Source organism: Heterocephalus glaber, unplaced genomic scaffold, assembly GCF_053883595.1.
Source record: "Heterocephalus glaber isolate CG9 unplaced genomic scaffold, H.glaber_assembly_v1.0 deba00001600, whole genome shotgun sequence".
NCBI lineage: Eukaryota > Metazoa > Chordata > Mammalia > Rodentia > Bathyergidae > Heterocephalus > Heterocephalus glaber.
In genome coordinates this window covers 23,792,832-23,904,213 of record NW_028258372.1, presented here as the reverse complement: position 1 = coordinate 23,904,213, position 111,382 = coordinate 23,792,832, and the positions used below count along the sequence as shown (strand labels likewise).

The window sequence follows — 111,382 nt, the reverse complement described above, 5'->3', positions numbered from 1 at the left end:
AAAAATCCATGTTGAATTATTTTTGTTTAGACAAAGATATTACAGTCTAACAACTCACATTTATCCCATCATTCTTGTCACTTACTGAAGTAGTTCTGGAAGTTGTCTTTTAGGAGTGGCTTTACAAGATGCAATCAAAAAATACAGTGAATGCTGATGCTGTGTGCTATCCAGTAAAAAAGCAGGCTCATGAAAATATCATGTGTCTTCAGTCTTATTTACCAGATTTAACATTGTGCATATTTAGCATTGACTTCCCCAAAGTCAAAATCATTATGAAAGCTAAACATTTTTAATTCATTCAGGACATAAAAGGTAGCCATGACAGCTCAACTATAAAGACATAAAAAAAAGATTTCCAGAACGGCTTATGAATGTGGCAAGAATGATCAGTATGTACAAGGTGACAAGGAAGTTTTTTTTGAGAAGGATTAATGGCAATGTATCTTCTCTAAAATTTTAAATATTCACTGTATTTTCTGATCATACTTTTCATTAGAGATTAATCCAAACTCTGTTACAAACTCATGATGTTTGTTGACTCTTACTTTGAGGATTTGTCTAAATATATATTAACTAATATACAATAAATATCTAATAAATTAGTCTTGATTTATCACTTTAACCTAATAATTATGTGAGAACTATCAACTATGTCAATGAATAATAAATATAACCAATGAGTATTTATAAAATTTACAAACTATTAAAAAGGAAATTAATTTACTTATGGGTTTTGATTTTGTGGTTATAAAAGACAAAGAATTAAAGTAGAGTTAGAAGTGACTGGCAAAGAGCCAGGCATGGCGGCACACACCTGTAATCCCAGCACTGAGAGGCTGAGGCAGGTGGATCACCTGGGCTACATAGTGAGCTCAAGGCCAGCTTGAACTACATAACAAGACTCTGTCTCAAAACAAAAAGAAGTAATTGGCTTGTCTCTGCTTTTGCTATTTTGAAAGTGTTTTCATATTCATTACCTCAGTGGATATTTAAAACACTGGTGTTAAATTGGGCAAAGATTTGTTGAATATGATCCAAATTTTATGGCAACAATGCAATATACAGACCTCTGTACAAAAATCTTTAATTGAAAGACTTGGCATTTTAGAAAAAGAACATTCACTTAAATTATTCAGTTTGTTAAGATCTTTTGTTTACAGAATCATAAAGAGAAACTTGATAGGAATCAAGGTAGTTCAATCAGTTCTTAGATTCTATTTTAGTCAAATCCAGTTTAGTTACTGATACACCAAACATCTAAACTCAAGATTAAGATTCTGAATATCAATAAGCTCAGATATTAGACTGTAATAACTTTGTCTAAATAAAAATAATTCAATATAGGTTTTAGTTTTTTCTATGCCTTCATGTTAGCCAGAGGGTACATTAGGGTAACTTACCTCCAAAGATACTAACCCCTCCCATCTTTCCTTCCTACCACCCTCCCTTCTTTCCCTTTTCTGTATGTAGGCATGTATGTATTTCTGCATTACTGAGAATTGAACCCAGGACCTTTGCACTGAGCTACAACCCCAACCTTTTTATTTTGAGGCAGAGTCTCAAGTAACTAAACTGCCCAGGCTGGACTGGAACTTGTGATCCTCCTGTCTTAACCTCCCAGTGCATTGGGATTATAGGCCTGGGTTACCATTCCTGGCTCTTCCTTTTTACATATGCATTTTCCTTCTGAATCAAAAGGAAAAGATTTTTTTTCCTTCTTTAATCTAGGATGCTCCCCGTAAATTAGTTTAGCTCACATGATGCAGTGTAAATGATATTCTAGGAGTTTCAGGCCATGGCCTGGAGGACCAGGTTTCTATTGTCCCTTTTTTGAAAGGCTCAAATTTAAGATGCTACTTTTTGGATACCAGCCATCATGAAAGGAAGAAGCCCAGCAACCATGATGAAAGAACTCCAAGGGACCTGGAGATGCTACATAGGGAAACTGAGATATGATAGCTGGATTCCCAGTCAACAGCTACCATCAATTGCCAATTGTGTGAATGAACTATCTGGCCACTAGACATTCCTACTAATTTACAGAATTGTGATAAAATGGTTACTTTAAGCCAATTAAATTTAGAGATGGTTTATGAGTAATAGACAATGAAACAACGTGTTATGCCATCAAGTAGATAAAATGTACATCAAGACAACCCCTTACTCAAGAATTAAAACATAACAAAGCCTGTTTCATGCATTTGTGTGTTACATCTCACCACCCCATCTTGCCATCATTCTCTGACAGTAATCACTATTCTGAATGTTTATCATTCCCTTACCTCAAAAATTTGCTATTACATATATATATATATATATATATGCATTCCTACACAATAGTTTAGATTTTTTTTGTTCTTTAATTTTATAAAAACTATACATATTACATGTAGAGTTGAGTCTTGTTTTATCATTTTATTTCTACAACTCCTCTTTGTTGTTACACATAGATCATTCTCCCTGTTTAACAAAATAACAAAACAAAAATTTACTTTTCATTTTTGTCAATGGCCATTTGGTTGGTTACAAACAGGGCTACCATAAACACTGTTGTACATGTAATTTTTGAATGCACATATGCAAACATTTCCTAAGGCACAAATGTAGAGTTAGAATGGTTAGGATATGTGAGTGCCTAACTCTACAAGATAATGCCAAAGTGCTTTTTGAACAGTGTTACCAGTTTAAAATTCCACTTGGAGTGTGACAGATGTCTTCTTGATACAAATCATCTTCATTAGTACTATCATATTCCTAAATTTCAATCTACTGAATATCAAATGGCATTCACTAGGTCTTAGTCTAAGACTTAGGAGGTTAAATAAAATTTTTTTCATGTATCCAGTCACATCCTTTTAACATTTCTGGTTTGGCTTCTGCTAATTTTTCTACAAGATGATTATCGATGGAAGTGGAGATAATAGGCATCCTTATTATGCTCTTTTTAATGCATACAGCCTAGTAATGATGCATTGTCCTTTTGAATATAATCCTTAAAATAAAATCTGAATAGTGCTTCTGATTGTTTTAAGAAGTGCTATTAGTCTATAATTTCACATAAAGTGTCTGATTTTAATAAATTCCAGTCTCATACAATAAGCTGGAAAATACTATCATCTAGGCTTTGAAAGAGTTTATACACAATTTTGGAATAGAACAGTCTTTGCAAAAGGAGTAAAGATTATGATAAACCTTGGCCAGGTATTGTCAAAAATTTTAAAACTTTTTTTTACTGTTCAAAACTACTGAATGTCTATTTAGCTTTTTCATTTCTTCAGCCAATTTACACAAAGTGCAATTTTGTAAAGTTTGCTCTATTTTGTCTAAAATTTCAGATATATTAGCATCAAAGTACTCCTGGGTCATCTCTGCTGTATGTAGGGTTAAATCCCTTTTTTGGTATTTATGCTGTTTATATGTGTCATTTTCTTATGCCAGTTTTATATGCCAGTTTTGTCATTTGATTTTGTGATCTTGTATCTTTTTCTGATCCATTTATTCTTTCCTATATTTCTTTGCCTCTACATGCTGTTTATTCTGTTGTTTTTCTAACTTAGGTTACACATTTAGTTTTTTCTCCTTAATTTACGCATTTAAAGGGAGAGTGTTAGAGAAGAGGAAGGGGATCAGGGGAGAGGGGAGAAAAAGGGAGAGGGCAAATGGGGGAAATAATCAAAGTATTTTATATACACATACTACAAATGTGCCAAAGTGAAACCCACTATTCTGTATAACTAAAATTAAAGTGTTATTTCTGCTGTATTACCCAATTTTAGAGCAAATTACTTACAAGTAGGCTTTAAGTACTTGTTTTCTATTTACATCTACAAAGGCATTTTAGAATTTTTGTAAATTAAGGTTTAAAAAATTAACCTTTATTACTGACCTCTGTTTCTTGTTATCCATTCAATACCAATTATCTGAAATTTGTTATTTACTTCATGCCTAGTAGCTCAAAGCTTTTTGTAGTGTACAATAACTTTAAAATATTCTCTAATTGTTGAATACAATATTCTAAGTATGTACAATGAATCAGTGAAATGCTCTCACTCATTTTTTTTTGCTTGAGAGCTGCTGAAATATCTCACTATAGCTGTTTGTTTCTTTAGCCCTTTAGTTCACACATTCTTATTTCATAAGGTATTACACAAAATTAAAATTGTTCTTAATGTTAAATATTTTCAGTGTGCTTCCCTATCTTTAACATTATCAAAAAATCTAGGTTTTTATGTTTGTTTTTTTGGTGCCAGGGATTGGATTCAGGACCTTGAGCTTTCAAGGCAGGCACAGTGCCACTGACCTAAAAGTGGCAGCCCTCAAAAAGTCTAGTTTTGATTCAACATCACTACAATTACATGCTTTCTTTTAGTATTTGGCTAAATTAAGGCTTTTTCTTTCATCTTTACAACCTCCCCATGCTTTATATTTTCCTTTTTATTTTAAACCTTCTATAGCTAGTATTTTTTTAAAATTTGATAACTCAATCAACTAGGTAATTTAACATATTACTATTAGTGGTAATAGACCTTAGGGCCTTGTACATTCTAGGTAAGCACTCTACTACTGAGCTATATTTTCAGCTATATTAGGTTACTTTCTAATTTTGGTCTCCCCTCTCATTTATTTGTATTGAATTGTTCCCTTCCTATTTGTGATAGTTAACTGTGGTTTCAATTTGAAGCATCTTGCTGATGAGTTTAGTGTAGTTCTGGGTGTGTCTGATAGACTTACTAAAGAGGGAAGAACAATTCTGGGTGTGGGTGGCATCAACTAATAGGCTTATAGGATGGAATGAGAAAAGGAAAGAAGGAAATCTCACTTCTGTTTCTTTGGAGGAGGTCCAGTCTTCACCATCACCTTGATATGTATGTCTCCAGCCCTGCAGTGCAGACTCTTCAGCCTTTCAGCACACTCTTTGGCTTCCTGATGTGGGCTCACACAGGACTCTGCAGTGAGCTCCGGGCCTTTGAATTTTGACTGGATTCTTCAGATCTCCAGCATACAGATAGCCCTTTGGCATTCTTCCACACAACTTTGTAGGTGGCTACTGTATGTCTACCTTGTAAATTTATAACTTACATTAAATTTGCTCCTCTAGTGAACACTGATAAACCATGACAACCAGACACATTTCCTTAAACCAGTCTCCAGATACAGTAGCAAGTTCATAATTATGCCTAACATGGTACAACCATCCTGCATACAAACAGAAGCATACTAATTCCCTCCCCAGAATACAAGGCAAGTTTCTACTTGCAACATTTCTTAACTTAAATATTATACAGCAAGTTTAACAATACTTAAGAAATAATATTAAGTCTATCAGCATTATGTTACAAAAGAAACATTTTAACAAAATAGGAGAAAACAATTACAATTATAACCCTCATTTCTGTAACTGATTACTGGGCCTTGCTGTGATGCTACCTGGCCATGTGCTCCAGAAGCCTTAGGTACTGGCTTACGGGAGGAGTTTGGAAAGATTTGGAGATGCCGGCTGAGTAAGCCCTAGAATGCTGTCGAGTAAAGCCTAATGGGAGGTTTTGGTCAGTGTTCAGGACACTGGGATGCTGATAGAAATACAGCTGATAAAGAGCAGGGTCAGTTGGTTTCATTTGGGAAAGTCTCCACTGGTAGTAGGACTCTAGGCAATGTGTGTTGTGCTCTAGCAGAGCATTTGTCTACATTTTGCTCATGTCCAGACTTTGTGGGAGGCTGAAATTTCTTTTTTCTTTTTCTTTTTTTTTTTTGGTACCGGGGATCGAACTCGGGTCCTTGCGCTTGCGCAGCAGGGGGCGAAACCACTGGGCTAAATCCCCAGCCCTAAAATTTCAAGGCAGTCTAATGTTGAGATGGTGGGATGGATATTGTTAGGGGCTTTTATCCAGCTCTACCTTGAAAATCAAGAGCAAACAGTCCAGCAGAATGATTTTATTTATTTTGGCTAGAAAGGAAGCTCTGGTAAGGTTTGGACCTGCAAAGATGAAGTAGAGAACTTGGTTACTGAAAAGATCAGCATTAAAAACCAAGTACTTTGGAACAGGACAGTAAAAAAGATGGTCAGAGCACATCATAAGAACCAGCAAGACTTTACCTTTTGCAGGCTCAAAATTGCAAGGAAGACTTTGCTTTAAGACAGCCCTAGGGCACTATGCAGCAGCCTAGAGAATGGAAATTCAGTTCATCACATTCAATCATTCAGGAACTCTAAGGCTTCTGCAACCACCAGCAAGATGCAAAAAGGGCTCAGCTACTGCTCTATCTGGTGGCAAACCTTGGTGTCATTCACATGGTGCTGGTTTTAGGGGCAAGCAGAATGCAAGTTGTGGGGTCAGGAATCCTTCTACCCAGACTTCAGAAAGTCTGGGAAGCCAGGTAGTGTGATCCTGAGAGGGCAGTGTGTGAAACTGTGAGGGTGAAGCCAGTGCAGTGGAAACCCCAGAAAATTGGAGAAGCCAGGAATGTGGATCATCGGAGGAAAGCTGCAAGAGGGGAGCAAAGCCAGCATGAGAGTCGAGTGCTACAACCACTGGCAGTGCTATAGGTGCAGGGCCACCCAAGGCCTTTGGAGTTCACATCTTGCCACAAGTGGCCCCAGGTGCTGGACATGGAACTATGGAATTTAATGTCTGCACTGCTGCATTTCAGCTTTGCTTTGGCCCCATTGCTTTCTATCCTTATTTCTGCCCTTTGGAATGGGAATATGCATCCCATGCTATCATATGGTAGAAATGTTTAACTTTTTCATTTTTACAAGGGCTCAAATTTAAGTTTGCCTTAAATCTCAGAGGAAAGTTTGAACTTGGACTTTTCAGTAATGCTGTTATAACTTTGGCAACTTTTAGAGATGGACTATGCATTTGCATAACGGGATGTGCATGAGTCTTTTGGCTTATATCTAGATGTCCTGGGTCATGAGTGTGTGGTACTCATCACTGGATTAATCCACTGATGGGTTTATAGGTGAGTCTGTGCTGGGAGGTGAAGCCTGGTGGAAAGAGATGGGACAAAGCGGGAGTGGCATGGAGATATGATATCCCTCTTCTTACTTGCTGCTGCTGTTTCTTGCTACTATGTCACTTTCTCCTCTGCCATGCCACTCTGCCTTGGAGACAACTGACTACGGACTGAAACCTCTACAAAATGAGCCAAAATAAACCTTTTCTCCTTTAACTTGTGGGTGTCAGGTATTGTGTTCCAGAAATGAGAAAATAAGACACTATTTTTTATGCTTATTTTTCTTTGGAATGGTTCATCTCTCATCTATTTGACTGAATATACATAAGTAATTGTTTTTAAAGGTTAAACAGTAACTTAACCAGTTTTCTGAATAATAAAAGCAACTTCAGAACACTTTAATTCTAGTCACCCTTCTCCCATCTTACAAGCTGTGGTTTTTCCATTATAACTTTACTTGAAAATTCCAAATTAATGTTGTATAGCAGCATTTAGCTTTACATTTGTATATAATTTCTTATAAACACTTCTTTCATTACAATTACTTTATACAGAAAATAATTTAAATGTACTTATTTTTCTCATTTGATTTTCTCACTTCAGATCATCTGTTTGGAGTAATTTTCCTTGTTGAAGATCAAACTTTTGCAGCTTTTTAAATGAAGATCTGTTGATGGTCCTTTTTGTTTTGTGCCAGTTGTAAACTGATAGTTCTCAGAATTCTGAAGATACCGTCTTTTGGGGACATTATTGTTGTTGAGAAACCACTAAGTAGTGGATAATAGAAGATCTCCTTTCATTGCTTTTAAAATCTTGTTTGGTATCTTGGCATTCACATATGTGGCCTACTGGTGGATTTTCAGGTATGTTTCGGTATGATGAGCTTCCTGAATTTGTTTTTGCAACAACTGCAGAAAATTCTGTCATCTCTTCAGATACTATCTCTCCTCTATTCTTTTTTTTTAGTAACCCTAGTCCTTATAATTCTTCCCTCCATATCTCCTAACTTTCTAGTATTTTCTTGCTTTTGTTTCTCCTTGCTGTTCAATGGGTGATGTCTTTAGATCTAGCTTTCAGTTCACTGGTCTCTTCAATCAGTTCTCCACAGAATCAGTTCTATATTGTTCAACACATCCAAGTGTTTTTATTTCAATAAATATATTTCTCATCCTTAGGAATTCCACTTGGTTCTTTTCAGATCAGAGCCTGTGGCTCTACACTTTACCTTTATTTCTTATGTTGGTGATGAGAAGTTGGAGGACTAAATTCAATGTTTATTTTTTCCAGAAGTTATTTCTCATGCTTTCTAGTTTCATCTTGTGGATGATTTCCAGTCACAAAATAATACTGCTTAATCAGAATCTATGGAAACCTTGGACCTAATTAGAAATGTTTTCTGCCAGGAGCTACAAAGTACTACAAACAAAGTATTTAACCATCTCATGTTCACATCTGTCTTTCTACTTCTGGTGTGATGGAAACTGCATATGGTAGCACTGCTATTGGCATTTGCCGTCCAGAAAACCACAATTCACTTGGGTGTTTATAATAGCATTCATGATTCCCAACTTAAATATGCTCATTTTTGTAGGGGGAAAAAAGATAGATGTGTGGTTTTTGAAGATTTTTCCTACTTCTTTTGAACCTACTCAAAAGTAGATTTTATTCAGGATCTAGACGCTTCACAGAACTTAATATAACATCTACTGTAAGAATAAGTCTTATTTAACATATTAAAAGTTATGATATGTTAACCTGAGTAAGAATTTTGTCATTCTGTACTGACTCAGACCTCTTGGGAAAAGTTTCCGAGCCCTTGATCAGAACAAAACATACAATATATTGGAACTGAGTGTATATTAGAAAGGTCCCAGAGGATGAAGTCACTCCACAAATTGTGGCCCCACTTGGTAGGAATTTCTCCTAATGCTCTATTACTAAGAATACTAAGAACTGACTGTTCAAATATTTAATGCCCTGATCAATATGTGATCCAGATCAACAGGACTAAAAATCTAAGGTATCTTACTTTTAAAATCTTTTTTTTAAAAATAGACAATAATGATGAGTTACATGCAACTCTCATCTAAATGCATAACTTTATTTTTGAAAAGTTGGGCCACCTATAATACAAGCAGGGCTAACCAAGGCAGCTGTTGATTTCGTGTTAGTCAGAAACATACGCAATACTCATGGCAGCAGATGTGGCTGCTACTGTCTTAAAAGCAGGCAGACTGTTTACAACTTTATTATTCACAGTTGTTGATCAATGTTCACTGGATGATCAGGAAACTCTTTGTGCCTCACTCTAATCACTGAAGTAATGAAAGGAGATACCTGCAGCAAGGACTGCAACTGCAAATGCTGCAATCATACCTAAAACAAACACAAAATAAAGGGAAATGAAATGAGCAAAAGAAAAGCTTAATTGATCCTAGGTTCTGAAATGGGTAACAGATGGGCCTATAAAATAACACATACAATGAGACATACAAAAACACACACCCCCCTAGCGTATGTACATATATGTATGTACTAAAAGCCAATGAAATTGTAGAGGAAAATCAAAAACTAGATAGCGTCTCTCTTAAAGACCTATGCACAGACAGTCCTTCTAGACTAAGCAATTCCAAAAATCTAGAAGAAAAAATACTTTCAAAAGCTTATATAAATGTTATGTGTATACATATACATGTATAAACACAGACAACATACCAGTGATCTTTGGTTTAGCTTAAACAACTTTCAACTGCGTTATATCAATGATTATAATGCAAAGTCATTTGTACAGATATTCAAAACTCCACAAGCCCAAGTTCCACTACTATAAAATCTAAGTATTAGTAAGTATGGTTTGGTAACTTTGATTTTTCCTTGATTATAATAATTTTTTTTAAAAAGATACCGACCAAAGTAATAAAGAGACACAAAGAATTAGATAATTAACTAAAGTTTATCTAATGAGCAACAACAAATACAACTAAATTTCTGACTCACAACTCTCATTTTAAGTCTTAATGCTAAGGATTTCTCACATTATTCCACTAAATGACAGTCTACATGTTCTTTGTCCAAAGAAACCTGAAACATGTTGGAATACTGCACTTCTTAGAGCCTTTAGAATACAAAAGTGCATTATAAATTTCTAAACTTGAATTTGACTTTTTTAATAAAACATATATCAAAATCTCCTACAGTAGTAATTCTAGGAATACCAGTTTGGAAAGACTGGCCCTGCTACATTAAGCAGTTGCCAACATTTTATGTATTTTTCTATAAAAACACCAGAAGAGTTAATAGGTATTTCATCTTTGAGAGCACTTAGGTGACATTCCATTATTTATAAACCCTTCTATCTCTAGGGCCTGGCATTATCCATAATATTCAATAAATATTGGCTTAATCTAGTACTTTTAAGAAATAAAGTGAAAATAATTTTAAAGTAACAAGAAAACTCAAACACAAAGTATTATCTTTTCAACATTATAAAAAAATACCTATGTTGGGGCCGGGGATTTAGCTCAGTGGTTCCGGTGCCTGCCTTGCAAGCGCAAGGTCCCAAGTTCAACCCCAGGTACCAAAAAGAAAAAATACCTATGTTTTGCTGAATTTTCAGTACTACTGTAGTTTTAACTGGTTGTTCTGGCTGTTCAACTTCTGTGTTGTCCAATGAAGCCTCATTATTCATAGAGGAACTCATAAAAGCTGCAAGAAATAAGAATGAATCCTACATAAAATAAGAATTACCATTTTAGAGTTTTAAGAAACAATAAGGAAAATACACAATCAATACCATATTTCTTCCACTAATCTTTTTTATAAGATAATAAATTTATACATTTTTGAATGTAGATGAATTAAATGTCATGGAATTTATGTCAAATTCACAAATACTTAATGTTTTATCACTGACCTAGAGCAGAAGACCATAGGCCCAATATTGAATGACTACCACTCTTGAGTTAAAAATCAGTTATAAAAATAAGAAATGTGAAAGACAGCTTATATAGACCACAAAATATTTACTATTTGTTCAACAGGGAAAAAAATCTGGTGACTTGATCAAAACTGAAATTTGAAATACACAAGCAAAATATAATCATAAATTTGACCTTAAAACTACTTTGAATATTAAACAAGACGAGTACATCATTTTTGCAGATGAACAAAGCCTAGGAGGTTGAGTCCATAACTGAGGGTTATAGCAGTTAACCAGGGATTCAAACAAATTTTTTCTAATTCATTACACTGACAGCAATTTACATTTATTGTCCTATCTGAATTTAGCTCTGATTAAATAAGTGAACTGATATATCCTTAGAATGACATAGGCCAGTGGTTTTCAATTTTTTTCCTAGTGTTAAAGAATCCTACAAAAAATAAAACATGATAGAATATCACCATAAAATGTATGAAAGTAGTGTTCCTCAGGTTAAAGCTGGGATGGAACATTCCTACAGCCTGACCAATTCCTTTCTTCTACACACCTACCACTCCAGAAGTGGAAGCAGAGTACTGTCCTATAGAAATCTAGATAACTATATTTGAAAACAACTATTTCAGATTGATTCCTTTAGTTACGGGAGGAAAATTTAAAAAAAAAAAAAAAGACAGCAAATGTGCCAGAGACATAGTAAATACTACTGCTTCAAGGAAAATAGCCTATTTAATTTAAAATATCTTTATAGACATCTCTGTACCCCTTGTACTAGTACAGGCTCACAGGATGACACACAAAGTCACTGAAATTTGGGATCTATGGTACCAAACTGGATTAACAGGGGAAAAATCACATTCTCATTAATTTCCCATGAAGAACTGTTTACTGTGATTTTCAGAAATAATCACTGGTGATTACTTCCTTAGAATCAGGGGCACCACCATACCTTTTCCCCTTCTTTAAGCATTTAACTAAAGCTCTTTAAAAACTGACTGAAAAAAAAATTTTTTTTGGTGCTGGGGTCAAACCTAGGGTCTAGTACATGCCTGCCATACTTGCAAATGTACTACCACTCTGAGCTACATCTCTAGCCTTGTTCTCCTCTCTTCTACTCTCACATCAAATCAATCACAAAGGACTGTGAATTCATGTTATGATTTATCTGTATGATATTCAGTATTTTCACGGTTTCTAGTTTTCTCAAGGGCTATAACACCTTAGCTCTAGATTATAAGTAGTCCAACATTTCTTTCAACTTCAATTTCACATTTCTTTCAACTTCAACATATAGGTTTAAAAGTTGAATAGATAACACAATTTTATTCATGTTAAATAACTGCTCTTCTATGAGAAAGTATCTTTGCTAAAGCTTTGAAGCCAATAAAATCCTTACATCAAATAAAAATAAGGGATAAAGTATGAATTATACCTATTGGTGTAAGAAATTTCTTACGTGAATACCTATATATAAACACAAAAATATCTTGTCATCATATATGACTTACACATTTAATACTGAATTGTTACACACATAAATTCTTTTGTTATATTATTTACTTAACATTGAATTGTTATACATGAAGATGATGCTGTAATAAATCTGAGCACAAATGATCTACTTTTAGAAGACATTCTACTCCATTTATAAGTTTATCATACAAAGTCATGTGATTTGACACAGATTTGAGATAATTCTACAAAAGTGAATTATTTTTCAAGGATTAATAAGGCCTTGCCATAACAATTAATTTGTCAGATTGTCTTTGGTAAGAACTTAAAACTTCAGTAATTATGTCATTTCACCAATACTTCAATATTTTATCCAAAATTTAGAAGCAAGTAACATAGTTCAGTAGAAAATTCGATTTTAAGCAATTCTGTAAAACAATGTAATAAAAAATTCATACAATTTCAAAATTAATCATATCTAAAAGTAACCTTCTTGAAAGAAGAATAAAAGGAGTATTACACATGCAAAATTATAGATATGTTCAGATTTTACTCCAACTGCTAATGGGTACACAGGACTATTTGGAAGCTTAAAATGAAATGTTAGGATTTGAACTTCATACCTAGTTATTTTCCCTACCCCTGTATCATTATATTTGCCACTAAAGTCAGTGATTTACCCATGAACTAAACAACAAAAATTAATTTCAGCTCTCCAACACTAAAGCAGAATTGGCCAAGATAAATTTCACCAGATTTTAAAGGCATGTCTTCAATGTTTTTTATATGACACTATGGATAAAGTACATCTGAATTATTAAGTTAATGTCTACTAAGAGATGACTAACACACGTAAGAAATTTTAAAGCCAGAGTTATCCCGTAAGTGAGTCATTTTGACAAATTGCTCTTCATCCGTAAGTCACTTAACAGTATGTTATTTTAAGATACATACTTGGCAAAATATGTATTTTAAACATAGCAACTATTTGGTAACTATAACACAGAACAGAAATAATTAAATAATAATCACACAAATAATTTCCAATTGTACCTAGAAATAAAGCCAGATGCTTACAAGTTTAATGCTCCTGAATGTATACTTGACTTTTAATTTTTGAATCTAAACTATTTTTTGTAGTTTATTTTATATGGAAACCCTAATTTTAAATATTTTAAAAAACCTATGTATATTACTAATTTAACTTTCAGAATTTAATATTAGTTTTTCATTAACTTAGAACTTGAAAGTTGTTCTTTATATAATATTAATATTATATCTCTATTCACATTTTTTTATAGAAAATATGTTCCTTAACATTTTACCAAATTCTCACATCAACTCTAAGAACATGTGGGGCTCAGAAAGGTCTTGTTATACCGCCAAAAGTGGCAGATCTGGATTCAAGCTAAACTACTATAGTGATATCTTGGTTTTTGAATTCAATTCATTTCAAATTCATGTTCAAACACGAAAAGTTCAAGAACTGAACACATTTTTTTCCATAAGAAATAATGGAAAACCAAAGAATTGGTCTGAGGCCCAAAATTACACTTATAAATTCATTTCTCCAGGATGCGAACAAATTTCACAATGATTTCTTTAACTCTATGGTGGTTCTCAGTTTTCCTCTTAGCTTTACTGATGGTATCATTAAATTTCTTTGGAGACATGGATATGATCTTTTAAACAAATAAAGCATACACAAAAAGAAAGCAATGTTTAATGCACTAACACAAATAATATATGCTGTTTGGGCAAGAGCAGCACTTAGACTGAGGCATCACACTTCTGTGATCTCAGTGGGACATGACACACAACTCACTCTCTTGCCTATGCGCGTTTTTTCAAGTCAGATTTTCAGTTAGACCATCGAGTAAAGTTACGAACACTTAGCAGATTTTTTTTAACTTTGCTGTTTGAGTAGTAGAAAGTTCTAGCTCAGAGTCATTCAACAACTGAGGTATCACTGTATCTGTATCTTGGTTAAAATTATGGCATCTAACATCTTTGAGTCAATGAATAAATAAGTGAATATAATTCTAAACCAACAGGAAGTTTATGTTAATGTACTGAAGATTTTTATTAAAATTTGTAATTTTACCCTACTTCATAATTTGGGAATGTGTTCTCCACTGAAAATACACAGAATTACTAAATCATCCTTTCTAATTCAACAAATACTTGACGAAATAAAACTAATAAAATTCTAAACAAGTTATATTCTTATCTACATCTCCTACTAGTGTTGTTTCTAAAAAGCCGAGTTTTTACCTAAATTCAATCTTCAAAATCAACTTAAATGTCATCTGCTCTGAGCTGAATCCCTTATAGATAATCCCTCTGCTAAATGTTCTAAAATTCTGTTCATTTTTCTATTGTCGACTTAATCACCTTGTCTTGTATAATCCATTTCTCTGTATTACCCACTGTACTGTGAACCTAAGAGTCAGAACCATATCATTAATCTTTGGAATGCATAATCATTAGATCAATGCATAATAGGTGATCAATAAATCACTCAGCTGAGGATCATGAATGTCAAAAACAGGACAGAGTCCTAGAAAGATCATCAGTTACCATACTGCAGTATAATGTAGTCTTTACTACATTATACAATTTTTAGAAAGTAGGTAATACTATCCAGAAATATACAATTTAATATGAGCATAGTTGTTATATAAATATCTATACCTAAACTTTCCAAATTAGTGTTTTGTTCTCCTCATTATTATAATGTTAAACTCTTTCATGAAGTATCTTAAACTTTTAGGTAGAATTTCCAAGGAAAATAGTCACTGTATGTTTACTTAGAAATGAGTCAGTGACATTTTTAATTGCTTCAGTTATTTTTCTGAAGTGTCAGAGTTAATATTAAGGAAATATAAGCCATGATATTTAAACTAGACATCTCAGAGGTAATTTTAACTGTAATATAATCAGTTTATTTACCTGTGTTTATTTCCTCTGCAATTTCTAAACGTTCTATTTGAATTATCTGATCTAACATTTCTATAAAATGGTCTCTGATTTCTCCAGCTGATTCATCACCAAATTTATAATCACATAACATTACAGTAGATCCAGGAATGGGGACAAAAACACGGTGAGGGAGGATGTGGAACTCTTTTTCAGAATCTAAAAAGAGAATGAACATTATTATTATGGTATTAGTAAATATACATTTTAATAGCATATAAAAACATCCAATAGAAATAAAGCTTGAAATGCCAATGGTTTTTCATCATCTAATAGGGCAAAAAAATTGCTCTTACTTCATTCAACTCTGGACCTCTGCAGGGGACACAGGTACTCTTATGAAACTCACAAACTTATCATTGTCTTCAATGTAAAAATCTTGACTACACATTCTTGTATGAACCCCTGCCTGTCCTATAACGGAACACTCAAGAGAGAATTTCATCTATGGTCTATAAATTGTTCATTTTAATCTCATAAGCATTGTAAATTTTACAGCCAACTTTCCCCTTATTTATGCACATTTGAGCCAAACTAGGGGCCTACCCACATTAAGTATATAAGACATGACGATATATATTTTTGCATCAGTGTCACTATTGACTTCATTTTACTAGATATAGCCTCTTCCAATATCAAGCATATTCAGGTCATTAAGACACATATTTTGTGTACCAACCTTACTACTAATTATACCTTGCTTTCTTTTCCATATTCCTTTTGCCTCAATATTTATTTCTCTCATTTACTTGTCTCTTTGTAAACAGCCTTAAGTAATTTTTAGAAAAAAAATCTGAATCTACATGTTTCATTTTTCTTCGGATACTTAAAAACTAGAATTTCCCCAGATTCTGACATGAAATCACTGGATACATCTATGATTCTAACGAACTGTTGCAAAAATAGACATTTTGAGTAAAGAATGACCTCTGTCAGCAACAGATATGATTAAAAAGTTAATATAAATATCAAGTAGAAAATCTGTGCTCACTTTAATAGTAACCCATGTTTCCTTTATCGATAAACTTGTGTTAGCTGTATATAATTAAAAACAGAAGATGATGAATAAGGTCTTAAATGTCATGGGAAATGCCATGACTTAAACTAGGTATGCCTTCCAGATTCTGTGTATTAACTTGTTTGCATGAGAACTGGGAGAATAATTTTAGTCTTTGACCCGATTGCCTCCTAGCTGTATAACAACATTACTGCAATTTGTATTGCAGCATGTAAATTGTCTACACACTGAAACTGGGATTATGTTATTTTATTTTGAGACACAGACACTTACAAAATAAATTAAGTTAAAAAATTCTAAGATGGCTATAATGTGCATATGTAATTGGCTTGGCAACATTTTAAAACCACTTCAAACTGGATTGATTCTAAGACTGCTTGTCAAAAAATCAGGCTATAAAATCAAATGTTAAAGAATAACTTGGAATAAATTTAAACTACTCATTAAAAATATAAAACACTTATAACTTTAAAATTGAAACATTAAATTAACAATTTAGTATCTCAATAAGATCAAGTTTTTCAATTGGTTTGAGTTTAAAAACACATATCAAATAGTATTCCAAAGAAGAAACCTTTAGGATTCTTCCCCACAGAAAAGTATATAGTTTAACATTATACGAATAAATGCAAAACAGAAAAAAACATTTTCAATTTAGGCCAATTTTTGTAAGAACTGGATTTCAGCCAGTTGAAAACAGGATCCTAGCTTACATCTGTAGAGTAAGTGCTACCTGAGCTGATTCTTATAGGAGAAGCAGACATTTGCATACAGGGATGAGCAGTCCCATCCAGAGAGCAGAATCATGGGTACAAGGTAGACAGTATAACAAATGCTCTGGGATAACAAATAAATGAATATTGATGTAAGGATGAAATAAGGAAAGAGATCTCATAATAAACACTCTCAATTTTCACTCCAAGTCAGTTGGGCATGATTGAATGAAGACTTACAGCAAATAATGAACATTTAGAATATATCTTAAGGAGAATTAGAAGAAACCAGTAAGTAAAAGGATTGATTGGAATTTTTATATTGTTTTAAAATGATCATTAAAATATTAAGTTCTTTCAAACAAACAGCCAAACTCAAAGATTTCTTTTACTTTAAAGATTAGAGATGTAAAGTTAATATACCTTTTGCAGACACATGCAAAAATACTTCAAATCTGGTTAATGTCTACATTTTACCATATTATCTGCCAGATCTTATCATATAAGAAAGATAAGCTAAGTAAAATCCTGGGCTGACTTCACTGGGATCTCATTTCTGTCATTAACATTACCATATAGGGGATCAGACTCACAGCCTCACACATGGGAAGTTAGCATTCTACCATTGAGCTATAGAGCCAACTACCAGCTGCCATTATACAATGCAGCACAGATCAACAGAATTGATGGCACTCAGAACTACGCTGATGCAGATATAATGCCTCTGAACCTCCAAAACTGAGTTAAATAAATCTATTTATAAGTAGCCTACCTAAGGTATTTTGTTATGGTGACAAAAAGCTGACTAATAAAGAACACAATAATTTCAAAGTATTTGATCTTTCTATCCAATCACACATTTCATTCTCTTCACATAGGTCCCAAGGCCACTCAATTACCCAGTAAAAACTTTTTAACTTTTAAAAAATCTAGGATTAGTTTATATTCATTTCTAAATATATCAAGTTGAATGTATAAATAGTACAACTGCTGTTAGAAGCTACTGATCTTACTAACTGGACATCAGCAAAGATTTCAAGAGAATAATTCACTATTAAATAATATCGAGGCAGTCATATAGCAACATCTTTATAAAGCATTTTTAAATGAAACAATGTACACTGATGTGTGTAACAACGTAGATCTTTGGCAATAATGGTGAATAAATCCCCATGTTCATGAAAATCATAAAACTGATAACTCAGCTATAACACAGAATGTTGCTCAAGAAAAAGTAATGATTAATACTACAAGAGTTACCACATAACCAAAATCAAATAGCGAAAATAAAACTTCATTGAGTAAAGGCTGCCAGGATAAGGTATGAGAAGAGGTTCCACATTTCCTTCCCCCAAAAATTTCAAACCAACTGGGTTAAGAGTCAAATCTGTATATACAGTAAATAAAATTTCAAGCTTTTTTCTTAATTATGGGATGGATAAATGCTTAATCTAGCTATTCCAAGGACCAAACATACTAGGAATGAAAAAAGGCTATGTAGCTGAGAAGTATATATAACTTACACAGTTTATAAGTACTATTAAAGAATCTATTCTATAATACTCAACTATAATAAGTTAATACTTTCATTATAGGTACTTAAAAAAAAAAAAACTCAGGTAACAAAAAATATGAACTTTAAACTGCCAAAAGTTTAGATTCTGGCAGGGGAAGTTTACTCAGAATTAGTTTTTTAAAAATCTTCCATGAACTTGTTAAACATTGTCAGTTTTACTATTATAAAGTGTTCCCAAAAACTGGGGGAGTGGATAGCAACTGAAAAATTCTTTCAATAATAAAAGAGACAATTGGTATAAACGATGCTGTAAAAGATAGTTTATCTATTACATCTTGATATCTTACTATATCAAACAGAACGTATGCCCTCCAAAAAGTACTTATTTTATACTCATAACTTTTTTTTCTGGACTTTCATTCAAAAGTAGATCCTCAAATAGTATTTCACAGCGATCAGAAACTGTGTTCAATATATCTCTCTTCACTGCCTGGGGGGAAGAGGTACAAGCAAAAACAAAAGAAGAAATCAAATACTTTAGATTTACATTAATTACCCCCCCAAAAAACCCACATAATTTGCTTCCTAATATGATCATGTCCACTAAAAACTGATACATCATTCCATTTGTTATTTCCATTTACTTAGCATGCCTATTAACACATTTATAGTTTAATGACAAATTTGCTAAGATATCATCTGCATAGTAAATTAAAACCAAATACATGAATGAAATTTTGCACTTAAATAAATCTTGCCAATACTTCAAATTAGGAAATGTATTATTATGATATAAATGTAAGTGGTCATTTTTTAAATTTTAAAAATTGCTGTGCTATGGAACAGTAGTACCTAATAATTTTACCTATACATATTTTCCTGTTTAAAAAATTCAATTTCCTTCAAAAGAAGTGATTTTTTTCCCCCCAGTACTGGGAACTGAATTCAGGACCTTGCACTTGCCAGGGAGGTACAACGCCACTGAGATACATCCCCGGCCCCAAAATAAATGGTTTCATTTCATTACAGTTGTGGTGGTGCACATCTATAATTGTAGCACTCAAGAGACTGAGGCAGGAGGATCACCCTGAGTTCAAAGCCAGAGCCAGCCTGGACTACACAGTGAGTTCAAGGCCAGTCTGAACTACAGAGACCCTGGCTCAAAAAACTAAAAAAAAAAATGACTTCAGATGTACTAAAGTGTTATAACTGTTTTTTACTAAACCTATATGATCATAACTTTTAAAAGGTATAATATAGATATTCTACATGTGAAAATCTTGGATCAAATTACACAGTATATATGGACTGCCCAACAGATTGGGTCATCAATTAAAATCAAATTATAATTATAAAATCTGAGGTTCCGAAAGAAAATATTAGGATGTTTGAATAGTTACGTTAAGTTAGTTCCATTTTCATATGCCAGTAATTCCTTTCTGTACCTGCACAGCATCTTTAACTTTGGGTTTGTTGCTATGAATGTAAGCTCTGCATTTCACATCACCCTTAAGGTTTATAGAACCGCTGCAGATCTGGACTGTGGCTGTGGATCTGTGGTCCGAATTCAGGAACTGAAAGATAAAATTTGTTTCAGTCCTAACTGCCAACAATATTAGTAGACACTACTTAAGCCACTTTATGGAAAGAGGAATTTATGACTGAGTTAAGTGTTTTAAAACATTATCTCATTTATTAAAATACTTCTCTTCATAAGTTACATTTTTTTCTGAGCATTGTGAATGTCTACTAAAATCAAATCCAATTACATTGAAATGTTTTTTCACCTACATAAACATTTAAAACACCAATATTCATTCAATATATTAACTAAAAATATGCTACTTGCAGAATACTTAGATTAATATCGTGACGATAAAAAGATACAGACATGATATTGTAGGAAACATAGGGTATGCAATACAAGAACTGCACAAAAATAAAAGCACATAGTAGGATGTGATAAATATGGTAAAGTTATAAGCAATGCAAAGGCCCACATTTATTTATCACTTTAAACCTATAATTTCCATATGCTAAAAACTTTTATTTATGTAAAAACAATGTTAACTATGAATTTTACCAGAAAATATTACTGATTTCAAATGAATGAAATAGTTATCATGTTCATTTCACAATCCCATTTTCTTTAGTCTAAAGGGTAATCATTCCTGCTTGGTTTTCAGGTGTTTCACAGACATTTTTAACCTATTCATCTTAATAAGTGCCAAAACAGAGAGAGCATGTACACATGGGAGGTACAAATAAAGGCCTATCATCACAATGGAAACAAAAATTGTGATTAAAAACAAAACAAAATTTAAAAACTGGACATGAAAGTAATTTACATTCTACATACCCTTTCAATAATAGGGTCCATTCGAAGAACAGAAAGCAAATTATACAATCTGTGAAAGTGCTATAAGCATATAAGCCTATGTAATGAGAAGAAATGAGGAAAAAATATGAAACAAATAGAAGGACTTGAATACGAGGGCATAAGTAGTTAATAGCTAATCTAATTCAGACAAAGGCTAGATCTGTTTAAGAATTCAAATTCAATCATGGCCTTGCTAGTAAAAAAATGTATCACAGACCAAACAGTTCAAAAATGTTTATCACCAAATTAAGCAGCAGGCTGACAATGCTAATACTATATTTGGAATTAGCGTCAGATAACATTTGTAGAGTTAACTGATAACATGAATAAGGTAAGGGTGGAGGAGAATAATGGACTTCCCTTACCCACTCCACAAATCTTTAGTGTCAATGAAACTACTCTATCTGAAAAATGCCTTATTTTAAATATTCAGTAGTTAACTTAAAATATATCTTTTATCACATTAACATTTATAATACATATATGTATCAAAAATATACAAATATTGGGCTATATATAAAAGATTACACACATATACATTTCAAGGAAAGAATTTTAAATATGTAAGGACTGACTTATTCTTTTTGAGTGAAAATATAGTTGGGTTCTACAAATGTAAATTCCTCTTGGTTACATGGATGTAGAAACGAAATGGCTTACAAACAGTTTTTGGGAATCTAATTTGTTCGTAAGTGAAGAACTCTGTGACACTGATAAGGTATTTTGGAAAAAAGATCATTCTGGCTAGGGTGACCAAATGAAACCTGACAAAAGCAGTGCACTGTTATAGATTGTAATGTACAAGCAGAATTTTAACTGGACAAACCGGAAAAGATGGCATTAACAAAATACATGGTTCAAGAAATACTCAGAATTTTAAAAGCACATCAAGCAAACGTCTAGAATGCTAAGAGCTATGCTGAAACTATGAAGAGTCTTGTATTCGACTTTCCTAAGTAGTCAATATACAGGAATTATGGAATTTGAGCAAGGACAATAACAAAATCAGTGTTTGACCCATATACAAACAAATACTTTCGGAAAAAAAAAGTTAATATAAGTGAATGAATGCAAAGTGTGATTCAGAAAGGATAAACCAGTGTTATATACATAGGCTAAAGTAACAATATAGAAAAGTATTCCATGCTACAAACAATAATGTAAGGGTTTTCAGGGATGACCACTTTGAGAAAGGATGTGTATCTCAAAGAGATCAGTTTTAAGAGTTACATATGTTAATCCAGGTAAAATCTTACTGTTGTAAAGCTAATTAGAGTGGAACTGTAAGGAAAATGAAAGATTTTTCACTGTAAAGAAAGTACTTCTTTTCTACAATATATACTGTTTCCGTCAAAAATTCTAATTGAGTGACTAATGGAATAGCTGACAAAAAATATTAAATATTACAAGTATCCTTTATAATATCATCTCTCACTCTTCTGTGTATATTCCCGTATTCTATATATTGCCTAACTGCAGTTTTTTTTTGTTTGTTTTTTTGTTTTTGCTACTGGGGATCGAACTTGGGTCCTTGTGCTTGCGCAGCAGGCGGTGAAACCACTGAGCTAAGTCCCCGGCCCCTAACTGCAGTTTTTAATCACTAAAATAATTTTAAGCAAACTGCTTAATAAATCATGAAATCAATCTAACTAGTAAAGAGCATGCAACACCACTACAATCAAAACAAAGATAGAAAATGACACTAAAAATACTTTTAAGGTACTGGTAAAAAAAAAAACTGGGAACAGATTTTCAGAGGCTTAAATTCAGTGACAGCTTAGTAATGCTCTTATAGTTAAACAATGAGATAAAGAAATTAAAATATACTCATGAGTCAAACAAACTGTCTTTCATTCTATTTTATTCAGTTAAAAAATTATAAGCCCTGGTAGTATTTTTCTGTTTCAAAGTCAAGTATAATACTGAAATGAAAAGTTTCCAGAAAACATGGTTATACCCTTGTCTATTACAGATATTTATTAATCAAAAGCATGTAACTTTTAGAAATAATTACTTTTAATGCTTTTTCTGTTTCAAATTTCCAAATATTTGCATAACTTAAAGAACCATACAAAAATATGAAACTTGATAATTCATATTTTGTGATTTTTATCAACTCAGAGGTGGCATAAATCTTTAAATTAGGGATTTGGTAACTCCTGGCACATCTGTGGATGTATTTTTTACTTTTAAATTGCTAAGAATTATAACTTAACTTATAAAAATAAATGCATGCACACAGAGGTATGTGTATCCATGTATATATTTTCTATTTAAACAGATACCTACTTGATAGCCTTGAGGTAAAAGACTTTAATAATAGGTTTTATTAAAACAATGTTTCTTGAGAGTAGCTTTCTTGTAACTAGATTTTATACAATTGCTTACACCTCTAAAATTCTAATTATAAATAAACACAAATAATTTCATTTGTTATTCTAAGAAACAACATACTTCAAATGTATTTTAAAATATTTACCAACTGTGTTAGCACTCGAACATCAAAAGAATGGCTAGATGCTTTAGTATTTCCTCTAGATTTTTTCTAAAAAAACAAACAAACATACAAACACACAAAAGTTAAAAAGCCACTGTTGAAACTACAACTGGAACATGAAAGACAATTTAGGAACCATCTCAGAAATACTAAGTAAATGAAATGAAAAACAATTCTTACTTCTTATTATAACTCAGCTTTTTAACAGATATGCTAATTTTATGTATTCTTTATCAACCAATATGCTCTCTTAAAAACAAATTCCTATGTTTAATTCCTCTAGAGCAAGGGCCGATAAACTATTGCCTGAGCCAAACACACACTGCCACCTGTCTGTGAAATAAAGTTTTACTGGGACACAACTATAATCATTCATGTACATGATCATTAATGGCTACTTTCACCCCATGACAGCAGAAATACATAGCTGTATAGTCTGCAAGATGTAAAACATTTATTTTTGGCTTTTCACCTAAATTTTGCTGACTGTCAAAGTTCCTCTTCATTCAAGTTAAAACTATTTTATAAGCCCTACTATTATAGTAGAACATGGGTTTTTTAGTTTTAAGTATGTAGTTTTCAATTTGGATATTAGATGGAATTTAGATGACACTCCCAATTGAAGGTTTTAATATTCCAACTACATTAGAAATAATCTCCTATCATTTTCTGACAAAAATATTTGTTCTATAGTTTCAAAGACCTCAGAAATGAATACATGAAAGCTGTTTTCATGAAGGTAAGGATTAAAGATACATCACCTTTTCTTTTTCCTTAAGAACAAATTATTTTATAAGTAATATTATTTTCTCCTAACTCACCTGTCCTTCTAACAGGTCACAATCTTCATCCTTAACTTGTCCATTAATAAAATAAATACCATTTTCAATTTGCTTGGCCCAGCGGGTAAGTCCATTCTTAAAAGAAATACAACATAGAAAGCTTTCAGATATGTCATCTCAAATAAACTCCCTAGACTCTAATTTTTTCCACCTAGTGAAAAATTGAAAATCCTTAATTATCAGTAATGTAGTGTCTAAATCCAGTCTCACAAATTAAATAAAAAGACCAATTTCTGGCACCTTACCTTATTTTAATAATACATTTTTTTGGATCTTTATCCTAAACTAACATTTATATCACAGATTCCAGTCTTATTAACTTACATGAACACAGTAAAATAAAATTCAACAATGCCCTTTATTATTTAAAAAATGAAAGAGACAAAGAGCTTCAAATAACATAAAGCAGTATTGAGGGAAAAATAAGCAAATTCCATTTGCCTTCTTCAATGTGAAAAAAAGAAAAATTAGACAAAAGGATGACATCAAAATATAAGAAAAGACTGGAAAAAGGAGGACAAAGCTAATGAGGACCAAAAGAAAGCTACAAGACTAAACAGTGTCTGATATAATTACATTTTACATACGCTAGTTAATAAATATTTATTAAGTACCTATTATGCTCTGACACTGGTCCACATGTCTAAAAAATTTCTAATCTGAGGACCGGGGATTTAGCTCAGTGGCACCATGCCAGCCTCGCATGCGCAAGGTCCTGAGTTCGATCCCTGGTACTGGAAAAAAAAAAATTTCTAATCTGGCTTGAACATTTGAGGATTATAAAATGACACAGACAACCAGAATAATAGCAGAATGTCCACTCAGCAATTACTAAAGAAAGTTCATTTTACCCTGGTACCTTTGTATTTTTCTCCAGAGTATAGCTGACAGAAGTCGCAGAAAGTGGGATGTGAATATCAATATGAACAGTACACTCAAGAGAAAGCCATGAGGTAGATAGTCTATTTTGATACTTCCAGTCTGCTGGTCTTGCTGAACTCTTCAGCAAGGGAGAAGGTAGAAAAACAGAGTATACTGTAGTTAAGATAAAATATATGCATCAATAAAACACCATAAAGTGTATAACCTATTAACTCAAACAAATTTATATCCAGTATATTTGGCCAAATTCATTGATCAAAGGGCAAAATAGTAGAATTAAGAAATAAAGCATGCATTAAGTTCAGTAATCCTTAATAATACATTGTAGGCAAACCGCCACATCCCCTAAAGGATAGGAAGAAAAATATCAGAGTATTCCATGTTTAGAATTCCAAAGTCTTCTGGATCTTCACCTTTTACCTGTACCCTCAATAGTGTCACTTCTGAAGATCTAGATGTGCAGCAAATAATTACTGAGTGATTAGTAGGTGCAAAACATTCTCCTTTCTGTCCCATCCTTGCTAAAAACATCGCAAAATTACTTTTTCACACTGCTTTTAGATACCTTAATAAAATGCTGGCCTAGGTTCTGCTGAATACAGGCAGCTTGTTTACTAAGCCCAAAACTACCAAAAGTCTTCAGTCATTTTTACTCTCAGCTTTTCAAATACAAAAGTGAACACATAAGCAAAGTAGAAGCTTAAAAATATATTAATAATTAAAAAAAACCTTTTCCTTGCCTGTAAGGAAATTAATCTTATTTCAAAACAATACAGGTGCCTACTGATATCAATAGGAAGTAATGGAATTGAAAATTATTAAAACTAAATGAAAAGGTGAATTTTAACTTAAAAGTAGTTCCAACACAGAAAAATATTTAGAGTAATTTTTCTTACCTTTGGATCACAGACATCGTAAGTTCGACAAGATATTCTTTACTAATTAAGGACAGAAATAACCAAAATAGGAAACTGGATAATCAACAAAATACAAACTATCAAAAAATAAGAGTTCTTACGAACCATAATACTTAATACACTTAAAGATACATAAATAAATGTACAGATATATCTATATCTTTATATAAACACAAAATTTCTCTGTCTTCAGCAGTTGTGGTACTTGAAAACTATTTCCTTCTGTTTATAAATATTGCTGATCACAATAAACAGAATGGACGCACTTATGTAATTTTCCTCAAACATACCCTCTATAACTAAAGTACTGTTTTGGACGGGGTCAAACCCAAGAATGTTCACTGGGTCAAAAGGCTTGTATATATCGCTGCCTGCTGTGCAAGCGCAAGGACCTGAGTTCGATCCCCGGTAACCCGCCCCCCCCCCAAAAAAAAGGCTTGTATATAAAATTTTCCAATTAAATACCAAATAAGTTAAAAGTTATCTTCTGCAGGAATAGTCAGTTTTTACATTGTTTTCTTATATTTTTAAAAATATAAATACCTAAATAAAAGATACTTTTTTGTAGAAGAGCAAATGTGAAGTATCACTCGCTCTGAAACTTCCTCCTCTGTGAAATTCCACAGTCTTTTTCTATTCATAGACTTTTCCACAGCATATATTAGCTGAAATACAGAAAAATACACATTATTACACACAAAAAAAATATTAAGTGTGGAAAAAAGGCAATTATAATGTCCCTAAGCTACCATTTAGCTTTAAAATTTCATGATTCTTTTTTTGTTTTGTTTTTTCTGGCTTTTTTGACACAGGGTCTCACCTTGTAATTTAGGCTAGCCTTGAACTTGAAGTGACCCTGGCTCTGCCTCCCCAAGTGCTGGGATTATAGATGTGTCATCATGCCTGGCTTAAAATTCCATGATTCTGGGGCTGGGATTTAGCTCAGCGGTTCTATAACCTGCCTGGAAAGCACAAGGTCCCAAGTTTGATCCCCGGTATGGAAAAAAAAAAAAAAAAAAAATCCATTATTCTATCATTAACTTTTCTCAACTTAAAAATAAACAGTAGAACTAATATATTAACTGGTTTTGGATTCCATTTGAAAGATTTAGATTAAAATGTTTTCTATTTTTACTTTTATTGGTTATACAGATTAATGGGTTTCATTTTGGCAGATTCACACTAGAATATAACATATTTTGATCATTTTCACCCACTCACCATCCAAAATTGGGTTTTAAATAGAAAAATATAAATCAACGTCCCTAATGATTAACTGGACATGAAAAATTAATTTTGAGCAACTAGCATTTACATATAGAATAAGGACTTTAATTTGAATGAGAAATAAGGAATGATTTTCACTATAAAAATGGAGAATGGTAGCATTTAGCAATTCTTATTTAAATATCACAAGAGAAAAAATACACAGGATACAAAAATACAGCAGTAACAAATTACAAGTGAAAAAAAATCAGAACAGTGACATAAATTTGTATCAGAAATAAGAATTATCAAATGAACACTTGATATGGGGTAAAAGTGTCAAAAATGTGGCTGTCAGCTTTCTAACAATAATATGCAGACAGAAATTTAATTTGTTATACAATTCACATGGTCCTAAACTGAAAACAACTGAGCAATAGAGGCACAACTTTCTTGATGACAGTATCAAAAGAAGTTTCTCCAGAAACACAACACTGTGTAATAAAATGTAGCATTTTATAATAAATAAAGCTTTTAACAATAAACCTTACAGAAGACATTAACAAGTTTTAAATGTTTATGTCTCTCAAAGTAGGCCAATGGAAACAAAGTTAATTCAAACTCAACAATCTCTGAGGCAGCATTTATAAAGTCTCACATACTTTTTAAAAACAAAACTTAGAAACCAAAAGGAAGAATTTGACTGGACCTGTCTATATCATCTATGTTCACTCCATTCAATTCAGTGCCAATCACAAAAAGATTCACAAGCCATGCTATGAACATTAAATTCACATGGACTTAAAGTATATTTTAAACCGCCAAAGATGAACAAGGGTGAAAAGAGGTAAATTCACTTAAAATGGAAAAGATGATAGAAGAGTGAAAAATTTCATGAAAAGGGAGGATCTGCAGTTTCTTCTCTGTCTTCACAAGATACCAAATACATGACGGGTGGGATATCTGATAATAGAGATTACAAAACTGAAAGAATTTCAGCACCTAGGATTTTAAACTGTAGTTTTTCTGCTAAAACTTTTTCCCATGGGAAAATCTGTGGGATTTTGTGCTTCTAGAAAGTAAAGCTCTTTCAATATAACCCTAGCATACACAATTTGGAACATTAATTACATCTAGGGTCACTGTGTATACATAAAATGAGTATACATAAAATAACATGTAACTCTGATATTATTAGGAATTTTTAACTGGATATTATGGCCCATGCCTGTAATCCTAGCACTCTGGGAGGTTGAGGTAGGATAATCACAAATTCAAGCCCGGTCTGAGAAACTGAGCGGCTTAGAAAGATTGGTCCCAAAATAGAATATAAAAGGGCTATGTAGCTCAGTGTGAAGGACTTGGGTTCAGTCCCCAGTACTGAAAAAACATTTCTCGATATATCAATCAGACTTACTCTGCGCACGGCATTTTGAAAGTCGTTTGCCAGTTCTAAAGTTGTGATAATAAATACTCCAAGAACTAAAAGTCCCCCTGGTAGCATTCTGGATACCTAAACATAAAAATACAGTATTAGTTACCATAAGCAATGCAGTCCTTTCTATTTGAGAAATTAAATATTAAATCGGCATATATCTACTGAGTATCAAATATTCACAAGTGTTGAGGCAGGGATAGCTGAAAAATTGAATAAAATAATGAGAACCATGATAACCAAGATAAATGGAGTGTCATTATGTATATAATCTTCCTACAACATCCTTAGCTTTTTACTTTAAAATTATGATAACAACATTTTTAGCTGCACCAATATATAAACCCTTTCCTCATAAGGTTGAAAGACTAAAATAACTTCCGAGATTTTTTCAGTTGCTTCTCATCATCAGCAAAGTAAATTTTATTTCATGATAAAATTACTAAAATATTTCACCTGAGGTAAAATATTTTATCTTAGTAACTTTATCTAAGATAAAGTATGTATTTTATACTTTAAGATAAAGTATGTATTTTATCCTTTATCTTAGACTCCTACTTTAGTCTTTCCAGAATCTGTTTTCAGCCTCATTTGACACCACTTTTCCTGAATTATTCAACTATCAGTACAAAACTATTCACTGTTCTTCTTATATACTCCCACACTTTGTAACTCTATTCTTTTGTGGAAGCTGTTCCTTAGCCTGAATTGACTTTCTCTTATACTTCTATTGGATATTTCAGAGTCTAATGAACTTCCATCAGAATGTGGTGTAGTCTCCCGTGGATCTTATCACACAACCCTTTATATACATACTACGTACATACATACATACTACTAGTTCGGTTCTCCATAATCTGTATTTCCCTTCACTTCATTGAGGCTACTTCTTAATGTCACATGGAATTTTCTCTGCCACCAGTTATCACAATCCTCTGGTTACCTATTTGTTACTTAATGTATAAGCAAATGATCGCAAAGTTCAGTCTTAGAAAATGGGATACCATAGTTTAATCTCTATTATATTTATATTGTACCTGCTAATAATGGTTTCTCTGATTTCATAAATTCTATTTACTATAGTACCACAAATTTAATAAGTTTTCATATTTAGCAAAAGAAATCTGTATATCTTTTCAAAATCACCAACATATAAAATTAATCATTTCTCTTTAGAGTAAAATGTTAATTTATTATATAAATTCATTCACATTCTCTATGTATATATACACACGTATACATACAGATATACACTCATACCACATAAAATTTTATAGGAAACCAAAAGGAAGATTAGAATAAAGTTATCTTAAAAATCTCAGTCATGTTCAGCTGCACTCTCCCTATATCTCCTCACTTGTAATTTACTTGATCACCAAGTCATCTTGATTTTTGCTCTTTCTCTGAAATTCCTGGGTAATGAACTTCTTGCCCACTTATCTAATATTTTGGAGTTCCCATTACTGTATAAACCATGGAAATGTGCCAGGCCTTCAGGATATAGCAATAAATAAAACAGATGTGACTCTGGCCCTCACAAAGCTCAGAATCCAGTTTAAATTCGTATCTGGTTTTGTTTGTGGGGGAGGGTACCAGGGATTGAACTCGGGACCCTGAGCTTGTGAGACAGGTAGTGGAACGAGTTCATGTATTTTTTTTTTTTTTTTTTTACTATTACTGTAAATATGTTTTCTAGTCTGTGCCCACCCTCTCTTTTATCTATATAAAGTAGTCCAAGATATCAAAGGTATCTTCTAGATTACTATGGAATCAATCTCATTAACTACTTCACAAAATGAGGATCTCCAAAAGTACCATGAAGCTACTGTTTGGCAAATACATTTCCCTTAGGACTGCACTCAAAAGCCACTCATAGGGCTGGGGATTTATCTCAGTGGTGCCACCGCCTACCTCACAAGCACAAGGTCCCGAGTTTGATCCCCAGTACCAAAAAAAAAAGCCACTCATAAACTGGCCCTTTCCGATCTTATGTCTAATTATATTCTTCTTCTACATACTCTACATTTCAACTATGCCAATTGCTTGCTATTCTTTTTTTTTTTTTTTTTTTAATTTTTTACTTTATTTTTTGTTCCTTTGTTTTTTTTTTTGTACTGGGGATCAAACTCAGGACCTTGTGCTTGCAAGGCAGGCGGCAGCACCACTGAGCTAAATCTCCAGCCCTACTTGCTATTCTCCTAACATATTTTCTTTTACACCTTTATGTCATTTATCCATATTGTCTTTGGGATACTGAAAGTGTTCTATGACTTCTTTTATTGGAAAAGTCCTACTCATCTTTTAAGTTCAGAGCTCTCTGTAAAGCTGTTTTGAATCCTGCCACTGGCAACTATTCAAAAAGAATAATTTCTCTGCAATCCTAGGCTAACAATCCAAGAACAAAGTGCTCTTGTTTTGGTTAGTCAAATAAACACAAACTTAACCATATAATGAAACAAATAAGATTACCTGATGGGCATGTTCTGTAGCCCATTCTTCATCCAAATTATCCAACTTAGTTTTAGGATATTTGATGCTCTCATTTTGTTCCTCTTTGGGTGGTGTTCTAGTGGCAAGAATCACATAATCCTTTTGTGAAGAACACTTCAAAAACAAATTATAAAAGCTTATTAGGGTGATATCTGATTGAGGAAATCAGATATCTTAGCTCTATGACACAAAAAACTAATACTTGAACAGTAGTGTCTCGGTTTACAAACTTAATTTGTTTTACAAATTCTGGGGGAAGATAGCCGTTTGTGTGGAGAAGGCATGGTCATGTTTGTCACCCGATGTGGAGTTTGTGAACAAAAGCAAAATTTTGTCAAAAGCTTTTGCTTGAGACCCAAATTATTTACAAACAGAAGCATTTGTGAACCAAGGCATTACTAGGTTACTCAAGGAGACTAATTTTTATTATGTAAAGATAAACTTGGGATCATTGAACAGCCCAGTTTTATTGTAGTGAAAATTTCCTTAAAAGAATGAAAATAAAGTTAATAATGCAAATCAGTGTATCTTCTTCATATGTACCTAACACTCCATAATGATCATTATCATTTTGGGATAAAAAACATAGGAAGAGTAATTATTTCTACAAAAGTTATTTCCAAGAGATGTGCACAGATGAAGAATACAGGTCCTGATTAAAGATGCTCCTTTTTTTTCATAAAATATTTAACTTTGAAAAGAAAAAGTAACTGACACTGGAGAACAGGAAATAGGCAAGCTTGGGTAAGAAGGGATGAGCTCTGAATTAAAAAGACAGAAAAAGCCTATAGAAAACTGGAAGAAATAAAAAGCATGAAGACAGACTGGAAAGCCTAAAATTTTGATAAACTCATTTGCAAGATGTTAGTTTTGCTGAGCCCTAGAAATACAGCAGCCTGTATTCACTAAGGTAAGTCTGGAAAAGAATCTCCTTCTGATATTTTATCTCTACTGAGCACATCTTCTTCTAAGGCTTGTCCCTTACATTTTTTAAATAAAGGGGGAAAAGACTCTTAAATAAAAAATTCCTAGCAAAAAGACTCCCACATTAGACGCTATGTAATCTGAATCAAAAAGTTGTTCAGGGCTGGGACACAGCTCAGTGGTGGAGCACTTTGCCTAGCATGTATAAGGCCCTGAGTTCAATCCTGGGAACAACAACAAAAAAAGTAGTTCATATTTGGCAGTCTAATGAAAGGACTTATGGAGTGGTACTACCTGTGTAGAAGTATAGATATGCCTTCTGTCTTAGAAGAAAATCTTATTTTTGAAACCTCTGAAAATGAATCTGTCTCTCAGAGTTACACTGAGATTAACTAAGCTTGTGCAGAATGATGTAGAAAACCTGAATGTTATGAAGGGTCTAGATACCTAAGTCCTCTGTGCAGTACATTCTTTTTTTGGGGGGAGGGGGCAGTGCTGAGGATCAAACCCAGGGCCTGGAACATGCTAGGCAAGTGCTCTAAGACTGAGCTACACATCCAGATCAGTGCATTCTTTATAAGTAGGTAAAATCGGGTATTAAATTATAAGACAAAATATCTTGAGAATAGGAATAGAATCTAAACAAGAAAAGTTAATTATGCAATTTGAAAGTTTTAAAGCATCAGATAAAATAGCTGCCCCAAAAGCAAGATGTTGCTTATGCTCATCTCCATTCTGTGTTGATTTTTTTTTTTTGGTACCAGGGATTGAACTCGGGACCTTGTGCTTATGAGGCAGGTAGCGGAACCACTGAACTAAATCCCGGGCCCTTCTGTGTTGATTTTTAAGGCCTAACTATAAGGGAAATAGAATTTTCTAATTTTCAAGTTTACCCCAATTCCTTTCCTTCCCTCTCTATTGAATCAACATTTTAAAAAACTGTCAGTAAGATAGATATTACAATATGTAACAAAAAATATAATCATTGTTGCTGTAAGTCTAAGACAAAACAAACTAGAATATGAATAAAATTGTTAAAACCTTTTTTCATAAAGAATGGGGCAATGAAGAATTAGTAAAGATTAAAATGGAGTATAAAACACTTTGGAAAGAACAAAAAGTGAATAATCTGTCAATAAAAGTTCTAGTTTTGAAGTTTCTATGCTACTTTATAAATTAAAAATTACTTCCAGGTTGTCAAAAGGAAATATGTTCTGACATGAACAAACCTGAACTATCTTTGTCCTACTTTGATAAATTTCTTCAATGATGTACCTGAGGTTTAGTTCTACATCATATCCTTGCATCCCCCAACCTTGAGTTTGTTAAACAGCATATTTAAATAAACAGATAATTTTTTTATCAATAAATGCACATACCTGTCCTATTAAAAGACCAGAGACAAAAGGTTTTCCTTGGAGATTGATATTTGAAAGATACTGGCCAACAGTCTCATCTACAATGTAGGTTCGTCCCATTGTTGAGAGCTAATTCAGTCTCCTAAATTATGAGAAAAAATATATAAACATCTTTAGCAATATAATTTTTCAATGCTTTTAGTATACAAGTAATACAGTGAGAAAAGTGGTACTATCCCGATACTACCCCAAACCTTACTGTGGCTGCAATGATTAAATTGTGATTAAAAGAGCTGCTCTTTCTTCCAAAGTTCAAATGTAGCTTCAGAATTCTCCTTAACTTAGTGTTGCAGGAAATAAGTATCAATCAACCAGAGTTCACATGAAAGACCAAATCTGTTTTCTCATATTTGAAATAAGGAAGAAGACTTTAAGTAACAGTCAACACACCTGATTTTTACTTTAGAATTTCTCCTACTAGTAGTATTATCTTTGATAATTTATTACTGGAGCCTTTATTTCTAAAAGAGTAAAGGTAATTCTCTAAATAGTTTATAAGGTTTAGAGAATCAAACTTATTTACTCAATAAGCATATATTGTAAATCTACTATTTGCAAGAAATTGTGCCAGGTGGGATGGCATGAAGACCAGTAACTTTGATCTCTGACTGAGTAACCCATGATAGTTATATAAGTAGATAAACAGCAATGCAGTAATAACTTTGTATATGGTTTCTATTTTGCATAGGCCATTATTCTAAGTACTTTACATGTAATAATATTTAATATTTACAAAATCCTTATGAGGCAGGTATTACTTAATCCTGTTTTTCACAGATTTAACCAACTGAAACACAGCATAGTGAAAGAACTTGCCCAGATGATAAATTGGCAAAGGTGGGGGCAGTCTGGCTCAAGAATCCGTATCCACTGTACATTCATACTCAGGAATTATACACAGTCCTTCAACTAATTCACTACAAAGGGTAGTTCCTCCTCTGGTGTTTCCCCAGTTTGTGAATGAAAACTAGTAGAGTACCCCTACTGACTTAATGCTCTTATGATTTGGATTTTTATAGCTTAAAATCAAAGATACTGAATAGAAGATCTAGACCACAATGAATGCTAATATCAAGAGGCTTATATTCCACGTGAAAAAAATATAAGATTATTTATCTTTAAAGTTATAAAATGGATAACAGAGAGACCATGGAAATATAACTGCAGTGTTTTGAATACTCCAATTTAGAGATAAGTCATTCAGCTTCTATAAAATATTTGACTCTTAATACTACAATGTCAAGTTTACTACAGATGTGTCCGGGTTGTATAACTGACACCAACAGAATAAACTACTAGCAGAAAAATGGTTCTGCATTACTCTAAAACTATAGTCCAAAGAATGGGTTCAATTTTCAAAGGGCCTGTCCAATGCTACTGTTCACTAGATTCAAAAAACCTATTCAATTTTATATTAAAATACATAAACTTTCTTCCTAAGTCTTTTTGGACAACAGTACAAGTGAATTAGATTTGCATACTTTCTTACTTTTGAGACTATGACTACATCTTCTTGTGTAAATCCTTAATACCTTTATAAAGTTAAGGGCTTTCAACTATTAGTAATACCTTAAGCCAGGTATGTGTTTCTGTATATTAATTTTCTTCTACTTCTACTCCTTTTCTTTTGGCCCTTAATAATTTCTGACTCTTAGAAAAAACAGCAAATGACACTAATATTATGATATTTAATCTTCTAAATGTATTTCTTCCAGAGTGTCACTTACTAGCCACCTTACTGTGTAAAGAACTGAATGCAATAGGAAAATAAAAATCTACTAAATTATGAAGTCTGGTTGAATGTCAGATAATTTTTTCTTTAATTCTCTTTAAAAACTTTTAAATGTTGCCAACCATAGTTTATAAGGGTCACTACAAAAACATTTATCTTGCCTTATGTAAATTTCCTAAAGTGTGACTTTAGATAATTCAACCTCTCTAGAATCTGGTTTCCATCTAAAAAAATAATTTGGATCTTGACAGATCTGAAAACCTAAGTGATTTCAGAACTCTGTAGTGTAAGTATAGAATATCTGCATTTCCCAAGAATATGATAATACTGTTGGCATATGATGTAGTACAGTACTGCATCCAAGCAACCTTAAAGAGTTTATATGTTAAATATTTTGGAGGAAAACTTCACGTTCCTTACTCATTTTATTTTACCTTAGTAATCACAAAATAACATGGGTGAGATGTTTAAAATTCTTTAGACGTTTTCATAACAACAAAAAAGAAACAAATTTAACGTGAGAACTAAACCACCAATTCACAGAAGGTGCATGACTGTGAGAACTGTTAGGAGGATGACATCAGGAATGCCGTATTTTAAGTAAAGATTTTAACAAATTCAGAAGAGTAACCAAACATGAAACAAACTACAGACTAAGTTTAGAAATTGCAGAAATATGATCTGAAAACGAAGAGGTTTGTAATGAAGCCTTGTTATATGGTGACAAGTGATTTTTTAAGAAAATAAGACTTTTGTTACAATAGTTTTCACTTTTAAAAACATCAAAATAAGACAACAATTTCTGCAGGTCACCTTAAAACACAGGATACATACATTTAAACTCCTCCTGGTTTATTCTGTCCTCTTACTAAAAAATTAACCGGGCTCCCTGAACTTTTGTTGAATAACTCAGTACTCCCCGCCCCAAAAGCAAATAGATACAAGATTTAACGAAGTAAGTTCGTCAGAACTGGACTTGACTGTACTGGAGTGACTGTCCATGTTTTTTACACCGTGCCCCTTCCTTTCTCTCTTGAGAAGCTCTCGGTACCCGAGAGCACACACGAACCCCCCCGCCCCCTCCCCACACACACGCTGCCCCCTTAGGCTGACTTACCTGTTTTACAGAATGTGCACGCGTGGCAGATAAATCTATCGAACCATCAGGGAATGCGGATGCAATCGGCCGCTGGCTACAGACTACGCTTTGGTGCTAATTCCGCAGCCAACGAACTCATCAGAAAGCGACCTCTTACGCTTCCTTTCCCACCTCCGAAGCAGTCTCCAGAGTCCTGTGGCGCAGACTGATGACGCACAGGCTCCCCCCTCCTCCGCAGCGCCTCAGCCAGACCACCGGTGGTTGCCACCCCGGCCCCTTCCGGGTGCCATTGAGAGCGTGGCGGTAGCCCAGAGCTTGCCGTCCGGCCCTGCTGGGAGCGATGCCCTCTAGTGCCTGAGTGTCTAGAAGCCCTCAAAGAGGACCACCCAGTGGCATTCCGGGGCTTAGACGGTAAGGCAGCCCAGCTCTTAAGGGACTGACGTGAGATGATGACTATTTCTTTTTTGGCGCCACCGCGCAGACAGTAGTCTTGTGGCCAAGCGAGGAGAACCGTGGGGCAGAGAGAAAGGGGGACACAAACGCGCGCTGCGGTTTTGGTGTACGGAAAGGAACGAGAAAAACTGCGTTTCCCAGAGGCCTGCGTGGCCTGAAGCTGGCGGGGTCGGAAGTCGGCGTGCGCTGCATGGTCTATGAACTCGGATGCCCAGGGTGCATTGCTTCCCGCGGCTGCGTGCTCACTTTGGGCCCTGGAGCTGTGGCGCATCTGGTGCCACGGCTAACTCGAGGACTCGATTTCCCAGGGTCCCGCTGCGGCAGTCTCCGGCAAACCCGCGCGCGCGAGCCCTAGAGCGAGGCGGTGGAGGCTGCGGCCCAGGTTTCTGGGTTCTGCGTCTCCTTTTTTCTCCGTTTCTGCTGCGTCTGCAGCTGTCTCCGCAGCCCCTGTCCTGGCCGACATGGCGGCTGTGTTGCAGCAGGTCCTGGAGCGTACGGAGCTGAGCAAGCTGCCCAAGTCGGTCCAGAACAAACTTGAAAAGTTCCTTGCTGATCAGCAGTCCGAGATCGATGGCCTGAAGGGGCGGCACGAGAAATTTAAGGTGGAAAGCGGTAAGTGAGACGCCCTTCCCGTCCTTCGTTCTGAGCTCTGGTTTGTTTTCCCTCCTACAGCTTGTAGTCTTCACAACGCTTATGGGTAGCATCACTTCCTGGAGTCTTTGAGAGCCCTAGGCCTTCTCTTTACTGCTTCTCGCACAGTTTGATGAAAAGACACCCCTTCTTGTTTTCCAAACTTAAATACGCTTTTATTGTTTTTGCTTTTACTTTGCAATTAAGTCGATCTCATGTAGGGACTCTAAACTTTGTCCAACAAATTGAAATTGTGAAGAATTTGGGTCATTTACACCATACTTTTATCACCCCCTATTCTTTTAAATCTCGAGTACCTACTCTTGTTGTGTTGGACTTTAAATGACCAGTATTTTCCGCTCTATATTTTAGTCACCTGAATTCATTTCTTTCCCTAATTCACCACTTCGTGCATTGGTTTTTCATGTATGTGTCTCTCTATGAGCCCATTACGAAGTAGATTTCACAAAAATGACTTTAGATGCAAAAGATACACCGGATACGCAGTGAACTTGCAGTAAATAAGTTTAATGTCTCATTGTTCCTCTAGAAATGGGAGTTGGATAGAAAATAATTAACACCTGCTTATGATAGTGTGCCTTCAAATGAGAAAGTTATAAACAACAGTGACTTGAACATCCTTAAAATAAGATTAGGAATGTAATGGTTGCCACTAGTAAAATACAGATTTTCAGGCTGAAGCAGACAGACTTCTTTTGGAAAGTTTAAGTATTTATTTTTAGAAAAAATTAGTAATTTTATAAAATTTAAAATGTTAACAATTTTATAGCAATGTCAAGTACTGTTTTGACAGTTTTAAAAAACCTTCTAAAGCAGTTACTAATTAAAATTTTTCTACTGTATGATCCTTTCTAGAAATCTGCCTTACATTAAGCAGTCTACTTACTGACCATTGGGAAAATACTAAGATCTGTAATATATGTTGTCTGCTTGAAAAAAAGTATTTATAAAAATCCTTATTTTCTTTTGTCATATAAATTAGTTGGAAATGTACGATTACTCCTTTTCAGTGCTCAATGTATCTTTAAATTCTCTTATTTGAAGTGCAGTTCCAGTACTTCGTATAAATTTTAAAATCAATTAGAAGTTAAAAGTTGGACAATGTGTGTGCACGTGTGATTGATTGATTGATTGATTCATTTTTGCTTCATCTTTGGTAGAACAACAGTACTTTGAGATAGAGAAAAGGTTATCCCACAGTCAGGAGAGACTTGTGAATGAAACCCGTGAGTGCCAAAGTTTGCGACTTGAGCTTGAGAAACTCAGTAAGTATTTGCCTATATCTTTGTAAGCTTTCTTGGAGTTTTGAGATCTTTAGATGCTTGTGTTCTTTGGAAACATTTACTTACTGTGTATGAAAACAGATTAAGCATTATTGTGTTTATTTATATTGGTATTTTGACTTTGCTAAATGGTGAAGACTGTGAGAACACGGGCCTTAATGGTTAAGAAGCCTGGGTTCTAATTCTGACTTGCTGTTAAAAGTGATTTTGCCATGGGTAAATCATGTCTCCTTGCTCATTTTAAAACGGCTACAGCCACAGGTGTATCTGCCTACAAAGCTTTACATATCAAATGAGATGTTGATGAAAGTTTTTTGAATAGGGTAAACCATTTTGCAATGGAAGAACAATGTTTTTATGTTAAAATTAAAGCCTGTTGATTCTATTACATTTAACTTTTCTTACTCTGTTAAATATCTATGAATCAATATATTTTCTCTAAAAGGTCTCATTCCAGTGATAATGAGTAATTTTCTTCATAGCTTTCTTACATCGTGGTACACAAGATATTAAAGTTATTGACATTTCTCAGCAGTATGTGTCTTAATGAAAAGGTTTGTTCAGGGTACTCACATGCTAAAGAGTTTCAAGAAAATAGCTGTGAGCTTTTTTTATTTTTTTAAATGGGATCTGAGATAAAAGATCAGGATAAACCTAGACAAGATCAAATGCCTTCTAGGTGTACAATTATCTTTGTGTTTTTTATATATAACTTTAGGTCTCCAAGTCTGGGAAGCAGTAAATAACTTTAAAACAAAACAAAATCTGCATTAATCTAGCAGGGCTTTTTAAATTCTTTTATAATAATGCTGTTGTCTAAATAGAAGATAGGAATTACAGGTATTCCTTGTTTAACAACCTAGCTATTCAGATTTAAGATCTAAGTGCACTGTCTGGACTAACAATATGTCCTTTTTGTTTGTTTTTAGAGTCTCAGTGTCTTTTTTGGGGGGGGGTGTGCAGTATACCTTGTTTATACAGTACTGTAATCTTTGCTGATTGTACTGTACAGTACTGTAGTTTTATATTCTGTTACATATTATAGTGCTGCATGTAAGAGTTATGCAAATAAAAGCAAAATCATCAATTTGGAGTTTCCTTTGTTTCTTTTGAATATTGTAATGTTCATACTACATACAATTCTTCAATTAATGACCAATTCATTTAACATCCTAGTTGTAGTCGTTAAACAGGGAGTCTCTGTAGTAAGAATGTATTTGCTCACTAAATTGCTAATACATAAAATATGTATATATTTATATAATATATATATATATATATATATTTTTTTTTTTTTTGGTACCGAGGATCAAACTCGGGTCCTTGCACTTGCGCAGCAGGCGGTGAAACCACTGAGCTAAATCCCCCGCCCTAAAATAGATATATTTTAATGGAGAAATATTTCAAAAAGAATATTTTTCCATAACTATATGTGTGCATTTGGAAGAAAAACTGTATCAAGGAAGACAGTCCATTATATGTAGAGATTGAGGAAATAATAATTGAGTCTGAAACATAATCTTTTTCCATGTTAAATGCTTTCTTTAGAATAATATACAAGTGTGGAATTACAAGTATCTATTATGATTTACTATATGTGCATTTTATGTACTTCAAAAGATATTTTCTCTCTTGTCTTACTCAGTTTTCCCTTTTCTAAATAAGAGACTCACTTTTTTATGATATGTGTTAATATAGAAGATGCCATTGAAAAATGAAGGTATTGTTACATAGATGTTTGCTGCAAATATTGGTTAGAATTATTACGTTTGATTTTGGATACAGAATACCATATTTAAAATTTTGGTCTAGAATACAGAAAATTTGGAGTGTATTCATAAGTTTGGAATTAATTACAAGTCAGTCTTTTCTGGGCTTCAGTTTCTTCCATTTTAAAAGTATATGAGGGTTGATAGGGGACCAGGGATTTAGCTCAGTGGTTCCACTGCCTGCCTCGCAAGCGCAAGGACCCAGGTTCAATCCCTGGTACCACACCCCCAAAAAAAACAAAATGAAAAACTATATGAGGGTTGCAGTTGGATAAAAACACTCATTGCAAGTTTTAAGCGTGTGTGTGTGTGTGTGTGTGTGTGTGTGTGTGTGTGTATGCATGTGTATGCATGTATGTATATGAGTATATATATATATATAGTTCTGTATTTATATATATTCATAAAATTTCTTTAGACAATCAACTGAAGGCACTAACTGAGAAAAACAAAGAATTAGAAATTGCTCAGGATCGCAGCATCACCATTCAGGTAAAAGTTATTACTGTGAATAAAGCTAATCATGTATGTGATACTAAAGGCAGTTTTCTATTCTTATTATGTTTATTAGGTATTAATCAGTGAGATGTCTTATTAGAAGACACTACCATAAAAATATGTGCATATAAATTTCATAATTAAATCTTTACATGTTTTATTGAGAGTGAACATTCCTTTTATTCAATAGAAATTATGTATGCTTACTATAGTCCAGGTATTATTCAGAACATTTTGATGTTGGAGATTTGGGTGAATCCACATTGGTAAATATTTACTTAGAACACTGTTAAGAATAACAGTTTTATATCCCATGCATAGTATCAGATCATAGTGCAATGAAACTGGAAATCAGGGGCAAAAGAAACCCCAGAAATTATGGAAACACGTCGCAATTAAACATTGCCCTCTTAAATTATCAATGGGTCCCAATAGAAATCAAAGAAGAAATTACACAGTTCCTAGATTTAAACAGTATTCCCAGTGCAGCATACTAGAACCTATGAAATATAATGAAAACAGTCCTAAGAATTTGTACCTGTGAATACCCATCAGAAAAACAGAGTGAACTGAAATAAAAGTGATACACCTCAAGGTCCTAGAAAAATGAGAACAATCCAAATCAAAGCTACTACAAGGAAGGAAATTACAAAGGTCAAAGCAGGAATTAATAAAATTGAAACTAAAACACAATGTAAAGAATTGAAGAGTTGGTTCTTTAAAAGAATAAACAAAATTGACAAACCCCTACCCAGTCTTAACCAGAAAAAAAAAAAAAGGGAAAAAAGATTCAAATCAGTCCAATTAGAAATGAAAAAGGCAAAATCACAACATAATCTGCTGAAATTGAGAATCTGTACTTGAATAAAATAGAGATTCAGAAGAAATGGATAGATTCTTACCTACATATGAACTTCTAAAGCTGAACCAAGAAAATATAAAAAATCAGTTATTTTCTTTGTTCAGAAAATCCAACCGGGATATATAAAAGACCTAAATGTAAGACCCAAAACCATGAAACTTGAAGAGGATACAGGAAGAAATCTCCTTAATATTGGCCTTGGCAATAATCTTTTTGAAATTTACAGCTAGGAAATGATCAGCAAAATAAAAAGATTTTTAGTTTCAGCTTAGCTTAAGGCAGAAACATCAAGAGCATAGCACAGGCAAGTTGTTCGTCATGTGGCAGCCAGAACACAAAGTGGGGAAGACTCCCCAAAAAAGGGGCCAGGGACAAGCTTGAAAACTATACCTCCAGGCACCCGCCTTATCCATTTAGGCCTGTTATGGCTTATGGCTAGCTGTCTCCCCAAAACCTCATATGATCATAGGTGAGACTTTTTCAGATCTAGAGTGTGTGACACTAGGATTGACTAATGGTGCAGTGCTGGGATGAAGGGTGATTGTTACCCACCCTAAGGGTGTTTTGCCTGGTTAAGATAAATGGGACAGAAAGAGGCTTGTCATCAGTTGTCCGCTTTGCTTGCTCCTTTGGGTATCTTCTGTCTACCGTGAACTATTTCTCCTCTGTGATGCCTGTCTGCCATGCCATCCTGCCTTGGAGCCAGCCAATTATGGACTGAAACCTCTACAAACTGAGCTAAATAAACCTATCCTTTCACTTTGAGTGTTTGTATTTTGTCTCAGCAATGAGAAAAGTAACTAAAACAACTCCTCACATCGCAATAAACCCATTGAACTGGGAACTCATCAGTGAATTAATCATTGATGGTGTTAGTGCCCTTCTGATCCAGTTACTTTGCTAGGTACTGCTCCCAAATTTTGCTACATTGGGGATCTAGACCTCAATGAATGAGTCTTTGGGGGACACTGAACTGTAACAGCTACCGAGACAGCTGTGAGTACTTGGAAGCCACATTATCTCAGGAGGGGATAATATCTAAAATTTATAAAGAGCTCTTAAAGCTTAGTAGCAAGAAACTGCTTCAAAGTGGACAAAAAACTTGAATAGACCTTTCTTCAAAGAAGGTATTAAAAAAGACCAGCTATATGAAAAGATTCTCAACACTACTAATCATCAAGGAAATAAAAATTAAAACTATTATTAGGTAGCATAACCCTGGTTTTTAGCCAGAAGACAAGCAAAAACAAATTTTGCCAAAGATGTGGACAAAAGACAACCCTAGTACACTTGATTAAAATGTAGATTGGTGCAAACATGGAAAATAGTATGGAGGTTCATAAAGAAATTTAAAAATAGAACTCTGTATGACCCAGCAATCCCTTATGAAGATAGTGACACTCCCATATTCATTGCTGCATTACTCAAAGTAACCAAGATGTTGAAATAACCTGCTTGTTGCTAGATGAATGGATAAAGAAAGTATGTATGTATCTTTACAGTGAATCTTATTCAGCCTTGAAAAGAGCCTATCATGTCAATCCACAGCGTGGGTGGGCCTGGAGGACATTTTGCTTTAAGCCAGGTGCAAAAGTATTATATGACCTCACTTATGTGGACTACACTTATGTAGAATCAGGTTTAAAAACAGATGTACAGAGATGGAGAATAAAACTAGTTGTAAATGAAAGGACACATAAAGTAGCGCATATGTAAGATGAGCAAGTGTAGAAATTTTAATATACAACAGAAATATAAAAAGTTAATAAAAATGTTGATTTGTATTAGAGTTTTTTGTGAAATAAGCAACTTAGCTGCTCTTGTAAAAAAACAGTAAGATGTTACTTTGTTTCACTATAGTAGTATGATTATGTATCATATATTGTACACTTTATGCCCAATGAAATTTATTAAAAAATTAGGAAGCAAGAGCATTTCTAAGAACATAATGGAAATGAATGATAAACTCAATCCAATTAAAATTTAAAATCGTCTGCATAAAAAAGTAATATGAAAATAAACCATGTAAAATTCTATTCATAATACCTAACTATTTTCAGATTATCAGGAAATCATTTACGGGGGGAAATAAGCAAAGGGAAATTTTTTTGTGTGTGAAGTGTGGAGGCTTTGTAAATAACCAGTGGCAATATGAAATGTTTATCACAAAAATCAAATAAAGTAGTGGTAGGGGAATTGTTTTGAGTTTTTGTTGTTTTTTTTTTTTTACCTCCCTGTTAGCATATCTGTCTCTTGAAATACCCAGTTCTTGAGTGGCTTGAGATTAGTACTTACTCAAAAAGCATGTAGGAGACCACTGTCTTACTGCAAAGCATTTTGACAATGCGAGTTGTAAGTAATTTCATTTCTAGGGATCTCTTGGAGAAATAATTTGAACTAAAATGTAAGTGAAGCAGTATTTCTCAAACATTTTATGAAAGCAAAGAAAATTAGAAGTACATTAAATGCCCTGTAAATACTCAATTTGGTAATTACTGTACTTCTGTTTAGTAAAAAGTAATGGGAAAAATTTTCATGAGCCTCAGAAATGTTCTAAAGCAAATTTAAGGAGTGTTGGCATTATGAGAATTTTGAAAACTGGATATTTGAATTGCAAGAGAAAACATTTTTAAACTGCAGATGTTAACAAGTGATAATTCAGTGTTCAAGTTCCTATATTGATTGTTCAACTTGATTTTCTTAAATTTACTACTTTGTATGACAGAGCCAATTTACAAGAACAAAGGAAGAATTAGAAGCTGAGAAAAGAGACTTAATTAGAACCAATGAGAGACTATCTCAAGAACTTGAATACTTAACAGGTATGAAGAAATGTTTTAGGCTTTAACCCATTCTCTCCTTTCTCTTGACAGTGCTAGAAATTAACCCTTAATCTATTTCTATTGCTGATGTTTCTCTGTCACTAAGTACAGAAAAGTTCAGTGTGGTACCCTGTTTTTCTCCTAAAATATTATCAAGGATTTGAAGAAGTGTCATGAAAATGCACAGATGAAAAATGTTTTGAAGTAGTAATTTGGACCAAAGATTTTTATGATGGTGTTACTTATATCAAATTGAGAACAGTTTAAATATTCACCTGTAAAGTTTGAACTTCTTTGTTATACAAATATCTTTGTCATCCATAAGTATTTATTATTATAACTTAAAGGACCATAATTAAAAAGAGGCTAAATGTATAAACAATGTGTATAGAACCATGGTGTATAAAACAGCTGGTATATTTAGATGAAACAAGACTCATTAAACATTATAGTATTATGTTCCCATTGTTTCCTTAAAGGTTTTTGAAAATTCTTCTATAAAACAAGGGAAAGGTTCACACATATTTATGTTGCTACACAATATTCAACTCAGTAATTATACTTTCCAGACTCAAAAAAGAGTTACTTCAGTTAATCATGGTGATCCAGTGGTAATTAGAATCAAAGAAATTACTTTCATAAATCTTGGATTTTAAGAATTTAAAAAATTAAATGTATATATTCTGGCTGCTTTTTAACTTACTTTTAATAGCTCTGAGTATATACCTAGTATATTAAGGTTAATGTTGACTGTGTACCTTAAGTATTATTTTAAAGTAACTTATTAATGTGTTTGATTGGATGGACACATTTTCATTATTATTTATTGGTTAAAATTAAATTTCTAAGTATGGCAGAAACAATAGTATAATAAGGAGCTAAAGAACTAATTTGTATTTTTCAATGTTTAGTTACTCTGAATGTTAACTAGTCATTATTTTCAAAATTCTTACTTGACCTTTCTAGAGGATGTTAAACGGTTAAATGAAAAACTTAAAGAAAGCAGTGCAACAAAGAGTGAACTTCAGCTAAAATTAGATGAACTTCAAGCTTCTGATGTTTCCATTAAGGCAAGTAATAAGTAATTCCTAATGCACAAAATATAATTTTTGCTCCAACTCACCTAAATTAAATTTTAAATATAGGTAAGTTATTTATAAGGTAATTAAAAGCTGTGTTTTGTTTTTAAATCAAGGAATTAAATATGAAGACAGTTTTAATTGAACTATCAGGCGTATTTGAAATTTAAATTTGTTCTGGCTCTTTATTTTCTGTTGCTAAATACTTATTTCTTTATAAAATGAATGTCTGCATGTGTCCCTTAGCCACAGACAAAAATCTCATGTAACCATATACTACCTTTAACTATGAAGATTATTTTCTTGATTTCTTTAGTATCGAGAAAAACGCTTAGAGCAAGAGAAGGAATTGCTACATAGTCAAAATACATGGCTGAATACAGAGTTGAAAACCAAAACTGATGAACTTCTGGCTCTTGGAAGAGAAAAAGGAAATGAGATTCTAGAGCTTAAGTGTAATCTTGAAAACAAAAAAGAGGAGGTAACCTGGTCAAATTACATTTTTCATCATTGCGTAGAGCTTAACATTTGTGTGTCAGTTTATGAAATGTATTTAGTGGTGTACCTAAATACTTGGATTGTGTAAGGCTAGTGGCCAAATACAAAAGGCGTAACTCTTAGTACTTGGCCTAGTAAAATAACTAATGACATTTAAATAAGAAGTTATGATTTTTGGAAGTCCCACTTGACCCAGCTATTCCCCTGCTGGGTATCTTCCCCAAAGAATTAAAAGAATCATACCACAGTGATATATGTACACCCATGTTCATAGCAGCACAATTTGTAATAGCTAAAACTTGGAAGCAGCCCAATTGCCCATCAACTGGAGACTGGATAAAGAAAATGTGTGTGTTGTTTTTATAAAATGGAGTACTACTCAGCCATAAAAAATGAGAAACTAGAGACATAGCTAAATGGATGCACATTGAGGCGATACTCTTAAGTGAAACAAGTAGGACTCACACATGTAAATACCGAAGTTTCTCTGGTGTGAGAAACTGAAAGTGTAAATAAGGACTAAAAGGTATAATAGATAATGTGGAATAGGAAGAAAAGGGGCAAAGGGGAAGGGGAAGTGGGAGGGGTAGGGGAAGGAAAGAAGGGAATGGAATTAATATGAGAAAATGAAAAACTGGAAACAAAGTCTTTGTAAATAGGGAGGGATGGAGGGGTTGAAAGGAGGGCAGGGGGATGGGAAAAACATAAGAACCAAGACAGATTATGTAAAGGTGCAAATTTCCAGTGATGAATGTCATATTGTATACCTGAAATGTACCAATAAAATTAATTTTTTTAAAAAGTTACGGTTTTTGATTACTTTTGATATCCGCTACTCTTATAATGTATTTTTTCCTAAGGTATATATTTAAGAAATAGCGCTATGTTTTTATGAATTAAGTCAACATTATTCCATGACTGTTTTTCATTTTCTAACGTAGGCATATTTTCATTAAGTATCTTTTAAGTATGTATAGAGTTATTTTGCTTTTGCTTGACAACTTAAACCCACATCATCAAATTAGTTTCAGTAACACCATTCTCCTATCTTCCCTTCCAATTTATTTCTAGGTTTCAAGACTAGAAGAACAGATGAATGGCTTAAAAACATCAAATGAGCATCTTCAAAAGCATGTAGAGGATTTGTTGACTAAATTAAAAGAGGTAGAGATGACCACTTTCAAATATATTTCTTTTTCAAAAATACTAAAGCATTTATGGTCCTGTTATTTTACAAAGTGACTTCATGTTTCATGTTGTCTCTGGCACTATAAAACCACCATAGTACTTCCAAATGGAGTAGCTGGGCTAAAGAGAACCAGAAATAGCACTTATATGCTGTATCCAAAATACTGTTTAAAAAATGAGCATGAGTTTATTTTAATATTTAATTATTTTATTCTACATTAAAAATGTCTAGTATGTTATCCTCAAAAGTATTTTATTTTTGTCAGGAAAACTGATTTTAACTTAATGTTTTAGGCTTTCAAGTGGGTTTCTTTTAATCTTGTTGTTTGAGAAACACTCTAAATTTAGTTCATAGTAGACTAATACTAGAATACTAGTTTTGCTAGTATTTGCTACAGACTTTCTGTAATTATGTTTTGTTTTGTTTTTTCAGGCCAAGGAACAACAGGCAAGCATGGAAGAGAAATTCCACAATGAGTTAAATGCTCACATAAAACTCTCTAATCTGTACAAGGTAAATATATTCCACCACATATGTTAGTGTCCCACAGTGGATTATTGGCTGATAGGTAACTTTTTAAAACTAACTTTTAGAGTGCTGCAGATGACTCAGAGGCAAAGAGCAATGAACTAACAGGGGCAGTGGATGAACTACACAAACTTTTGAAAGATGCTGGAGAAGGTAAGCCTTTTCAATTATGGAAGGATTGTTATGTTTTTTGATGTTCTTTTTTCTTTATGTTTGTGTAGATTATTGTCTTTAGAAGTCAGACTTAATAATTAGGAACGAAGTTTGATATAGAAGAAAAAGCCTTGCATTAAGAAAACTATTTGAATTTTAAGGCAAATAGTATATTTGGAAAATTAAGTAGTTTTTTTTTTCTTTCATCTAATAACCAATGTACTCTTTTACTCCAAAAATAAGCCTGCCCTTTAAAATTATCATTAGCATATTATAGTCTTTTATTGCCTTAAATTCTTGCTTTTTTAAAATGAATGTTGAACACAGAATTGGTTCCAGGACCCCTCTTAAAGACACCAAAATTTACTCAAGTCTCTTACATTGAATAGTGTACCATTTGTATATAACCTCTGCATGTCTTCCAGTATTCTTAGAATTATTTTTTGATTACTTATAATACCTAATACATTATAAATAGTTGTTAAGTATTACTGGGGATTAATGACAAGACAGAAGCCTGTACCTGTTCTTCACGGACATAATTTTATTATTTTCTTAACGTTTTCAATCTATGGTTGATTGAATCCATGATGTGGACTCCACCAACATGGAGGACTAACATTTTTATTGTCCTTTCCTATATTCTGAAGTAAAGATCAAAATTAAAATACAAAATATACCTAGAGATATTTTCCTACTGAGTTTTTATTTTCCTTACAGGTAAGAGATATCTAAAACAGAAACAGACCAATGATTTCCAGGCTAAGACATTTTAAGGATTATACTTAGCAAAAGGGCTTTTAGTAGGTCACTGTCAGGTGTAGCAACTGTAGAATTTAATGGCTGCTGAAAGGAAAAGGACTGTTTTATTACAGTTTATAACCTGCATGATTTTAATTATGTTTGGATATTCTGTGTTTTAAAATGTTTCTAGCTAACAAAGCAATACAAGATCATCTTCTAGAGGTGGAGAAATCTAAAGATCAAATGGAAAAAGAAATGCTTGAAAAAATAGGGAAATTGGAGAAGGAATTGGAAAATGCAAATGACCTGCTTTCTGCCACAAAACGTAAAGGTACAGCTAATAGATGTTTATTAATTCTTTGAAATACTAGAGCTTGTCTGTCATTTTGATTTCATTCATAGTTCACTGATAGTATTTATCTGTCTTGTGATGTAGGAAATTTTATCAAGTTATATTATTAAAATTTATCTGTATTTTAAAATCAATATTTTTTCTCTCTCTGTACTGAACCACCAGATATGATTGCCATTCAGCCATACATAATTATGGGTCAGTTCCTGTGTGATTTTTAGTATTGGGTTGTGTTTGGCCATATTTTGAATTATTTTTCATAGGAATTGTGTAGTAGCAGTTTATTTTTCTTATCCTTGTTTTTAAAAACTTATTAGTGGCTTTTAGTTTGAAATTTTACACAAACATACTACCTACATATCTGTTGGCATAGGGGCTATATTATCAGAAGAAGAACTTGCAGCCCTGTCTCCCACTGCAGCAGCTGTAGCTAAGATAGTGAAACCTGGCATGAAATTAACTGAGGTAAGAATAGCTTTAAATCTTGTTAAATATTTTTCTCCAACAGAAGTGTTCAGATCCATTTGAAACTTAATTCCTTCCAGTATTTATTCTTAAAATCATCTGATAATGATTAAAATTTATTCTTAAAATCATCTGATGATTAGTGGAACATTCTAGGGAAGGCTTTTGTTTGTTCCACTTCTGTTTAGAAAAGAGTAAACATTTCCCTTCTGTGAAATCCTTGTGGAACTAGATAGATTACATTCTTCTGTTGCTGTGCCTCAATTTGAAATAACCTCTTCTATTTTCAGCTGTATAATGCTTATGTTGAAACTCAGGATCAGTTGCTTTTGGAAAAACTGGAGAACAAAAGAATTAATAAATATCTAGATGAAATAGTGAAAGAAGTTGAAGCCAAAGCACCAATTTTGAAACGCCAGCGTGAGGAGTATGAACGTGCACAGAAAGCTGTAGCAAGTTTATCAGTTAAGCTTGAACAAGCTATGAAGGTTTGCTCCATTCTTATCTTTTAACTGGGTTGGGGAGGAGGAGCAAATGAAAAATAATTTACCAAGTATTTCTTAAGATGTTTGGATCAGAACAGGCTAATTATGTTTTTCTGTGATAGGGTATACATTTCCAAACTTCTAATTACATTATTAAGTACTTCTAATAATAATATTGTGCCTTTATTTAACTGAAATAGACCTTTATATTTTATAGGCCATTTTATATGTGTTCCTTAGGATTCTAGTGATGGTCAAGAGCCAGGTCTCCTTGGACTACTCTTCAAGTCTTTGTAATAGAACTCTTCCTTAATTTACCATTATACAGTAGTTCTCCCTCAGATGTTGTGATAGCCTATCTAGAAATAATAATATTGTTTGACCAAAGTTAGGAACTCTTTTTTACCATTTCACAATTTGGTATCTTTATATACATTAGTTTGTTACGATTACTTTGCATATTAAAAGTGTCAAATTGCTAAATGTCCTTTACTTCTGAAGCATAGTTTTCACTCAGTAGTGATTAAAAACTGCTTATACTCTAAATATTTTGCTTTCAAGGTATAAACTCATGACAGAGGAAAGTTTTTAACATTAGACAAATTTCATTGAGGACATTGAACTGAATGAATTTATATCTGCTATTCTAAACTGACAAAATTTCCCCTTTTTTTGGAAAATAAATAAATTTGTCTTTAATTCAAAATAAAATCTTTCCTGCTGTTAAATAGTGTGTAAGTCAGTTTAAATCCAGGTATATCTAATGATCTCTTTCTTTTGAATCAAAGTCATAACAGTCTTGCCCAAATGGAATGAACAAACTGCTCCTCAAGCCCCATCTTTCTTACCATCATCCCCTTCCGAGGTAGTTTACAGAGGTCCCTTGGGTCCAATTAAAAGTTTCTCTGCAGGGCTAAGGGATCTGCCAGGAGCTTCAGGTTGTTTGAAGAGGGTCAGAGTATGGGTGTAGGTGTAGTGGGTCTTAAGCATCAGAGCAGCTGTGCATTGAAGAAGAAATTTACTTGTTCCTTATTAATGTAGACTATAGTAATAAAAATTCTTTGTCACAACTTGTGAAGAATTTAAAGATAATTTCTGTATCTTTTTTATAGTCGAATTTTTTGTCCATAATATGTATCCTTCAGTCTAAATCCTGTAATGCTCACTTGTAAGGTACTAAAGGTTTTATGACCCAGTTACTTCTACTTTGTCATTTTTAATCCTGTTTTGGACTTGATGTTTTTATCACTGTTATCTTTCATAAACATTTCCCTATTTCATTTCGTCACTATTGAAATTGGTTTATGCATAACTTTAGGAAATGTGCTCATAGTTACTTAAAGGATTGGGATAAATATGCGTTATGTTTAACTTGCATAGTATTTAAAACATTTTTTGAAAACAAGAAGCAGAATTTGTATGAATTTGAGATAAAATCTAAAATTCAGAAGCCATCAGTTTTTATGCTTTTGGCAGTATCTTTAAAACTACATCCCTGAACTTCTAAGGATAGTGATGCAAAATTTAACAAAGTACTACATGTATCTTTTTTAGCAGCTTTATGCTTTGGATCTTGCTTCTGTAAAATTAATTTTTAATCAAGCTCTCTTTGCATTTTACCTCAAATATCTTTTCACTTTTGAATTAGTTTCCACATAAGAAGTATAAAAGTGTTTCTCCTTATAATGTCCTTTGTTTTGTCCTGGTCACAGAGCTTTTGAGAACATTTCTGTGACATCATTTTGGTGTGACATTGAATTTGGTGTGGCTTGTAAGATTGAATTCTTAATGTATTTAATGAGAAAGTGAAAATTTTCCCATCAGTTTCATAGTGACATGCATATAATGGTCAGCATTATTAAAATACAAAGAATAGTATGTTCAGACCTGTATAGAATTTCTCTTTTTTAGGGGCTACTGTGTAGAATGTTTTGTTTATAAATTGATTGCCATGCTATTTGAGTGCTATATACATTTATTATCCCTTTACCTGCTTTTTTTATATAAATCCTAGAAGGAAGTACAGAATTTTCACTTGAGTTTATTTTAAAGGAGATCCAGCGATTGCAGGAGGACACTGATAAAGCTCACAAACATTCATCTGTGCTTGAAAGAGACAATCAGAGGATGGAAATACAAATAAAAGATCTTTCACAGCAGGTTAGAATATTTTGTTTATTATCCAAGATTTTGGCTTTGGTTTTGGTTTTGATTTTTTGGTTCAGGCTGGCCTTGAACTTATTCTGTACCCTAGAGTGGCCGTAACTTGCTGGAATCCTTCTGCCTCACCTTCCAAGTGCCAGAATTACAAGCATGCGCTACCACATCCCCAGCTGTTCTCCAGTTTTTGTAAAGCTAGCCACCAGAAGTGTTTAAATCTCTTTGAAGGTATCTAAGACAATTACCATATGGAAAGTTCTAATCAACTAGAAATATATATTATTACTCTAGCAGAGTTGTAGCCTAGGTATTATTTATCCATAGCCTCTCCCTGTTACTAAGGTTTTTGATACATCTTCTAAAGACTGTTTATAATAAATCACACATCTGGAAATGGTTCACATGCCTGTAACTCCAGCACTTGGAGATTGAGGCAGGAGGATCGCTAAGAGTTAAAGGCCAGCCTGAACTACACAGTGAGACTGTCTCAAAAAATATATATAATAAATGCACAAACGGTTCATAAATCATACAGGTTCTTCCCAACCTCCTTCACTTCTACTCCCCATGTCCCAGAGGGTAACCAAAGTTAATAGACCAGTATGTATTCTTTTATATCCTTATATCTGCAGACACACTTGATCCTATATAGACATATGTAAGAATTTTTTACTGAAATAAAAACATACTATATGCATTACTCTGTTACTTGTGGAGATGGTGATGGTGGTAGAGATTTTTAAAAAACATGATTTCATTGTGTGCCCAAAGCTAGCCCTGAATTCCTGGGTCCTGGCGATCCTTCAACCTCAGTCTCTAGAGTAGGTGGGACTTCAGACACACACTGTGAGGTCCAGTTGCTGTTTGTTTTCTCTTTAATGAACAAATCAGTAAGTGTAAATTGTCTTATTTATATGTTTTACCCCAATTTTTATGTACATAAACAGTCATAAAAATTAAACATTAATGGTATAAATGTGTTTTCTAAAATTTGATTGTCACTGTTTTCCCGCTGGCCTACCATACAATACATGTGAAGGAGAAACAAAAAATAGATACATACAGTATTACAGTATCTGTGGTTTTAAAATATTTTTATTATCATTTTACAAAAATAGGGCCATGTTTCTGGAATTATAATTTGCTGCTTTTAAATAAGTTTGATTATATACTTAAAAATTACTCAATTACATTTTTCTTAGATTTTAATATCTAAAATACTAATGCTTGCTTTCTTTTCTAAGTTTATTATAATTAGGACAAATTGAGGGTTTTCATAAGTAATGTTTTCATTTAAAAATTTCCATAGACACTAAACATTTCCTGAATCAAATCTATTGTGAAATATTAATTTTTTAATTTTAGATTAGAGTGCTTTTGATGGAACTTGAAGAGGCAAGAGGTAACCATGTAATTCGTGATGAGGAAGTAAGCTCTGCTGACATAAGTAGTTCATCTGAAGTAATATCACAGCATCTAGTATCCTATAGAAATATTGAAGAACTTCAGCAGCAAAATCAGCGCCTCTTAGTAGCTCTTAGAGAACTTGGGGAAACCCGAGAAAGAGAAGAACAAGAAACAACTTCATCTAAGTAAGCAATTGACTACCTCAGTTTGCTCAACAACCTTATTAAAACTTTGTATGTATTTCTAACAGTACTGGGAATTTAGTGATTTAAGGAAGTAAATTCAATCAACAGTAACAAATTTTTACTCTTTTTACTAATACAGATAAACAGGTAATAAGATAAATAAGTAGATGTTAGTTCAATGTAACTAGTGCTATAATAAATAAAAGCCTATCAGTGGGAACATGAAATTGGAGGAACTAATCTGGATTTCAGGGAACACCAGGCTTCATGGAGAAAATATGTAGGTATTACTGTCAGGTAGTTCTTTTTAGTCAGTGTGTACAGTGCTAGAGGAGAAAGATGGCTGTAAAAGCATGAAGGCTGGACTTTGGACTGAGAGTTATTGGTTTAATTTTTGCAAGTAGATTTTTCATATTGCTTAATACATGTACCTAAGTCCTGGATGGTAGAGATTTTAAAAAGTGGTTCTTAACATGTGAGCAGAAGAAAAGGATAAGAAAAATGATATGATTACCAGTCAACTTGGAGTCATGAAATAAACTGATTTCCTTTTCTATAGAATCACTGAGCTTCAACACAAACTTGAGAGTGCCCTCACTGAACTGGAACAACTCCGTGAGTCTCGACAACATCAGATGCAGCTTGTTGATTCCATAGTTCGACAACGTGATATGTACCGTATTTTATTGTCACAAACAACAGGAGTTGTTATTCCATTACAAGGTAGGTTTTTAGATTTCATATTAAAGAAATATTTTGGAAATGTATATAAGGGGATGTATTTTGCAACGTAAACATTAGCCACTCTCAATAGTAGCTTTGAATTTGACAGCAGTGTATGGTTGATAATATGTTATCAATTCTAGAACATCATTATTTTATGTATCATGAGATATTGAATATTGTTGAAAATGTACATCATAGAGTCAGTAAATTATAGTAAGTATTTTGGTGGTTTTAGCATTTAAGTAATGTATTATCTAATCAGAAACCAAAAACAATACATTGTTTAGTAGATTCCTTATTTCACAACTCGTATACTTTTGTGATTATGACTTCATTTAAATACGTTTAGCGTGTTGATTTAATAATGGTATGTTTGCAGATAAATGTTATATTCTTTTTTTTTCTGAAGCTTCAAGCTTAGATGACATGTCTATTATGTCAACTCCAAAACGTTCAAGTACATCCCAGACTGTGTCCACTCCTGCTCCAGTACCGATGATTGAATCATCAGAAGCTATAGAGGCTAAGGCTGCCCTTAAACAGGTAAACTTCATACCTGTTTCAGATCACAGGCTGGGATAGGTTTTAAAAAATAGTATCATCTTCTAATCATCTTCAATATTTAGTTGCAGGAGATTTTTGAGAACTACAAAAAAGAAAAAGCAGATAATGAAAAAATACAAAATGAGCAACTTGAGAAACTTCAGGAACAAGTCACAGATTTACGGTCACAAAACACCAAGATTTCTACCCAGCTAGATTTTGCCTCTAAACGGTAAATTTTCTTTGGCTCAAAAGTTAATAAAGTCTAACTCTTGTAGTTCATTATTCAGAGTAATTGAGATCAAGAGTTGATTTGGAAAAAAAGTGTTGGATTTTTATGGACCGTGTTTCAAGATAAGAAACTATGGTGGTTCATTTTTAAAGATTGGTTAATGATTCTCCCAGGCAGTGCTAGCAGTTAAGTTGAGATTCATGTGAAGAATGTTGCTAGTTTCCCTTTCTAAAAATGAAGGAACTGTTGATTTTGTACATCTCAACTTTTTTGAAAATGCAACAGAGGATGAGAAAAGTGGGAACAAATTTTATTCAACCTTTTCTAATCTAGGTAGAAGGAGAAGTGAGATGGTTGTAGGATCACACTCTGGGTCACTTACAAAGGAATAATAGTAAATTTCATTGTATGCCCATCTCTTTTTATTTTCATTAAATACTTAATTAGTTTAGCATGTTAGAATATTTATTTTTACATAGTGCATGATTAAACTGTATTTTTATAATGTTAATAAGCTGTTAACTCCATACATTAAATAGTTCAATACCTCAATTCAAAGCACCTTTTCTTCCTATGTTGATATTGCTATCATTTTCCAACCTTTCAAGCACACAAGAAAATAAGATGAAGCATTAAAGAGAAAAAGGGGATTGTCAGAAACCTATCATTAACTGTGCATGAATATCCTAAATTGCCTACTACATTTAGTGAGTATTTGGTATGCAACTTTATATTGGCATTATTTTGAATATGATTAATAAGATTAGAAAGCTATTCAGCAGGATATGCTTTAGAACTTGAGTTAAACTGCTAGATAAGGAGTTTGGAAAGAAAGAATGTGACATAACACAAGCCACTTTTTCTTATTAATCATGTAAAATTAAGCTGTTGTACAAGTTGCTTATGGAATTTTTTTCTTTAATACCAGTTATGAAATGCTGCAGGATAATGTCGAAGGATATCGTCGAGAAATAACATCCTTACAAGAGAGAAATCAGAAGCTCACTGCAACAACTCAAAAGCAGGAACAGATCATTAATACAATGACTCAAGACTTGAGAGGAGCAAATGAAAAGCTAGCTGTTGCAGAAGTGAGACCAATATCCCTCAGCTGACTTGCATTATAAATTACATTTCATATTTCTACTGGCTGAAATGACTTAAAGTTGAAAAGTTTCTGAGTGTTACAACTTTCTGTTTCCAAATGGCCTATCATATGTTAGGAGGGTCATTGTTTCCATTAAGATTGAAGAGAGGCCGGGCATGGCTGCCTGTAACTGCAGCACTCTGTCTGGCTGAGGCCAGAGGATCACAGGTTTGAACCTGGCCAGTTTAGTGTTTCAGTATAACTCCTGTCTCAAAGAGTGAAATAAGCACTGGAGGTATGGCTTAAGGAGAAGGCTCTGAGTTTTCTCTAGTACTGAAAAAAAAAAAAAAAAAATTGAAGAGAAGTTCATTTTTTCCCCCCTCTGGACTAAGATTTCCTCATAAGTCTTCCATTTCAAAATAAATTTATAAGTTAGTATTTGTTTATTTATAACAATATTTAATAAATTTTATCCATTCTGGCTCATTTTTGAAAAAAACAATATAAAAATTGCATTTAATTATTTCTGAATTTTAACTTGAATGTAAATGTTGGAAATTAGGCATACTTCCAGCTGAATACTGAGTTTGGTGATGATAAAAAGGTATCTCCCAGTGTTTTTTGATCATTTCTTGATGAGTTAGTTATGTTTGGTCTTCCTTTTATCTGTGAAAAATGGATTCAAGACCTAATAAGTAATTTGCCTATTTTTGTATAGTCATGAGAGAGATTAAGACTTGAACCAAGTTTTCTAATTATATTGGCTGTATTCTTTCATTTTTATCCTTCTCCCACACCATGATGCAACACTTTTTCAGTGTGAGTTTTATGATTGCTAATTAATACGACAACGTATAAATGAGAATTTCTTGAGAATATTGATTTTTCAAAGTACTCGTCCAGATATCCTGAGTCAGAGTGTACTTTATAGGAATAAAATTTAAAAATAAATAGATTAAAATTTTAAAATATATAGATTAGTTATTAGTTTCAAAGAGGCACTTAGAAATCGATTTGTATCTTAAAAACTTGCATAACTTAATAGCACAGTATGCTGGAATGACAATGGCATAATTACAAAATTTTATTTTGGCGTTTAGGTTTTTGTTGCAATTGTTTATGAAGTCTGGTTTGTAAGAACAAGGTAATCATGAGTATTTGAGGTTTACTTTCATCTTTTAGTATTCCTAGTAATTCTTGATTCCTACTTAAATATATGACACTTGTTTCTTTATCAGATAAGGAGATGTACTCTAGCATTAAGAAGTATGAAATGAAAGAATACTTTTCACTTTGTAATTGTATGATTTCACTTAATAAAATGTTTTCCAATATTTTTTCTTCTACTTGTATTCACTTCAAGGTAAGAGCAGAAAATTTGAAGAAGGAAAAGGAAATGCTTAAATTATCAGAGGTCCGTCTTTCTCAGCAAAGGGAATCTTTGTTAGCTGAACAAAGGGGACAAAACTTGCTGCTGACTAATCTGCAGACAATTCAGGTAATCAAATAAAGCACAAGTAGAAAAAATACATGAAAAGTTAAGTTTAAATAATTTTATCCTTATATCCTCTCAATTTTTATAATTAGAAAATGTATCATTTTGGACATCCATTGTCATGATCATTGGATTTGGGGGTTTATTAAGGAATATTTTAAATGAAACTTCTGAAAGAGAATTAATTGAAACTATGAGCTGGCACCTTTGATCCTTAGGTCTACCTACTGGATTCTGTACAGCCTGTTGGCAAGATTAATTTTTAGATATTGTCATCTACTAAATTTTTGGAAATTTGAATGACTATTATGTTTCTCTTTCTGCCCCTCCCCTTAAGTAGATTTTTTTTTAACATGATAAAATACCAGCATAATTTCTTGGTAAATATTCTAGATTTGGCTGGGAGTGGTAGTGCATGCCTATAATCCCAGCACTTGAGAGTCTACCCCAGGAGGATTGCCACGGGTTTGAGGCCAGCCTGGGCTACATAGTGAGTTCAAGGTCAGCCTGAACTACATAGCAAGACCCTGTTTCTAAAAAAAAAAATTCTAGATTTTAACCTCTGTATGTGGAAAAACTTTCTGTAGCCTCTAATTTTCTTTGTATTTTTCTTTTAAGTATAACCAAAAATTTTTTCCTTATTTTAGGGACTACTAGAGCGATCGGAAACAGAAACCAAACAAAGACTTAGTACCCAGATAGAAAAACTGGAGCATGAGATCTGTCATCTAAAGAAGAAGTTGGAAAATGAAGTGGAACAAAGGCATACACTTACTAGAAATCTAGATGTGAGTATGTTAAGGTTCTGAATTTATGTAATTTTTTTCACAAATGTTTGTGTGCGAAGGCCTTGCCGTCCAGGTAGAAACATGAATTTGAATACTTCTTAGAGACTAATTTCTCTTCTTTATGTTCTTCATATTTGGTGGCAGGTTTGGGGGGTGCCTGGGATGTTAGTATTGCCTAGCCTGGGTACTGAATATGTTTCTATTTTAAAAATTTTACTGAGCTTTGTTTGGAAGGCAGTAACATTGAAAAATAGTTTGATTCTTTTGAATTTCACTTTTTATGACTTACTAGCTAGGCCCAGAGCAGTGTTTAGTCTAAGCACTTAAGATTTTCCACTTCTGAGGCAAGATCTTCCTAAATTCTAGTTCCAGTGTTCAGTGAATTATTATGTTTTTTCATCTTGCTTTTGGAATAAGCATTATTCCTGACTTTGTAGTATTGGGGATTGAGCCTAGGACCTTGCACATGCTAGGTAAGCACTGTATCACTGAGCTACATCTCTAACCTCTTACCTGCCACCCCCCGCCACACACACGCACGCACGCACGCACGCGCACGCCTTTTTTTCTTATACTTAGAGGCCAAGTTGCCCAGGCTGGGCTTGAAATTGGGATCCTCCTATTGCCACCTCTTTAGTAGCAAGAGGATTATGGGCACGTACCACCATACCTGGCTTATCCCTAACTTTTCTGTGAATGATAGATACAGTCCTTTGGATGATTTTTTCCATTGTTACAGTACTCTCCTAAGTGCACTTACTGCTGTCTTCTTAATTCTCAACGGATACCCTCTTCCCATCTCCAGGCCACTTCCTGTCTGTACAGCTATTTATCTCTGATATTCTGTCTTATACACTTGAGCTGCTTTAGTCTCCTAGGGCTCCCAAGTTTGTGTTCTTAATTCAGAGAGTCTGGTTTATTTCTTCTTCTCTGTGTCATATTCTGGAATCTTAAAGTCAGTTGTCTTCCATTTCCCATCTCAAGGATCATGGCTGTTTCACACAGTTTGTCTGTTTGAGTGTTTGTCTATTGGTGGAAATCTAAATCTGTTTTCTATTACTTTATCTGGGCCAAAGTTCTAAGGATCTGGAGAAAGATAAAGGAACCTAAATATAGTCTGTTTAGGGTTAATGTATATTTTCTTACAGGTTCAACTTTTAGATACAAAGAGACAGCTGGATACAGAGACAAATCTTCATTTTAATACAAAAGAACTATTAAAAAATGCTCAAAAGGAAATTGCTACATTGAAACAGTATCTTAGTAATATGGAAGCCCAACTTGCTTCTCAGTCCTCACAGAGAACTGGTAAAGGTAAATAGATAACATAGATGCACAGTACTAAATAAATACATACTCCTTTAGGTGTATAATATATGCTAAATAACCTAATTCTTTGATAATTCTAGTAAAGGGTGGGGTAACCCACTTTTGTCCTCTGTAAAGCTTAGTGTTAGACTCAAATTAATAAATTTGGAAGTCTTAGAAGAGTTGATTCTACATGACACCTGGTCGAAGTGTGTTCCAAGGTGTCTTTGTACTTCTTGTAACTTTTTTTTTTTTGTTACGGGGGATCGAACTTGGGTCCTTGCATTTGCACAGCAGGCGGTGAAACCACTGAGCTAAATCCCCAGCCCATAACTTTTTTTTTTTAATTGATGGGCTTAAAGCTAGGGCCTTATGTTAATGCTTAAAAATTGTTCATTCTGAAGAAGATTGACATTTGAATTTTTAACCCTCTGTCTTTTGAGATAAACGTATTACTAAATCTGTAATGAGCTTTAGTTAAGTAATTAATTTATTCGGACTGGTTTTAAGCAGTATTCCTTATCTTTACTTATCAATAGCCTCAGATAAAATGCTTGTTTTATTAGTTTTTTGGTGCTCCTTTGTAAATACACTGTTTTAAAATCAAACAAAGCCTTTGTATTCAGATAATCTTCTCATATGTTTTTGTTTCTTAACAGAAGGGAAAGAAGTGTGTGTTTGTGTGTGTCTGTGTGTGTGTGTATGTATTGTGCATGTATATAGATATGTAAATAGTACCTATATAATGGATGTACAATGATCCAATACTCCTTTCTTAACATGATAGGAAAACATTCTTTTCCAACTGCAGTTTCATTTCCATGCATTTTAGATAAAACAAAAATTAGGCTATTTGTGTCTATTTTTGTTTTGTTTTGTTTTAGGGGAATGTTCAGCTGTTGAACTCAGGCCTTTGTTCATGCTGAGCTGTACCCCCAGCTCCTGGATGAGATGATTTAAGTTTTAGAGTCTTAGAAAAAATGTTTAAATAATAATTTAAGAATCTGATTATTCAAATAGATACTATGTCAGCTGTGGAAATAGTTGATGTTCTCTTAAATCTCCTTTTTAAAATTTGTCTAAGAGCAGACTTCAAAGGTTTGATATATCCACCCCACCCCCATACCGGGGATTGAACTCAGGACCTTCCACTTGCAAGGCAGGCATGGCACCACTGAGCTAAATCCCCAGCCCAAGTTTCAATTTTTTGAAGAAATAACATGGTATTTCGATATTTAGCAGGTATTACAATATATATTATAATTAAGAGCTTCTGTGTTTGAGCCTTTATCCTGATGTCACAAACTGGTAATGGTCATCTCTAATACCATTTAAAATGTTAACTTAAAGTGTTGATTTTAATATAACTGTTACACCTTTTAGGTCAACCTAATGACAAAGAAGATGTGGATGATCTTCTGAGTCAGCTAAGGCAGGCTGAAGAACAAGTAAATGACTTGAAGGAGAGACTAAAAACAAGTGCTAGTAATGTGGAACAGTATCGAGCAATGGTGACTAGTTTAGAAGAATCCCTCAACAAGGAAAAACAGGTATGTATGATTCTGAGAATTCAACATAAACTCATCTATTAACTTTGCAAATTAGGAGTTTGCTATATGTAAGGAATTGGTGTGAATTGGATTGACACCCTTGTCCTTACCACCTGAAAGTCCTTGGGTCTGATAAGCCAGATAAAACAAAAAATACAAAATTCTTAAAGCAAGATACAGATTAATTGCTATTGGAAAGGTACAAGTAAGGAAAGTTATTTGTCTCTTTGGTGTCGTTTGGCTTCACAAGAGATGGTATTTAAACAAAGCTTTACATGAAGGTACCATCTTGATAGTTAAAGATAGTAGAATGATATTCCATGTGGTAGGAAACTTCAGCCAAAATAGAAAGGGCTGGATGATAACATACTCAATTTGGGAAGTGAAATAGTAAAGGATATAATTAGTTAAGAGCCAAACGTGAAAGATTTTAAACATCATGTTAAATTGTTTTCCATAGATTTATTAGGAGCTATTAAAATTTTAACATGTCACAATTAGAAATTTTTTTTGGAAAGAATCATATAGAACATTGAAGGATAAAATAGTTTTGGAGCTGGGCATGGTAGTGATATCTGTAATTCCAACACTCTGGTAGGCTGAGGCCAGAGTGCATTTGAGGATTGCAAATTTGGATCCATCCCGAACAACTTAGTGATGTAGTAAGACAATATCTCAAAATAAAAGTTCATTTTGGAGGCTGTAGTAGTGGCCTAGGATGACAATTTTAAAAGGTCCTTCTGTTTTTTTGGCATCTGAAAATCAGTGTACTGTATGATGAAAATATCTTTCAGTGATAGATTAGATGGATTTGACAAGAGGATGTAAGAATTGACAAAAAGGTGAGAAATGGAAAGTTTCAAAAAAGAAAAATGGCTAATAGCGAAGTTGAGAGGTACAGTAAACTATACTTGTAGATTATTTATATGGTATATTTGCTACTTTTAATGAGCATGTCATGGATCCTTTTAATATAAGGCGAACAGTATTTGTAGTACTCCAGCTTAGATTTGAAGAAGGAATTGTAATTTTAAATGCGTATAATTTTTACATCTTATTGTTTGTAATTTTGTGAAGGTGACAGAAGAAGTACGGAAAAATATTGATGTTCGTTTAAAAGAATCAGCTGAATTTCAGATGCAGTTGGAAAAGAAGTTGATGGAAGTAGAGAAGGAGAAACAAGAACTTCAGGATGATAAGAGAAAAGCCATAGAGAGCATGGAACAACAGGTAAATTAGGTTATTAGTCATATTAATCATTTTTTTACATAAGGATTTGAATTCTTTTAACCAGCTCATTAGTTACCATTTAGTTCATGTCAAAAGAAATTGATTGAATACATAGTTAATTTTCTTTACTGTGCTCTGTGCATCTATGTTTCCCTTTACAATTTTAGAACATTTTACCAAATTAGATATTAATGCTACTCTTTAAAAATCTCTGTCTGAGATTAGACTTTAGTGAATATTAATAGGGAGTGGATAGGTCCTTCGACTGTTTGGATCATTGAACATCTGTCTTTTGTATTTTCAAAATCAGTGGCTAACTCATTTTAATCTTCTTATTTAGTTAACTGAGCTGAGGAAAACACTTTCAAGTGTTCAGAATGAAGTTCAAGAAGCTCTTCAGAGAGCAAGCACAGCTTTAAGTAATGAACAGCAAGCCAGACGTGACTGTCAGGAACAAGTAAGTGTTGCTGTCTTCAGTTTCTGAGAAATGAGCTTTGGGCCTAGAGAATGGTTCTTGGAGTATCTTTAAATATTTCAAGGATTGGCAAAGCTTATCAAAATGGGAAAGTATTTACACTTTTGTGAAACTTGGATTAAGATAAGTTGAAAAGTATAGGTGAAAATTGAAAGTAAAATGTGTATTCTGTTAACAAAGCAACTTTGTTAACAAATGAGGAAAAAAATATTAAAACAGGAACAGAAGACAGTTATTGCAGCCCTCATTTCCAAACTTACCCTCAACAAAAGGACCTCTGAATAAATAACATTTCTAAATGTATTATTGAGCTTGGACAAATTTCTATACACATTTTATAAATCATTAAAGCAAAACTTGACTTTTAAGTATACTGTGTGTGTGTATGCACACATATGATAAAGCTTTTTATATTTTTATGAAAGAGAAATGATAAAACCCAGTTCAGTAAAGTAGAAGTTATTAGGGGGCTTAGTAACTTTCAGTAGTGGCTGAAAAGGGTATAAAGGTAAAGATATTGGTAATAGTCTCATTTTTAATTTAGGTGGTATATTAATAGCTATTCGCTTTGTTTCTGTTCTTTGCTGCTTAAATATGCACAGTATTGTATATATGAATATAACTTTTAAAATAGAATATGGGGGAAAAAGCTTCAAAATAATGTAGACAAGAATTAATTGCTCTTGTTTTATTGCTGAACAACATAACATTGGAAATTAAAATCAAATAATTACCAATTAAACATCTTTAATCCCGGTCTTCTGAAATCTTAAACTTTTTTAGTGCTGACACTCAAAAACATTTTGAATTCGTGAGTTTTGATTCTCAGATTAGGTATGTTCATCTAGTAAGATCTATACTTTAAAACCAAAAAAAAAACAAAAGGTAAAATTTGAAACACTTGTAGTTCCTGGTATTTCAGATAAGGAATACTCAACTTGAACCTATAATTCAGTGTCCAAAATCAATGCTTTTATTTCCCTTGTTTCCTGTCAGATTTTGTGTGTACAACTGTATTTTATGTACATAATTTTCCATTCATAGTTTTGTTCTGTTTCATTTTTAAGTTTTTAAAATATTTTCTTAAGTAGAAATATCACAACTTCCAGTTATCCTTTTATCTCCCTATTTTGGTACATTTAGGTTATATTTTTTATTTTTGGCAACATTGGAGATGAACCCAGGGGTGCCCTACCATTGAGCTACATCTCCAGCTCTTTTTATTTTTCATTTTGACACAGGATCTTGTTAAGTTGTCCAGGCTGGGCTTGAACTTGCTACCTCAACCTCTTAACTCGCTGGCCTTACAGGTGTGCACCACTACACCCAGCATTTTCACTGTAGTTATTTTTTTAATGCACTGTATTGTTTCTAAAAGTACTGACTAGCTTCATGAATTATAATCTTGTGTGTCAATGGGGGAATAACTTTTTGCAGGCTAAAATAGCTGTGGAAGCTCAGAATAAGTATGAGAGAGAATTGATGCTACATGCCGCTGATGTGGAAGCTCTACAAGCTGCCAAGGAACAGGTTTCAAAAATGGCATCAATCCGTCAGCACTTGGAGGAAGCAACCCAGAAGGCAGAATCACAGTTGTTGGAGTGTAAAGCATCTTGGGAAGAGAGAGAGAGAATGTTGAAGGTATTATCGTAGATCACAATAAATGCTCTGGAAAATTGAAAGAATTGCGTATTTAATGTACAATGGAAAGTCTGCTATTACAATCAACTCTTGTCTTACAGGATGAAGTTGCCAAGTGTGTATCTCGCTGTGAAGATCTAGAGAAACAAAACAGATTACTTCATGATCAAATTGAAAATTTAAGTAACAAAGTAGTTGCCTCTATGAAGGAAGGCGCACAAGGTACATTGAATGTATCTCTCAGTGAAGAAGGAAAATCTCAGGAACAAATTTTAGAAATTCTCAGGTAAGTCACATGAATTCTTAAGTCTATGGTGTTACAATATGAAAACTATAAATGCAGAAATTAGAGGAGATTATGCATAATTAAAGCTCAGTCCTTTATTCACTAAGACCACTACCACCCAATTATTGCTCACATTTCACTTGTAAACATATTAAATAAATGACTTTAAATTTGAACCTGATACTAAGCTCAAGCAGGTTCCTCTTGAAAAACTAAACACCTTATAGGTTATTTTAAAGATAGGTGTTTTCTTGAGCCATTGTATATACTAAAAAAAAGTTTCCCACTGTTATTAGTGAAAACAGCTATTAAAGTAAATGATTTTGTCACCTTAAAAATCACCCAAAGTTTGAAATGTTATCATCGTTGGCTATATTTAATTCAAATAAAATTTTAACATACACATTCTTATAGATTTATACGACGAGAAAAAGAAATTGCTGAAACTAGGTTTGAGGTGGCTCAAGTTGAGAGTCTGCGTTATCAACAAAGGGTTGAACTTTTACAAAGACAGCTGCAGGAACTGCAGGATAGCCTAAATGCTGAAAGGGAAAAGGTCCAGGTACGTATACTAAGCTTAAAGGAAACAGTTGTTAAGTCACAAGAGCGTACGTACATTTCTACTGTTGAATATAACAAAATATGATTTGAAATATGCTTTTTTCCTAACTTGTAAATTCATTAAACATTTGTTAAGTACTAATATAATGGTTAAGAGTGTTAACTGTGTACACAGACTGCTTGATATCAAATTCTATTTTCATACCATGCTTTTGTGCATTGTTTAATTTCCCAGTTCTAAGTTTTTTCATCTGTAGTGCTTGGAAGATAATTGTAAGGATTATGGGAACTTGTGCACGTGAAACATTTAGAACCATGTCTGATGGGCAATGTGTGCTTAAATTCCAGCTATCTCAATTTATTACAGTTGTCATGCATATATCTAGATATCATTGTAGAAAGAAATGATTCTAACTGATACATAATATATTTTTCTTGACAAAGGAGCAAAAAAAAAAAAAAAGTCAAACCAACAACCAAAGAAAGGAAAAGAAGTTGCTGTAGTAGTGAAATGGATGTTTGGAACACAAACTTGACTCACAGCACTCACACTATCACTCAGAGGCTTATTGCTGAGTTATCTCATTCTAAGATGCAGTAATGTACCCCTACATCTAGAAGAGAGAAAATTAAGACCTTAGAACATTTACCTTCTCTTAACTGGTAACTAGTTAGTTAAAATGACTAGGGAGAAATAGGGGAAAGTGGATAACTAGGTTTTTAGGGTTTATGTTTCTAGCAGAATTTTAAAGTTACAGAATTATACCGTCGTGAAAAACAACCCAAATTCAAATGTTATTTCACCATGGATATAATAGATCCTCTAATTCATGGAATTAACACTTGGAAGAAAAAGAGCAGCATCAGAAGATTTTAACAACGCATATTGTCTCAGTCTGTTCTGTGTTCTTTGCTATTGCTTTGTGCTGTAGAAAAGCAAATAAATGAAAATGTCCTAGCCCACAAACAAGTTGAGAGGGGGAGTCCAACTCTTAGATACAGTGGAAAGACAGTCAAGAAGGTAATACACATATTTAAAATAATGTACCTATCCAAGCATGACCAACAACAATGAAATATGTTATAGTTTAAAAAATGATGTGTGGAGGAGTAACATCCAAAAGATGGATAATTATACCTATGAGAGAAAAAATGCAAATCATTTAAAACCAAAGTGATGAAATAAAAAGGACAACATGATGAGGGATTTCTTAGCAAGAAAAAACCTGACGATCAAAATAACGTTATTTTAGAGCTTGTAGTAAATTCATTGCAGCAAGAAAGAAGAGGCAGATGTTATGTAAATGGGGATTGATGTTTTTACCTAATGGTAATACAGGCGGGATGTCAATGTCTTTTTATTTTTGTAATTTCTAACATTTGTTTAAACTTGGATTAGCATACATCACAGGAAAATAAACATGTAACCTTTGAAAAATTTCAGTTAAAAGTTGAAATTTAAATCCTCTACTTTGTTGTAGGGAGGATTATAGCTGGTAGGAAGAGATAAGCTCTTCAGCTACTGAATGTTCACTTGTATGTGTTTAAAACCTTTAGGTAACTGCTAAAACAATGGCTCAGCATGAAGAACTGATGAAGAAAACTGAAACAATGAATGTAGTTATGGAGACCAATAAAATGCTACGAGAAGAAAAGGAGAGACTAGAACAGGATCTACAACAAATGCAAGCAAAGGTTTGTGTCTTGCCAATCAAGGGTAAAGGCATGTTATTTTTAACAATATTAGAAATGAATTTTACAAAATTGTCACTATTTTCAGGTGAGGAAACTGGAGTTAGATATTTTACCTTTACAAGAAGCAAATGCTGAGCTGAGTGAGAAGAGTGGTATGTTGCAGGCAGAGAAGAAATTATTAGAAGAGGATGTCAAACGTTGGAAAGCACGTAACCAGGTAAATAAAGTTAAAGTCATTCAAAAACATGAAAATGATAAACAAAACAAAAAAAGACATGTGAAAACGATTTTTAGTGATAGAGTAAACTAGAGTTGTAAAATATTTACAGAATTAGTGAAACTTACAGTGTTATTGCAGTTGTAACTCAGCTTTAAAATTTTCTTTGGTTAATTTTGTGTATTTTTAGGGTGGCTAATTTATTTCCTATAATTCCAAAGTTTTAGGCTTTGCTTTTATCCCTAAACTACTTGTCTACATGAAAATCGACATTTATATAGTTTATTGAAGCACTTTAAGAAGACTCGCTCACTGGAACCTTTCATGAGGGATGGCACCAAGTAGGGTGGTGCAGTAGAAACTCCAGGTCTGTGTTCAGGCAGAAGATTGGAAATCCACCTTCCACATACTAGTTGTGTAACTTGTGAGATTTTCTTAACCTCTTTGAGCTAGTTTTGCTCATTTGTAAAATGAAGATAAGAAATTACTATATGGCAAAAATAATATATGTACAGTAGTTTCCCTGGAACCTAGAAAATGCTCTAGTGTTGTAACCATTGCTATCTGAATAGGATTTTAGGATTTTTAGGGCCCTTTTATTCTTTGATTTTATTATACAAGCAATTAAAAAATCAAGAAGGGATCATAAGCTACTCAAATCCAGATATATTTTTGTTGCATTATCCTTCCTTTTCTTGTGAATTCAATCAGTTGCAGCTAGGGTTTTTTAGTATGTTTGTAATGTATTATGTATATATTTTCCTGTTAAATGTCACTTTATGAAATTACATACTTAAAATATTTTCCGTTCTCTGAGTACCTTTATTTGGCTTCTGTGTAACTAATCTGAAATGGTTTTTTTGCACTTATGAAAAAATAATAGTTAATGACATTTAATTTTTTTCTTCTTCCATTTTGGCTAGATTTAGCTAAACTAAAGGTTTGAAATTAGTATCTGACATTTTGATGCTTGATCAATTTGCATGCAGGACACTTAATGTAGGCATGGATACTCTACCATTTTGTTGTAGCACATTTTTTTTTTTTTATAAATCCTAAAAAAACAAAGTACACATTTTTATTCTAGCATCTAGTGAGTCAACAAAAAGATCCAGATACAGAAGAATATAGGAAACTCCTTTCTGAAAAGGAAGTTCACACTAAGCGGATTCAACAGTTGACTGAAGAACTTGGGAGACTTAAAGCTGAAATTGCAAGGTATATTAAAAGGAGCCTTAAATTATATGTCATACATGAAATATTAAAGGAGTTGATTAGTTTATTTCAATGTTTTATATAACTCCCCAAATGCTTCCTGGTTTGAGAAAGAGTAGAAAGTACTAAAGCCCTTATATGTGGCCTTCCCTCTGTTTCTCTGGGGAATCAAGTAGTGATTTAATGTTACGCTTTCCTGTATGACTTATTTCTCTGTATTGGTGTAAGTCAAAAGCTAAATTTATTTTCTGAACAGTAGTCCAGTTAACTTTTGCATGACATTTTTCTTTTATTTTTGTTGGTTAGCCTACATTTGTCAACTTATAAAAGAATTTTTAAGGTCTTTTTAATGAACTTAGAGTTATTGCCCCTTTAAAAGTAAGAAATTAAATATTAAAATTAATGGTTTTGGTTTACAGTTTGAAAGCTTCATTGTCATTTGTTCGTGTCATTGGCCCCTTTCACATAATCCTTTTTGGCTTATAATTTTTTTTCTCTATTCTCTTTATTTCTATCATTAGTCTGGCATGTTCAGGAAGAAAGATTATTTCTTAAGAACAAAAAATCTTAAGATTCAAAAGTTAACTGCCTAAAGTTTTACAGACTTAGTTGTCTCTCTGGCTTTTTACCAAAAAAATTTTGATAGAGTAGAGTAGAAAGCATGTAGCTTTTGCAGTCAAACAGATCTGAATTAAAGTTTGGATACCATCAGTTGATTACTTTGTAAAATTGAGCATGTTACTCAAGGCACTTGTAGCTCATGTTTTCTCAAGTCTAAAATGGGCATCACACCTGTGTAATAAGATCTTTCTAAAGGATTGTAAATTCATAAGTAATTATCTGTTGAAGTGTGTGGAGTGGTTAGAGTTTTTAATTTAAAGGCTCCTATTAAAGCAACACAATATAAACTTTAAAAGTGAAGTATTGTGAAATTTGAAGTCTTATATATTTAGCTTTTCAAAGAAACCTTTCTTTCATTTCTTTAAGATCAAATGCATCTTTGACAAACAACCAAAATTTAATCCAGAGTCTGAAGGAAGATTTAAATAAAGTAAAAACTGAAAAGGAAGCCATCCAGAAGGATTTAGATGTCAAAATAATTGACATTCAAGAGAAAGTCAAAACTATTACTCAAGTCAAGAAAATTGGGCGCAGATACAAGACTCAGTATGAAGAACTGAAAGCACAACAGGATAAGGTATTTTAAGGAAAAAAAAAATGTATACATTCATGTGTTTATTAGGATAAATACAGAACTCTTCATAATTTTGAATTTGGGTTTTAAATTCTAAATGCTTTTTGTTTTTTGTTTGTTTTGTCTTTTAATTACTGGGGATGGAACCCAGTATGCTACATTCCCAGCCCCTTTATTTCTTATTTTTTTCTTTAGAGACAGAGTCTTACTAAGTTGCCCAGGCTAGCCTCCTGTCTCAGCCTCCCAAGTAGCTGGGATTACAGGTGTGTGCCATCACATCCAGCTATCCTAACATCATTGTTTCGTTTAAGATATGACTAAAAGTGCATTACAAACTCATAAAGAAACTTTGGTAAATGCTAGGTGTTTTAGTTCAGTTTTTACATTTTAAATGGTGTTCTTTGTAAAGATATATTTTCATAACTCATTGCCAGTTGAAATTGTGTATATCAAAAAATGATAGTTTTTAATAGCTAAACAGGCTTTATATATAATTGTAAATAAACTTATTTATGTTACTTACTTATCAAGAAGAATTTTAAAGTTTTTGTTATAGTTTAAATCCCAAAGGAAAGTAACTTGTGTCTTGACTTTATATTTATTACATGTTGGATTAGAGAATAAAGAAAAAATCTGGACTTCTTACCTCTCAATATTAGCCAGCGTTAGCACTTTCAGTATGCTTTTCTTTACATGTAAGCAGTATGCTTTTTCAAAGAAGTAATGTCATTGGATGTCTCTGCTCTTCCACTTGATTTTTATTATGAAAATGTTTCTGTGTCAAAAAGTCATCTACAGTGCCTCACTATTTTGATTTGATGTTTGATATCTACTTGTATAGAAAACTCCAAAGTCTTACTTTTGGACACTAAAATTATGCCATAGAAATTTCACCTTTGAATATCCTTAAAGATAAAACTTTGCATAGATGTGGTTATTTCTTTATATAAACTCTCAGAAGTGGAATTACTAAATAGAAATATGTAAGTGTGTTATTACTATTTGTCATCTTAGGTCATGGAGACTTCAGCTCAGTCTTCTGGAGACCATCAGGAACAGCATGTCTCAGTACAGGAGATGCAAGAGCTCAAAGATACCCTCAACCAGGCTGAAACAAAGTCAAAATCACTCGAGAGTCAAGTGGAAAATTTGCAGAAGGTATACGTGTGAGAGCAGTAAAGATGTGTCACTAATTCCTGCTGTATGTCTAAAGAAATACATGTTAAACACTGACACTCCCTTACCTAGTAGGAATGTATATATTTTTTTACTATGAATAGATCATGCATATAAATAGTATTTATTCATCTTCAGGTAATTATTTAGTTGGCTTCATCTCCATTTTTACTTGTAAAAAAACAAAAAGTTTACATTTTAAGTCCATAGGTAATCAGTGAATACTTTTTTTTTACCTACAAAAGACATTATCTGAAAAAGAGACAGAAACAAGAAATCTACAGGAACAAACTATACAGCTTCAATCTGAACTTGCACGACTTCGTCAGGATCTTCAAGATCGAACCACTCAGGAGGAACAGCTAAGACAGCAGATTACTGAAAAGGAAGAGAAAACAAGAAAGGCTATTGTAGCAGCAAAATCAAAAATTGCACATCTAGCTGGTAAGTTTCTGTATAGATTAAAGTGTACACGTGGTAGTGAAAGTTGATGATACGCAGACTTAATTGGGAAAGAAAAAATATAAAGTGAAATTTTTGTACATGCTCTTAACTACTAGGTTTATTCGGTTAGATATTAACATAGTGAATCCCAATTTTCAAATGATGATGTTCTTGCTATTTGCTGTGTTTATGAAGTCTTAATGTTGGCTGATAATCACTATAGGTTATTGTAGTCTTTCTGCATTAGTGTATAACAGTTCTGCTTTGTGGCAGAGATCCTTTAGATGCAGATTCTGCTGCCCAGGCACTGGATCTCACCGGCTCAAGGATTTTTCTGAGCCTCCCTTGAGGCTCATGTGACCCTTTAGGGAGAATCCCATGACATTTATGAGAAACCCAGTACTGCAAGGCTCGAGGCTTTGGTTACAAGTCTGCTTAGTAAATGTCGAATCCATCAAGTTTTATTATCAACGTTATTTTTAATGATGTTAAAGATAGTGTCCAAGTGAGTTACTTCATAAAACAAGTTAATATATGCTATAATAGGTGATATGAAATGAAAATTTTGCAATTTATAATGAAATGTAAAGGGTTTCTACTTACTAGGGTTCTTTAATTTTTAGATCTTAATAAGAAGATATGTATTTATGTTGGAGAATATATATTTTATATTAGAACATGGATATGTTTAGAACTTTGCTCACTAAGACGACGTATCAGAACTAGTGTAGATTTTAAAGTAGCAGAATCTAGCATAACTTGTGTGTCAATTAAGTGTATAAATGTTACTTCTAATGTATGATTGTAATAATATCACATGGATACTTCTTTAGGTGTGAAAGATCAGCTTACTAAAGAGAATGAGGAGCTTAAACAAAGAAATGGAGCCTTAGATCAGCAGAAAGATGAACTAGATGTTCGTATGACGGCTCTTAAGTCCCAATATGAAGGTCGAATTAGTCGTTTGGAAAGAGAACTCAGGGAGCATCAGGAGAGGCACCTTGAGCAGAGAGATGAGCCTCAAGAACCTACTAATAAGGTGATTAGATAATTTTGCTTAAATAACAAAGCAGGTTTTTTTCATAGATTTTTCTTGAAAGTACCTGGTGACTAAGGAGCCTTCATCGGAGTGAATTTTCACATTAGTACAATACTAAAATACTATGATAGTGTTGTCTAGAGGACTGTTGTGTGGGATAGACACAGATATCAACAGTTTTCTCTTTGTAGGTTCCAGAACAACAGAGACAGATCACGTTGAAAACCACTCCAGCTTCTGGTGAAAGAGGAATGTGAGTTTTCTTTTATAGCCTGTTTTTCTTATTAAAGTTTAGGACACATCTAGTAATCTTTGGGGGGAAAAAAACAGATACATGTACTTTATTGGTTTTGACATACTCTCAGTCCTGTTGAGCAGAGCACTGTGACAGAGAGAAAGAACACCTCTCATCTTTGAGTTTGTGATTTTTATCTGAATGCTACATTGTGACAGCAGTAAAAGGCTAGCCTGAGACCTGGGCTCAGCAGTTTTAACACTGGTTGGATGTGTTCTGCATTATCTGAGTACACTACTCCATAGCATTCCTTAGTTTTAAGTGCTTAAATTTAAAACCTTTTCAATAAGAGGTTTGAAATATTTAGTGAACAAAAATATAAAACTGCAATAAAGACAGATACACTTTAAAAAATAATGAAAATGTATTTTTAAAACTATTTGTTTTAAATCTGACAAATGTACCTAAAGTGATGTCAGGAAAAATTATCAGTAAAGCTTAAACCAGATTAAGATCATATTTGCTCAACTGCCTGCTTAAGAAAGTAATACGCCTTTTCTTAGAGTATATGTATTTTGTAGAGAGTATTTATAATAATTATGAATGCATTGTTTTTTGCATTTCTCTTTTGTAAGTGCCAGCGCATCAGATCCACCAACAGCCAATATCAAGCCAACTCCTGTTGTTTCTACTCCAAGTAAAGTGACAGCTGCACCTATGGCTGGGAATAAGTCAACACCCAGGGCTAGTATTCGCCCAATGGTTACACCCGCAACTGTGACAAATCCTACTACTACCCCAACAGCTACCGTGATGCCCACTACACAAGTGGAATCACAAGAGGGTTAGTAAAGTAACACAAATCCCATTGGACTACTTGTTTACATTTATTTTGAGAAGATTACAGTAGCATCAAGGATAAGTGAGGCATCCAAAGCTAAAGTTAGACATCACATTGAAAATGAGTAAATGTTTTGAAACATTTACCTCCTAGAATACTTGTTAATGCAGCAGATTTCTGCCTTCCCTCTTTTTTATTTTGTTTTGTTTTTATGCTAAAGAAGAGCTAAAATATATTCCTATAAATTATATGGTGTGACCCTAGGACCAATAAGAAAGATATGAAAAACCATAGTAAATTGCTTGCTCAATCCGTTATTCGCTGAAGTTATTTGTACTTCTTGTTTTCTCTACTTTGTTCTCATGGCACTTTATTACTCATTATAACAGTTCAACTTTGTATTTTATGCATACCTTTTTACTCCACTAGGTTGAGCTTCTCAAAGTCAGAAATCTTGGGGGGTTTTGTTGTTTAATCCTTTTAGCTCATCCCAAAATGTTCACTAAAACTTTTGCTGTATGTCTATTTCCTTAAAGTTTATATTTTGACAAATGTTAGAATTCAATAAAATTTTCAAGTGTTTAGAAATACGTTGTATATGTAAATGCTGTGAAAACAGTATTTCAGCTACATTCAGTAAAATAATTATCAGATAAATTTTCCATTAAACTTTTTTTTTGATGTGGATATTGAATCCAAGGCCTTATACAGTCTAAATAAATACTCTACTGCTGAGCTATCCTTAGTGCTAAACTTAATGTTTGTTTTATGATATCAATTTAAAGCAGAATGGAGCACAATGAAAATTTCTTATTTGACTCTGAGCTTCTTAATGTCATTAGTTTTATTTGGTTTTAATTTAATTGGAACAGTAGATACATGAACCATTTTAAGTTTAATTTAGCCAACAAATTATTTCAATTGCAACCTATCATATCAGTCACATAGGTAATACAAAAGTAAGTAACATAATACTTACTTTACTTTTACCCAGTGTTTTTGTGTAGTAAGCAGTAAGAGATTTGTACAGAAAAACTGCAAAATGTAATGTATACCACAGAATAGAGAAGGCTAAAGACTGCTTTAGTAAGACCAGAAAACTTAGATTAAATATTTTAATTATTTTTCAGCTATGCAGTCCGAAGGGCCTGTGGAACATGTTCCAGTTTTTGGAAGCACAAGTGGGTCTGTTCGTTCTACTAGCCCTAATGTCCAGCCTTCCATTTCTCAACCAATTTTAACTGTTCAACAACAAACACAGGCAACAGCATTTGTGCAGCCAACTCAACAGAGTCATCCTCAGATTGAGCCTGCAAATCAAGAGTTATCTCCGAATATAGTAGAGGTTGTTCAGAGTTCACCAGTTGAGCGGCCTTCAACTTCCACAGCAGTATTTGGCACTGGTAACATTAATTTTAAATGGACTTACACATTTATAATCTCTTTGATATAACACATATGATGAATGTCCTTTGTAGGTACTTGCTTTCTAACAGTTGTTAGAAGGAAAGGATATATTCTTAACATTTTATTTCATGTTTATCATTGAATAGGTTTCAATCAGTTTATATCATAGAACAAAAATCTTTTTTCCCTTCTAGTTACTTTTTGCCTAATTTTAGCAGTGAAACAACTCCAAACATTATATGTAACTTAATGTCAATCCCCCAGGCTGAAAGACTCTTTTAAGGAGTCTTACATTTTATGAAAGGCTCTATTAAACTCTGCAAAGCATTTATTTATCAGTACAGTTGCAGTGATTCAGATGTATTGTAAAAGTTAGCTGGCTTTATAAAAACAAGGGTTAGGTTACTAAAAAAACCATTGAATCAGAACATAAGTTGCCTTTTGTTTACTCATAGATTAGCAAGAACAAGTTACATTGATGGAGATTTAAGATTTGATTTATTGTAAAATTCTGGTCTGTACATTTAAATGTTTATTATGTTCTTTAGTTAATTAACTATATTGGCTAATTTTAAAAATGTTGTTTAAGTTACCTTTGTCTAAATGAAGTTATTATAATGCTCTTATTCAAGATGTAAATTCTTTAATTTTAAAGTTTCAGCTACCCCAAGTTCCTCTTTGCCAAAGCGTTCACGAGAAGAGGAAGAAGATAGCACCGTAGAAGCATCAGACCAAGTCTCTGATGATACAGTGGAAATGCCTCTTCCAAAGAAGTTGAAAAGTGTTACACCTGTAGGAACCGAGGTGGGTAAAGTTCTTTCTGTTTTATTCATACTTCTACCAGTAAGGTTAGGTAGGATATTTTTTTCAGTGATAAGCAATGACAGCTTCATAATATATTATGGGGAAAGCTCTTTTTTAGCTCAAAAGAAAGTTTTTGCTGACAGCCAAGGTCTAATTACTGTTGCCAGTGGCATTTTATATTCTGTGCATACCTTTACTTGAATTTGTCCCCATTTCAATATAAAGCACAGAAAAAGTTGGAAAAAGTTGAATTCTATTTCATGGTTTTTTTTTTTAATTTGAAGAATAAGGAAGTTTATAGTTTAAAGGACATTTCAAACTCTTGTCTTTTTCTAAGATTTAACTGCAACTGTGTCCCTTTTGTTAAGTCTATACTGATGAATAAGTAAAAATAAGTGACCATTTCTGGTATAAAGCTTTATAAAATTATAGACTTGAGTTTTGTTTGCATATTGTTTTGTTGCAAGAACTGACAGAACAGTAACCCTTCAGGTAATACTCTGATGTGAACCCTAAATTGTACATTATGATTCAGGAAGAAGTTATGGCAGAAGAAAGTACTGATGGAGAAGTAGAGACTCAGGTGTACAATCAGGATTCTCAAGATTCCATTGGAGAAGTAAGAACAAACTTGTTGCTCTTAGTGAATGAAATTAGCTTTGACAAATTGAAACATTTTTGGACTTTTTAAAACTTGCCTTTATATTTAATGAAATATTACTAGAATTAACCAATGCAGTTTATACTTTTTATTGTCCCGGGAATATAGTATGCTGTAAATTTATATTAAGGAATATTTGAGTAAAGGTTGATTCACCATTAAAATTATTTGAAGGACAAGTGCTGGTTGAGTCTTGAATTAATCTGTAATGCTCCATTTAGTGGTCCTCTATTGTTTCTCTTTCAGCATTTAAATAGTCTATGAAAGGAGATTCATTTGTACACTTTATTTTTTAACTCATTGAGGCTCCTTTAAGAGCAACCTTACTAATCAAGAGACTCTGAAGTTACAAAGCATTAGGTTCCATTCCTCACCTCCACCATTCTGAAACTGTGGAACTATAAGCATGTCATTAACTCTTAGTTGTTTTGCTTGTTAGAAATTTACAACATTTTGATTGTACAGTACCTAAAATATACTTGCCATATATACTGACAATATTTCCTTTTATCCCTGTGCCCCTCAAGATGAGAACTCATGTATAATAAGAGTTGACTATTAATAATTAACAGAGTAGTGCTTAACTCAGTACTATAGTCAAGTATTGTTCTAAGAAATTTGTATTAACTCATTTAATTGTCACAAGAACCCTACTTTGTATGTGAAGAAACCAATGCACAGTAAGTAATGACCCCAGTTCAAGAAATACTGAGCTGGATTGAGTCCATACTGTGTAATTTTCCAGCTCTCCTGTGAAGTTTGAACAATATTTCTCTGGAAAAACTTTGAGGATCATTTTAGTGTGAAATTATTTCATCTGTGTAAAATTAAGCAGTTGTCTCAGGCTAATCATAAATAACCATAGGTTGCAAGTAAATTTTAGTTTCTAAGTTTCATTCATTTTCTGGGTTAATTTTACCAGTGTTCTTTGACTTGAAAACACAAATCTAGCTTTCAGATGAATGTATAGTACTAAAAATGACAAATGTACATCTTAGAATGTTATCCAAAGACCATAAGCAATTTGACATGATATGTGGGTTTCTATTTTATCCCCAGACATAGTTAAATTGTACTAAAAACTACAAAAACTTTTTCTTGAGATTGTCTGTCACTCAGCCAGTATCATTTAGCTTTCCATTAAGTTGCCTTTCCTTAAATAAGCATGTCACTTTAGGCACATTTTTAATTATACCATGACTTTCTCATTTTTTTTCCATTTTGGCTTATATAATTTTTTTATGAATGTCTTGGCTCAAACAGTATTGTTGTTGGCTTATATGAAAAAAGATTTTACTGAGTGCTTAGTAGACATTTTTGTAGTAAATTTCAGAAATTAAGTTAACATTTATTTCAATAGCAAGCAAAATACCATTGTGGAAATAAATTGATCAAAGAACTATGGACCAACAGCATTTCAAAGTTTTTAGTTATTTGAACTTTGGAATATTTTCATAAACACTGCCTGTTGAACATCTATTTACGTCATTATGTGACTTAATTTATGTTAATTGTATTTCTTCATTTGTGTAGTAGAACTATACTTCTTAAAGGAATTATCTTACACATGCCAACATTGGCTGAACACTGTAGGTGGTGGACAATATGTTAAACATTTTCAGTGCATTTGTTGGCCTAATACTGGGAAGATTCCTACCCAGCCATAGTTACTCTTCTGCCCGTTTTTCAGATGGAAATCTGACAAGTAACCTGCTCTTTAAAAATTAGATCCTTGATTTGTGCCATTCTTTTCCATATTTGTGCCATATCTATTTTAGGTACTTTTCAGTCAAGATGTACCTTCAGTGAGGTACAACAATCTACAGACACTGTATGTAATTATTTTTTCCTGTTTGTGATTTTTTTTCTTTTTGTTCTCTTTTTTTTTTTGAATGTGAGACATTTTATAAAAAGATAATAAAAATAGTTTGCTTTATTCAGTGCACTTCTACATTGTTTTTGTGTATGGGGAAAAGATTTTTTAGTAAAATTTTGCAGCCCTCTGACCCTCTCCTCTGACTTTGCACTGTCAGCTAACCACCACATTGATTATAGAGCACTTGAAATCTGCCTAGCCAAATTGGCTAAATATAAAGTATACATCATATTTTGAAGATTTAGTAATCATTTTAGTACTTTTTTTTTTTTTTTTTTGGTACCGGGGATCAAACTTGGGACCTTGCCCTTTCGAGGCAGGTGGCAGAACCACGGAGCTAAATCCCTGGCCTAGTAATGATTTTAAATTTCAAAATATTTGATAATTTTTACCTTGGTTACATATTGAAATAGTATTTTGGATATATCAGTAAAGTATACTATTAAAACTTAATTTTACTGTTTACCTGTTTTGTTTTGTTTTTCTGAAATGACATATGTGGCCCAGTTCTTTGGCATCACTGATCTACAATGTCACCCTAGTAGTTCTGAATGTATACACATCTATGTGTGTGTGTATTACTTAGTAATGTTAATAATAAACATTGTACTAAAACAGTAACAAAACTCAAAAGTTTACCATATATTTTAAATTCTACCTTTTTAAAAAATAAACTGCTACTACTAACGTGAGCATTCTTTAGTTTTTACTTTGACCTGTAGTATCTTGCTAATAGTTTTATTTGATTTTTTAAATTTTATTTTTAAAGGGAGTCACTCAGGGTGAGTACACACCCATGGAAGATAGTGAAGAAACTTCTCAGTCTCTACAAATAGATCTTGGACCACTTCAATCAGATCAGCAAACCACAACTTCATCCCAGGATGGTCAAGGCAAAGGAGATGATGTTATTGTGATTGACAGTGATGATGAAGAGGAGGATGATGATGAAAATGATGGAGAACATGAGGTAATTTAGTATTTTTTTTAGCTTTTTCTTGAACTAGTGAAGTCCTTGCAACTACTAATGTATCAATTAGTAAATTCTAATACGCAGTTTTACTAGATTATGTTGTTTTTATCATTTCTTAAAAGAAACAGATTTCTTTCTTCTTAGAGCCCTGTACTGCATTCCACAAGTCATTGAGGTATTACCATCAGTGAAATGTATTTTGAGTGGAATTTGATATTTTAGGATTTAGTCCTATACTGATAGTTTCTCATTTTAGATTTTTTTCATTAATAAAGCCTCATATTTTAAAAATTCTTGATGTGGTATAATTTTATTCTTAAAACAAAAATAATTTTAATATTCTACCTCCTTAAGTTTAGATAGAATTAAAATGAACCTTGGGGGCTGGGGATATAGCCCAGTAGTAGAGCACTTGTCTAGCATGCAGGAGGCCCTGGATTTAGCTCCCAGTGCTTCAGAAAAATAAAGTGAACCATGTGACACTTTGTAGCTTAGAAGTACTATAAACAATCTCATGCAAACAGTAGAAATCAGAACTGATCATTATTGTACCAATTCCATCAGTCATCACAGTTGTGCTGTTTGGTACCACTGAACTAATCCCATACAACTCTTAGGATAGTTTCTGTATCCTGATCAGTGAGAGGGGTCCCTTAAATTTGTTCTTCAGTGTGGTATCAAGATGTGCAAAACATGTCAGCCATACCCTGTATCTTTATTTGTGCTTGTGGATTTTTGTACTAGGATTATGAAGAAGATGAAGATGATGATGATGATGATGAAGATGACACAGGGATGGGAGATGAAGGTGAAGATAGTAATGAAGGAACTGGTAGTGCAGACGGCAATGATGGATATGAAGCTGACGATGCCGAGGTACCTGGTTAGGATTTTGGCCATTTTAAGAGCTTGCTGACAAAACTTGTGTTCCCACAATATAAAAGACTTCTTATTATTGGGACACCAAAACATTTTATTCTTCTAAGGTTTTTTTTGTTTTTACTGTAGTTTGATATGGTTAATTACTTGATCTTTTTAAAAAGATATTTATTTAATTTATTTGTGTTTTAAGTCATTACATTTGTGTTTCTAGGGTGGTGATGGAACTGACCCTGGCACTGAAACAGAGGAAAGTATGGGTGGAGGTGAAAGTAATCAGAGAGCTGCTGATTCTCAAAACAGTGGTGAGGTTTTTATTAGTCTTTTTGAATTGAATATTTCTGGCAATATTCTCTAAACTAACATTTTACTTTATATAATAAAATTTAGTAAATTGGGAAGCAAGGGATTTAGTAGTCTTGCTGTCACTGTTATACTCATATAAAAGTCTATTGTATAACTGTCACATGCCATCAGCCTGCTGTTCTTTGTACCTCATCAGACTGCAATAAAGCACAAATATTTTGAAATATGTAATGTGTTGCTTCTGATGCTCTTACTGACTGGAAAAACTAAAGCAGGGACTTGTAACAGCTGACAACCAGAAGAGGTCAGTCTAATCAAACTATGTTTTAAGAGTTGTGCATAATTGCAAGTTTGCAGTGTTGTCTTCCAAACAAAACAATGAAAAAATATTTTTTGATCAATATAGCATGGCTTTTGGTAAATCTAATCTTTGAAACAATGGGTCATGGAGATCCACTGGAAACTTGTTAGGCATTCAGGGATTGTGGAAATTATAGAAATAATTTAGTTTTAGTAACATAGTTTTAAAAGAATTAGTGATCATCTGGTATAATATAATACTCCTGGCTTCATAGGTAATAATACTGAGCCAGAACAATTATTACTAATATAATAAAACCTTGTATATTTAGACTAATAGGAAAATATTGTAGGTGGGCTATTCTATAGCTGTGGGTATTTAATAGGCATGGAATATTTTACTTTAATTAATGTAAAATAAAGGCAAACCACCGTTTCAACTTTGATTTTTTTTAAGAGAGAAATAAACCAGTGAGTATTAAGCTATATAATAAACAATAGTGTTCTTCATAAGCATTTTACAGATTAAACATTTTCAATGTGTCATGTAAGCAGGGCACAGAGAGAAATCTTCTTGCCTTTTTAGGTATTATCACAAAAAAAGTCTTTTGAGGGCAGATGTTCATAGCTATTTTTCCCTGATACAAGACACATAGTAGATGCTCATCAAATATTTTTACAAGATTTTTCCCTTCTTTGTTTTGTTTTAGTTTGTTTTTGTAGTCAGGTCAAAATAGGCCTAGTAGTCTGGGTAAAATAAAGTTATTAGATGGGTTTGGTACATTGCTGAAGTTAATATTTTTCTGAGCACTTCTACTTGTCTTGATATTACCATAAACTTACTAAATTAAGATACCAGTGAAGAATCTGAATCAGAAGTGGCTTACCCAAGGTTACAAAGATTCCAAATGATATAGCAATAATTTATTCTAGACCTCAATTTTATAAGCTGCTAAGTTTGATGACATGTAGTTTTTCTTTTCATACTGGTAGAATTAAAGCCAACATTTATTAAATATATGCTTTATGATGCATTGGATTAAGTACTTTATGTCCACTATTTGAAGTCTTATGGAAAACCTTACTTGTACATTAAATTTGCTGTATTAATGAAAAATAAGACTCAAAAGAAGTTAAGGGGGGCCAGGGATTTAGCTCAGTGGTTTCACCGCCTGCTGTGCAAGCACAAGGACCTGAGTTTGATCCCTGGTACCAAAAAAAAAAAAAAGTTAAGGACTGTCCTAACAGTTAAGGACTATTTCTACCATACCTTACCATTTTATTTCTGGAAATATTAGTGAGTTGAACAATCCTAGGGGTTAGATTTGTATTTCTAGGAATTATCCAGGTTTCATTGTGAAATGTAATAGGTCAAAATAAACACTTTTCTAGGAGAGGGAAATACAGGTGCTGCAGAGTCGTCCTTTTCCCAGGAGATTTCTAGAGAACACCAGCCATCATCAGCATCTGAAAGGCAGACCCCTCGAGCACCTCAGTCCCCTAGACGCCCACCACATCCGCTTCCCCCACGCCTGACCATTCATGCTCCACCTCAAGAATTGGGGCCACCAGTGCAGGTATTAAAAGAACTGGTCACTCTGAAAACTGAACTGTAAAAGATTTTTGCCTTTTCTCCGTTTTTTGTTTTTTTTTTTAAGAAATTAAATAAGCTTTTAGTGTTCTGGCACATTTTATAAGATTTTTTTAAGCAAACTAATATCTGATTTTTCATCCTTAAAATATGGTAGTAGTTCACTTTTATTTTCATAAATGGATTAAAATTTAGAAAGACAAGTCTTTATAAGAGCTGTATATAAATTGCAATGATTATAGTCATAGCAAATAAATTCTGATTGTCTACAGGTTTATAATTTTCTCAGATTTTAATTGTAGCAGTTTAGTAGCTTTAGTACCATTACCATCTTTCACCTTCACCTTTAACATGTGGTAGGCATAGATAACTCTTAATTGGGAGCTCTTGCAGAACACAGCGGGAAGAATACAAAGATTGTATTGATCTAGCTTGAATTTTTACCGTTTCATAATGTGTTGAAAACTGTCATACATAGATTCTGCTAAAATACCACTGATGAAGATAACTGCATTGTATGAAAATAAAAAGTTTTAAAGGTTCATGTATAGATGCTGCAAAATAATATTCAAGGATATCATTTTAGAATTGTGTTAACTTGGAAGCAGTTTTTAGGAAGTCAGTTCAGCTGTTTAAATTCCAAAACAATAATTTAGCTTTCAGATCTAAAAGCATACTTGCTAACATTTTCGGTTTAGGAGACAGAAACTAAATTCATTTCATATAAATAGTATCATAGATGAGTTTTCATTTAAATATTGGTTAATATTTTATCTCTTGGATTATATTTGTTAATGTAAGTAAAAAAATGTTGCGGCAGCACTGAGCCACATCCCCCTTTTAATTTTTATCTTTTATTTTGAGGTAAGTTCTCACTAACTTGCCCAGAGTTGCCGTGAACTTGTTATCTTCCTGTCTCAGCCACATGAGTACCAGGCCATTTGCTACCATGCCAGGCTGTCACTGATTGCTTTAGTATGAGAGTAGTGGCAATTTTTCTTGAGAAAATATCTTGATTACATATTTGCTAACAATATAGTTATTTTAATGCCAGCACAAGTTGTATCTGTTACTGTTCGGTATTTATTTTATTGCCTAATTTCTTAAAATAAATGTAACTCTTTTTTAAAACAGAGAATTCAGATGACTCGGAGGCAGTCTGTAGGACGTGGGCTTCAGTTGACTCCAGGAATAGGTGGCATGGTAAGTACCTATTCATCATGTAAAAGTGATTTACTTGTTTAGCCAATGTATACAATCCATATCTATTCTGTTGTGACTGTTAAATCCTCTTTTCTGTCTTTATTTCAGCAGCAGCATTTTTTTGATGATGAAGACAGAACAGTTCCAAGTACCCCAACTCTTGTGGTGCCACATCGTACTGATGGATTTGCTGAAGCTATTCAGTAAGTTAATGAAAAAGACATTTTTTCACTAATCAAATCTTATTTCTCTGTTTGTTTGATTTATTTGTAAGACCTTATCTGTATATGAGTCACTTGAAGTAGGAAAGTTGAGAATGTAATGTTAGAAAAATTACATAGAAGTGAATGAAATATGGTTGTTTCTAGCAAGAATTTTAAATTTAAAGACAACATAACAGTGGTTAAGAACATGGTCTCCACACTCATACTACTACTTGTGTTTGAAACTTCACTACTTCCTAGCAATAGCAAATTCCTTAGGTTCTCTTCATGGGCAGCCTGATGTTTAAAAATGAGAATAATACAATAGTTTCTACTTCACAAGTTGTGGAAATTATATGAATTGGTTTATGTTTGCTTTTTCAAATAGCTGACATGGAGTAAATGCTGTATTAATGTTGATGGAGATATTTTTAATTACAGTGATCCTAATGGATAGCATTATTGTGAAAACTAAGCATATGCCAAACAATAAACTAGACAATCTAGACAATCTAGAAGAATTGAGTCATAAGCAATAGGCTTTAGTAAAAGTGAAGAAGTAATTTCATTTTGGCGGAAAAATCTGAAAAGACTTAATAAGGGAAGGTATTAAATTGAATCTTCATCACTAACATTTAGCATTCCCAATCATTGATTTAATCCTAATAACTGTGAGCATAGATAATATTGTTGTCATTTTACAAATAAAAATATTGAAGCACAAAGATATTAGTTAATTTGCCAGAGGTGAGAGAGATGGGAAGTAATCATTTGAGGTTTTAAACTGTAATTAGTCTGGCTATAGAACCTACTGTGTTAACTGTGTGCCGTATCTGTTCTCAAAGGATTAAAAGGCTTTCTATGTGAAAGTATGAGTGTTTAATTGTGTCTGAAGTATTAGCTGCATAAAAGGATATACAGTACTTGAAAGTCAGAATTAAAAAGTTTCCTTAAGCTTGGACAAAATTGACTGTTTTATCAATACAACAGGTGGCATTCAGAACCGGTCTTAAGCAATTAATCACAATTTATTTCAGCTAACACTTTAGCAAGCCAACTGATCACTGTCAGCTCCTCCCCTCTGAAAGTCAGCATTTAGGAACAGACTCACTGCAATTAAAACATTGCTCAGTATCAGCCAGTGGACAGCATTCTCACCCAAATAAACATGCTTCTACAGATATCAAACTCTTAAGCCTCTAAAAATCACCAGTTTTTGAACTGTTTGCTATAAACGTTACATAAATATAGCAGTCCTCTTGGAGTGAATGTACCTGAACAACATAGCTTTCTCTTTTTATAGAAAATGGTGAATTCAGCTTTGACTTTTAAAATTTCAAACATTAAGGTATAGACTGGTTATGTTAGTCTCTTCCATTATTATAATGAAATACCTAAGAGTAGGCAATTTATAAAGAAAATAAATATCTAGCTTAGAGCTCTGGAAGTTCAAGGGCATGGCACTTACATCAACTCAGCTTCAGTAAGGACTTTGTGGCAGTTGGTATCACAGTGGTGGGAGCCCTTGTGACAAGGAGAGATCAGAGCCCTTTACAGAAAGCCAGAATGGCTGACTAGGGTGTGGCCAAGCCTGTTCTTTTGTAACAACCTGCTTTTGAGAACTAATCCAGGGTCACATGAGAACTTTTTCAATCCCTAGTGTAACACCCCCAGAGACCTCCCTCCCACGAGGCTCCAACTCTCAAAGCTCTGCCACCTCCAACTTCCTTACATGAAGGACTGCACTTCCAACACATAAACCTTTTGTAAAGAAACTTGGAATTTTACTTTTTAGCTAGCACAGAGCTATTCAAGATAAGAAATTTGAGGCGTGCTTCAGAACAGTTCAAAGTTCTTTTGTAAGGAAAGGGAGAATCTACCTGGAGGACTTGAAATTAAAACAAATAGTGTTGAAATAAAAAATTAAATAGATTTGTGTGTTATTATCGAAGTATAATCTGTAAACATTAATACGGGTAAGGAAGAAATAATTCTTGAGTTTTAAATCCTGGATTATGGGCAGGAGGATAAATCATAGTGTTGTTAGGATAAGGGAGAAAGCAAATTCTAGCCATTTAATACTAGAATTTTTTAAACCTTGTGAGTTAGCCTATGAACTCTTACTAGGCCAGACTGGCAACTTTATTTTTTTTTCCTATACTAAATATTGAAAACAGATAAATCTGTCTCATGACTTCATTTTTAACTTTTTGTATATTTTCTGTTGAATGTGTGTTGCTTTTAGTGTATCTATGTGGGGGTATTTAATGGATTCCAAAAATGTGAGCATAGTTCAGGAGACCTAAAAGTTAAATAAATGGCAGGTTATTCATATTATTGCTAAATGTATTGACAGTTGGTACTGTTAGAAAATATTTTTACAAGTAAAAAAACTCTTTATCGGTATTATTTTCAGTCTGTTTCCTTCCTAGCTTGCTGATGCACATTCTTCCTTCTTCCTATATTCTTTAAACTGTGGTGATTTAAATGAGTAACTAAATTTCAGCTGCAATTAGTTTTTGTACATTTAGTTCCCCACAGGTTGCTGGTGTTCCTAGATTCCGATTTGGGCCACCTGAGGATATGCCACAAACAAGTTCCAGTCACTCCGATCTTGGCCAGCTTGCTTCGCAAGGAGGTAAATAGCTAAACAGACCATGAGGTTTCTTGTATTTGTATGTGTTCAGTAATAAGACATTGTAATATGAGTTTTTTTTAATAAAGCAAATATAGATATTTTAAAAGTTGATACTTAAAACCCCATTCTAATTTACACAGAAAGTTACATACTTTTATTACTTATTAAACATTGCTTCCCATATAAATACTATCTTTCCAACAAAGTTTCAGTTTCTTTTAGCATAAGGACTGGCTTTTATATTTGTGTTCTGTGGTAAGTATTCAGAAATACATGTTGAAACCAATAAATATACATGGATACTAGCAGCCATTTTAAAGTTAACTGAAGGACTGCAGCATGTTTTGTTTATGGTGTGATACTTACTCCTAAATGTATGACTAGATTTTTTTTCCATAAACATTTTTTACATTTTTTTCAGTATTTTAAAAAAATAAAGGTTAAAAAAATGTGAAGTAGAATGGCCCAAAATTGTGTAGTAGAAGTAGTCAGTTATCTACACATAAAATTATGCTATTTGTGGAATTAATTATCCTTTATTCTACAGTTGGGAATCCATATAACCCACTATATTTCTGGAAAGTTATCTGGCATTTTTTTAAGTGAATGTGGAATATACGATAGTATGTGTAAAATAAGCCCAAGACAAAAGATTAATCTGTAGTCCTTATAAAGTCATAACATGTAACCTATTCCCTGATCTTTTAGGATATTAGCTCTAACTCCTTGGCAGTACTATCTTATATGAAATTATGAGCTTACTTCATTTAAATGTGTTTTTTGTTGTTGTTGTTTGCTTGGTTTTTGTTTTTGTTTTTGAGTCTCGCTGTGAAGTTTAGGCCAGCCTTGAACTCACTCTGTACCCCAGACTGGCCTTGAACTCTCAGTGATCCTCCTGCTTCAGCATCCTGAGTGCTAGGATTACAGGTGTACACCACCACACCTGGCTAAATTTGATTTATTTTTTTGGCTTTGTATGTTAGGCTAGTTTTCTACACTTGAGAATCAGATCTAGGCTTGAATTGGAATGCTGGTATTTACTAGCTTTATAACCTTAGTGGAAGTTTCATTAGCAAAAAGGAATATATAATACCTTACAGTTTTGGTGAAGAATAAATCTAACAATACTGTTTCATAGTTGGATAGTCAATAAATATTAGCTTCTTTGAAATTTTTAAGAGTAAAAATAAGAACATTGCAGCTAATTATTAAAGGATATTTTCAAAGGATGTGTTTAAATTGTATTTAATATTTTAAGAGCACAATTGTTGGTGAAATATATTGTGGGCTTCACCAAAGTCATGCATTTCTGTGAATTACTTTTTCCTTTTAGATACTTGGCTTAATGGAAATTTTAGGTTTTCAGGCATTCCTTAATACTCAGAATTGTTTTTAGGTTTAGGAATGTATGAAACACCTCTCTTCCTAGCTCATGAGGAAGAGTCTGGTGGCCGAAGTGTTCCTACTACTCCTCTACAAGTAGCAGCCCCAGGTAGGTATCAAAGACAGGTAAATTTTGTGTTTTATTGTTTACATGGAAACCTGTGAAATGTATTCTAATAATTTAACATACCACAGGTTAAGGTTTTAATTTCTTTTTAAAGTGACTGTATTTACGGAGAGTACCACCTCCGATGCTTCAGAGCATGCTTCTCAGTCTGTTCCAATGGTGACAACCTCCACTGGTACTTTGTCCACGACAAATGAAACAGCAACAGGAGATGATGGAGATGAAGTATTTGTGGAAGCAGAATCTGAAGGGTAAAAGTTTATTTTACAGTATTTTTCTTCCCATACAGTCACTAGAGTTTTACGTTTTCTTTTAGCCAGGAATCAGTATGTTGAGCTATTTTCAAAAACATCCTATTAGAATAATAAGCTAAATCATGCATTTTGAAAGGCTTCATTGCATATAGTAGTATATTTTAGAACTTTGAGAATTACAGAAAATGATCTTAAAAACCATTATTTCCCTGAAAATTGCATAATATATTTTAAAATAAGATATTTCTTTAAAACTGCTGTTGCCCTTCCATTAACATAGCAGCTTCTCCCAGAGAAAGAAGTCTTTCTGTGAAAATTAGGAATATTAGGAAATGACTCATTTTCCATTTAGTAGTGGGCTCTCAAATAATCACTCTTTATTTTGGGCATTTAGATTTCATTTTTGAAATACTGACTTCATAAAAATAAGCGATTTTATAGTAGTTTTTTAACATATTGATTATAAAGAAAATTTAACAACTGAAGCAGTATCTTGTGACAAATACATCTTAATCCAAAGGAAGCAGAATAATTTAATGGAAAGAGGAATTGAACAGTAGTCTTGAAGAAGTTAACTTTCAAACTGGAACCTATTTTTTAATAAAATGAAAAATGTGAACTACTGAAGCATAGCTAGAAATAGAACCCAGATTTCCTAAGATAAAGCTCAAGCACTTTATGTAGCAACATTTCATATAGGTAGGTCATCTGTAGTCTGGGAGGTAAAGAGCAGGTCTATCGTTATTCTCTAACACAATGCTGTTTTATTTGGGGAAGAGTACTTGCCATTATGCCATACCGTGTATTCAGGTCACTTCATGTATGTCATTTCTAATCCAGATAATATCCCTGCAAATTAATCTCCACTCTACAAATAATAAAACCAAAGACTCAGCATGTTAAAATACAGTAACTTGCTTAGACTACCAGCTCAGACTAAAAGCCCTTATTTCAGCCCCATGCACTTTACATTTCACAACTTTAGCACACAGTTCTCAAAAACATCTCTCCGGTAAATTGTTACTTATAACTAGGTTAGTCCCTGCAGATGTTAACAAAAAAATTCTTATACTATCTCCATCAGTTGCTTCCTAAATGGGAGAAAAATGGGATTGTAGCTATTGATCCAGGGCTTTCACATACCTTTTAGTCTATCTTACCCAGGCTAGAACCCATGGTGATTTACTGGTGTATATTAATAATTGTGATTAGTGTGAACTATTTTGGTACTTTGCTTTCCTAAAAAGTTGTTTTGGGATTTACCAAAAGTTAGATACTGTTTCCTGTGAATGTCAAGGATGTGAATATTCCTGTCAAAAGGAAAAAAGGTAAAGAGGAAAAAAAGAAAAACGAATAAAACGTAGAACATTTCCTATTGAGAAAAAGAATGAGGAAAAAACAACTTGAGCTCTTTCTTCCCCTTCTTTCAAAAACATAATTACCAATGTCAGAGTGTATAATTTTCAGTTAAAGGAGACTGGTTACGTGGTAAACTAGTGCATATCAGAAAGAATTTGGGAACAATTAAGATACATTCCAGAACCAGTTTTATTCTTTCTAGTCAGTTTTTGTTTTCTTTTCAGTATTAGTTCAGAAGCGGGCCTAGAAATTGATAGCCAGCAGGAAGAAGAGCCTGTTCAGGCATCTGATGAGTCGGATCTCCCTTCTACCAGCCAGGATCCTCCTTCCAGCTCTTCTGTAGGTAAGTCTTGCCACAGTACAACTTATATACATCAAACTTATTTGCAAAGACACTTTCATTAACAACCATCAATAATCTCTGTTTTCTGAATTTTCAAATTCATTACTTAAAGGGGAAATTTTATCATTAAAAGAAAGTTGGCTTATTTTTGCATAAACATTATTATAGGGCTATTCTGCCATTGACAGAAACGCAGACACAGTGGATCCATATTGAAAGAGTAGGTCCCTCTTATTTCATCTAGATTAATGGTTGTCAACATATATTCTGCTCTCATAGACCTCTTGGGTCTCTTATCTATTTAAACCAGAGCATCTTCATATATATTTGGCCTGTGTATTACAGTTCTATCTGAGATTGATAAAGGGGGGTTGGGAGTGAGGATCCTGTTGCTTGAAAAATATGCTTGAAGTTTATTAAAGTTTCAGAGTTTGGTTTTTCAAGTTCTTGAAATTAACTTTGAAAAATATTATTCGTTGCCTATAATAAAAGTTTCTTCTGTAGAATTGTTGTTTAAGACAGTAACAGTAGTATTTATTGAGTACTCAATGTTTCAGGCTGTATGAGGTACAGTTAAAACATGGTAAATGTTGAAATTTTTAAGAATTTATTACAGTAAAAGTACATTGTCATTAATTCCCCTCAAAGTACCCTCCATTACTATAAACACTCTTATCCCACCATTCTTGCCACTTTCTGAAGCAGTTCTGGAACTCCTCTTTTCATGAATGTCTTTACTTATGCTGTTGTGCCTCTTTCATACCTTGAAGCAATTCAAAATGTTTACCTTCCATGGTCACTTTGACTTGGGGAAAGAGCCAGAAGTTGCATGGTGCCAGATCCAGTAAATAAGGCAGATGAGGACACACTATAATGTTCTTATATGACACAAATTGCCCTAAAATATTTAAATTTAAAAATTTATTACAGTAAAAGACACATTGCCATTATTCTCCCTCAAAATACAATCCTTTGCTTTGAACACACTTCTCCTATTGTTCTTGGCGATATGTCTTCTACTATAATAATTGATTTTTTTCTTAAACATTTGTCATAACTTTTAATTCCCCCTTCTGTTAACTAATTTGATTCTCACAACAACCCAGAGGACATGGTGATACACATACATAATCCCCACACTTTGGGAGGCTGAGGCAGGAAGATCAGAAATTCAACCCCAGCTCAGATAACTTAACAATTTAATGAGACCCTGTCTCAAAATGCAGTTTTTTTAAAAAAACAGCCTGAGTATGCAACTCAGTGTGAAGACTCTGGCTTCAATCCTCAGTACTACAAAAGGAAGGAAGGGAAGAATGGAGGGCAGAAAGCTGAGGCACAGAAAGAGTGAATAACTTCTCAGGGTTACTATAGCTATTAAGTAATGGAAGAGCCAAGAAGGAAATTCAGGAAGTTTGACTCCAGAGATTCTATCTTAAGTAATCTATTATACTAGTTTATTTGTCTCAAAATTTTTATTATTTTTTTCTGCACTACTGGGGATCAAACTCCAGGACCTTACGATTACGGCACCATTGAGTTGCATCCCCAGCCCGACCTTTATTATTGAGAAAGTACAGTACTTCAGTCTAACTATTCTCATTTTAATTGTTTATAGCAGAAAACATCTGAAACTGCCATAGAAGCTTCAGATTTTGTGAGAAGCACACACTCATTTATTACATTTATAGTCATAGAACTTGGCTATCCCAAAATCTCTTCCTATGCCTTATAGCTGCTTTTCTGTGACACATCAACTTGTTGGCCAGCATCTCTAGGTTCAGATCTCTTATCAACCTTTTTAACACTTGATAACTTTCAATCTCTGCTCATTTTATCATGAAGTATAGATATGTGTAATGTTTCGATCAGAATTAGAAACCACATGTAAATTATTAAACTCAGTGTTCCATACACAGGCTTAAAAATTGTAGCTATCATAATTAATAATAAAACTACTGCCTAATGTTCTGCATCATCAGGTATATTCTGATACTCTGTAAGAATTATCTTTCAGCAATAACTTGTGAAGAAGTTAAGATGCCTTTAGGGCCGAGGATTTAGCTCAGTGGTTCCGCCTCCTGCCTCGCAAGCGCAAGGTCCTGAGTTCAATCCCTGGCACCAAAAAAAAAAAAAAGATGCCTTTAAATTTGATGATACAGAACACTGTGTCTCCCCATCTGAGTAGCTGTTTATTTGGTCAGGAAATGTTTGAATTTCTGCCATTATGTTATTAAGAAAGTGACATTTAAGTAAAGGCCTGAAGAAGAAAGGGATCAATGCTATATAGTTCTTTGGAAGAAGAGTGTTCTGGGTCAAAGGAAGTCACTGATGGGAAGTCCATAAGTCATCACTGAGTACCTGGTGTTTTCAAAATCAGCCAAGAGGCCAGTGTAACACTGCTGGAACAGATGAGGGCAGAGACTAGCGGGAGACTAGATCAAGTAGATCTTTGTGATTGCTTTGGTTTTATGGATATAGGAAACTATTGAAGGGTTCCACATAGAGCAGTAATGTGACCTGGTTATCAGTTTGGCTGTGGTATATAGAAGAGACTGAAAGTGAGTAATGGGCAGAAACAAGGACAAAGTGTGGAGGCTACTGCAATAACTGAGGATAAAGATGATGGTGTTAACAGGATGATAGATGTAGTGAAAAATAGATTTAGGATACTTATTTAAGTTTGAGCTGTAGGATTTGCTGGTTGGGTATGAGGTATCTGAAAATGAGTCAGATATGACAGTTGGGTGAGTAAATTTTAAAAAAATCAAACGTTTTAAATAAGTTTGTTTTAATTTTTTACTTTGTTTGTTAAATGTCCTTCACTGTTAAAAAGCAAATTTGAATATTGAAAGCAAATGAATGCATTTTTGTCCATGCCTTTATAGTGTTAGTTCTGCCATTGTAACTGCTTTGTTTTGTTTGTATTTTTCTTATATCTTAATGTTTTTCCTAGATACTAGCAGTAGTCAGCCAAAGCCTTTTAGACGTGTAAGACTTCAGACAGCACTGAGACAAGGTGTCCGTAGTCGTCAGTTTAACAGACAAAGAGGTAAATTTCTGACATATTGATTATATAGTAGAGTGTGGAATAATAAGTGAAACAAGTTCTTTAATCTTAAAGCTTCCAATTTATTTTTTCAAATGTACCAAGTACTGATTTTTATATATATTGAACATTTACTAACCAGGAAGCTTCTTATAGACATATCTATAGTCTATATTTTTAATTAAAATATTATCGGTACAAGCTTATACTCTTGATTTTCTTAAATCCAAAGATTTGAAAAATCTAATGTTATAGAGCTGTATGTTCATTGTCATTTATTGTTAAATGCTTTTTTATATAATAGAATGAAGCTTGGTGACTTTGCTGTACTAAACATTTCCTGGTTTTCTTTTTTTCTTTTTCTGTATCGGGGATTGAACTCAGGACCTTGCGCTTGTGAGGCAGGCATGGTGCCACTGAGCTAAATCCCTGGCCCCATTTCCTGGTTTTCTAATGTTGCTATTAGATTGTCTTCACATCATAAAAATATTAGTCCAATTGTTGTAATGATCTCCATTGAGCATGTAGAAAGGTAATAATTTTATGTCCATTGTTTTCAGGTATTTCATATTGTAAATCATTCATTCTTTTGGTCTCTTACAGGTGTAAGCCATGCAGTGGGAGGAAGAGGAGGGATAAATAGAGGAAATATTAATTAAATGGTCTGTAAACTATTAGTAGTTGTGAATAAGATTGTCAAATCTGTTTTAGTGTAATGATTGTCGAGTTGAAAAACATTTTTGTATTTAAATTGATATGTTCATTTCAACATTCTTTATTAATAAATTGTATTTCAGTGTCAAAATTTATCATCTTTTCTTTGTTTTAATTAGTTGACTCTTCTTTGTTCATCAGTCTAAGGACAGTTGTACCAGACTTTGGAGAGTGTCTGCCCAGAACGAGTCGTAATTGCTCTTGCTGTTCTACTAGGCACATCGATGTTATAGTATTGATCTAAATGGAAGAGAAATCATTTTTTAAATTAAAAGTAATCGAACACTTGAATTCCAACAATTTGAGTTAATATACTCAAAGACAGAGTTTATTATTTTCATAGCAGAAATGTTTTTATTCATTTGAACTTCCTGACCAAAAAAATTGTCTTGGTGGATTCACCTTTCAACATCTTTGGAGTAAAATTAGATTCCACTCTCTCTTTTTTGAAATAAGCATTTTAGAATGACCAAATTCTGAAAATAATTCACTTAGATTTTATCCATTTTTAAAAATACATTCTGGTGTCATTCATATTGTAATAGAATAAATTTGATTTCTGGGATTTTAATAGAAAAGTATCCTGGATAATGTAATTTAATGTCTTTCTGATCATATGGGCTATATAAGATGCAAATGGCATTTGTCAAATGTCTCAGGTGACAGGTAAAATACTGTTTTCGATACCAGTTTTACCCAAGTAATTAGATGTTTTATCGTAATGTCGTGAAAAATAGAATTGAATTGCAATCCTTTCCCATTTTGAAATTAAAGCAAAAGACTCACAGCAATTAAAATAAGTGTTATAGTTGAACTCAGCACTTTTAGTTGGCATTGTATATTTGTCATTTTGCTTTAATTGTATCCATACTTTAGCAAGTGAGATCTGTTTGGGAAGCTATTATGATTTTACTGAGTAACTTACCATTAGAAAAGGCATAGTAATCATAGCCATCAGGTTTTCTAATGTTGGGCAGTGTTATAGCTGAGGTAACCACATTTGGAAATCCTCTCCACATTGTACTCACTTTAACTTCATTATGGAGGAAACCTGCTGATGACATTTATAGTGAAAGGTATCAGGAAGTGTACAATCTTGGAAAGAGCTGGACAAACCTGGATTTTTTTTTTTTTTTTTTTTTTGGTACCAGGGATCGAACTCAGGTCCTTGCGCTTGTGGGGCAGGTGGCAAAACTACTGAGCTAAATCCCCAGCCGACAAACCTGGATTTTAATCTCAGTTTGTTCACTGAGTCGCTCCAGTGAATTAGTTTTTGTGGCTCAGTTTTTGCCCTCTGATGTGGCACTAGTACCTACCTTTTAGGACTATGTTGAGGGTTTGGGATTTGTTATACATTGCCTTTGGTAAGAGATACTTGATACATAGTGTTTATTAACAAACTTGAATGAACTGCTTTCCTTACCCAGGAAGAAGAAGATTTGAACTTTGGTTATTCACTAAGGCAAATTGATGTGTTTTGTATTAATAAATTTAAATTACTATGACTGTTTGGTTAGTATTTTTATTTAATAATCCTGTATAAGAAAATACTACATCTACTTCATGTATGGGAATGTTTAACAGTTAAAAAGTTACCTTTGTCTTGATAAGCAACTCTGACAGGAGAATAGTGAATTCTGATGGTGTGTGTTTGAGAAGGTCCTACCGCCCGTTCAAAGCGACGTCTCCGAACCTGTGCTGGTTCTCCATACACTGAATAATTTATAGCAGGCCTTCTTCCAGTGCACTTTTTGATAGGCTCCTGTTTATAAGTATACTGCTGAATATTACCACCTGTTATGTATTAGAAAATCACATAGAATATGAAAATTTGTATTAATCCACCCAGAAAAGATAGAAAAGCCTTTTACAACTGAAGGAAATTATCAATATTTTTGTCTTTCAAAAAAGTAAGTCCAGATATTGATGGCTATACTTTATAGAGTATTATTAAAACAATCACATCCCTGAAATACATGTTGAATGAATAAATCCAACAAATTGTATAGTTACGTATTTAACTGAAAGTAAATGATGATTTACATCGATGCTTTAACTCAGATAACTGATATTCATGTCAAGAGATTTAAATACTTCTAACTGCCCTTAGTTTTCATTGAAATACTTGATTCCAGCCATAAAAGATACCTTTTGACAGTAGACCCAATAATAAATGAAAATATCAAATAAAAAGTTTTAAAAGTTTTTGTAATTTTATCAATTATGTAATACATACCTCTCTTGAAAAAATACACAGATTCGGGTCTGTTCTTGTATTTAGCTACTGAAAGAGCTGCCACTATTTTTCCCGATAGTCCTCCAAATCCTTTTGCAATTAATTTAGGATACCCTGGATCTTTTATATCATTGGTGAAACGCCAGTACTGGGAATCCTGAAAATTGAGAGAAAATGGTGTGGACAGCTTTGGTAAAAAATGGGTCGGAAATCATTCTTAAACTTAAGTATAGGCAGAAAGTGTTAACTTTTAGTTAAATGTTTCAGTAAGTAGGCCATTCATTATATCAAAATAAGTCATTCTGATGATAAAATGTTCATGAAAATATGGGGACACTTATGAATTGGAAGTTGGGGTGATGTTACGTTGTAATTTACAATTTCTGATTTCTCGTAACAGTATTTTTGTTACCTTAAAGAAGAAAGTTTTTCCTTCACAATTGCATCTAGTAAAAACAGTATCAATGGGGGAAGGGATACCCCAGACTTCGGTAATTCTTCGAGCTGGAGATGGTGGTCTGAATGGATTTAGCATCCAGAAATAATGACCTAAAATTTAAAGAGATACGTCAGCCTACAAGCTAAGTACTGAAACTCATCCCCAAAGAAACCAAAATGAAAACCTTTTAATGGTTATTATAAAGAACAGATTGAATATGTTAAAAAGATATGACTAGAAGTATAATCAGATGCAGAAGGGAGTATTTGAATATTTCTGAACAGATATTCCCCAAGTATGAAATTTAGCATAACCAAATATTTTAGTTTTCTAGCTACTCTAGAAAGAGCCTTTTCATTGTGTGACTTAACAGAAAATCATTTCTTTCTGGATTTCAATGTCTTTATCTTTCAAAATTAAAAAATTATAATTTAATTACTAAGATCTTTTTAGCCTCTACCATGTATTTCTGTTCGTATATTTAAATATATTTTAAGAAGAACATGAAATAACTGCTATTTTCATTATTTTCCAAGGTTGGGCTGGGGATTTAGCTCAGTGGTTCCGGCGCCTGCCAGGCAAGCACAAGGTCCCAAGTTCAGTCCTCGGTACCAAAAAAAAAAAAAAATAGCATCATTATTTTCCAAGGTTAACACCCTTAATCACATCACAATTGAGGGTAAAACCTAAGTAGTATCAGTTCAAGATCTTTGTTTTATTATAATGTGTGTAATTTTGTTTGCCAGTATTTTGGTAATAACTTTTAGATTCTCATTATGAGACAGATTTGTTCATCAAGTTCCCCTCCAGAAAGTTCAACCCAAGCTAGCTATCTCCCATGAGTTGGGTTCTGATAAATACCAGAGCAAAATAATAGGCAGAAACTGAAATATGTATGTAACTCACCTCGAAATGCAACTAATGTACCATTGTACAAAGTAGTCAGTCCATCTACTGGCTTACCATTGCATAAATTGGTCTCATCTAAAACAAATTCACAAAAAATTAAGGAACAGAATGAGAAATTTCACATCCTCTCAGGATTGTTTCCTGTTTATCTTCATAAGTTCTTGAAGGGCACAGTTTGAAGCATTTATAATTTAGAGATAAAAAAGTGATACATTTCATAATTCTATCTTACCTAAAGATGATACTATTGGAAAGTATTGTTATAATCTGAATGGGCCAAGTTTTGATATTAATATAGGCATTTTGTATATTTAAAATGATATTTTTAGTCTGCTGTTTGGGTTGTTTCTTACATACAGATAAGCTAAATTCCTAACCCTACATTATTACTCAGTTGTCTGAAAGTTAAATGAGCTTACTATGCTTACTGAGAGGGAAGCTGAAAAACTTCACAAATTAGTAAAATTGGGGTTCTAAATAATACATCTCAGTAAAGTAAATAAAAGCATTCTGGTTAAGATCAGTAGAAACTAACAAGTTTTAAATGAAAGTAACTGATACTACCTGAAAGCATGGAGTTGATGTTAATCCCTTGATTGGGTAGTCTCACTAAGTGATCAATGCCTGGACTAGTGATAGGAGTTAACACATGAGGCCTGGGAATCATGTGAAGCTTTTCTCCTTCAGTGCCAACTACATCTTCATTTGGATTTTTTGGATTTCCTTCAGCTATTTCTGAATGTGGAGTCTGGTTAGGACTAGTGGTGGTTTGGATTATGTATTTTGCCAAAGAGGTAGGGTTCATTTCAGACATTGTTGTCATCTTTGAGGGAGTTGGTGTAGTCTTTGGTTTTCGCACTTTAGGTATGCTTGGCTTTTTGGTAGAAATAGGCTTTTTGGGTGCTTTAGTTGGCTTTTTGGTAGAAGGCTTTTTGGGTGCTTTGGTTGGCTTCTGAGGTTTTGGAGTTGTTGCTTTAGAATTAGTAGGTATATCTTTTGGTCCAGTGGTTGTTTCTTCAGGTTTGTTCATAGTCTCTTCAGTTGTAGTAGTTACTTTGGGTGCAAAAGTTGTTGCTTTCAAAGTAATTTTGAATGGTGTAGTATCTTGAGTTGTAGATGTTACTTGTGTGGTGGTACTTGTTATTTTGGAGTCAGACTTTTCTGCTATAGTTGCTGTCTCTGTTGTAATCTTGAGTGCATCAGTTGTAATTTCAGATGTAGGATGTATTTCTTTTTCTGTTGTCTTGTCTTTAGCTGTTGTGGTCATTTCAGGTTTGGTCACTGCAGGAGTCTCAGTTGTCAGTATAGCAGGCTCCTTGGGACTTTCGTTAAGAGCTTTTGGTGTGGGTTCTAAAGAAAACTCAGGAGTTGCTTCAACAGATGTGTTTGGTGTAGTGGGAGGCTTCATGGTGGTGGTTGGAGCTGATGTCATATAAGTAGCTGGGGCAGGCTTCTCAGGGGTAGTGGGGACTGCCTCCTTAGACGTAGTGGGGGGTGGCTCTTTGGATGTAGTGGGTGGAGATTCCTTGGGAGTGGTGGGACCTGGTTCCTTGGTGGTGGCTGGTGCGGGCTTCTTCTGGGCGGTGGGACCTGGTTCCTTGGTTGGTGCAGGCTCCTTCGGAGCGGTGGGACCTGGTTCCTTGGTGGTGGTTGGTGCAGGCTCCTTCGGGGCAGTGGGAACTAGTTCCTTGGTGGTGGTTGGCGCAGGCTCCTTCGGGGTGGTGGGACCTGGTTCCTTGGTGGTGGTTGGTGCAGGCTCCTTCGGAGCGGTGGGACCTGGTTCCTTGGTGGTGGTTGGTGCAGGCTCCTTCGGGGCAGTGGGAACTAGTTCCTTGGTGGTGGTTGGCGCAGGCTCCTTCGGGGTGGTGGGACCTGGTTCCTTGGTGGTGGTTGGTGCAGGCTCCTTCGGGGTGGTGGGACCTGGTTCCTTGGTTGGTGCAGGCTCCTTCGGGGCAGTGGGACCTGGTTCCTTGGTGGTGGTTGGTGCAGGCTCCTTCGAGGTGGTGGGACCTGGTTCCTTGGTTGGTGCAGGCTCCTTCGGGGCAGTGGGAACTGGTTCCTTGGTGGTGGTTGGTGCAGGCTCCTTCGGGGCAGTGGGAACTAGTTCCTTGGTGGTGGTTGGCGCAGGCTCCTTTGGGGTGGTGGGACCTGGTTCCTTGGTGGTGGTTGGTGCAGGCTCCTTCGGGGTGGTGGGACCTGGTTCCTTGGTTGGTGCAGGCTCCTTCGGGGCAGTGGGACCTGGTTCCTTGGTGGTGGTTGGTGCAGGCTCCTTCGAGGTGGTGGGACCTGGTTCCTTGGTTGGTGCAGGCTCCTTCGGGGCAGTGGGAACTGGTTCCTTGGTGGTGGTTGGTGCAGGCTCCTTTGGGGTGCTGGGAACTGGTTCCTTGGTAGTGGTTGGTGCAGGCTCCTTCAGGGTGGTGGGACCTGGTTCCTTGGTGGTGGGTGGTGCAGGCTCCTTTGGGGTGCTGGGAACTGGTTCCTTGGTTGGTGCAGGCTCCTTCAGGGCGGTGGGACCAGGTTCCTTGGTGGTGGTTGGTGCAGGCTCCTTCAGGGTGGTGGGACCTGGTTCCTTGGTGGTGGTTGGTGCAGGCTCCTTCAGGGTGGTGGGACCTGGTTCCTTGGTGGTGGTTGGTACAGGCTCCTTTGGGGCAGTGGGACCTGGTTCCTTGGTGGTGGTTGGTGCAGCCTCCTTCGGGGCGGTGGGACCTGGTTCCTTGGTTGGTACAGGCTCCTTCGGGGTGGTGGGACCTGGTTCCTTGGTTGGTGCAGGCTCCTTCTGGGCAGTGGGAACTGGTTCCTTGGTGGTGGTTGGTGCAGGCTCCTTCGGGGTGGTGGGACCTGGTTCCTTGGTTGGCGCAGGCTCCTTCAGGGCAGTGGGAACTGGTTCCTTGGTGGTGGTTGGTGCAGGCTCCTTCGGGGTGGTGGGAACTGGTTCCTTGGTTGGTGCAGGCTCCTTCGGGGTGGTGGGAACTGGTTCCTTGGTTGGTGCAGGCTCCTTCGGGGTGGTGGGAACTGGTTCCTTGGTTGGTGCAGGCTCCTTCGGGGCGGTGGGACCTGGTTCCTTGGTAGTAGTGGGTACCGGCTTCTTAGTAGTAGGTCCAGCTCCCTTGGACCTGGTAGGAGTTGTTTCCTTGAGTGTTGTGGAGGTAGGCTTATTGGGGGTGGTCACAGCAGAAGCTTTGGTTGTAGTTTCAGCTTTGGATGTAGGTTTAGCAGGAACTTCAGATGTGGGTACAGAATCTCTAGCAGATGTTTTCTCCGTGACACTCCGTGTCTCTTCGGCTGAAGTTGTCTTTTCTTTTGCACTAGTGGAAGTCTGTTTATTTGTTTCAGTAGACTCTTTAGTTTCAACTGTTATCTCTTCATTGGCTGATGAAGGTGTCTCCTTGGTTGTATCAGAATTAGGTGGAAGACTGGGTTTAGGATTTATTGGTTTTACTGTTGTACTCTTGGGAGATGTGGTTACTTTATTGCGTTGGGTGGTAGCAACATCAGGAGCTGGGGTGGGCTTGGAGTCACCACTGTCCTGTCCACTTCCAGTGTCATCTACAACTGGTGGTTCTGGGTTAGGTTCCTTTTTAGGAGTTCTTTTCTTCTTATCTTTTACTAGGAAAAAAAAATAACACATCTTGTTATTTTTAATAGCGTTTTCTCTTTTAGTAGTAACATAAAGATTCCATCCTTATCGTTGGTTAGTTGTGTGTGTCTGGGGAAATTGCTAACCTTTAATATGTCCATTGATTTTATTGTAAAATGGTAAATACTCAGGTTATCTTTTGGGGGTATTTTAGAGATGAATGTATAATGCACAGGTAAAACCCTGTACAGTTAATACTCTCCTTGATAGCCAGTGTGATTAATAACACTAATTCATCTTTTTATATTAATGTTCTTTACCCCTCAATTTCTCCATCCTCCTTATTCCTCACCACTCAGGGTAGCCCCTTCTTCCTGAAAACCTGGTTCCAACATCTTATAGTTTCCCCAACCAACTACCTTAGAGCTATCAGCTGCTGTCTTTCCTCTGCCCAGCTAAACTTGCCAATCTAGGGATGATAGGACATTAGGATGCCAGGGCAGCAAAAAGACTGTTAAAGATTTTCCTTGAAGCTTTCCCGTGCTTGAGATACAAAGCCCAAAGGGCACTTCAGGATAAATTCCATTTATCAAACAAATGTATTTCTGCTGTATATAATATTCTTGAATGACAAAAGATTCAGTATTTGGTTATTCAGCTAGAGAGAATACGTCAGAGGAAATCAAACCATCTAGGAAATAGAATTCTTCAAAAATCCAGTCATAATTTATTAGGGATATAATAAAGAGGATTTATAAAATATGCATAGTAGTTGCATTGAGGCTTATAAGAATTTAATGGATTAATACTTGTAAAACATTTAAAGCACCATATAACTGTTAAATGAAATAAAGCTGGGGAAGGAAAAATGAAAACCCAAGGAACATAGTGGAAGAAGAAAACAAAATGATCAGTAGACAGGAACTGCAGTAGGACACCATAAACAATAATCACTCCTGCCAGCCTGATACAGCATCTTCTTATCCTTTGCTTTCAACAGTGACTTCTTAACATCTTGGCACTGATTTCTTACAGAAAGTGTTCATTTGGTACTTTCTAAAGTGAGTTTTATAAAGTTATGTACCATGCTCAAATATTGAGATCTCAAATTATTCTACCAACACGCATTACTTTTCAAAATTATTAATGTGGCATTGATATAGTCTTTGATCTTTATCAATGCTCAAACCTTTGGGTTTCTTCTGTAATTCTCTATTAGCAGCTGAATTTTTGGAAGACTTGATTTTCCGAATAGTTGAAGAGGAAGAAGAGGAGGAGGAAGACTCTTGGTTTTCAGAAACAGAATGTTCTATAAATCAAATAAAAAGTTTGATCACACCAACTGTGATGAAAAAAGAACCACCATTCCAAATACATTAAGAATTGATGATAACTAATCTACAAATAGCTTGTGTTCTGCTTTTATTTTATTGGTAATATAATCAAATGCCTTTTAAATTTGTCAGTTAATAAGGCACTTAAGCTTATCACACGCACTAGCAATATAACACTCTTGACTTTCCCACAGCTGCCAGAATTTCTCATAGAATCCAATTACTCTGTAAAGAAAATCATGAGTGTTTTTGGTTTTTTTTTACAGTAAGATTCATCCCTTCTGATTTCTTTCACCTAGATCCATGTTGGGTTTGGTAAATAAAGACTAAAAACCTGAGGATGTTCTTTAACTTAAATTTTGACTTAAGTACTGTAAAACAAAAATCTTAGGAGCCTTTCATGAACCATAAGATTACCTTCTGAGAATACTCATATAGGTAGTTTACCTATAGGTAATTTCATCTCAGAAATGTGTAGCTACATCTGCCATCTTCCTACCTTCTGTTATTTCCTCTGATTCTACAACTTTCTTAATCTTCTTCTTTTTTGGTGATTTGGGTGAACGTTTGGTGGTTGATTTGATGGTTTGAGATGCTCTTGGAGGAGGAGGTGCAGTCTTTGAAGGTGGTGATGTGGGATTGTGCACTGAGGCCAAGCAAGACAGTTTGGTTAACATTTAGTTTATATTCATCAGCATTGCTAACTGAAAAGCACAGATGCATCTAGTTTGAAAAGTAGATGCTTGTAAAAGCCAGCACAAGAAGGCTGTAGCTCAACACAGGTCCAAATCAATTCTAAGGATGCACTGCTATAAAATACTGATTCTTACATTGTAGTAAGTTACAGCAGGAAACGAAGTCTCAGGAAACAATAGACTTAAATTCCTGTCCTAGGCCTGAGTGTTTTTACTATTTTAACCTTAAGCAAATAGGCTAACCCCTTTCGAACTTCATTTTTTGTCTGCAAATTGAGGTGTTTGGCCATCTAAAACATACTTGATTCCATGAGCTTCATTTATTCAGCCACATTTTCATGATTATAAAAACTAATAGTGTGGATGACAGGATATTCATGCTCTTGAGCAGAAGAATATAATATGTTTTTCTGACCCTTTCTCAAATAATAGAAAGTAAGAGTCATGATTCATGCCTGTAATCCCACTACTTAGGAGACTGGAGCCTAAGGATTGCAAATCCAAGCCTAGTCCAAACAACTTAGTGAGACCTTGTCTCAAAATAAAAATTTAAAAAGGGATGGGGATGCAACTTAGTGGTAGAGTGCTTGCCTCACATGTGTGAAGCCCTAGATTCAATCCTTAGCACTTGGTCGGGCATGGTGCACAACCCTGTCATCCTAGCACTTGGGAGGCTGAAGCAGGAGAATGGCTGCAAGTTCAAGGCCAGCCTGGACTACATAAATGAGATTTTGTTTCAAAGAAACTCAAAATAATACTCAGCACTGCAAAAATAAATAGGTAAATAAATGTACAGTATTTTTTAAAGGGCTGGCTATGTAACTCAATGGTAAAGTGCTTATATGGCATATGCAAGCCCCTCAGTTCAAGCTCACTACTGCAAGAAAAGAAAATATATATTTTCTCAAATTTAATGTGTATTCAAATCAAAGGATACCAATTTATCCTATTATAAAAGGTTTACATGATTATCATTCTGAAAATTTCACACCTGCACATTATGCTTTCCCTCAGAGTGTTGCTCTTCCCAATAAACAACTGGTAATAGTGTGATGTGTATGTTCTTAACCTTTTATTTGCATCCCATCTATCAGTTCCTTTTCATTTCTAGACATGAAGACATGGAACATTCTTTTTTAGTCACTAGGAACCAGAAGAAAGGAGGAGGGCATTTGAAAGATAAGAAAACAGGGCAATGGGGACTCAGGGTAGAGAAGAGTTGTTGTAAACCCTGCCGCTCCCACCAAACAGCTCCTCAGAACTCCACTGCTGTGGTCTCATGACCTGACCACTGTACTTCTTCCTCTTCTCCCAAGCAACAAAAATGCAAGTACACTACTGTATCCCAAGTTGAATAACATTTCTGACATGTACTAGTTACCTTTTTGGGGTAAAACAGGAGGCACTTGGACAGTTGTGATACCTTCAATTCTTGAAATGTTAAGTTTTTTTATTTTTAGATATATAGATGCCTATCAACAGTAACTATAGCAACCCTGAAACAACACCATGGTGAGATTCAAGTTTTGAGGGGTTTTTTAAGTTTTTTTGGTGTTTTTTTTGGTACCAGGGATCGAACTCAGAACCTTGCGCTTGCGAGGCAGGCGGCAGAACCACTGAGCTAAATCCCCAGCCGGATTCAAGTTTTTTTTAAGTGAAGCACTGAAGATGTGGGTAGTTTCTTAATTTTCAGTGGGTATTCCAACTATCTCCATGAACCCTGTAAATGAAGTTGCACTACATTGCCTTCATCAATTGTTTACACCAAATTTTACCTAAATCTTGGGTATAGCAACACTTTGTAGAATAAAATACTGTCCTTAAAATGTCCTCTCCATACTTCCTTACTTTCTAATCATCTTGTTTCCTCACCCCTCCTCTGCCGAAAATAAATTCTTAGGTAATCTTTGTCTCACAGCCAAAACAATTATCAAGATAATGAGTATGAATCTTCTACCATGGAACCTTCTGAAAGCTGCAGGAATGCTGAACTCTGGAGCTTTGATTATAAGGGTGTTGTCTCCATTATTTTTGGAATGCTTTCCAGTGAAAACACTGAACAGTTAAACATCGTTCAACTCTGCTGGTAGTTGTCTACTCTGTTTCTCCACTGGTCTAAAGAATCAGGAGGTACAGCTTTGTTTAAATAAAATGATAAGATTATGTAAACTGCTTATTTTTACTTTTACCTTCATAAATATTCTTTTTTTAAAAAACAGAACAAATACTTGGGTAAAGGAATCTATTGTTTAAATATATTTTTTAAATATTTGTGGGGAATGTCTGGCGGATTTAAATGAGAATATTTGTTTAGGACTTGACCAGAGAAGATTTTTAAATGAGGCCATCCTTTTTATTGATCCTATCATAACAGACAAGTGTCTGGATAGTGCTGAGGGGACTGTAAGAACGGAAAGGAACATGTAATTGACAGTTCAATTCTTGGCACATTTGCATGCAAATTTAGTGGCTTAAGCTAATTTATAAATTTACTTTTTCAGAGAAGCTGTGTCAGTTCTGTCCTTAAATAGATACTCGAATATTCAGATCCAGACATACATAGCTCAAAGAACAGTTGACTTCATGGAGTCAGAACCATTAGGGTGAAACAAGAAATCATTAAGGTGTGGTTATTTTTGGTTTAACCTGAAATAAACCAATTTGAAGGAAAAAGCGTACACATTCAGTGCTTGTCTCTGTCTTATGTGCCCAGAGCCTGGCGGAGCCAAGGGATCCTGCTGCCAGAAGCTTCTTTTCTTTAGTTCATCTTTATGAAACAAAATTATTACAGAATAGCTTACACATTAGTACATTCAATACCGAGATGGACCACCTGTCAGACATGATCAGTCAACCCAAGGTAGGTGTGCAGATCTGGCTGTACTAAGGAGCACTGACTGCCACCATGATGCTTACCTTCTGCACAGAAACTGCTATAATCTGGACAGCACTTGCCATACTTCTCACACTGGGTGTCGCAGTCACATTCCCTGCCTCGGGCAAAGGACTCGAAGCAGCGGCCTTTACAGGAAAGCTCTACCCAGAGCAAAACAAATGAGTTATTGATTATAAAGCCATACTCAAATATTTAGTAGTCCTTTCCCACCAAGCTGCATTCTTAAGTCTTCTATTTGGTATTTGGAGCATATCAGCCAGTGAAAATGGATGATGCCCCAAAAGGAGATAGCTCAAGTCACAAATGCTGACACACAAAGGTTCCTTGGCCTTCAAGGTGCCATTAGACACCCCAGTGCTGCCTGAATCACTTACATCTGTGGACTGCAGAAAATTGGAAAATGTTTGAATAGTGAAATACTCTTCATATGAAATCCTTCTGTTCTTTCCTCCTCACATCATTGATTTGCATTAATGTTTATATCTAGAATTGCCTGGATATAAATGGTTCACTGTTCAGGCTCAAGAGACATTTATGAAACAAAGACTTTTACTATGGCAAACTGGGAAACTTATAGAGTTGAAAGATTTCAGGCTGGGTGTAGTGGCATACACCTATAATCCCAGCATTCTGGGATGTGGGAAGATCACAAGTTTGAGCCTAGCTCAGATAATTTAGTGATTATCAAGACCTTGTCTCAAAATAAAAATTAAAAAATTATACAGGTCTGAGGATGTAGCTCAGTGCAAATGCCCTGGGTTCAATCCTCGGTCCAAAAAAAAAAAAAATTAGCCTAATCCCATTGGTGTGGATGATATTAAGGAACCTGTTCATTTAAAGTTTTAGTCAAAAGTACAAGGCTTCCCAAGACCCACTTAAAATAATAACTTAGGCTGACATGTAAAGTGTGCAGTAATATAGTAATTAGCTTCACACAAAAATTCTAAAGCAAAGCTAACCTTTGTAGAATTTTAATTATAACTTTCATAAATTGAATATGAAATGTTTCTGAGTCAAAACAAAATGGCCCAAAATATGTTCAAGTTAAATCCCAGTCATAATTTAAGATCAAACTCTGTTGAGTTTTAACTGAAACTCATCATTATTAAAAACTAGTACTTCATCCTTAAAAGGTGTCCTTTTCAAGTAATTTAGAAACATGTTAATACCCCAAATGTCAAATAATAAACAAGATTATTCTGTGCCCATGCACCCTTTTGATTAAATATTGAAAAGCCCCATCACTAAGCAGTTACATATCTGGTTGTTGGTACAGAATTACACATTACTATTTACTTAACGGCTCCTGAGTCACAGTATATTAGTCTTTATTTAAAACAAGAAATTTCACTTAGAGCTAGTCAATGATTTTGTGAAAGTGACAGAGCTCCAGTCTTGGCATCCCCACCCCCAGTAATCACGAGCTTTGACACCATCCTTAGGAACAGAGCTCTGCAACATTTATGCAAGTGAAGGGAAAGGCACTGGAGCAAAGGAAGTGAAACAGAGGGAAAGCAGCACAGCGACGGGTGGCAGAGGAAGCTCACAGAACAGCTCTTCTTGACAGAGGAGGCACCGCTCTCGGGACTTACCTGTGGTGCAGACTTTCTTGAAATCAGGACAGCACTCCATGTAGTGTTGACAATTATAGTCACAGTTGCAGGTGGCATCTCTAGAATACCCTTCCCCACATCTCCCTGCACAGCTTGATAGATCTAAAATTATACAATACTAAGGTAAACATGGCCAAACCACTCTTAGAAAGGGAGAGACCTGATAAGGAGGACAAAACTGATTGATCGGTGAGGAATAATTTTACTGGCTGGAAAAGCTGAGAATGGTGATGGGCGATAGACCTAGTTGGCTGATCTCTAATGTGACCTTGATCATGACTCTTTATTCTTTATCACCTTGAGAAGATAAATACACTGTTGAAAACCAGGCAGAGTAGTGGCTTAATCTGAAGAGTGATGTTCTTGGGGAGAGACAGCAGCTACAGCTAATACTGAGGCAGGCTTTTCTGTGGTGGTTACTAGTTGCCATCCGTTGAGCATTGTTGTGCCAGTACTGAGTCATACACTGTGTCTAATGCTTATGAAAATGTTTCCCAGAGGCTATTAGTAGCCCTTTGAGAGATTTTTTTAAAAGCTGAAACAAATTTTAATAACTTGTTCAATGACACAGAGCTAGTTAACAGTTCCAACATATATGTATACCTACTAATCATTTTTACTGATCTGTTTTACTCTTGCAAGTACCCTTATGTGGATAGCAAATTATATGATCATCCTAAATAAACCACCTATCTAGAATTTGAGCTCTGATCCATCTGATTCCAAAGCCCAAGCTTTTTACACCCAATAACATTTCTTCTCATTCCGATGATGAGTTTAAAACAAGCTAGTTATGTCAGCATTGACTTTACTCGGGGTTTTTTTCTCCTTTATTTGTAGGGATAATAGAGAACCCTTTAAATAGCATCTGAGCATGAATATAAATGTCACAGAGCTTTTCTGGACAAACAAACAATATTGAAGGTGTAATTACCCTTCAACATTTCTAAAAGTCATAAATGACAAATTAAATGCTTCCCTAAAAAAGTCCACAGGAATGTAACAATGGAATTCATCTCTGGAATAGAAATTGGTAGATGCAATGTCCTAAGTCCACAGAGGAATGTTGAAACACACTGAAAAAAATCTCAAAAGGAGAGAATCCAGGAAAGTTAAAGTCTTTATGTGCACATAAACAATAGAGTAGGATCACTTTCAGAAATTTTTGAATACATACATGTGCACAGTACTTACAAAAATGCATATATAGTGTATGTATATACATACATATATTATATACAATGAAAAAAGAATGAGAAGCAATTCTGAAGGCAAGAGAAGCAGACAAAACAGCATCACAAGAATGTTCTTTTATATTAGGCAGATTTCTAATTAGAAATCACTTATCTTTATGAGAAAAGTTAATTTTCATAGATTAGATGTCTGTGCTATTTTCATTGCTATTAAATTTAATGAATAATTTAAATTTTACATTTTTAAAAGAAAGTAAAACTTTCAGTGAACAAATGATTGTGTTAGAGTAGAAAAGGTGGTTCAAGAAACCCACTGGTGCTGCAAGTCTCATATTGTCATTATGAGAGCACCGAAGCATCTGGGAATACCAAAGTAGTCATCATGCCTACCTAAATATCCATATTTGCTTCTTTTTCCATTGTTCCTTGTCAAAGCACTTCTGCAAATATGCCTATGCAGGCAATTATCTCTTAGATTTCATGAGAATTTTAGTGGTTTAGTTATTTTACCAGAAATGTCTACTTTAGAAATGTAGCTTCATGGTAACAGCCATGAGTCTTGATTTTTATTCTCAGGTTTTGGACATAAAAGGAAAAAAAGGGAAAATCCGAAGCTGGACATTATCAGCACTAAACAACCTACATGTAATGCTAGAGACACTGGCCAGTGTGATTATACTGAGTATATGTTAACATTCTCTAAAAATGAATAGCAGGAGTTCTTTATTCAGGACTGACACTGGGGAGGACTATGAGTAGCTCAATATTATAATAAAAAATGACATTCATATCTGTATAAATCCATATTTGATGAATACTCCTTGTAAGAAAGAAAGAACACTTATGATTAATAAAATAAAATATGAAATCAATATTTAGACGATACCAAATAAGTTTTCTATCAATAATTTATCTGGTGAAAAAGGATAAATTTATTTATCAACATATAGGCAAAATTATATGCTATTCAAATATCATTCTTTTCAGTTAGTTTTGTGATATTATATAGTTTAGTCACATAAATACCTGTATTTTTTAAACTTTTGAGAGAATCATAGGCATGATGAATGGCAAAATTACAGTGTTTTATACAAAGGTCAGGTCTGGGGATATACCTCAGTGAAAGAGTACTTGCCTAAGGTATGAGGTCCTGGGTTTGACCCCCAGAACTACAAAACAAACAAACAAACAAAACTTTTTGAAAGATTTTGCAATACAGAAGATAAAGATGATAATTTTAAAACACTTATAAATATACCACATATGTTTTATGAAATTTAAGGTTGCACTGAAGTATTAAGGTTGTATATCAAATAAATATAAATTTATAGAAATCTATTTTTGTTGTTGTCATGAAAATTAACCAAATGCTTAGCAATCGTTGTTAAATGAAAGAATTTTTGATGTTTAAGATACCTTGAGATGAAGCTTGCTGAATCAAGAAAACAGAAAGTAGCAGCAAGAAGAAAATGGGAAGCATTTTCCACTCCATGGTTGTTTTCTGGTACTGCACCCTCACTGGAGATAACATAAAAGCATCAGAAAACTGTTTGTTTTTTTTTAATCTCACCACTAAATATTGTATGTTATATACAATATATCAGCAATTTTCAAAATGTAATTTAATAATAAAATTACTCCATTCCTAAAACAAGACTTTCAAAGTTAATCAGCTTAAATTCTATACAAAATATTTGACCACTATATTTAATCTTTTACAGAACAAGTTATCAAGCCACTTCAATCATATTATTGACCTTTTAATACTTTAGAAGCCACCAAAATAGAAAAAAGATCTATCTTAAAACTCTATTCAAAGTATAACATGTACTTACAGTGTAATGTTGAAATCCTGTCTTGGGAAAAAAAGTTACCAACTCCAGTAAAATTTAATTTAACAAAGCAACATGGAGTTAGTGTTCCAACTTTCCTTTACCTTTCAATATAAATTTATAGGCTTCAAACGAGTGAGTTGCATAATAACTATGATCCTTTTCAAAAGTTTCCAACTACTACCCTTATAAACCTTTTTCCAACACCTTTAATGAAAATACATTTAATTTCACGAAGCAAGTTAATTTTGACACTTACCCATAAAAGAATAGATGAATTTCTCCAATGTCCTGGAAGTCTTATATATCAGGGCAAATACATTGGGATGAACCAATTAGTCCAAAGGTTAGACAAAATCAACAGTGACAACCTATGAAATCAAACTTTCCTCATTTGTTGGAAGAGGGCCCAGACGACTAGACTTAGGCAACATCTGGAAAAAAAACCTCCATTAAGAAAAATGACTACTACAAAATAAATTTAGATTTATTGGTGAAAACACATTTGTAATTTCTAAGTGAACAAATTGTTCTGAGATGATAAATCATTCTGGCAGGCTTTAACTAATGTATCAAAGTAGCAACTTAAAAATAGTCAAATGCTGGTATTTCTCTCTCGCTTTCTCTCTCTC

At 34.0% G+C, this 111,382-nt stretch overlaps 3 protein-coding genes across 11 annotated transcripts; 1 reads left to right on the top strand and 2 right to left on the bottom strand.

The window, feature by feature from the left end:
- Window positions 1–9,040: 9,040 nt before the first annotated feature.
- Window positions 9,041–36,595, bottom strand: Odr4 (odr-4 GPCR localization factor homolog). Of its 3 annotated transcripts, none has more exons than XM_087194455.1 (14): window positions 36,416–36,595; window positions 33,528–33,648; window positions 31,204–31,338; window positions 28,717–28,812; window positions 26,652–26,758; window positions 26,073–26,109; window positions 25,154–25,294; window positions 24,274–24,369; window positions 23,435–23,500; window positions 20,021–20,149; window positions 18,977–19,065; window positions 15,302–15,489; window positions 10,555–10,665; window positions 9,041–9,336 (listed from the first exon to the last, which is right to left on the bottom strand). In XM_087194455.1, the coding sequence occupies exons 2-14, from the start codon at window positions 33,624–33,626 to the stop codon at window positions 9,269–9,271; spliced, it is 1,362 nt and encodes a 453-aa protein (XP_087050581.1). In that variant the 5' UTR covers window positions 33,627–33,648; window positions 36,416–36,595; the 3' UTR covers window positions 9,041–9,268. The 3 variants fall into 3 exon arrangements, with proteins under 3 accessions (XP_087050581.1, XP_087050583.1, XP_087050582.1); XM_087194457.1 differs by having other exon boundaries at window positions 31,204–31,300; window positions 36,416–36,434; XM_087194456.1 differs by lacking the exon at window positions 23,435–23,500.
- A 662-nt stretch (window positions 36,596–37,257) lies between these two features.
- On the top strand, window positions 37,258–94,121 carry Tpr (translocated promoter region, nuclear basket protein). 4 transcript variants are annotated; one of them, XM_004862786.4, is made up of 51 exons: window positions 37,258–37,462; window positions 38,662–38,766; window positions 40,972–41,045; window positions 44,639–44,735; window positions 45,702–45,805; window positions 46,131–46,295; window positions 47,384–47,476; window positions 47,934–48,014; window positions 48,095–48,182; window positions 49,117–49,257; window positions 49,652–49,743; window positions 50,034–50,231; window positions 52,281–52,388; window positions 53,754–53,980; window positions 54,540–54,703; window positions 55,116–55,249; window positions 55,333–55,481; window positions 56,410–56,572; window positions 57,932–58,066; window positions 58,711–58,851; window positions 60,000–60,165; window positions 61,543–61,709; window positions 62,787–62,939; window positions 63,280–63,396; window positions 64,852–65,055; window positions 65,157–65,341; window positions 65,756–65,903; window positions 67,460–67,597; window positions 67,683–67,814; window positions 68,902–69,032; window positions 70,017–70,227; window positions 71,239–71,382; window positions 71,646–71,844; window positions 72,678–72,883; window positions 73,075–73,136; window positions 73,754–73,962; window positions 75,090–75,362; window positions 76,022–76,170; window positions 76,706–76,789; window positions 79,477–79,677; window positions 80,425–80,556; window positions 80,774–80,864; window positions 82,558–82,742; window positions 83,891–83,959; window positions 84,071–84,162; window positions 86,694–86,800; window positions 88,197–88,292; window positions 88,405–88,561; window positions 90,148–90,266; window positions 93,220–93,315; window positions 93,916–94,121. In XM_004862786.4, the coding sequence occupies exons 1-51, from the start codon at window positions 37,312–37,314 to the stop codon at window positions 93,969–93,971; spliced, it is 7,089 nt and encodes a 2,362-aa protein (XP_004862843.2). In that variant the 5' UTR covers window positions 37,258–37,311; the 3' UTR covers window positions 93,972–94,121. The 4 variants fall into 4 exon arrangements, 2 of the variants coding, with proteins under 2 accessions (XP_004862843.2, XP_004862842.2); XM_004862785.4 differs by having other exon boundaries at window positions 84,068–84,162; XR_015444583.1 differs by lacking the exon at window positions 82,558–82,742 and having other exon boundaries at window positions 84,068–84,162.
- Prg4 (proteoglycan 4) lies at window positions 94,032–111,139 on the bottom strand. 4 transcript variants are annotated; one of them, XM_087194451.1, is made up of 13 exons: window positions 111,010–111,139; window positions 110,335–110,436; window positions 107,705–107,827; window positions 106,133–106,252; window positions 103,021–103,167; window positions 102,377–102,496; window positions 98,175–101,216; window positions 97,608–97,685; window positions 96,675–96,811; window positions 96,263–96,419; window positions 95,623–95,820; window positions 94,952–95,080; window positions 94,032–94,266 (listed from the first exon to the last, which is right to left on the bottom strand). In XM_087194451.1, exons 1-13 carry the CDS (start codon window positions 111,011–111,013, stop codon window positions 94,169–94,171), a joined length of 4,455 nt encoding a protein of 1,484 aa, XP_087050577.1. In that variant the 5' UTR covers window positions 111,014–111,139; the 3' UTR covers window positions 94,032–94,168. The 4 variants fall into 4 exon arrangements, with proteins under 4 accessions (XP_087050577.1, XP_087050578.1, XP_087050579.1 ...); XM_087194452.1 differs by having other exon boundaries at window positions 94,952–95,077; XM_087194453.1 differs by lacking the exons at window positions 102,377–102,496; window positions 103,021–103,167.
- Window positions 111,140–111,382: the final 243 nt, after the last annotated feature.

Bases quoted from the DNA above. Each gene is read 5' to 3' on its own strand.
- Odr4 (XM_087194455.1), bottom strand. From the start codon at position 33,626: ATGGGACGAACCTACATTGTAGATGAGACTGTTGGCCAGTATCTTTCA. The intron at 26,759-28,716 runs GTAAGTCTGATT...TCTGTATTTCAG, and splicing joins TTCAAAATGCCGTGCGCAGA to CTAATATATGCTGTGGAAAA. The intron at 20,150-23,434 runs GTAAATATTTTA...TTTATCTTTCAG, and splicing joins TTCGAGTGCTAACACAGTTG to TTCCTGAATTCGGACCACAG.
- Prg4 (XM_087194451.1), bottom strand. The intron at 96,812-97,607 runs GTGAGTTACATA...TTTAAATTTTAG, and splicing joins TACATTAGTTGCATTTCGAG to GTCATTATTTCTGGATGCTA. The intron at 95,821-96,262 runs GTATGTATTACA...AATACATAACAG, and splicing joins TGTGTATTTTTTCAAGAGAG to GTGGTAATATTCAGCAGTAT.
- Tpr (XM_004862785.4), top strand. From the start codon at position 37,312: ATGGCGGCTGTGTTGCAGCAGGTCCTGGAGCGTACGGAGCTGAGCAAG. The intron at 45,806-46,130 runs GCAAGTAATAAG...TGATTTCTTTAG, and splicing joins CTTCTGATGTTTCCATTAAG to TATCGAGAAAAACGCTTAGA. The intron at 63,397-64,851 runs GTAAGTGTTGCT...AACTTTTTGCAG, and splicing joins GACGTGACTGTCAGGAACAA to GCTAAAATAGCTGTGGAAGC.